The following is a 144,179-nucleotide window of genomic DNA, read 5'->3' on the forward strand; positions in this document are numbered from 1 at the left end:
TTTCTATATTTCGGCTATTGCGAGTACTGTTGCAAAGAACATTAGAGTACAAATATCCCTTAGACATACTGATTTCAGCTCCTGTTAATACACAGTCATGCACAACTTAACGTTTAACTCATGATGGTCCCGTAAGATCATAGTGGCTATACTATTCAGATTAGGTGTAGTAAACGATAAAAATCCATATAGTATAGCTATATATCATATATCTATAGGTTTGTTTAAGTACACTATGATGCTTACATAATGACAAAATTGCCTTATGACACATTCCTCAGGAAACTTTCCTGTTGTTAAGCAACACATAACTTATGTATACTCAGAAGTGGGATTACTGGGTGGTATGGAAGTCTATTTTTAGTATTTTGAGGACACTCCATCCCTTTTTTCTATAATAGCTGTAATAATTTACATTCCCAGAAAGAACTGTAAGAGTTCCCTTTTCTCCACATTCTCTCCAACACTGACCTTTTATCTTTTTGATTGTAACAGAAGTGAGGTGGTATCTCACCGTGGTTTTAATTTGTATTTTCCTAATGATTAGTGACGCTAAGTATTTTTTTGTGTACCTCTTGGCTTTCTGTATATCTTCCTTTGGGAAATGTCTGTTGAGGGGTGTGTGTGTGTGTGGGTGTGTGTGTGTGGGTGTGTGTGTGTGGGTGTGTGTGTGTGGGTGTGTCTGTTGAGGGGTGTGTGTGTGTGTGTGTTCGGAAAGGGGAGCATAAATGTCTGTTGAGGGGTGTGTGTGTGTGTGTGTGTGTCTGTTGAGGGGTGTGTGTGTGTGTGTGTGTGTGTGTTGAGGGGTGTGTGTGTGTGTGTGTGATCGGAAAGGGGACCGTAAATGTCTGTTGAGGGGTGTGTGTGTGTGTTGAGGGGTGTGTGTGTGTGTGTGTGTGTGTTGAGGGGTGTGTGTGTGTGTGTGTGTGTGTGATCGGAAAGGGGACCGTAACCCTGGCCGTGGTGTCGCCTGCACCACGCTCAGCCAGTGAGTGCACCGGCCATCCCTATATAGGATCCAAACCCGTGGCCTCGGCGCTCCCAGCGCTGCACTCTCCCGAGTGAGCCACGCTGCGGCCCCTGCTGAGGCCTTTTGAATTTTTTTTTTTTTTAAGTGGGTTGTTGTCTTCGTATTCATCTGTTTTGAGTTCCTTATATATTTTGGATATCGGCCCCTCACCAGACGTACAGCTTACTAATATTTTCTTCCATCGTGTAGGTTGTCTCTCTTCACTTAGTCGCTTCTTTTGCTGCAAATACCATCCCTTTTTTCTATTTTTGCATTTGTTACGTGTGCTTTCAGTATCACAACCAAAAAATCATTACCTAGATCAATGTTGTGCAGATTTTCCACTACGATAAACAGGTATTTATAATTAGAAAACATAAATACAGATAACTAAGGATAACTACTTTAAGGAGAGCAGGGGAAGTTTCATACAGGAATGTATTCGCTCATGCCCGGTTGGAACAAAGGCTGAGTTTCAGACCGTACAGTAAACTTGAGAGAAGACAGAGCATTGCCTTGAGGAGGAGAAGCAGTAAGACACAGTGATTATAAATTCCAGCTCGACTACCTAGTGGCTGATGGACCATGAAAAGTTAATCTAACTCAATTTCCTCCAACTAAAACAGAAATCTACTTCAATGGACTGTTGAGAGGATTAAATAAAACCGACACTTGGAAAGTACAGAGTACCACATAGTCAACAGTTATTCTTATTTATCTCTACCTACATTTCTTAAGTTTATGAGAGAAAACTTGTAAAGCAGAAGATGGTTGGAGAAAAATTAAAATCACTGAAAACTTCACCATGCAGAGGTGGCCACTCTTCAGAATTATTTCACTGTACTTTCAAACCACGTTGGAAAGATTAAGAACAAATTTTTTTTTCAAATTTAAATACCGATTTATTTGTAATTGTTTCATCAAAGGATTGGGTTTTCTTAAAACCTATTTTCTAGCCGAGGATAAACACTCTGAACGCAGTGTAGCGTCACCACAGATAGCCTCCCTGGTCCTAGAAATCGCTAAGAAGGCGGGACTTTGCTTTTCCCAGCCCTGAGCCGCTGAGCCCTTCAAACCTCCGCGCGAGGGTGTCCTCCTGCCTCCCGCCAGGGGCTGCGCGGCGCCGTGCGCGTGGCCGGCTCAGCACGCAGGCCTCGAGCACATCTCTCCTTACTGAATAATAAAAATACGTTCAAGCAAACAAATAAAACAAACACAAAAAGGGACATTGCCTCCCTCTCCAGTCACATCCCACGTAAAATCCCCAGACTCCAGTAAACTCTGGCCCAATTCCACAGGAAACGGAAATTGCTTCTCCCTTGCAAGCGTGCCTCTGATTTGCATCACCCTCCTTGTAGGGAACTTTTTATGGGGCTGCCCTCAGCGTTGCCTGCACAAATATCGAACAGGTCTGCGACCAATAAGTCCTAAAACTTTGCGTCGTGCTTTCTAGTACGCCTGCCGGCACTCACTCTGCAAATCCAAGCGGAAAGAAAGACAAGAAGTGAGGCCACTGCTGCACCGGTCAGTCTCCTATACAGGCGGCCCTAGTTGGCCGTCCCGCTTCCGCTGCCCCTCCCTCACAAGAGGGCCGGCATACCATCAGGCGGTCTCTGGGGCTACTTCCTTCCTCTCCGGACAAGATGGTGGTGGGTGGTACTGCAGTGAGTCCTGGTCAGCCGCATCTGTATCGCCAGGATCTCACCACCTTGGTGAGGGATCGCTTTGGGCGGATGCGGAATGAGCTTGGGTGGTTGACGGTTGAGTGTGCTGGGAGGCGTTGGGACCAGGCCTTGCAGGGCTGTCAGAAGTATGGGTGAAGAGGGATCCTGGGAGCGGGGCGTCCTAACGTCCGCTGGCGCTACTGCCTGTACTGCTGCCAGTCGCGGGCGGGACAGGGGGGTGGGATCGTGGAACCTCGAGCCTATAAAGGATTCAGCTGAAACGTCGTCATGTTAAATGTAATTGAGGATTTCATCTCTGAAGGTCGGGGAAGGAATTTGTACTTCTAGTAAATTTATAGAAAGGGAGTGTTGATAACTCTCCTCGGTGTTAATGTTTCCGAAGTTTGGGACTTCCAGATCTCCTATAGTGAGTAAAGGAGGTAGTCCTCTCTTTTGTAAGTATGAACCATTTTAAAATCTCTTTATCCCTAAAATTACTTGTTTGAATAGACGACTTTTACAGTAAACACCGGAGAGCGAAATAGGTGGTGGTGAGGTTAGTTAGCTAACGAGAAGGCGAAGGTGAGTCTTGGTTTGTCTTCCGTTCAGGGCTTTAAAAGAAAATGTTTCCTTGCAGGATGTTACCAAGTTGACTCCACTTTCACACGAAGTTATCAGCAGACAAGCCACGATTAATATAGGTAAGAATGACGGACTGCATGGAGTACTAGAGTTCTAGAGTCCTGACTTGACTGTTTTCCGACAGGGAATTATAGGAGGATTCAAATACTTAAGAAATACATTTGAGCCCTTGTGAGCAAGCACCTGCTAGATTTCTTGAGACACAGAAAGAATACTCTTCCATTTCTGTCTTTCAGAGTAGATGTGATGAAAACAAGCAGATACATGAAAAAGCAGTATACTGTGATGCGTACATAGGAGTTAAGAAGTGAAAATGCTTACTGCTTTATGGTAAAAGCAGTGTTTGTAAAAAGGTGTTACATTTGGGCCGACCCTGTGGCTCACTCGGGAGAGTGCGGCGCTGGGAGGGCAGCGGCGCTCCCGCCGCTTGTTCGGATCCTATATGGGAATGGCCGGTGTGCTCACTGGCTGAGTGCGGTGCGGACGACACCACACTAAGGGTTGCGATTCCCTTACCGGTCACAAAAAAAGACCAAAAAAAAAAAAGGTGTTACTTTTATAGGTAAATAAGCCGATATTAAGTAGCGTATGTTTTTTTCTTAATTGACATTGTTAGAAGGGAAGTTATGCTGGCTGAGTGTAAATTTTGTATATTATACTGTTATGTAAACAGTACAACTTAGTAATACTCAGTTATTAAAAAGTTATATAACATACCACTCTTAACAGTGTTATTCTCATACTGGGATTATTTTCTAGTTCATTGGATTCCTTTTGTTGTTGTTGTTGTTTTTTGTTTTAGGGCTTGTCAGACTTATTCTATTCAACACACTTTGGAAATGTATTTTAGCAAACAATATTATTTTTTGGAGTGTTGGGGGGTGGGGGAGGGTTGGCTGTTCAGTGATTAAATCCAGTACTTTTGTGTTATGAGCACGGTGCTGTGACCACCTGAGCTAATAATGGCCAGCTGTTTGCAGGCAAAGTTTTGTGTATCTTTCATGGAGTGTTTAAGTGAAGGTATCTTTTTTGAGATTAATGCATAGTTCACATTACAATGAGTATGGTTTGTAAACAAGGTGTTGAGTTATATAAAAGTTCTCTTCAGTCATGTCTCAGAACAAGTTTTGTGTAGAAAAGGTATGTAGAAAGGGAAAAAATGAAATAAATATTGATTATAGATGGAAATATTTTCAGTGAGTTGTAGCTTTGATTTTTCTATCAAAATATTTGGTGCAATTGGGTGCATACAAATTAGTTTTTTTGTTTGTTTGTTTTTTTAGGTACAATTGGTCATGTTGCTCATGGAAAATCCACAGTTGTAAAAGCCATTTCTGGTGTTCACACTGTCAGGTTCAAAAATGAATTGGAGAGAAATATTACCATCAAGCTTGGATATGCTAATGCCAAGGTACATTGTATATTGTGAAAGTAGAAACTATTTTACTTTAATCGTTGAATATGCAGATAACAAATTCGATCTTTTTATTGAAACTTTTAGATTTACAAACTTGATGACTCAAGTTGTCCACGACCAGAATGTTATAGATCCAGTGGAAGTAGTACACCAGATGAGTTTCCTACAGACATTCCAGGGACCAAAGGGAACTTCAAACTAGTCAGGTGATCATTTTTATGCTAAGCACACATTTTTTTCTTGTGCTTGTTGAAATATATAGCAGAGATATTAAACAGTGGTTGAAACCTAAAGTTAATGTAAATGCATTTCTGACAAAATATATAAGAAACCTTGAGTAACACTTTCTGGCCAGGAGATAATGACAGGTTACCATAGTTGCTAAATAGCTTCTTCTTCTTCTTTTTTAAAACTATGTTGTTATTGTGTATAATAAATATAACTTGAAAAGCCAGTTATTTAAACCTAGCTAAAATATGTATACAAAAGTTCATTAATGAAGAATCAGCACGTAAGAAGAATGAAATTATTAGATTTGATGGTTTTTTTTCCATGCTACTTTAGTTTTAAACATTGTTGTTTGTGTGTCTTAGGTAGGAGAGGAGCAAGCACATCTTTAATTATTTCTTTTTTGTACTTTAGCTTGTCTCCCTTCTACTTTAGGATTTTTAAAATTTGTTTTATTTATAAATGTTGAGTATATACTCAGACTATACACACATTTGTATGTAATACACACTAGGTAAAAACTATAAAAACAGTGGAAGAAAGTGGAGGGGAAGATCTTTAGGACTTATGGCTTGTTAAGGCATTTTTAAACATTGCACTAAATACTACACTTAATGAAAGAAAAAATTAGTAAGGTTCACTTTATCAAAATTAAAAATGTAATTGCTTTGCAAAGTACCCTTTTAAGATTAAAAGACAAGCTACTGACTTCAAGGTAATATATGTAAATCACATGTGTAATGAAACTAGAATACGTAAAGAACTCTCAACACACAACAGTAAAAACAAAGGATCCAAGTAGAAAACAGGCAGAAGACATGAAGAGCGTATGTGGATGGAAATAAAACACAGTTCTTAACAATTCATATGTTTTGGCTTTAAATCATTGTTATTCCCAGCATATTGTATATAGCCCATGTCTTCACTTTGATTGGATTTGGGAGTTTTCCTAAGCTTATTTAGAATCTTGTCTGTGTGATTTATATCTGCACCTAGCAAATTTTATGTTCTATGTAATGATCTTCAGTCTTTTTAATTTTAGCTCATAATCTTATTTTGAAATTCTGGTGGCCAGGTTTTGTGGCCATTTTACTTTGCAACAAGATTACCTTCAAAGTGATCTAACTAAGAAGCCTGTGACTTGTGTGTTTAAGTATTAATTGATATGAAGGTTGATTGTTATTTCTCAATTGTTAGACATGTTTCCTTTGTTGACTGTCCTGGTCATGATATTTTGATGGCTACTATGCTGAATGGTGCAGCAGTGATGGATGCAGCTCTTCTCTTGATAGGTAAATTTATCAGAGCTAGTTTGGATAAATCAATGTGGGGTCAATTTGATATAGTGTTAAAAGAGAACTTAGATAGCATAAATGGGAATTAATAGATCATACATAATAATATCCATGCCAACCAACTATAAATACTAAACATAGGGAATTTGGGGTGATATCTTGTGAGAATTTGTGTGGTAGTATGCAAACAAAATTTATTTTAAAGTCAACAGTGCATTGCTTTCTAAATCATATGATTTTATCCATTGTGTAATTTAGATTTTTTGGTGTAAAAGCATGTGTTTTCTTGCTTGTTTGTCTTCAGTATCTCTGGACCATCTATTGCAATGTTGACATAACAGTTTTATTTAGCAGTTTGTCTGATTCATTTGAGATGCTGAAGTCAAGTCCCATTTGGAAGTTTCCAAGGGTTATACTTTCCTCCCTATGTGACCCATCAAAAGATTGTTGGATTTTTGTGTAGTTTAGCCAAATGTAATGTTATACTGCACAGCCTTCCACATAAGACTGCTTTCACTTCTGACATCAACTGCAAGTTCAAGGAGTTTCTGGAACTACCCTTAAGTCTGATAATTTGTTAGAATGCCCTACAGAACCCACTGAAAGATATAGTCCTAGTGTGGTTTATTACAGGGAAAATGACAGATTAAGATCAGCAGAAGGAAGAAATGCATAAGGCAGAGTCCAGCAGGGTTCCAAATGTGAGCCAAACGTTGTTCCCTTTTTATGGAGGTAGTGATTACTTTTTATACGTAAAATAATGCTAACCAGGGTACTTCACCTTAGTAGAGGTTTTATTGGAGTTCCATTACATAGGCATGATTGATTGCCCATGTAATTGACTGATACCTCATGACCTCAACCCTTCAAACTATATCATGTGGTTATTCTTTCTGGCATGGCTAACCGCCAGCCTAAGACTTTTGGCTTATGCCTAAACAAGGACAGTCATATCAGCGATGGTCTGGATTATATTCAAGAAGCCAGGACAAAGGTCAGGCCTCTTCTTTACTACTAGGGCAAGGCCAAATGCTTTACTACATGAGGGTATACTTTTTCAAAAGCATGGCACACGGGTGTAGCATAAAACAAATGAACATCATAACTTGGGGAAGATAATCTTTGGTGTACTAAACAAAATACATTTTTTCCAAATACATTGTTGGTTATCTTTGAAGAAACTTCCCCTTTTGGTGATGAATAACTATGTTTGCCTCAGAACTTAGTGGCTTGCAACCTCAAATATTTATGCATAGTTTCTGTGGCTCAGGAGGTTTGGTGTCTCTGGCTTAAGATCTTTTAGAAGGTTATAGTAAATATGCCAGCAGGGGTAGCATTACCTCAAGACTTGTCAGGAGCTGGAGAATTTGCTTTTAAGTTCACTTGGGCCTTGGTTTCTGTTTTTGTGAACCTATCCATAAGTTGCCTCAGTGTCCTTATTACATGACTGGTTCTGTTTTGAGAGATCCAGAGTCTTTGTAACCTAATTTGAAAAGTGACATCCCATCAGTTGGTTAGAAGTTATTAGGCCTGTTCCACATTTAAAGGGAGAAATTTCACAAAGGTGTAAATACTACAAAATGGTGATCATTGGGGCATCTTGGTAGTTGTCTGCTCCAGTAGGCTTGGATAGTTCTAATTCATAGACTGCATTAAGTGACTTACTCTTAACTATTCTGGACTGGGTGAAAATATCCCAAACACTAGGTAGAGCCAGAGGTACATGTTACCCCTATCAATGGGTAGATCCTGAGAAGACAGACTTGTTGAGCCCATGGTTTTGCTTAGTACCAGGAAAGGGAGTTATAAACAACAATGAAGATCCAAGGAATCAGGCATGGAATTTAAACAGGGTACACAAAAATATTTGACAGTGGTGTCCAGGAATTTGCCTTGAGTAGGAATCTGAAGATCTCTTTATTAGGTGCTAACTTATTTTTACTACTCATCATGTTTGTTGTTTCTTTAATTTTTTATCATCAATTTAGCTGGTAATGAATCTTGTCCTCAGCCTCAGACTTCTGAACACCTTGCTGCCATAGAAATTATGAAACTGAAACATATTTTGATTCTGCAAAATAAAATTGATTTGGTAAAAGAAAGTCAGGCTAAAGAACAGTATGAACAGATCCTTGCATTTGTACAAGGTGAGAACCCATAATATGTAAGAAATGTATGGATCGCTTTGAGAGGCATTTGATCCAGATGTTTTAATATAATTGAATGCCTAAAACAGTGAATTTATGGTTGTAGGCCTTGTTAAACACCTTTGTTGCTTTTAGCCATGTGATATAAGGTGTGAAGTCAGTTTCTGAGTTTGATGCACTAAAAGTAAATTCTAGCTAGAAGTTAAGTTATATACAGGAAACATTATAATCAAATTAAAGAAAACCTTTTCCATTCATAGTATAGTGAATGAAAGCATTTTTATTTGTTATTATGCTTTCTGATTATTTTTGACACTTTCTTCTTATTGAGTATCCGTTTCCAAAACTGGAACCAATACTGATTTCTTTAATCTTTTGTACTGTACCTTTCTCTAACATATTGTTTTCCTTTGGGGGAAAACATGATACATTTTGTTTTCTTCCTTTCTTCCTTTCTTCCTTTTCCTTGCATTTTATTTTTGACATTTGATTTCTTGTCCTTGTTACTTATTAGAAAGGCTGACTGTGAACCCTTCTGTGTGGTAAAGAAGTTATGTTTATAAGAGCTTCATTGCATTTGGTCCGTTCCATTGACCAGCTGATTTGACATTTAATTAATAAGGAGTACATTTTATATGTGCCAGTAGACTTTGATAAGCAAAGAGTCTGTAATTTTATCTTGACATATATTTGGTCATAACCTCTTCCTGAGAGTTTTTTCCACTAGCAGAGTTTCTTTTCTGGTAGTGCTATATTTATTTCTGTAATCAGTTTTATCCTCTAAATATAGAATTAAAGTAACTTAATATTTTTTCTCTTAAAGGAAATAGTATATATTTTCAGATAGGAAAACAAACAATATTGTGATCTTTCTAAACAGAATGATTATTTTCCATCTATTGCTCCCATATGTATGGAGATGTTTGGATATCTATTTTAGTAATCTTAATAGCTGTCTTGTGTAACAGATGTTCAGAACAATTTCTATAAAACTGATGAATTTTGTTCTTGCTGAATTTTGTCATATAGGTACAGTAGCAGAAGGAGCTCCTGTTATTCCAATTTCTGCTCAACTGAAATACAATATTGAATTTGTCTGTGAGTATATAGTAAAGAAAATTCCAGTACCTACAAGAGACTTTACTTCAGAACCCCGACTTATTGGTAAGATGCATTATGTGTTGGGCTTTAACTGTTGACTTGATCTTTCTGCATTGTTGATTCCCCTTTAAAGTGTTTATTATTATTTGTACTTTGTGCAGAAGTGACAAGAAATTTTAAGTTTCATATGCTTTTTTTGAAATTTAAAAAGAGAATGGGTTTATGAAATTTAAAAGCAACCTTCCATTTTGGACTAAGGTGGGGTGAAATTAAAATTAATAAATTATGATGGATTAATTCTAAGACTATTTTGGCCATTTACTTAGATCACATTACTGGATGAAGGACAGAGTCCTGAATAAAACAGTAACTGTTAACTTTTTTGCGCTAAGTATATGCTGTGTTATGTGATCAAGATTGGAATAATGTAGTATTCTTTATAGAAAGATAATGTTTTAATGAGTAACAGGTTCTTAGAGCTTCTGTGCAAATTATTTCAGTTTACCATTAATGATAATTTTCATGTTTGTTTTACCTTATTTTAAATTTAAAGTATCGATATTGGTCTGATTTGATTATTTTGTGGTTTATGCATGGAGATGTTGGAGCTTTTCCAAAACAAACATTTCAGGCTTTGGAGGCCTTTATTCAAGCCTCCTTTGTGTTTTGTGGAAATGTTCTGTTGAATGATTATGGAGCACACCCTTTGTTAAGGATCACTATTCTCCTCTCCTAAGCACAGATTACATAGACCTAGAATTACTTTGTACTTTAAAAACTAAATTTTATTCCAGAAGTCATATAATATAGATGTGTGTGAAGAAAAAATTTAGTCCCCATCACTAGAGCAAACTGTATATTACCACATCTCTTTGAATTCAAGTAATTCTATACACACAGATATATATGCACAGTTTTCTTTAAATGGGAGTAGGATTCTCTCTACCAAGGCTGTCATAACAAAAGAACACAGACTGGTGGTTAAAACAACAAACATTTATTTTCTCACAGTTCTGGAGGCCATAAATCCAACATCAAAATGTTAGCAGATTTTGTTTCTTCTCAGGCTCCTCCCTCCAGCTTGCAGATGTCCACCTTCTCACTATGTTGTTTTTTGGGTTTTTTTAAATGTGGGCCTGCATACCTGCTGTTTCTTTGCATGTCTGTATTTTCTCTTTTTATAAGGACCCCAGCAGGTTGGATTAGGGCTTATTGTGATGGCTTCTGTTTATTGTAGCTTAATCACTTCTATAAATATGCTATCTCCTAATACAGTCACATTCTGAGGTACTGGAGGTTAGGGGGTCAACATATGAATTTAGAGGGAACATAGTTCAGTGCAGAACAGTCATCCTTTCAAATGTTGATACACACACACACACACACACACACACACACACACACACACACACACACACACACACACACACACACACACACATACAGTGTTGAATAATATAATATAGGTTGAATGTTATACCTTATTGAAAATGCTTGGGACTACAAGTGTTTCAGATTTTGGATTTTTTCAGGTGTGGAATGTTTGCAAAATGCATATCGGTTGACCATTCCTAATCCAAAATCCAAACTGCTCCAAAGAACATTTCCTTTGAGCATCATGTCAATGTTCAAAGTGTTTCAGATTTTGGAACATTTGGATTTGGAGTTTTTACATTAAGGATGCACAACCTTAATGCTCGATAGGACAGATAAACAATAATATGTCACTTATCAATCAGGTTATTTTTGTTTTTCACACTATAAATAAAAAGACTACAGTAAGTATTGGAATAATATATTTTCTGACAAAAGCAAGTCTACACTGTAAATCTGAAATAGCTACTCTCATAGAGAAGATAATGTGAAAAACTATTTCTTGTAATTGAAATAGCAAGATAAGCTTTATAGTTTTTCTTTCTTCCCTTTTTCCTCGCCAGTTATTAGGTCCTTTGATGTTAACAAACCTGGCTATGAGGTTGATGATCTCAGAGGAGGTGTAGCTGGTGGTAGTATTTTAAAAGGAGTTTTGAAGGTAAACTGAATTTTAAACTTTTGTATTCTTTTTAACCAGGAAGAAAATGTGGTAAAATCAAATCTAAAAGTTAAGTTTTTAAAGAAAAATTTTAAAATTAACTTAGCTCATTTAGAACGTGGTATTGTAACATCAAGGTCCAAGGTTCAGATCTCTGTAATGACCAGACACAAAAAAGAATAGTTAATTTAAAAAATTTAAAAATGTTTTGCTTACTATTGTGTCTTTTAAATATGTCTTATGTCTAAATCATAGGTTTCTTATAGCTAATTACTTAAGTTAGCTTTAGAAATCTCTTCTATGTTTTGATTTTTATTCCTTTTATAGTAATGTTTGAAATTGATTTTGCATATACAATGGTACTTTAGAAAGTTCCTGAAAAAAAATAGAATGGAAAGATAAAGTAGTCTTTCCACAATCTTTTTGAAGTACGCTTGTAGAAGAAGGAATGCTGTTTCAGTTTAGCAGTCTACTTGTTAGGACCATTTACATTTAAATTTTCATTGTGTTGTCCCAGATACTTCAATTACTCCATTTATATGTTTCAGGTCGGCCAGGAGATAGAAGTCCGACCAGGTATTGTTTCCAAAGATACAGATGGAAAACTCATGTGTAAGCCAATATTTTCCAAAATTGTATCACTTTTTGCTGAACACAATGATCTTCAGTATGCTGCCCCAGGGGGTCTTATTGGTAAGGATTTTACTCTCAACCACAAGCTTTTATTTGTGGCTCTTCATGTTACTTTCTGTGTAAAATGGATTATCCAAGAGGTTATGTCTGTAATCTGATATTTTAATTTAGTATAGAGCAGTGGGATGGGTAAATGTACATTGGTTAAGTTCTTGATTTTATATGTTTGTAAAATAATATATTCATGCATAAAGAATACCTTTTGGGGTTCCAGTCAAGATGGTGGAATAGACAGTTCCCAGCGTTACTCTCTCCCACAAAGCAACCAATTTACAACTATAAAAATGTAACATCAGCCAAGCTGGGGCCACTGGAGCTCAGGGGAAGAGGAGGAGAGACCTACGAAGTTCATGAAGGTGGGAAAACTATGATGAGAGAAAGGAAAAACTGCTCTGAGCATTTTGGGCTCAGGCTGCTTTGAGGCTGGAGCTGCTGAGTGCATGGAGCAGGATCCGGCAGAAGCAGCAGCTGTGCCCTTCAGATGGAGGTACTTGGAGGCAGCAGGAGAGAAGAGGGCCTTGGTTGCCCCGAGGACAGCAAGACCACTAATAGGGATCCCATGGGCCCACGCAGGAGCGAGGAGCCACAGACAACTGTAAAAAGGGGAGCCATTCAAAGACGAATGAGTCATTGCAAGGGACTGGTGCAGGGCCTGTCCCATGGGAAGTGTTTGGAGCATGGGCAGTGGGGGAGATGGGCCCACCAGGAGAACACTGGGACACAGCAAGGACAGCCGACCTGCTTCCCAATCAGCATGGGACCACTCAGAGGAGAATGGTCAGGAATGCAGAATTGCATGGGGTGCAGTTTAATGAAAAACTCAGGGCCAAGTCAGAGATTCTACAGAACACAGATCCACCGGTTCTCTGGAGAGCCAGAAGTACCTATAAGATCAACCATTAAACCCTAAGCTGCACTTCCCTAGGGAAAAAGCCTTCCCTAGGGAAACAGCAACAAAACAGCAATTTAGCTAAACCACAGAGCTCAAGTACTGGTTCCCACAGGAAGTTCCCCTTGTTAGAAGCAAAGGACAAAAAAGTAGTTCCAGCCGATGCACACCACCTGCACCTTGGCTCCTGCCTGGGAACTGGAGGCTTGGATCCAGGGACCGGACCCCACTCCCACTTCCAGGCAAACTGGGCCAGCCCCTCGGGGCCAGCCTGGGGACCTGAAGCATGGAGAAGGGAACGGGACTGCCCTCCTACAACCAGGCACAACATGCCAGTGCCTCAGAGCTCACCCAGGGACCTGGGGTATGGAGAAGGGGACTGGACTCCTCTCCCCCAACCAGGCACATTGAGCCAGCTCCTTGGATCTCACCCAGGGATCAGAGGCATGTAGAAGGGGACCAGACACACCCCACAACCAGGCATACCACCAGTGCCAAAGAGGATACCAAAAACAGCACCTCCATGTGGGTGGCCCACCACAGCCTCCGCAATAACCATGGCTGCCACGAAAGCAACTAGACACCACAACCACCATGCAGATGGTCCACCAACCACTGGAGTGCATTCACACAAGGAGGGTTACCAGCAGAGACATAGAAAAGGAAAGCATGTCTCTCTCTACAAAGCCCATTCCAGAGTGACAGAAGAAGCATCTGCTCTATGATAATATTGGGGGACGTGATCACATCTCTCAGCACTGGACAGATCATCTAGGCAAAAAATTAACAGAGTAACCATTATTCTTTCAGAAGGTGAGAAGAAATCTAGGGTAACTAGAAGGGGGATGGGGATGAAATGGGAGAAGAGGAGAGACTGGACAAGGGGCATAAAGAATAATTATGATTTGTAGCAATATATATGCTAGTAATATTGATTTGATCAACATATCTCAATGTTCCCCAAAATGTGTATAATTGATTTTGATTCAATAAATAAAATAAATTTTTAAAAAAGATGTACAGATTGCTTATATTTACAGTTTTATGAAACTAGGAATAAAGATGACCTATTTTAAAAACGTTAAAAAAAATAACTTTTGGTTTTATGTATAATATAACTTCAAGAATAAGAGAGTTACATGATTTTAGTATACGCTTAGCTGCACAGTTTTTGATTCCTTAAAGTGTAAATTTTACAAATGTGAAGTTATGCAGAAATACCACGTGTTTCATATAAGGTTGAATTTACACTGGGGCTGACACTAAAAGTTAACTTCCATTTTGTAGGAATTGATGAAGTAATTGATGTACTTTCTAGTTCTTTCATATTCAGTGTATTTTCTATTCGGTGTATTACCCAGGCAAGGCGAGATTTTGTGAGAAGCGTCCTATTTTCTTTTACTTTTGGATTAAAGAAGAAAATATTGGGTGAAAAAGAGTTTGTCTTTGGAAACACCAGAGAGGTCAATGATAATTTTCTGGGTATGAGACCCTAAGAGAGCTCCAGCCCTGGTCTTCTCCCTCCAGTGACTACCAGGTTGCCAGTTTTTTACCACAAATGTAGATTGTTAGTTGTCAGTCCACCTAAGAGTTGGTGAACAGAGATGGGACTAGGACACAAAAATGTCACAAAACTCTCTGCTTCTTACTTAGATTTGGACATTTTTCTTAAGTTACACTCATCCTCAGATTGCCTCAAGCCTTTCATTAAATTCCAGAGTTTCATTCTGACATTTTTGTCAATTTTCTCATTATTTTTAATGGTGAAGAGAGGTTTTTGGAGGCTATTACTCTGCCATTTTGCTGTCCTCTCCTTGCTATATATATTTTTAATTTCTTCACCTTCTCATAATTAAGAGTTACTGTATGTGACTGTGGCTGGTTTATTTTTATTTTGTAAGCATGAGAATTCTGGGAATTTTTTAATGTAACTTTTTATTACTGAAATGTATAAACATACAAGTGGAAAAATGTAATGACAACCATTTATATCTACCAAAAACATTATCAATATTATTTCTGCAAATCAGTTTTTATGAACTTTTTATCTTTTCAGTCTTTATTGTCCCGGCTACTCAGGAGGCTGGGGCTGGGGGGTTTCTTGAGCCTAAGACTTATGCCAGTGTGATGTCTGCACCAAGTTCAGCATCAGTATGGTGACCTCCCAGGTGTGGGGGGACCACCAGGTTACCTAAGGAGGGATGGACTTGGAGCATGCCAAAAGTCCCATGTTCATAAGTAGGGGGATTGCCCATATGTATAGCTACTGCACCCCAGCCTGAGCAAGATCCTGTCTCTGTTTTTTTTCCTTTTTTTTTTTTTTCCCCACTTGTGAGGGCAGCTGGCCAGTAAGGGTATCCAGACCCTTGATCTTGATGTTGTCAGCACTGTGCTTTAACCAACTGAGCTAATTGACCAGCCCATGTCCCTGTGTCTAAAAAAAAAAAAAGACTAAATATCTTTTACTAGATAAAATTTATCTTGATTGGTCATGTATTATTTTGCCTTTTATTTATAATTTAAGTAGAGACTGTTCTTAAATTTTCAGCAAACTTGTTTCCAATTCTCTGGTTTTTTAGATAAAGTAGAGATTTGATTATGTAGCTATCATATGGTATTAGCAAAATTTAACTGTTAGGATAGTTTAGCTTTGCAGGCTTTTTTGGGGGGAGGGAGGAGTGGCTGGTTGGTACAGGAGTCGAACCCAGTATCTTGATGTTATCAGCACAGAGCTCTAACCAGCTGAGATAACCAGCCAGCCCTAGCTCTGCAGGCATTCTAAGAAATGTTGAAATATGTATGTTTTATTTTATACTAGGAGTTGGAACAAAAATTGACCCAACATTGTGCCGAGCTGACAGAATGGTGGGACAGATGCTTGGTGCAGTTGGAGCTTTACCTGATATCTTCACAGAACTGGAAATTTCTTATTTTCTACTTAGACGCCTTCTAGGTGTACGGACAGAAGGAGACAAAAAAGCAGCAAAGGTAAATGCTTTTTGTAATTCCTATTTCAAAAACACAGAGAAAACATGATAGTACAACTGGTTTTGTGTTTACTGTCTCATAGTTAAAATGGAATTACAAAAAAAATGAAAGGTGAATAAACTGGAATTTTCTATATGATAATCAACTATAATCAAGTCAAAAAATTTTTTTAAATGAGAAAATGTGTTTGTCACTTATCATAAAGACTTTTTCTAACGTACATGTGACTTTAACAGAAGACTCAGTAAGATTCAGTTGGCAAAAATGGAAAAATACCAACTCCCAGCTTGCCAGAGTACAGTGAAATTAACACTCATAAACTAGAGAAAGTATGAGTTTGTAACATTTTATAGATCACTGGCGATAATTACCATACTTTTTAATGTGCAAATCCTCTATCTCAGCTTCACTGCAGTTGTTTTTTAAAAAACAGCAATAGGAAAACTTGCCATTAAAAAAAAAAATAAGGTAGTTAATATATTTTTGACGAAAATATCTCCAAGATATGCTAATTATGGGAAGAGATACAAGTAACTAAAGATCACCCGTAGAATTCTACATTACCATTTTAACAGTATGCTTTTTATAGTAACACAGAGTATGTCACCTTTCTACTTAATTGCCTCCATCAGAGTCCATTCTGCACTTATTTGGGTCTCACTAATGGTTGACTTGGTGCTTAAAATTAATCTTTCTCTCATTTATGTAATCTTAAAATGAATGTATTCTTCACATTATAGTACTAGAAATTCTGTACAGGTATGGTCATAAAGCCCTTTGCATTGTAGGGAGCAGTTAAATTATGGAACCGTAACAGAAAAATTGTTGAATGTGAGTCATATGCTTGTAAAACTGACATTTGTCATTGTTTTCCTGAGTTCTTTTAATAAAGACTTTTTTACTGTTGAACTTTTAATGAAACATGACAACTTACTGTGATTGAACTTGGGCATTAGGCCATAAGTGTGAACAAAGCAATAAAAATAGCAGCTAATATATTACTTAGGTGATAGAAGCTCAGATAATTTAATCTAGGACGCATGAGTGTAATTAGGCCTCTAGAACCCACTTAACTGTAGTTATGCATCTCCTAGTGAGGAGGATACAAGAATTAGGTCATTTCATTGTACGAAAAACATAGAGTGTACTTACACAAACCATTAGGTGGAGCCTACTACACACCTAGGCTATATGATGTAGCCTGTGACTCCTAGGCTACAAGACTTTATAGCATGTTACTATGCTGAATAGTGCAGGCAAAATCATAACAGTAGTATTTGTGTATCTAAACACATCTAAACATAGAAAAGATAATGCATTGTGCTATGTTACAATGGTTAGAGTACATGAAAGGAATTTTCAGCTCCATTTTAAGAGATTGTCTGGTCAGTGTTATACTTACGTTACTTTAGAGGTGGACTTGTGTAAATTTCTTAAATGCCAAATAAACGTTTTGTTGTTGTTTGCTGGGTTTTTGTTTGTTTGGTTTTTGGTAGCTGACTGGTACAGGCATCAGTCCCTGGACCTTGGTTTATCATCACCATGCTTTAACCTACAAAGCTAACTGACCAGCCCTAAACCTTTTGTTTTGACAACTGTAGGATATATATAGAAGATCAAATTCCATTATAATGAAACTTGTACAGAACTTTAGTTTTTTCCTTCATAAGTATAAAGTTTCCTTCCATAAAGTATTTATTTCTAGCAGTATTTTGTAAATTCATACTTTATTTTGGAAATAATTTTTTAACTTGAGTTTTTTCTGTATTTATTTTCATAGGTACAAAAGCTATCTAAGAATGAAGTGCTTATGGTGAACGTAGGATCCCTTTCTACAGGAGGAAGAGTTACTGCAGTCAAGGCTGATTTGGGTAAAATAGTTCTTACTAATCCTGTGTGCACAGAAGTAGGAGAAAAAATTGCCCTTAGCCGAAGAGTTGAGAAACATTGGCGGTAAGTGTGTCGGTTTTGCTGTATTTTCTTGCTGGTGTACACACACACTTTGCCTTGAATTCATTGGTTCTTGTTACTCTAAGTTATATATTAAGATGACTTAAAATCTGTATTTTCAATCCTGGTGTATAAAGGTACAATCTAGTCATTGTCTCCAAGTATTGCAGCTGGCTTGCTTCCTTCAATCTCAGGCACACCTTACGTGAAATCAAACAATTCAGAATCAGTAATTCAGTTGTGTCTGACTTTTTATCAATATACAAACATACACATATATACTTATAGGCAGTTGTCCCTTGGTATCTGTGGGGGACTGGTTTCCGGATGCGCGCACACACACACGCACACCATGCCCTACACCCCGCCCCCGCACACACACCCCTACCTCCCCTGCATTCATCTCCCCACTCCCTGCTGGTGGATACTGAAATCTACAGATGCTAAAATCCTTGATATAAAATGGCATAGTATTTTCATATAAGCTATGCACATCCTCCCAAGTACTTTAAATTGGCTCTAGATTACTTATAATACCTAATATAATGTAAACGTTACATAAATAGTTACATTGTATTATTTTTTATTGTTGTATTATTATTTTTTATTTTGATTTTCCAATTATTTTAGATCTTTGGTTGCTGAATTCACAGAGCCCATGGAAATGGAAGGCCAGCTGTATAAACATTTAACTTAACTTTTTTGAAATCACTTGAATAGGTTACATACTTCGATCTCTTAATATTTCAGGGTATATTTCCTAAGAGTAAGGATAATTTGTTATATAACTAATTCGGAAGTTTTAACATTGATAAAATACTAAAATCTTTACTCCAGATTCCAATTTTGACACTTGTTCCAGTGATGCTCTTTATAACATTTTTCTTGCTCCAAGTTAGTGTCACATATTATGTTTTCTTTTGTGTTTTGTTTTTGTCTCTTTAGTCTTCTTTAATATGGAAGTTTCTCAGTCTTTATTTGCCTTAACATGAATTGTCATTTGAAGGATACTAGCCAGTTAATTTATAGAATGTTCTCAACTTAGGTTTGTCTGATATTGTCTCTGATTAAATTGGGATTATGCATTCTGGTCAGAATGCTGTATAGGTAAGTGATGTGTACTTGTCAGAGAATCATGTTCATAGTCATATGACATCTAGTTTCTCCTAGTTATGGAGGTTAATTTTATTCATGAGGTCAGAGCATTGTCTGGCTTCTCTGCTATAGAATTTCTTTTTTTATTATTGCTAATAATAGGCAATTTATGGGAAGACCCCTTTAGACTCTGGAAATAGCCCGCACTTCATCACACTGCCTCTCCCCTTCCCACTTGATTGTTCTTGCCAGAATTAATTTTGATTTTGAGGACAGCAAATTGATATGTTTTTTTCTAATTCTCTATTTCTCCACACTTATTATTTGGTGTTCCATTTCTCTTGTATATTTATTTACTTAGATACTATAATGTGGACCCCCAGTTGTCTGCTTTACTCAGTAGGTTGTGATTTGGTGCTGTTTGTTTTCATTTTGATAATCAAATTGTCCCACATTAGCCAGTGAAATCCCCTTCAAATTTCTCTCTTTGTTCTTTTGAAATAGCCCTATAATTTTTTGAGCACTTCTTTACTTTCTAGTACAGAATGCCCCAGTCTTAATCTTATACTCTCCATGTCCCAATTCCTGGAGTCACCCATTTCTCTATATTTAGAAGCAAGAACTAAATGATAGTAGGTGTTGTCATTGCTGCAGGACTTCTAAGTCCTGTTAGTGGATAGAGCTAAGAAACATCCTATCCATATGTATATCCTTGACTCTTAATTGTACTTTTTCTTTTTCCTGCATTGGTTACTGAATCTACCCCACTTCCATTCTGAATAACATTGTAGCCTATATATCATCATAATTTTACATTTGGTAAATTATGGAAAAAGACTCCTGGCTTCTTTCTTTCTTGTTCAGTGATTGTAATTCTTAGTCAAATTTAATCTTCTCAAAACATTTTGTTTTACTATTTTTAATAATTTCCAGTAGCTCCTCATGTCTCCCCAGTATTCTGGGCCTTTATGTAAGCCTGCTTCAACTTAACCTTTTCTTTGACTTCTAATATAAACTCTCTAAACTTTACTTTTCTGTATTTTTGTTTTCCCCATAACTGTTTAAATCACCCTTGGCTCTCTGTTCTTTTTTTACTATCTACCTCCCTTATTAAGTTTTCACTGAATACTTTTCCCCACAATGATCTCTCATTATTTACAATCTACAGGATTTATCTCATTTATACTAACATTCAAAAAGTTAAGTTTTATTGCCTTTTAGGGAAGTAATATTGCTTTATTGAGATTTATGCTCATTTGATTTTAATCTTCTGTGTTATGAACTTATTTCCAGTTTTAAAAAAAATAAGTATAAATAATATAAAACTCTCAGAGACCTTCACCATGGAATATATCATTTGAGTGGGCTATTTCCTAGATTAGAACAGGTTTTTAAAACAAAAGATCGTTTTGTGTTTGTCCACTATTATTACAAGAGGATTCTAGCTGAATGAAACTTCTGACTTTGACAGTTTTTAAAAATACACGTAACATAAAATTAACTATCTTAAATAATTTTTAATTGTACTGCTCACTGGTGTTGTGTGTTCACATTGTTGTACAATTATCAGTCTTCAGAACTCTTTTTTAAATCTTACTAAAATGAAACTCTACCCATTAAACAGTACTTCCACTGTCTCCAACCCCAGCCCTTGCAATCATCACTTTCGATGTCTGTGACTTTTATTATACTAAGTTGTGGTCTCTTTGTGACTAGCTTATTTTACTTGGCATAATTGCCTCAAGGTTCATCCATGTTGTGGCATATGCCAGAATTTCCTTTCTTTTTAAAGCTGAACAATAATCTCTTTTATGTATGTGATATATTTTGCTTATCCATATATCTGTTGATGGACAGGTGGGTTGCTTCCACCTCTTGGCTTCTGGGACTAATGTCACTGTGAATGTATATGTATATACATCTCTTCAAGACTATGCTTTCATTTCTTCTGTTATCTACTCAGGAGTGGAATTGCTTGATTGTATGGTAATTCCATTCTTAATTTTTTGAGGAGCCGCATACTGTTTTAAGTAGCAACTGCCCATAAGTTTTGGTAGGTTGTGGTTTATTTTTTATTTGTCACAAGGTGTTTTCTAATTTCTCTTGTGATTTCTTCTTTGACCTATTGATTGTTTAAGACTGTTTGGTTTAATTTTCACATTTTTATGGATTCTTCTGCTATCGATTTCTAGTTTTATTCCATTGTGATCAGAAATGGAATTGCAGGGGGGGAAAAGAAATAGAATTGAAATGACATAATTTCAGTCTTCTTAAATTTATTTAGACTTTATTTGTGGCCTACCATGTGGTTTGTAGGAGAGAATATTTCATACATACTTGAGGAAAATGTGTATACTGTTGTTGCGTGGAGTGTTTTATATATGCCTGTTAGATCCAGTCATTCTATAGTGTTGTTCAAGTCCTCTATTTCTTTATTGATCTTTTTTGGTCTGATTGTTTTATCGTCTTATCAAAATTTAGTTATAGAAGTCTCTTATTATTGTAAAGTTTTATATTTCTCCCTTCTCTTCTGTCATCATTTGTTTGATGTACTTAAGATATCTGATGTTTGATGCATGTTTGAAATTTGCTGTATCATCCTGGTGAATTGAGCCTTTTATCATTAAATATTCTTCTTCTTTATCTAGTCACCTTGCTCTCTTTTGTTTACTGTTTGTATGAAATGCCATTTTCCATTTTTTAATTTTCAACCTGTACATGTTTTTAGATCTAAAGTGAATCTCTTATAATAAAAGTATATAATTGTTTCCTGTTTTTTTTACTCATTCAGTCAGTTCTTTTGATTGGGGAGTTTAATACATTTACATTTAAAGTAGTTGTTGATATGAAGGATTTGTTATTGCCATTTTGTTATTTGTATTCTACATATTTTTTGCCTTCCATTTTCTCTCCTACTGCCTTTTTGCTTAGTTGATTTTTTGTAGTGATAGATTTTGATTTTTTTTTTTTTGGTGGCTGGCCAGCATGGGGAATGAACCCTTGACCTTGGCATTACAAAGTTATGCTGTAAGCAACTGAATTAGCCAGGCTTGATTTTTCATCCCCTTCCGTATATGTTCTGTTAATATTTCTTTCTAGTCATCATAGGCTTTACATACAACATCTTAAAGTTATAACAACCTATTTTAAAATGATAACTTTAATGACATACAAAAACTATTCCTGAAACCTGGCTCCTCACTGTTATGTTATGGATACCACAAATTTACACTAATATCAGTTTTTATATTTGGCTGTGCATTTACTTTTACTGAAGAATTTTATATTTTCATATGCCTTCAAGTTACTGTCTAGCATCCTTTTGTTTCAACTCAAAGGACTCCTTCTTAACATTTCTTTTAGCGCAAGTCTAGTTGTAATGAATCCCCCATAGCTTTTATTTATCTAGGAAAGTCTAATCTTCTTCAGTTTTGAAGGGCTGCTTGTCAGATATTGAATTCTCTGTTTATATTCTTTTTGTTTTGTTTGTTTTTGTCTTTTACTTTCAGCACTTTATTTATTTTTACAAATGAACTGCTTTATTATAATCCAGTACAACAGAAGTCTGGCTGACTTTGTTTTTAATGAGAAACATCTGAGTTTTATGTACCACAAATAGCTTCAAGTTACTGAACTAACCACCTGTGGCTAAACAGTTAAACAAAACCTGAAACATCACTATAAACATGAGAAGTCTTAGCAAATTACCTTTCAAAACATCCCTATCAAGTCTGTATCTTTCAGCACTGTAAGTATTTCATCCTCCTGACTTCTGGCTTTAAAGGTTTCTTCTGAGAAACCTGCTGATAATCTTATTGATGATCCTCCACATGTGATTAATTGCTTTGCTCTTGTAGCTGCTAAGATTATTGTCATGCCTATAACTTTAAATGTTCACTGTAATGTGTTTTGGTGTTTGTCTCTTTGGGTTTTTCATACTTAGAATTCCTTGAGTTTTTGTTGTATATCCATATTTTCATATTTGGGGACTTTGGGGGCAGTGTTTATTCAAATAAGCTCTCTATCCCTCTCTGTCTCTTTTCAATTAAGTACTCCCATGATGTATATGTTGGACTGCTTGATGGTGTCTGTAATTCACTTAGGCTTTGTTCATTTGTCTTTATTGTTTTCTGTCTTTGATCATCAGCTTGATAATTTCAAATGACCTGTCTTCAGATTTGCTTATTCTTTTTGTTCAGGCTTGTTGTTGAATCAGTCTAGTAAATTTTCAATTCATTCATCGTATTTTCAGTTCCAGAATATATGTTGGTTGTTTTTTCATAATTCCTGTCTTTCTATTGATATTATAATTTTGTTCATTTATTATTTCCTATATGTTAGCATTGATGTTCTCCTTTAGGTCTTTGGGCATATTAAAGAGAGTTGTTTAAAATTCTCTATCAAGTAATTCTGAGGTCTTTGTTTCCTAAGGGTTGGTTTCTGGAAATTTATTTTGTTCATGTGAATGTGCCATGTTCTCTGTTTCCTTTATGTCTTGTGATCTCTTGCTGTGAATTGGACATTTGAAAGAACAGCTACCTCTCCCTCGTCTTTGCATAATGGCTCCATGCAGGGAATGACCATCACCATTCAGCCAGAATGAAGCCTGAAGGCTGAAGGTTTTCTCAGGCCTTTCTAATCATTTGTCTTTCCTGGGCCTGTGTGTGCTTTTTCTTCAATTTCTCCATATACATGGCTGCTTTTTAGTGTTTTTATTTTTTCCAAGAGTTTCATCCTGGTGTCTTCTTTGAACCTAACTATTCTTGTTATATTCCTATTCCTGTAATATTTACCCCCAGGTACACCCCCACAGCTCTCAGTCTTTACAGTTCCGCTACTGCTTTTAGCACCCTCCAGGCTCATATTAAAACTATGCCACAGTTTCTGTCAGAGATCCACATCAGGCAAGGTAAGAACTAGATCCTTGGACAGACCATGGACAAACTAAAACTTTGAAAACATGTTTCATTTTCTTTCTTCCACCTCAAAAGATGAACTAGTTATTGATTAGATTCTACCACACAGTGCAACACTGGTTGAGAGGCAAAAGTGGGCAAACTGCTGTGAAAATTCCTACCATTTTGAATGTGCTTTTCCTTGCTTCAGCGTTTCTATGGTTACTGCAGATCCTAAGCTGGGTTTTGGATTTCCAGCAAAGCTAGTTTGGTCAGTATGTGGTTGGTTACTTGGTGTTTCTGTTGGAAGTACAAGGGTCTGGAGCCTACATGTCCCTTATTTTACTGACATTCCTCCTCCCCTTACATTCTTTAGAATAGTAGCTTTTACCCATGGTTAGGTGGATTTTATTCTGCTGAATGACCAGCATGATCATTGACTAGAGCAGATTTTGAAACAGAAGTTCCTTTGCTGTTAAGACTAATTTACTGATGCACTGTGTGATCTTCTGGTTTTTTGCTTATTTTCCTTTAAAGTCTTTATAATCTCTTGAGGTGTCGTTAAAGTTAGAAAAGCATTTTTGCATTTTTCCAGGAGAAAAGATTTTTTTAAATTAAGCTGAGATGTTTTGTTATTGGCATGGTTCCTTAGGGGGACTTGGAGTATTCTTTTTTCTACTTTTGCTTGGGTAAGTATATCGTGTTAGAGGAAGATAAGCATATACATAACAGCAATTTCTTACTTGCTTTTCTTTCACTTGTGCTGGCCAGAACTCATATATAATGTTCTAAGAATCTAAGGAAATAATATGGACTTTTCTTTATACAGGAGCATGTTATGTGAACAAGTATGAATTTAGAATTAGGCAGGTAAAAACAGTTCTGTCATGATTATGTGGTAATACCAGTGAAATGGATTTAAAATTCATGATTTCTTGTATTTTCATTTTGCAGTTTAATTGGTTGGGGTCAGATAAGAAGAGGAGTAACTATCAAGCCAACAGTAGATGATGACTGAAGAATCCCAGTTAAATAATACATATTGATGGAGTCAGAATTTCTCATAGCACTTAGGTCTATACTTTCAAAGCAAAACTAGTGAATAGATTTCACAGCTTATTACCTTAGTAGAAGCTGTCAGATTCTCATTTTTTGTGATGAAAATTTATTCTCTATTACTTAAACAGTAAAGCCTGCAGTAGATGTCAAAATTAGCTATTGATTTATTTAATCTATATTTTTGCAGCCATTGATCATTGTTAAACATTTTCAAGTTTGTACCTCAATGTAGCTTTGTAATGGTATTGCTTGTTACATTCTGTCTTTACTGTATGCTACTGAACCTGTTTTAAATAAAGTTTTACTTTGTACTTTTTCATGATTTGTTTTTGAGAATTTCCTGGCTTAAAGGACTGTTGCATCAGTAGAAACTGGAAGACAAAAAGTGGCCCTGAAGAGTGGCTCACATTTTGCTCCATATTTGATGTGCCTCATGTTTAAAATTTAGAATTAAAAGAAAATTAGTAGGTTCAGATTAAAATGTCGTTTGGAGTAAGAGTGCTCGTTTGCATAGACAAACCTTCCCAGAACTCCTCTTATTCTGTATACTAGAACACAGAGCACACAGGAACTCATGACAATTCTGTTCACTATTCCCTGGATGCCCTGCACTTATTTCTCAATAGTTACTGCTAAAACCCAACAATCCTTTTTTTCCTTTTGGAAAATACTGTTACAGGAAATTCTCCTAATTAAGTAACAAGGATTCTTCCATGTATTTCTTTATGTTTTATTTTCACTACTCAATTGATAGACCGTAGATTCTAATAGTAGCACTTGAAGTTATTAATAGTTGGAAATAAAATAGGAGCTTATAGCATGCAAGATGCTAGTATTTTGTTGTAAGCAAGCAATATTCCCAGTGAAAAGTGTATTATAAGTATTTTAATGATTTATTTTCATTAAATGAACGATTGTGAATCCACATACAATTGACTTGGTTAACTAATTAGTGAGTAATAATTTGTGTTTACAGAACTGATAATATAAGCTAAGTAGCTCAAAGGGTTCTTTTGCAGTATTGATTATATTGTAGAAAAAAGCTTAAGGACAACATTAACATTTGGGCTTTGTGGACATAGGGATCATAACTTTCTCTTGAGAACAAAAGGTATAGTTTAACCCACAGATAAATACATTTAAATAGTTTTGTATATGATTTCAGCTTCACAGAGCCATAGGAGTCCTTTCATAAATCTCATATTAACAATCCTTATAATTTAACCATTTTGTAAGGTACACTTATATCAAAATACCACATTTTTCAGCATAAATACATAGAATTATACTTGTCAATTCCAACTTAATTTTTATTGGAATGATTACACATATTTGTGGCATACAGTTAAAAATCAGTACCTGTGTACAATATGTCGTGATCAAATCAGGGTAATTAGTATATTCACTACACAATGTAATTATTTTTTGTGGCCCCTTCCTAGTTTCTCAATAATCTCTCTTCTCCCTTCCCATTTCACTCCTCTAGTAACCTCAGTTCTGTTCTCTTTTTGCAAAAATCAAACATATTATTATAATTATTGAGTATTTCTTTTTTGTTTATGGGTTTTTTTAGCTCTCACTTACGAGTAAAAAGACGTGGTATTTCTTGTTCTGTACCGGGCTTATTTCACTTAATGTAATTTTTTCCATGCTCACGTGTTGCTACAAAATGGCAGAATTTCATTCCTTTTTATGGCAGACTACTAGTTCATTATGTATATACACTACATTTTCCTTATCCAGTTGTCCATCAGTGGACATTTATGTTGGTTCCAACTCATGGCTATTGTAAATAGAAATATAATCAAGGGAGTGCAGGTATCCCTTCAACATGATGATTTCCATTCTGGCTTTATATTTTTTTGCCTAGGATTGCTTTGGCTATTCAGGGTCTTTTCTTGTTCAATATGAATGCAGATTGTTTTTTTCTATTTCTGTGAAGAATGTCTTTGGTATTTTAGTAGGGACTGTATTGAATACAGATTGCTTTAGGCAGTATGGACTTTCACATGTTAGTAATTCTTCCTATCCATGAGCATGGAATGTCTTTCCATCTTTTTGTGTCTTCATTAATTTCCTTCAGCAGTGATTTGTAGTTGTTGTTGTAGAGATTTTTCACATCCCTGCTTAACTTGATGCCTAGGTTATTTTATTTTTTTGGTGAATATTGTAAACGGGCTTGCTTTCTTGATTCTTTTCCTGAAGTTTGTTGTTGGAGTATTAAAATACTGCTGATTTTTGCATGTTGTTTTGTATCCTGCAACTTTACTGAATATTTATCAGCTCTGTAGGTTTCTTTATACAGTCTTTAGGTCTTTTTCTTTTTAAAATAATTTTAAAATATTCTTCTTATTCTTATTATCATTTTACATTCCAAGATGTTACAGAATAGTTGGGGGAGCGGGAGAGGGTGATAGGGTGGAGGGAAAAGGAAGGAGGGGGCCATGGCTGAGGACCTTGGCACACTCCTCATTCCAGCAGGGGAGCCCAGGAGGCTTCCAGCAGAGGCTCAGTCACTGAGTTGGTGTGGACCTTGGAGGGAATGACTGAGACCCTTGGCCCCCCACCATCCTGAATCAAGCTTGGGGAGCTTCCAGTAGTAGCAGCTTGGTGGTCATTGCTGGGGTGATGTAGATGTTGGGAGGTTGTGGCTGATGCCCTCAGCTCCCACCACCCCGGATCAGGAGCCTGGGGTGCTTTCAACAGCGGCTTGGTGGTGGTTGCTGAGCTGGGTGCAGATGGTAGGGGTGCATGGCTGAGGCCCAAGGCCCTCTCTCTTCCCACCCTGGCTTGGGAGCCTTGGGGGCTTCCAGTCCTTTTATGTATTATAGGTATTCTTTGGTGGTGTTAGACCTTTACTGGTTAATATCAGAACTTTGTCTCTGATCTGTGGGTTTTTTGTTTTTTCTTTCATTTCTCTGTGGGATAATTCACTGTTCCCACCACTTAAACTCTGCATTGGAACTAATTTGTCTATTGCTTACATGTGAAATGGGGGAACTTCCTGTGGGAACCAGCACTTGAGCCCTGTGATTGAATGCTGCTTTGCTGCTGATTCCCTGGGGAAGGCTTTTTGTGCAGCTCAGGATTTTTATTTTTGACCTCGTATGTACTTCTAGGTCTCATGAGATCTGGTACACCTGGACTGTGTGGAAACTCTCATCTGGGTCTGGGTCTTTTCAGCAAACTGTATCCCGCTCCAGTTCTCTATTCCTGGCCAGTCTACACTGAGTGGGCCTGTACTGATTGAGGGCAGATCAGCTGTCCATGCTGTGCGCCAATGGTAGGCCCATTGTGGGCCCCTGGTGGGCCTGTCTCCCCCACCACCCACACTCTAAATACTTCCCGTGGGGTGGGCCATGTGCCAGTCCCTTGCAATGACTAACCAGCCTCTCAATGGCTCCTTTTTTCAGTTGTTTGAAGCCTTTCATTCCTATGTGGGTCCACAGGAACCCTGGAAGGGGTCTTGCTGGCCTGGGGAGCCACCAAGGCTCTCTTCTCCCCTGCTGTCTCCAAGCTACTTCATACAAAGGGCATAGCTACAGTTTTTGCCAGCTCTTGCTCTGTGTGCTCACCAGGGCCAGCCTTGAAGTGGCCAGGGCTCAAAGCAGTCAGAACAATTCTTTCTCTCATCATGACTTCTCCTACCTTCATGAACTCCATGGTCTCTCCTCCTCTTCCTCTAAGCTCTAGTGTCCCCAGCTGGACAGTTGTTGCTCTTTAATACTTGTAAATTGGTTTGTTTTACGAGAAGGTGATGCTGGGTACTGTCTATTCCTCCATCTTCAGGTTTTTCTATATATAGGATCATGTCATCTGCAAACAGGGACAGTTTGTCTGTGTCTTCTCCGATGTGAATGCCCTTCATTTCTCTCTTGTGTGATTGGTCTGGCTATTACTTCCAGTACTGTGTTAAATAGTAGTGGTGAGAGTGGGCACCCTTTTTATGTTCCTGTTCTTAAGAGAAAACTCAGGTTTTCCTCATTCAGGATGTTATTGGTGGTGGGTTTGTCATATATACCTTTTATTATATTAAAAATACTTTCCTTCAGCTAATTTGCTGAGAGTTGCTATGGAAGGATGTCAAATTTTATCAAAAGCTTTTTCTGTGTCTATTGACATAATCGTATGGATTTTGTCCTTGATTTTGTTGATGTGTAGTATCATATTTATTGACTCACAAATGTTGAACCATCTTTACATCCCTAGGATGATAGTGTATAATTTTTTTGAAGTGTTGCTGTGTCATGTTTGCTAAAATTTTATTGAGGTGTTTTGTATCTGTGTTCATTAAAGATATTGGCATTTAGTTTGATGTTTTCTTTGCATCTTTGCTTTCCTATCAAGGTGATGCTGGCTTCATAGAATGAGTTTGGGAGGATGGCCTCTGTTTCAATTTTTTGGAATAATTCCAACAGAATTGATATTAATTCCTCTGAATGTTTGGTGTAATTCAGCAGTAAAGCTGTCCAGTCCTGGGCTTTTCTTTCTTGGGAGAATGCTGGTTACAGCTTCAATCTCAGTGCTGCTTATTGGTCTGTTCAGGCTTTCTATTTTTTCTGGGTTAAGTCTTGGTAGTTTGCATGTGTTGTTCAGAAATTATCCATTTCCTCCAGATTTTCAAGTTTGTTGGTGTATAATTGTTTATAACAGCCTCTAATGAATCTTTGTATTTCTGCAGTTTTGGTTGTCTCCCTTTTCATTTCTGATTTTTATTTTGGTCATTTCATCTTTGTCACCTTCACTAATGGTTTGTCTATTTTGTTTATCTTCTCACAAATCTAATTTTTTGATCATTGATTTTTGTATTTTGGGGTCTATTTCATTAATTCAGCTCTGATCTTTTCTGTCTGCTCACTTTGGGATTTGATTCATTCTTCTTTTTCTAGTTATTTGAGGTGTAGCGTTAGGTTGCTTACTTGAAGTCTTTCTATTCTTATGTAAGTTTTATTGCAATAAACTTTACTCTTAATACTGCTTTTGTAGTATCCCACAGGTTTTGGTGTGGTATGTCTTTGTTTTCATTAGTCTCAAGAATTTTTTTTTTTATTTCCTGTTTAATTTCTTCTTGGGCCCATAGATCATTCAGGAGCATGTTTAATTTCCATATATTTGTATAGTTTCCAGAGTTTTGCTTGTTAATTGATTTCCAGTTTTGTGGATCCAATTTCAAGGTCCCTAGTGTTGTGAAAAGATACTTGAAACTATTTCAATTTTTAAAATTTTGTTGAGATTTGATGTGTGACCTAACATGTAGTCTATCCTGGAGAATGCTCCATGTGGTCATAAGAATGTACACTCTGTAGTTGTTGGATGAAACGTGCTATAGATATCTGCCAAGTCCGGTTGTTCTAAACTGTAGTTTAAGTCCTGTGTTTCTCTGTTGATTTGTTGCCTAGATCATCTGACCAGTGTTGAGAGAGGGATGTTCAGATCTTCACTTATTTTCATACTGGGATCTATCTATTTCTTTAGGTCTAATAATGTTTGCTTTGAACATCTGGGTGCTCTGGTGTTGGGTGCATATGTACTTATGATTGTTAGGTATTCTGGTTGGATAGTTCTTTTTATCATTACATGATGGCCTTCTTTGTCTCTTTTTATGGGCTTTGTTTTAAAGTCTGTATTATCTGATACAAGAATAGCTACTCCTGCTCATTTTTAGTTTCCATTCCTGTGGTATATCTTTTTCCATTCCTTCAATATTAGCCTGTGTGTGTCTTTACAGGTGAGAAGAGTCTTCTGAAGATAGCTTAGTGTTGTGTCTAGCTTTTTTTTTTTCTTTTTTTGGGGGGGGAAGGGGGGGTCTAGCTTTTTAACCCAGTCTGCCAGTTTGTGTCCTTTTGTTGGGGAGTCATAATTCATTTACATTTACGGTTGTTATTGGGAGGTATTGTCTTACTCCTGGCATTTTATTGATATTCATTTGGATGTTTAAATCTCCTTTATTCCATTCTTTTCCTTTTATTGTTTATCTTTGGTGCTTGTTTTTTTGAAGTGGTAAGATATAGTTGTTTTTTTTTTTCCATATTTGTTCTACCAGCAGGTTTTGTTCTTTCTTGTATATTCATGGTAATGACTATCTGAGATTCCAGGTGCAGAACTTCCTTCAGGATTTCTTGTAGAGTTGGTTATATGGTGTTAAACTCCTGCAGTTTTTGTTTGTCTGGGAAATACAGTATTCTCCCTCATTTCTGAGGGATAGGCTTGCTTTGTATAGTATTCTTGGCAGGAAGGTTTTTTCTTTCAGTATTTTGAATATGTCATCTTTTTCTCTTCTAGTCTGTAGAGTTTCTGCCGAGAAGTTTACTGTTAGTCTGATGGGGACTCCCTTATAAGGTGACTTGACTGTTTTCTCTTCTTGTTTTTAGGATTCTATCTTTGTCTTTGAGTTTTGCGGTTTAACCATAATGTGTCTGAGAGAGGATCTTTTTGGACTGATTCTGTTTTGGAATGTTTGAGCCTCCTGGATCTGAAAGTTCATTTCTCTCCCAGTACTGGGAAGTTTTGGCTACTATTTCATTGAGTAGGTTTTCTCTGCCTTTTTCCTTTTTTTCTTCTCTTCTGGAACAGTCATGATTTGAAATTTTTGCTACTAAATCTGTCTAATAGCACTCATAGATTTTCTTCATTTCTAAAATTCTTTTTTCTTTCTTTCTTTTTTTTTTTTTTTTTTTTTTTTTACTCTGCCCAGGTTATTTCAAAAGGGCTGTCTTTGAGAACAGGAATTGTTTCTTTTGCTTGCTCTAGTCTTCTATTTAAGCTCTTGGTTGTTTTTTATTTCATTGAGTGAATCCTTTAGTTACAGGAGTTCTACATTTTTTTTTAAGGTTTAATCTCTTTGTAAATTTCCTCCTTCCTATCCTGGATACTTTTTCTCATTTTGTTTTCTCATCTGATTATTCTTGTATCTCACTGAATTTTCTTAAAATGTTCATTAGATTTCCTTTTCAGTCACTTCAAGGATTTCCTGCTGTATGTGGTCTGGTACTTGAGAATTATTGTATTCCTTTGGTGGTTTTTTGTATTTCTAGTATTAGTATTATATTTAGTATTTCTATGTTACACTTCTTTTCATTTTGTAATGGAGATGAAAAAAAGAATAACAAGATTATTCAAGCACTATTTATGCATTGAGGCCTGGATGGACTTCACTTCAGTAATTTCCCCATTAGGAGGAGAAAAATTGAATGTGTCAGCCCATTTAAAAGTTAGCCTCTCCCTTTTATTGTAAAGACAAGGAAGTTTCACAAGAAAATTCAGTTTATTTAATCATTACAAAGAATACAAGGACTTGTAGCATCAGTGAAATAACAAAGTGACATTCCATAATGCAATTTGCAAAAGGTTAAGTAGATCCACCAACAAAAGCTTGTTCTTAGCAACTACTGTGTTTTCCTACAGCAATTTCCTCAGTTTGTTTACATAACAATCAAGTAACTTTAGGTTAACCTGCTCCAAGGGCATCTGTCCTTGAGTGAACAATTTTGCTGTGTTACAATTCTTTATCTACAGCAGAGACTTTAGCCTGGGGAAAGTTTCCTGTCTCTTGCAAGCTCAACATTTCTATATGTAATTTTAAAAAATTAGGTTATACCTGAAACTACAGGGCTTTGGAAGGTAGGCCCTGTGAAATACATTTGCTTTACAAATGTTAGTATACTCCACATTTCTACATTGATGTCTGTTCATTCTGTCAAACAATTGCTTCTTCTGTTGCTCTGGAGTGGGGTCTAAGGAGAGAGACTTGCTCCTGTAGATGTGTTTATGTTGACCATTGGGTAAGGTGTTTTAGTAATAGTTCTGGGTAGACACCATAGTGTCAACTCTGTGTGGGTACTTCAGTTGTATTCAGTGTCAGAGGTATGTGTGTGCCTCTGTGACCTAGATGCTGGGGAACTTAGTGATTCCTTGATGATGTTAGTGAGATTGTGTTGGGTAGTTGAGGATATGGGCAATTTCTCAAGTTCTTTGGAGAAGCACCTGGGTGCCCTGTTGCTTTTTGGCTAGGGTGGGCATCCCTGGGTGGGCTTGTTGGCACCCCTGCTAGCATCCCCTGACCCTGATGGGTGTTCCTCATATAGTGTATACTGGAGTGTAGTGGAACACCTCACCTTGAATGGGTGACAGTGGACGGGGTTTCTCCTTCCTCTCTCCTACATGCGGAGTCTCCTCCTGGATCCTTGCTTCCCTTGGTTGGGGTATAGGTTGGTGTTGGCTGGTAACTTTCTTCTATATCTATACTTGGTTTCTGTACTCACTGAGGTTTCTGCATGTGTTTTTGCCAGGGCCAAGGCAGCCATGTGGGCTGCAAATGTATCTCCCACCCAAATGTATCTCGCACCCAAATGTATCTCCCACCCAAATGTGTCTTCCACCCATGTGTGCACAGCCACAGGGGACAGCATAATTTCCCGTGTGTTGGGCCACTGGGATGTGGGTCTATGCTGGCTTACCTCTTTCTGGCAGATCCACTCATGACCCTCCTCATGCCAATGTGTCATGACAATGATGTGCCCCACTCACAGCTGGTCTGACTAAAGTGACAGCTGTTGGTGGCAGTGGACATGCTATAGGTAACCATTGCAGGAGGTACTGCATGCAGCTGGGCTGGCTGGTGTGACAGTATGAGTGGGGATCCTGCGTGTCGCTCGTCTGGCTCTGTGGATCGCTGCCGACTGCAGCAGCGGGAGTGGGGTGAAGCTCACTGCAGGATGGCAGGTGATGGCCCTAGGGCCCAAAAGTGTTGCCAACAAGTATAGTAATGGGCCTGTTCTGGTTGTCTTCTGCAGGAGAAGTGAACCCTGGTTCCTTTAGTCTGCTCTCTTGCCAGAATCCTCTCAGTTCTTTTAAATGGAAATTTCAGAACTGGCCGGCACTGGCACTAGCAGCGAATAGCTCTGGTGCATTGGGAAGACATGGGATGCAAGCAAGGCATGGTCGGAAGTGGAGGGAGAGGGTTATCACTTAATTTTTTAAAAAATGAATCTCTGTAATTCAGCCTATCCCTGAAAATGCTCCAGCATTAAGCGTTTATTGAATAGTTTATGCTAAGTACTATTCCAAGTTATTTATATATAGTAATTTGCCCAAAATATTCATAATGTTATCTCCATTTTACCATTGAAAAAACTGAGACACAAAGGAGTTTGCTCAAGTCTCACACTAAAGAGAAACAAAACTGTAATTTAAACTTTCTGTGGTGTAGTACTGCCTCTTGTGGACTTTTTTTCCATTTGATGCGCGTAGTAGTTTATATCCAACCAAGAGATAGTAATTTCTAATTGTGCTGTTTAAAAGCTTTTAATTTTTCTTTTTTCCTGCTTATTATGTTACTGAGAGGCCATTAAAAAATCTCCCTTTATGATGCAGGGGTCATTAGTTTCTGTCTATGGTTGTTAGACCATAGCCTATGATTTGTCTTACAACAAATGCATTTACAGATATACTACAGCTTATAAATTCCATGTTTAAGATAGAATTAGCCCACAATAAAGCCATGAGAAGAACATTTACAGCTTCTTATTCTTCCCTAGAAACATTATAAATCCTCTGAATTTATTTTTGTATAAAAGATGTTTGGTGTGAAAGACCTGTGTAATTGAAGCATGGAGAGGAAAAAGGTCTACTGCCAGAAGGTACAGCTGCTTATTCTTTGATTTTTTTTTTTTTTTTTTTTTATTGCCATAGAATGTTTTAAGTTAGAGGGAAATGGTAATTTCAATGTGTAGACAGTTTATTTATTCCTTAATATTTCCTCTTGTTTGAAAAGTTGCAAATGTTGAAATTAGTGCTTTGGGTGATATTTTCTTCTGTATTTATCACTGGTGGCTTGCTTCTAGTAGGCTGAAACAGCTAACTTATAGAAGTGAGCAAAAGGGCCAAAATAAAAAAGTTACTTCAGTTTAATTAAATAAAAAAGGAAAATAATAACATAAGGGTATCACTACTGGTGGTGATGGTGGATGTAATGGTGAACGTAACAAACTCTTTATTTGGATTCTTAGCATGTAAGGTAATATGATTTCACCAAAAGAGACCTCTATTTCATTTGTTTTTGAATGTTACAAATATAAGTCTATGTTTGTAATCTCTTAAGAGATTTAATTGTGGAGATGAGAAATTCTTACACTCTTACTGCCCATCATATCTCCACACTCACAGGAGTTGCAGTTTTCAAAAATGCTCATTCATATGCTAGGTGTGCCTAAAATCTAGTTAACATTTCTGCTCTTTCTCAGAAACAGATTATCTAAGAGAGTTGTAACAATCTCTATGGCATGTGCAAATACACTAAGTGAATGTTCTTTAATTGTTCAAAGGGTAGGTCCTTAGAAATAATTTCCTCCCGGGAAAATATCCTTTTGTGAATGGTGAACTAAATGTACTTCCTGTAGAATTTGAAGTTTTGATCAAAGGAGGGAAGGATCAGGAGTAGTTTCGGTAAATTAAAAGGTTTGGATTGACCAAACTTAGATTAAATTTGCTTATTTCTACTTTGTTTTTTTATCTGTCAGATGATTTTTTTTTTAAAAATTATATTCATTGATTTTTTTTTTCTTTTTTTATGTTAATCCAGACTTTCATTTCCGGAATAACCCACCTACTGTGTACTACCTTTTCAATATACTTCTGGTAGTGACTTGCTAGAAAATTTTGAGAAATTCTAGTCTACAGTTTGCTTTTTTTATTTCTTAGTCTTGTTTTCCTATCACAGTTAGGCTGACTTAGTCAAATGAGTTGGACAGTATATCCTCTTCAACACTTTGGAAGAGTTTGTGTAGAATTAGAATGATTTCCTTCGTAAGTGTTTGGAAGAATTCAGTAGTGAAGGTATCTGAGCCTAATGTTTCGTTTTGTTTTCTTTTTTCTTTTTTTGTACTTTTGTGGAAATTATTTTACCAATAATTTAAGTGTCCTTAATAGATGTAAGTGTATTCAGACAATGTTTTTTTCCTTGAATGAGTTTGGTAGTTGTGTCTTTCAAAAATTTGTTCATTTCGTGTAAATTGGGTATTTATTGGTATAATTATTCATGTATTCTACTGTTATTCTTTTGATATTACAGATTCTGTAGTGGTGGTAACCTGTTTCATTCCTGATATTAGTAATATATACCTTTTTATTGTTGAGTCAAGGCTTCCTTCTTTTTATTGCCAAACAAAATTTCATTGTGTGGATAGACTATATTGTTTTATTCAGTTTTTCGGTTGGTGGACATTTGGATTGTTTTCACCTTTTGTCTATTATCAATAATCTGCTATATTCATGTACACATTTTTTAGTAGACATGTATCTTAATTTCTTCTAGCAATATACCTAGAAGTAGAATTACCTGGGCATATGATAAGTACGTTTAATCGTTTGTGAAACTGCCAGAGTTGCAAAGCAACTGTACCGTTTTACATTTGTAGCAGCAGTTTATGAGAATACTTATTTCTCTACATCCTTGTCAACACTTCCTATTACCTGACTTTTTATTCTAGCACCTATAGTGATATCTTCATTGTAGTTCTGATTTTCATTTTTCTGATAAATAATGTGTTGAACATTTAAAATGTGTTTATTATTTGTTTTCTTCCACTCATAACAGGATACCTGAAACTGGATAATTTATAAGCAAAATTTATTTCTTATAGTCTTGGAATCTGGGAAATCAAAGGATCAGGGGACATATCTGGTGAGGGCCTTTTTCTTGGTGGAAGCTCTTTGCAGAGCCCCAAGGCACCACAGAGTATCACATCGTAAGAAGTCTGAGCAGACTAATGTGCTCACTTGATCTCCTTATAAAGCTACCAGTGACCCTCCTTTGATAACCCATTTATTCATTTACCCACTAATCCATGAATGGGTTAATTTATTTGTGAGGGCAGAGTTCTCATGATCCAATCACCTCCCAAAGGCTCTGCCTCAATACTGCTGCATTGGGGATTAAGTTTTAATATTAGTTTTGGTGGGATATTCAATAATATCATTGTGCTTATTAGAAATTTCTATTTCTTGGGCCGACCCCATGGTTCACTTGGGAGAGTGCGGCGCTGGGAGCACAGCGGCGCTCCTGCTGCGGTTCGGGTCCTATATAGGGCTGGCCGGTGCGCTCACTGGCTGAGTGCAGTGCGGACGACACCAAGCCAAAGGTTGTGATCACCTTACTGGTCACAAAAAAAAAAGAAAAGAAATTTGTATTTCTTCTTTGGAAAAAATTTCTGTTCAGATTATTTATACTTTATAAATTGCTTAATTTGTCTTATTGTATTGTAAGAGTTCTTTATATATTATGGATGCAAGTCCTTCACCAGATATGTGATGTTCAAATGTTTTCTCCTATTCTGTGGATTGGCTTTACTTCTTTGATGGTGTCCTTTGAAAAATGAAAGTTTTTGATTTGGATGAAGTCTGATTTACCTTTTTATTTATTTATGTTTTTGTTGTTATTGCTGATCATGCTTTTGGTGTCATATCTAAGAACCCTTCACCAAATACACAGTCATGAATATATGTCCTTATTTTTCTTAAGAGTTTTACAGTTCTAGTTCTTATATTTAAGTTGTTGATTTATTTGAGTTCATTTTTACATATGAACATATATGTGTGAGGTTAGGGTCTAACTTAATTCTTTTTCATGTGACTATCCAGGTGTCTCAGGACCATTTATTGAAAAGTCAATTTTTTCCCTTTTGTACAGTCCTGACACGGTTGTCAATAATCAGCTGACCAAGATATATAAGTTTATTTCTGCACTCTGAATTCTTTTCCATTCACTGAGAGTACAAAAATAAACCTATACATTTACATTATATGTCTTTTCCATGCTAACTTACACTATCTTAATTAACATTGCTTGTTGTAAGTTTTGAAGTTATGAATATCCTCCTCCTTTGTTATTTTTCTAGATTGTTTTGGATCCTTACAATTTCATATAAGTTTTAGCATATACTGTTCAAAGAAGTCAGATAGGGCTTATGTTTAATCTGTTAGGTCAGTTTGCCATGTATTATCTTAATCATCTTCATGTAAAATCTTCCTACCCGTGAACATGGGATATTGTTTCAGTTATTTAGATATTTAATTACTTTCAAGAAAGATTCGTGACATCAGAATATAAGTTTTGTACTTCTTTTGCAAACATATTTTTAAATATGTTGTTGTTCTTTATGACAGTTGTAATTTTTTTTTCCATTTTATTTTTGGAATGTTTATTGATAGTATATAAAAATACAATTAATTTTTTTCCCCAATTTTTTTATTTTGGTAAAATACATATAACATAAAATTTGCCTTTTTAAACATTCTTCAGTGTATAGTTCTTGGTATTAAATACAATCAAAATTTTGGTCAGTCATCACTACCATTTGTCTCCATAACTCTTTTCTTCTAATACAACAGATTTTTTAATATTGGTCTTGTATCCTGCTAATCTTGCTGAATTTATTATTTCCATAGAATTTTAGTGCATTCTTTAGATTTTCTACTTAAGATATTCAATCTGGTTGACTTTTATTTCTTTTCCTTACTAGAACTTTTTCTTGCCTACTTTGCTAGAAATGCTAATACAATGTTGATAGAAGTAGCAAAAGTACACATCTTTTCTTATCTTAATCTTAGGAGAAAAGTATGTAGTCTTTTGCCATTAAGTATGATGATAGTATTGGTTTTTTGAAGATATTCTTTTTCAGGTTGAGATGAGATCCTTTTATACCTGTCTATTGTCTGTTTTTACCAGAAAGGGTATTAAATTTTGAGAACATTTCTGCATCTATTCACATGACCATGTGATTTTTGTTTTTATTCTATTGATACATGTTCCATTAATTGATTTAAGATTGCATCAATTTGTAAGGCTACAGTAACAAAGCACATGAGGTGGCTTAAACAGAAATTTATTTTCTCACCATGTTGGAGTGAGCACGACTGAAGCCATGTTGAGAACATAGCCTTATTTTAACTTTAAAGGACTTATTTGTAAATATAGGCATTGTAAGGTATTGGGGGCTAGGGCTTTAACATATATATTTGGGGGAAGTGGACACAATTCAGTCCATAACACAAATGTTCAACTAACCTTTTATCACTTGGATAAATCCCACTTGGTCATGTTGTATAATTCTCTTTTATGCTGATGGATTCCATTTGCCTCGTACTTTTTGAAGGATTTTTGGATTCATATTCATAAGAGGTATTTGTAGTAATTTTGTGATATCTTCATGTGATTTTGTATAGTCTAAAATGAGTGAGAAGTGTTCTTTATGCTTCTATTTTTCTGGAGAGTTTGTGAAGTTTTTGATGTCAAATGTTTGGTAGAATTCAGTGGTAAAGATATCTTGTTCTGGGCTTTTCATTCTAGGTGGTTTTTGCTTTTTTTTTTTTAACTGAAATATTATTGATTTTATATATATTGGGGGTACAGAGTTGAATATCCATACCCATGTGGGTAGTTTTTTTTTTTTTTTTTTATTGCTTATTCAATTTCTTTACTTGTCACAGTAAAATATATTTGGTCTTTTCCACTGATTCTTGGCACAGAGTTCCTAAAACCCTATGTATTTCCTCTGTGATACAAGTGTTTTTTCCTATTATTAACAAGTCCCTTTCAATCACATTTGAATTTATGCTAATGAGGTGATTTAGTTTGGGACTTCTAGGTAGCCTCAGGATGGGAGCTGGTCACCAGAAAGACCAAGTGATAACAGGGCTGGAACTTTTGGCACCACCTTCTGACATGTGAAAAGATGAATTGTGAGGAAGGCTTGAGATTAACTCTATAAAACTTCTTCAACTGTAAAACCTGGAGTACCTCTGCACTGGTGAAGACATGGACTTCCTAGGAGGGTAACGTGTGAGCAGAAGATGTGGAAACCCTGAGCTGTCCTCCTCAATATCTTGTTCTATGCATCTCTTTCATTTGGCTATTCTTTAATTGTATACTCTGTAATAAACCAGCAGACACATGTATTTTCCTGAGTTCTGGTGTAGTCTAAGGTTTAAATTAATTATAAGCTTTTTTCCTATCTCCATGTGAGGGCAATTACCCAGTCACCTTTATAAAAAATAAATAAAAATAAAAATTTGCTACTACAAAGTATAAATTTTTGAGTGGAATCAAGAAGTAAAAATAAAAAATTTAAAAAATAAAAAAAATAACTTTTTGAATTGTAATAATAGTAAATAGATCTAATTCCCTTCAAAACTGTATAAGCATGCACCTGTGTGTACACACACATGCACTCAGCAGGCTTCGTAGCAGAGCTTTGCTCAACCTATTGTCAAAAGAAAACAGTAATTGTTATCCTAAATAGTCAAGTAACAATAACTTTAATTTAAAACTGGGAATGCTAGCCAACTCATTTAAGAGTTTGATGTGAAAACTAATCTGAGCTCTTACATGAATAGAATATTGTAAGCAACTGTCATCTATAAATAAGAATGTAATAATCATAAATGTGAATAAGCTAATTTAATAGAGCAACATGTTAAAGAATTGTGACCAAGTAGAATTCATCATTGAAATGAATAGTTTAACTTTAGAAAAAAACTGTTATGAGGATCTATATGAGTAGGTTAAAAGAGAAAAAGTATGATTTGCTTAATTCAACATTCGCTCCTAGTAAAAAATTCTTAGCAAACTAGGAATAGAGAGAAACTTTCTCCTGATGTTTAGTGATCAAAAGCGTACTCCAAAAACTTGTATTTAATGGTGAAACTTTAGGAGTTTTTCATTCCATAAAATTTTGATTTTATTTCCATTATATTTAAGTAATATTTGTTAGAAAATATACATAGAAAATCAGCCGATTCATAACAACATAATAAGATGCTGAGTAATAAAACTACTGGTGATTTTTATGAAAAAACTTACAAAGCATTATCAAATGATATGTAATAAAAACTGAGTTTGGTTTGATATACCAAGTTTATGTATGGAAAGTTCCAATTAAGATACTAGTTACCTCATTATAAGTCTATAAGTTCACTGTAATTCCAATGCCATAAAGACATCTTGTGATATTAGACAAATTTATCTTAGATTTACATTAAGTTTCTAGGACTAGCCAAGACAATTATGAAAACAGATTAAAGTTGAGGTGTGACCCCACGTAACAAAATAAAAATATAACAAATTACAGTAATTAAAATAATATGGTTCTTATGCAGGAACAAATTATTAGATTATATACTAGAACACAGGCATAGAAATATTCTTGTGCACATATGAAAACCTAGTACATAATAGAATTGGCAGTACAAATACAGAAAGAATGTAGTATTCAATAAATGATGTAAAGAAGTGGCTTACAACCGCAAACCACCACATGCCAGTGGCTTTCAACTCTTTGCCCTCTGATCTTGGTTAATGGAATTTTATGTATATTATAATTTATGAAATACCTCCATAAATCTGAAATCAAATAAGAACTCCACAAAATTGTAATCTTATTACTTGCAATGCACTCTGATACATTTTATTATGTTTAAATATTCCTAAATGCAACAGACTAGATTTGTGGTCCTGAACTTTGCTATACAATCTGGGAGGAGCTTTTAAAAAATATACCTAGGCTGAGGTTCTACCCAAATAAATGAAATTAGAATTTCTGGAAGTTAGTTCTATACAGTGGTATTTTTAAAAAGTTCTCCAAGTGAATGTGATTTCATGACCCGGAATTTGAAAAATTGTGCCTTAGCCAACTTAAGTTAAAAAACATGTGCCATGGAACCAACAGTTGTTGTTTGCTTTGGGGTTGAGGAAATTTCTAGGGCACAGGACTTTTAGTGTTAAAACTGTGAAGATCCTGAGAAAAATGGAAGGACTTGGTTTCCCTAAAATAAAGAAGATATTTTTAACATGTATAAAGAGTGATTAACATTTATAATGTATAAAATGTTTCTACAGATTAAAAAAGAGCAGAAGAAAATTCAATAGGAAAAAGGACACAGGTTATTGCAAGGTAACTTCTAGGAAAGAGAAACTGCATAGATAATAAGATACTAAAGACTACCAGATTAAAATGATAGGGCTGGCTGGTTAGCTAACAGTGTTGGTAACACCAGTGTCAAGGGTTCCAATCTCTATGTCCGACTGCCAAAAACAAAACAAAACAAAACAATATCAGTATTTCACACTTACCTAATTGACCAATACTTTAAATAGTATCAAGAACTGGCTAAGGAGTGGTAAGTTGAGAACTTTCTTATTCTACTTGAGGAAATATTTAGTACAATAATCCGTAGTAGTCAAATGTGTCAAACTCATCAATTTTACCTCTTTATACTCCATGAGAAACTGTTGTAGATGTGGACAAAGAGGCATTTACAAACATGTACTAATATATTCCAGTGTCTTTGGTGTTTGGGCCACTTCTCTGTGTCTTCTGGTTTAATTGATTATTCCTGGGCCCTATTCCATACCTACTAAATCAGAATTTCTAGGAGTTGAGACCGAGGAATTAGCATCTTAAAAAAATGTTCCCTTAGCAGTTTGTGAACTCTATTTTCTAAATTATAAGTGGTCTGGTTTTATTTGCTTGTTGCTTATACTAATTGTTTTGAAAGTGAATGACATTATAGTGGTCCACAGGAGATTAAGGAGGCAACTATCTGTAATGCTTGCTTGCCTACAAGAGTTCTTTGAAATATGAAGGCAATTTTTTCTTGGTGTTTATTGGTTATTTTTCTTTGTCTCTTAAGCTATGAAATACTTCAGATCTACACAAAAGAAGGTAACCCCCACATCCCTCAACATCCTGCTTCTATAATTGTCTACTCATAGCCAGTTTTGTTTCATGTATATCCTTCACATATGTCATGTTCAACCCATGGTGCTTCCTTTCCATCAAGTTTCTGAAGCAAATTTCTGAACATATCATTTTGTCCAAAAAATATTTTTGTAATGTATCTTTAAAACATAGGACTCTTTATAGATATAGTTACATGTTGCTTTGTGTTGATTTGCCCCCCACAGGTTTGTCACCCCACTTCCTCTGGGTGACGGAGACACAAAGGATTACTCAAAACCCATCTCTTCTGAGCAGTGAGAGGCCCAAAGTGGTTAATGGGTGCCAGTCCCTACAGGCCTCATTGGTTGTATTTTGCGCGAATTCTTTCTTTCTCTTTTCTCCGTCTTGGTTACACACAGGAAAGTGTAACAAAATGGTGCCCCATGTGAGGATGTTCTCCACAGATCGGAGACTAACCTGCCAAGCATTAGAGAGGAATGGGACGTCCGATTCATCCCAGCAAGGGAGTCCCTAATAAGGGAGATGCACGCATCCTGGTAAGGGAATCACAGGTGGCTTTCGATTAGCGATTGCACGCCTGTGGCAGGTCAAAATTAGGTCATTTCAACCCCAGAGATATTTTTTTCATTTTCTTTACTTTTTGTCACCCAGGGAAAGTGGGGTGACAAATCTGTGGGGGGCGAAGCTACACAAAGCAACAGTCACATAAAATCACTTAATCATGTAAGTATAAATAAATTAACAAAAGCATTGAACTTTAACATTTAGGGCTAGCTCGTTAGCTCAATTGGTTAGCACAGGGCATTATGAAGCCAAAATCAAAGACTCAGATTCCTGTACAGGCCAGCCACCAGAAATAAAAAATAACAAAATAAATTTTAACATATTAACAAGAGTATATATATATATATGTGTGTGTTAAATCAGAATATATTTGTGTACATTTGTATGTATACAAGGGAACATCGAAAAATTTTGTGAAAAATTAGAATTAAAATATAATATGACTCTTCATGAACTTTTTGAAGTACCCTCAATATGTATATATGTAGGCATATTTAGAGTTTATGTTTTTCCAATTGTCTCATAATTATAGTAGTTATTTTTCTGAATCAGGATTAAAATAAGGCTTATACATTGCAATTGTTTAATATGTCTTTTTAGTCCTTTGTAATTTATTGGTTTTCCTCTCCAATTTTTTGTTTTCTACAGCTTATTTGATGAAGAAGGCAGGTCATTTGTCCTCTAGACAACTACAGTATCTGGATTTTTGTAAGTCTGTCCTGGTGGAATATATGTGCACCCCTGCCCTGCCCCCTGCCATATATACATACTATTTTATATGTTTCTCTAAACTCCTAAATTTACTGTAAATTGGTAGTTAAATCTAAAGGGTCAATCTCATTCAAGCTTGAATGGGGTTGCGGGGGGGGGTGATTACAGATGATTTACTTCATGAGTGATATTGTATATAGCCATCATAAGACACATATCTTGTAGAGGATTCATAGGCAAATGTATCACACAGGGCCTGGTTTTCCAAAGTCTTGCAGTTTCAGATATTGACCTAGCGGAGGACAGGAAATTTTCCTAAGGCTATAAAGTCTCTTTTGTAAGATAAAGGTTTGTGGCACAGCAAGGTTGCTGGATCAAAAACAGACTAGTTACTGATTGATATGTAAAGATACTGAGAAATTGCTGTAAGAAGGGAATGTTTGCTAAGATCAAGCTTTTGTTGGTGGATCACTTAAATTGTCTTATGGAATGTCATCTGGCTTGTTTCACTGAGAGTTACCAGCTGATATTGTTAAACTATAACCCCACCTATGTTCTTTTCCTGTAACTTCTTGGTCTGGAAAATAAATGCAGGAAGAGAACCCCAATTTGGCGTTAATTTCCTGAGTAAGGGTTGCTTCTTGCTTGAGGGTTCCAGGGAAGTTAACCACTCTGGGGCTTCTCACTGCTCAGAAGAAATGGGCATTGAGTAATCTTTTGTGGCTCCATCAGCCAGGGTAAGTGGGGTGACAAATCCATGGGGGGTAAAGCAACAATATCTGTTTGTCTCTTTTAGTAGCCATTGATTGTTGCTTAGATTAACTTACTTCTTAGATCTTGAAAAATGGTGATATTCTACTTCTGTTAATCTCTAATATATTCGATAAAGAAAATGTTTTCATCACTTCTTTGTCTGGAAGAACTGTTTGTTTGTATAAAGCATTGTTCTTTTCATGATTAAACATGTTAAAAAAAAATAATATCTTCGTTCTCTATCATTCTCCAGAAGTGATCATTTTTTGAAATGTGTCATTGTAAATTTTTGAATTTTGACATATTTGATATATAAATCTGCTGCAATTAATGTTATTTTAATATTCAAATTTTCTCATCTGTAACCAGTGAAAGCCTCCTCACTTTGGGTGCCAATATCTTTTGACACCCCATAATAATTTTTAATACTTTCTTTTCATACTCTGTAGAATGAGAAGATATTTGTAGTGGATTGAACTAAGTGCCCCCAAGACTCATTAAAGCTTGAATTTTGTCCCCCAAGTTTTATGTATTAGGAACTTATACACTACTGTGACTATTAAGAGGGTGGTGAATCTTATTATGGTAATTGACAGGTGTAGCCTTGAAGAGGTGATTGGATTGTAGGATCTGTGCAGTAGTGAATGGATTAAAAATGGTGGTCAGGGCCGGCCATGGTGCATTCGGGAGAGTGCAGTGCTGGGAAAGCAGCGCCGCTCCCACCGCCGCGGGTTCGGATCCTATATAGGAATGGCCGGTGCGCTCACTGGCTGAGCGCGGTGCAGGCGACACCACACCAAGGGTTGTGATCCCCTTACCAGTCACGAAAAAGACACACAAAAAAAATGGTGGTCAGGGGCATGGTTTTGAGGGCTTTAAAAGAAGAGTGAATGAGGAGGTTAGTCTCTCTCTGCTCTTTCTGCTTTTACAATCTTGCAACCTGAGACCCCTGGGTCATTGTTAACACCACCATATGGACTTTGGACTTCCTAGCCTAAGAAACTGTAAGCAACAAATTTCATTTTTCTTTATAAATTGCCCAGCTCCAGGTATTTTGTTATAAGCAACAGAAATGGACTAATAAAATATTCTAGCCCAGGAATCTCAAGGAGGCCTGGTTACTTTTAGAGGGAAATGGCATATTGAATTCTCAGTGTGGACATAAGTGGTGCTTATTGCTACTGATATTTTTTTCAGGACCTCATTTTGATTTTTACTTCTTTAATGGTACTAGTTGGTTGTATCCTGTGTTTATAATCCATGGGGTAGAATTTGGCAAGTGGTGAGTCTTCAGATATTAAATGATGTCTTACTTCATTAGTAACTCATGTGAAAATAGTTCTTGAAACATCACTTCTTAATCATTACTTTAATTTTGTTTGGGGAATACATGTAGCTAAATGCAGGTTGAACTTTCTTATTTGACATTAATTATAGATACAGCCAGTAAAAACATGGGATACAACTTGCTCATAGTGTATGATAAAGGCTTTTTTTTTTCTTTTTGTTGGTGGCTGGCCAATACAGAATGATTTGTTTTTATACTTCATGCTGTAATGCGATTATTAATTTTATGTGTCAACTTGGGCTAGGCCACAGTACTCATATACTTGATCAAACATTATTCTAGATGCTTTTATGAAGGTATTTTTTAGATGAGATTGATATTTAAATCAGTAGATTTTGAGTGGATTACCATAATGTGAATCAGTTGAAGGCTTTAGTTAAAAAAACAAGCAAACAGGGCCGAGCCCGTGGCGCACTCGGGAACCCGCGGGTTCCGCGGGTTCCGCGGGTTCCGATCCTATATGGGAATGGCCGCTGCACTCACGAAAAAGACCAAAAAAAAAAAAAAAAAACAAGCAAACAAACAAAAACTAGCCTCCTCTGAACAGGAAGAAATTTTGCTGACAGACTTGAACTGCTTTTTTGCATCAACTGTTCACTAGGTCTTCACCCTGTTGGCCTACCCTGCAAATTTCAGACTTGCCAACCTCTACAGTCATGTGAGGCAATTTCTTAAAATACATCTCCTTTTCTTTTTTTCTACCTCTGTCTCTGTGCCTCTTCTCTGTCTTTTTCCTGTTGGCTCTCTTTCTCTGGAGAACCCTGACTAATATAGATTTTGGTATTAAGAAGTGGGTTACAGCTGTAACAAATACCTAGAAATGTCAAATTGGCTTTGGAACTAGGTAATGGTAGAGGCTGGAAATTTTTTGAAGACTTTGAGATTGTTCAAATGAAATGAATGTATTTTGCAGGTGAGAAATGACATAATTTTGTGGGGAGCCAGAGAGCAGAATGTTAATAGGTGAAAATGTAAACTCCTCACATTTTAAGTTGTAAGTGGAACTTCTAACACCAAATATGTCAGAATGCACTGGATTTGAAGATAGGGTCTTTGAAGAGGTAATTGAAGTAAAGTTAGACCATATAGATTGACCCTAATCCAATATGAGTATGATTAGGATACAGACACATACAGGGAAGAACATGTGAAGATACAGTGAGAAGACAACATCTACAAGCCAAGGAGAGATACTCGGAAGGAACCAACCCTGCCACACCTTGATCTCGGACTTCTGACTTCTAGAACTTCTGTTGTTTAAGCCACCCAGTGTGTTATTTTGTTATTGCAGTCCTAGCAAACTAATGCACTTAGTTCAATAAACTTCTCTGTAGACTTTGTAGAGAAATTAAATATTTTAAAATTTTGATGTATAAAAGAATGAATTCCATAATATTGTGTCTCTGTTTTCTCTGACACTGTGTGTGTGTGTGTGTGTGTGTGTGTGTGTGTGTATGCGTGTTTTTCCCTCAGTTAGTAATGTGAGGTAAAATTAAATAACTTTCTTTGTGCTTCATCTTTCTTTGGAAAAAAGGTAGAAAGACTTGTACTGACTTTTACTTATGCCATTTTTGTTTCTTTATTAAAACTATCAAAATCCTGGCATATGTAAACTTGATACAGGTAGTGAGGGTAGCTATGAATCCACCACAGAATGAGGGCAGAGGAGTGGGGGAGAAAACCACAGACCAGAGAAAAACTATGATATTAACCAGTTTAAAGCCTAACACAACCAAAGAACACCCATAAAACCTGGAAGATGTAGCAGTCTCCTCAAATTCCTAGGCTTCAATTTAAAGACACAAATATCAAGAAAGAACAGAGAAACGTGTTGCTACCAAAGGAAACAAACAAAGCATGTAAAAGAACAGCACATTTATGAAGTGTCTGATAGAGGATTCAGAATAACCCTCTAAAATATGTTTAGGGAGTCACAAGAAAGTACAGCTAGAAAATTAAATGATATCTGGGGGAAAAAAATTAGGAGCAGAACAAGAAAATAGACAAAAGAATACAATCAATTTATTAAAACTCAATACAAATTCTAGAAATAAAGAATACATTATCTGAATTCAGAAACTTGATAGAAAGCTCCAACAGCACACTTAATCAAATAGAGGGAAAGAATCAGTGAGATCAAAAATAAAACATGAAATAATCCAATCAGAGGAGCAAGAAAAATAAAGAAGAAGAAAAAAAGAAATACGGTCTTCCTCAAGCAAAATAACCTCCACATAATTGGCATACCCAAAGAGGAAGAAAAAGAAGGAGATATAGAAAGCATATTCAAGGAAATAATGACTGAAATTTTCCTGTGTGGAGAAAGATGACAGCATCCAGATACAAGAAGCTCAGATAGAAGTCACCAGTCAAATTCAGTCCAAGGGGGAACACCCCAAGACACATCATAAATTATTAAAATCCAAAGACAAAGCATACTGAAAGCAGCAAGAGAAAAGAAACACATAACATTCAAAAAGCCCAAATATGTTTCCCTGCAGATATCTCAGTAAAAACCCTGTAGGCCAGAAGAGAAGGTTGCTGAAGGAAAAAGACTGTCAGCTGAGAATTTGGGATCTCACAAAACTAACCTTAAACTAAGAAGGAGAAATAAAGTCTTTCTCAGACAAACAAAAGCTAAGGGAATTCACCAACACTAGACAGGCCTTACAAGAAATGATAAACGGAGTTCTTAAGTCTGAAAGAGGTTGACACTAAGGAGCCACAAGAAAAAGTGTGAAGGTACATAACTCATTAGCAAAGTAAGTTCACAGACAACCTCAGAATATTTCAGTCTTGTAAGGGTGGTAAATAGACAGGTAATATTACAGGTAAAAAATGTAACAAACAGGTATCAAAATGTAGAAAAGTGAGGGAGGGGGGAAAATGTTGTCAAAGCATGAAGTTCACTTTGGTCTTTTCTTTTTTCTTAGATATCGATGTTATTAGTCTAGAATAATTTGTTACAACTATGACATGTTTTTTGTAAGCCTCTTGGTAACAATGACAAAAACTTATGAGATATATGAAAGACAAATAGGGAAAAATCAAAATGTTAAGCTAGGGAAAACCACTCAACCACAAAGGAAAATGGTAAGACCAGAAAAAAAGGATCTATAAAACAACCAGGAAAAAAAAAAGCAAAATAACAGTAACAAGTCCATGTATATCAATAATGACCCTAAATGTAAATGAATTTAATGCCCCAACAAGAAAACACAGAGTGGCTAAATGGATTATAAAACAAGAACCAACAATATGCTGCCTACAAGAAACATGCTAACCTGATAAAGACACACAGTGGCTGAAAGTGAAAGAATGAAAAAAGATATTTCATGCAATTGGAAACCAAAAAAAGCAGGAGTAGCTATACTTAGATAAAATTAAGAAGCCAAGGAAAGTAAAAAAGATAAGGTCATTATATGATGATAAACAGATCAGTTCAACAAGACAATATAACAGTACTAAGCATCTAACTCTGAAACACCTAGAGCAATATAAAGCAATTACTATTGAACCTAACAGGAGATATAGATTCCAATATATTAATATTTGGGTACTTTAACACCCAATTTTCAGCAAAGACAAATCATCCTGACAGCAAATTAACAACAAAATATCAAAATATACAGTGGTCTAATTTGACCTAAAGGACATTTATAGAACATTTCATCCAACAGCTTCAGAATACACATTCTTCTTAGCAACACATGGAACATTCCCTTGAATGTTTAGAAACTTCAGACCATTTAGGACACAAAACAAGTCTCAACAAATTTAAAATGGAATCCTGTCAACTACCTTGCCCAACCACAATGGAATATAACTAGAAATCAACAACAACAACAAAAATGACACTAGAAACCTTACAAATACATGGAAATTAAACAATATGCTCCTAAACAATGAATGGGTCAAAGGAAAAATCAAGAGGAAGTTAAAAAATTCCTTGAGACAAATGAAAACACAACATACCAGAACTTATGAGATACAGCAAAAGCAGTTCTAAGAAGGCGGTTTACAGTGATCAATAACTACATCAAAAAAGAAGAATGACACCAAATAAGCAACCTAATGTTACACCTCAAAGAGCTGGAAAAAAGCAAGAACAAACCAAACCCCAAATTAGTAGAAGGAGAAAAATAACAAAGATCAGAGCAGAAATAAAAGAATTAGAGATTTTAGAAAAATACAAAAGATCAATGAAACAAAGAGTTTTTTCCTTGAAAAGATGAACAAAAGCCATAAATCTTTAGCTACACTAATGAAGAAAAAAGAGAAGATTCAAATAAGTGAAATCAGAAATGAAAAAAGGAGACATTACAACTGATACCACAGAAAGACAAAGTATAATGAATTAAAAACTAGAAAACCTGGAAGAAATGGATAAATTCCTGGACACATACAACCTACCACAGATGAGTAATGAAGTACTAGAAACCCTAAACAGAGCAATAATGAGAAATAAGACTGAAGCATTAACAAAATGTTTCCCAACAAAGAAAAGTCCAGGACCAGATGACTTCACTGCTGAATTTTGCCAGACATTTAAAAATGTACTAATACCAATTCTTCTCAAACTCTTCCAAAAAAATTGAAGAGTAGGGAAACTCCTTCCAAATTCACTCAATGAAGCCACCATTACCCTTATACCAAAACTAGAAAAAGACACAATAAAAAAAGACTACAGACAAATATCTCTAATGAATACAGATACAAAGATCCTCCACAGAATACCAACAAACAGAACTCAGCAACACATTAAAAAGATCACACACCGTGATCAAGTGGGGTTCATCCCAGGGATGAAAGGATGCTTCAACATATGCTAATCTGTAAAATATGACACATCACTTCAACAGAACAAAGGAAGAAAATGATGCAGTCGTTTCAAAATCACACAGAAAAACTATTTGATAAAATCCATCCTCACTTCATGATGAACACACTCAGCAAGTTACATATAAAAGGAACATACCTCAACAATAAAGGCCATGTACAACAAACCAATGACCAATATCATATGGAAGGAAAAAAATTGGAGGATTTTCCTCTAAGATCTGGCACAAAACAAGGATACTCACTTTCCCCACTCTTATTCAACATAGTACTGGAAGTTGTAGCCAGCACTACAGACAAAAGAATGCAATAAAGGCCATCTAAATAAGAAAAGTGGAAGTCAAACTATCACTATTTGCTGATGACATAATCCTATACACAAAAAACCTTAAGGACTCCACCAAAAAATTACTAGAATAGATAAATTCAGTAAAGAGGCAGGATACAAAATCAGCACACAAAAATCAATAGCTTTTCTTAACACCAATAACTAAATATCCAAAGAAGAAAACAAGAAAGTATTCCCATTCACAATAGCTACCAAAAAAGAGAGAGAGAGAGAGAGAGAGAGAGAGAGAGAAAAGGAAGAATATAAATATCTAGGAGGAAATTTATCCAAGGAGGTGAAACCTCTACACTGAAAACTATAAGCCATTGGTGAAAAAAAATGAAGACACAAATAAATAGGATGATATCCCATGTTCATGGGTCAGGAGAATTAACATCATGAAAATATCCGTATTACCCCAAACAATCTACACATTTAATGCAATATTTGTCAAAATACTAATGAAATTCTTCACATAAGTTAAAAAAAAATCTTAAAATTTGTGTGGAATCAAAAAAGACTTTGTAAAAGTGAAAGTAATCTTGAACAAAAAGAACAAAGTTGGAGGCATTACACTTTCTGTCTTCAAATTATATTATCAAGCTATAGTAACCAAAACAGCATTGTACTGGCATAAAAACAGACAAATTGACCAATGGAATAGAATACACAGCCCTGAGATAACCCACGCACTTATAGCTCAACTGATTTTTAATATAGGTGACAAAAATATCTTCAACAAATTGTGCTAGGGGAACTGAATAGACACATACAGAAGATTGAAACTAGACCGTGTCACCATACTCAAATCAACTCAAAATGGATCAGAAACCTAAATGTAAGACCCAAAACTATGAAACTGTTAGAAGAAAACATAGGTGAAATGCTACATAAAATAGGAATGGGCAGTGTTGTTTTGAAGAAGACTGCAAAGCCATAAACAAGTAAACCAAAAAATATATAAATGGGTCTACATCAAATTAAAAATGTTCTCTACAGCAAGGGACACTGTCTACAGTGGAACACCCTACAGAATGGGAGAAAATATTTGCAAAGTGCAGGTCAGATAAAGAGCTAATATCTCCAGTTCAAATGGATGTTATCTACCACATGCTAGTGAGGATACAGAGAAAAAGGAACTCTCCTACATTGGTGTAAATTGGTACAGTCACTGAGGAAAGGTGTAGAGGTTCCTCAGAGACCTAAAAAAAGCCCTATGTCCAGACCCAGCTATCCCACTACTAGGTATATACCTCAAAGGAAATGAAATCAATTATCAAAAAGAAACCATGTTCATCACAGTACTATTTACAATAGCCAAGAAGAGATGGAATCAACCTTAATGTCCATCAATGGAGATGGATAAAAAATTGTGGTACATATATGTAGTGGAATACTATTCAATTATAAAAAATATATATATCCTATCATTTGCAGCAACGTGGGTCCAACTAAAAACCATCTTGTTAAGTGAAGATGACAAAAAAATCACTGCATATCATTCATATGTAGAATATTAAAAAAAATTTTTCTCATAGACGTGTGTCGGGCTTTAAAAACTAAGGCCACCTTAAGTGTCATTACAAGTGGATTAACGTGGCAGCCTAAGAGGGCACCGGGAGGAAGTAGGGTGGGGGTGTCTGAGGGTACCTTGCCTTAGCCCTTAATTGGCCGCACTTGTGAACACTGCTAGATAGGCATTGAGACAGGACCCTTAAGCTGATTGGAGGATGTAAAAAACCTGCCCCTCTTCATTAGCACTCTACCAAGTGCACTACAGGCTCGCCCTTCATTTGCCTTTAAAAACAAGTGCTTGTGTGCTAATAAACGGAACTGCTCAAGGGCCGAGACTGTGGCGCACTCGGTAGAGTGCTGCGCTGGGAGCGCAGCGACGCTCCCGCCGCGGGTTCGGATCCTATATAAGAATGACCAGCGCACTCACTGGCTGAGTGCCGGTCACGAAAAAACGACAAAAAAAAAAAAAAAAAAAAAAAAAACGGAACTGCTCGACAGAACCCCCGCCGCGTCTGAGTGTCCTTTAACCAGGCTGTTTTTTGGGGGGGGGGGCGGCGGGTGTGCTCATCTCTCTTCACGGATCTCTTCCCCTGTCTCCTTCCAAAGGGGACAGGAGGGAAAGAGGAATCCCGGGCCGTTCCCTCGCCCACGAAAGCAACGAGGGAGGGCTGTTCGGGTCAGCCGGCTGCGGTCCCGACAGACGTGGACAGTAAAGTAAAGGTTACCAGAGGCCATGATGGGAGGGGGATGTGGGAGAAGTGGTTGACTAAAAGGTATAAAACTATTCTATCTACCCAAGAGAATCATTGTGCAGTATACATATGTATTTTTTTTTTTTTTTTGTCTTTTTGTGACCGGTAAGGGGATCGCAGCCCTTAGCGTGGTGTCGTCCTCACCACGCTCAGCCAGTGAGTGCACCGGCCATTCCTGTATAGGATCCGATTGACCACCGCTGCGCACCCAAGCGCTGCACTCTCCCGAGTGCACCACAGGGGCCGGCCCTATACATATATATTGAAACAACATACTATATACCCCACAAATATGTACAAGTAAATGTTAAAATATTTTGAATTAAAAAAGAGAGAAATGTAAGGACAAAAGCTATTTTAAAAGTATCTCTTCGTTACAGGTCTGTTACGACACCAAGGTGGAGGGTTTAGATCCCCATACAGGTCATCTGTCAATAAATAAATAAATAAATAAATAAATTATTACTATCAAACTACATCTGATTTTATATTGGAGAACACTTTTTTCCTTTTAATTTCTTGGCCATTGTTTTTTAAGTGCTTAGTAATGGTGATCTTACTAGTATTTACCATAATTATGGAAGAACTATCAAGAATGTTGACATTATATTTCTGTGTTCTGATCATGCTGTTTTCAGTCGATGGATGTTCTGAAACCCCATTTCTGATATAAAATTGAACAGAGGCCTTTGAAAAATATTTGAACACTTGTTATCAATACTTTGAAATTATGTTAATTATATTTAGAATTGTTAGTTTTTACTTCAAAAATATTTGTTTTATGTTTTTGTGAAGAACATTTTATGACGGCCTGATGGAATTTCCTATAAACCATGACGATGTATTAGCTCTTAATCATTTTTGGAACAAAATCACTTAAAAAAGTAACCAGAGTAATTCTGTGAGAGGAAAATTACCATCCAGTACATTCTCAGAGATTTCTTTGAACAACTTTCAGTTGTTTTTTCCTATTGCACTTTATGATTTTAGGATGACTGAGGGGTGCTGGCTGGTTAGCTGGGGTGGTTACAGCACAGTGATATAACAGCAAGGTCAAAAGTTTAGAACTCAGTACCTGCCAGCAGCCAAAAAAAAAAAAAAAGTCTCAGGTAAGAACAAGGTGAACCCTAGGAGTTTTGAAAATATGTATCATAGTGAAACACATGGCCTTTACACTAGAGATTTCACACCACTATACTTTGTAGTGATTTGTTTGAATGTCTTTAAAATTTAGATCTGTACTGACTGAAGGAATGTAGCATGTCAGATTCCAGACTGCCCCAGAGTAACAGCACACAGTTTGTCCTAAATTAAGTATGGAAAAATAAAGCACATACAATTTTTAAATAATAAGATAACAAAATAGAAGTTTCTGGGATTGATAGGAGCTGTTTAATCAAATACAATTTTCCCTTTCCAAAAGTCTTTTTAAACTTTAAAAAGCTTAAGTAGTTCGTTGGAAAATAAACTATACACAATTCTGCAAGTCTGTTTCTATATTTCTTAAAGAATGTGGAAAATTCAATGACTATGAAGCAATTACACAAGACTTACATTTCAAGACTACAAAATCTTGATACATAGCTTTATAGGAAATATACTTCTTATTAAAGATCATAGCTTTATAGGAAATATACTACTCATTAAAGATCTTGTTCACAATATGCAAAAGGATTTCAAAATGTAATCTTTTTGCTCAACTCATTCAAATCAGTTAAGTTCTGTGACAGAACACTTAATTTTAAAAAATTAAAGTTTTCTAATTAGGGTAATTCTCCCCCCACCTCCTGTCCTATGAAGGCATGAGGAATTATTGTCAAATTCAGCGACAAGTTTGTTTCCATTTAAAGGTATTATTTGGTTGTTTTTAAGCGAAGGCAGGGGACGACGAGAATCTGCTAAGTTTATCTTCTTCCCCAGAAGAAAACACATTTACTACCGGCGGGGGTTTGAGTGCTTGCAAATAACTCGAGCTGGCTCCTCAGCCAAGACCGGTGTGGAGAAGCGGTAGGTCTCCAAAAGGCACCCCGGAGCCGGCCGCAACCCACGGATCATGGTGGGGGACAGCCGGGCAATGGACCCCCTGACTATCTCCGGTACAGCGAGCAGGCGGCGGCTGCGGCGGCGGCGGCGGCGGCGGCGGCGGCTGCGGCGGCGGCGGCGGCGGCGGCGCGTGAGCGGCAGCGCGGAGAAGGAAAAGAACATTGTGACGGAAACTTCGGTCGTCAGAGACCCCGCAGCAGCGAGGACACTAAGCACCCCGTCGCGGGGCGTGAGTGGCGCTGACCTGAAGCGCCGCGACCCACCGGACAGAGAAGAGGACCCATCTACCATTCCGTATTTTCCTGGGTCTCTCTACCCAGCGCTGACGTGACGTGCTGACGGCGGGCCCATGCCGGGGAGCTGGGCCGCTTTTTGTCAGTTTCGAGCTCGGCCCCTCCTCCCTCCCTCCGCCCGTCCCACCAGCCGGAGTCCGGCCCAGTGCTCCAGAAAAAGGCCGGCTTGTAGCACCCGCCAACGTTGCCGACTGTCTGCACGCCGGTCCGGTGAGTCTCGGGTACAGCCGCGCCCGCGGGGCCTAGCAAGTGCGCGGAGGCCTGGTCTCGGCCTGGTCGGCGGCCCGCAAAGCGCCGTCCGGCGCTAGGCCGGGCGGCATGGCGCGCGGTGCTGAGTAGGCCCCAAGGAGGCCTCAGCTAGGCCCGGGGAGGAGCCCGGCAGTCCGGAGCGGGGGCGGAGGCGTAGTTCTTAAGCGGGCGGGGGTTGGGGGGTAGTGTGGAGATCCTGGAGGCGATTGGGGGTTTCCGGGATAGTACTGTCTGCTACGCGGGGCACGATGCTGGGACAAGCCCTGATGAGGAGGCGAAGGCTGTGTGCAGGCTGGGCCGTTTTTCGTTTTGTAAATATCAGTGATGGGGGAAGGGACGGGGGACAAGATGGCGACGGTCGGCGCCTGCTGCGACCGACGATTGAGGGAGTTGCTGGGAGGGGTAGTGGGCGGAGTCTGAGAAAAACATTCCGCTACAGCCAGTGAGTGGGGTGGGAGAGCGGGTGCGCCAGTGTCAGGCGTCGGACCGGCTTGCCCCGTGCGCGCGCGAGAGGGCTTGCTCGCTCCCCTCTGCGGCCATTGCTCTCGGCGCGGTGATGAGCGGTACTCATCCTGCACTGCCTGTCGCGGACAGGTGACTAGCTCGCTGCTGTTTCCGCTGTATTTCAGCTGAGCTGCCGCGGGCGGTTACAGCCGCCGCCCGGGTGCTGGAGCCACCTTGCCGCTCAGCGTCTCCGGCCCCTAGCCATACCCCCGCGGGTGTAGCAGCCCCAGGAACGTCGGGTGTAATCAGAAACCTGGACGCACCAAAGCAAACGCGACCCCAGGAAATTTTATTTTTGTTGAAGTAAAGCCATCCATGTTCTATTAGGGCGCCTTCAATGCAGTTTGTCAACAATCGCTGCCTCCTCGAGTATCTGGAAAATAAAAATGGAATTTGATGGGATGAAACTTTTTTCCATTCTTGCCCAACTGGAGAAAAGTGCAGTTACATAGTTTGAAAGCGGGGTAAAGTTTTGAAGGATATTTTCACAATTATCTGGAACATCTTTGAGTAAGCAAGTGGTTGAAAAGAGCAGACAGGTTTTCTTGGTGAAGGAATGTGATGCATTGTTTAACGAGGTCATATGCCAGTGATGGTATTTAGAATACCGATCTTATTTGAGAAGTATTAAGATAGAGTTTCACCCCTTAAAGTACTCTTGATTACATACTATACAACTTTGCTGGTAAATCGGAGCTCGTTGTTAGCGATGCACTGTGCTAGGGGCCAAGAAATATTGAAAGAGTTCTTAATACTGAGCAACGTGGCTACAGGAAGTTTACTGTTACGGTTTCATAGAAAAATAAGGTTTCCATTTGCAGCATCAGGAAAGGGTTCTTGACATACGTTACTGCACATGGGATAGGATTTTATTAGGCAGAGCTGGGAGGATGAAAAGGGTATTACAAGGGTGAAACATAGTCACAAAACAAATATTTTCAGTTTGGCTGGAGTGGATGGTATAGATAGGAAAGTGGTGGACATGCAGGCTAGAAAAGGTAGATTGTGAAATTAACAGATTGGGGCACTTGTGAGCTTGCTTCGTATTCAGTTAGCAGTTCTGGCTCCAACCATTGGAAAAGTTTCAAACTTGAGTAAGAGCTTAGTAATTAGCGGTAAATTGATGTCTTTTCATTACTAGAAAGATTATGAAGAATGTTGCTGGTTTTTGAACCGTTAGTCTCTCCCAGACTGCTCTATTTTTCTGTCCTAAAATCTCAGACCAAGTGACCTTTTGCTCATAAGTGTTTTTTACATAAAATAGTAAACGCTATTTTTTTTTTATTTACCGTGATTGAAAATTACAGGAATAATTTAGGAAGTCAGTTTGAGAAGTACTTTCAGAAAAACGAGTTCTAAAAACTCAGTAGCCTTCAAATGAGCTTATGCAAACCTTGTCTTTACTCTTGGTGAAAATAATCCTCTGATGAAAATAACCTTTTTTTATTACCCTTCACTTACTGAAGCTTTAAAGCCCAGGATTTGACTTATTTATGTGTCCCAGATACATAAGTTCCCGAAAACACAAGGGTCACTTGTTTCCTAGAATTTGTATGAAAAAGAAGTTTTCCATTTTCCAAAACTGTAACAGGTCAAAGCAGTGGTTCTCCATGGGAAGTCTGAAGGGAACTAGAGAGTCTCATGTTCAACATAAAGGGCCATGGTATAGAAAAGCTTGAGAAACAGTGCATTGCAGGAGAAAGATTAGAAGCAAGTTACAAATGCAGTCTGATTGTTGACTTGTTAAGGGTAAACGTAAACTGTAGAAGTAGTTGCTTTATTTCTTGACAGCTGAAGAACTGTAAAGAAGATAGAATTGTATGTTGCACCGTACAGAAGCAGCAGATGCTCAAGAACAGCCACATGGATGTGCAAGATTAAAATTAAATTAGACTCAAGGGTATAATTAAGACAGGTAAGTGTGTGATTTATGTACAAAATATTTTGTGATTGGTGGAATACTTTATTAGCCAATTATCTTGAATTAGTGAGATGTTTTTTAATTCACATGTATTTTTGAAATAGGTGCCACTTTCCTGTTTTAAAAGATATAAGGGGATTTTTATAAATGCTTTCTTAATTATGACCCCATTTATTTTTGTATTTTCATTAATTCATCTGCTTTGTGTTATCTGTATTTGTGCACACTCGCAATTACAAACTACATTTTTGACTCTCTTAAACTCTTCAACCTGTCTTTGAAGTTTCTCACCGCTAGCACATTACTTACTCTTTTTTTTGAGGGGGCTGCTGGCCAGGTACAGTAATACAAACGCTTGACCTTGGTGTTATCAGCACCGTGCTCTACTGAATGAGTTAACCAGCCAACCCATCTATTCTTTTACTTAGCTGAGACGGTAGATAACCATCTGATGTAAATATTTGATCTCTTCCACTTTATGGTTTTCCTTTATTTCTTCCTAGACATTGCTCCTTTTTCATTTGCTGAGGAAAGAATTGCCCTCTTTCAAAGCCTGTGTTCTTCCGTGACTCTCTGCTAGACCCTTTCCCTCCCTATAAGTATTTCTAGGTATGCTCATCTTGCTAAAATCTCACCTGTCTTCTCTTTACTTTCAGCAGCACTTTTCTTTTCGTACTCATTTTTTTTCATACCACTCATTTCTCAAATTGTGAAACTGTTGAACAGCTTATTAATTTGTGTGTCTTATAAAAGTGTTCCACATTTTGAAAATTCTCTTTGCTCTCTCTGTATTTTGTGGTCATTCTTTTCATGACCTAAATGTGGAGTTTCCTTGAGATTAATGCTGTGTTATTTACCCCAGTCTTCCTTTGTTGGCTTCACTGTTCCTTATCACGCCCATCCACTCATCTAGTTTCTCATGTCATATTTCCAGTCACCTCCTGAGTATCTCCACCCTGATGTCTTTTTGACACCCAATATTTAATAGGGCTAAAACCAGATTTATTGAGAAATAGTATGTGTTCAAAAATATTTATTGAAGATCTATTTGCTCTATAGTCCCTGAAACAATGCCCGCTTCTTGCTTGCTTTCTGTTCTAGACACTAGTTTCACAGACTTTCTTTCTTTTCTGTCACATAGAGTAATGTAGACTTCTTTAATTTAGCATTTAATCTATTATATTCTAACTCTGTGTTTGTACTTTTGTCTCCTTTCCTAAACTTTGAAGGTCTTAGTCATCGGGACAGTTTCATATCCTGCTTAGTTCCCCTAGTTGTACATGAATATTATTTCCAAGAACTATTATTTGAATGATTGAAGGCAGAGATTTATATGGAGTTGAATAGTTCTCCAGTGGAAATTAAGTAGCGAAACAGATACTAGGTTCTTGAAAAGAAAGTGTAAATATTAAGGTGCACGATATCAGTTTTATGAAAGCACCAGACCAAAGCAAGGAGCTCGGGAAGTTCTGTCTCCATCACAGGCCTTCACCATATACCTCAACTAACACAAATGTGGGTTGCCCATTCTTATTCTTATTAAATTATTTCTCAAAACAACATTTCACCAAATATAAGTCTCTTATGGCTATAAAATATAATATCACGAACAATTACTAGATTGTAAGCAAATCTTGTGTATTACTTCATTTATGTTGCTTATAAAAAAATACTGGGAACTGGGTGAAAAAACAAAAGTTATTGGTTACAGTTTCAGAGTCTAGGAAGTCTGGTTGGAACATAGCTGGTGAAGACCTTGATGGTGGTGACGGTGACGGCAGAGAATCACATTGTGAAAATGGTGTAGCAGAGAGGGATCAGAGAGTAACTTTCTCATTCACGCTCTTTTTAAAGCCCTCAGAACCATGACCTGACCACCATTTTTAATCTATTCACTAGGGCGTGGTACTGCAAATCCAATCACCTCTTCAAGGCTCCACCTTTGAATTACCATAATAGGATTTCCTACACTCTTAACATTCACAGTGGGGGCCAAGTTTCTAGTACATAAAACGTGGGGGACACAATTAAAGCTCTAGTGAGTTTGGGGAGGACATAATTCAATCCACTACATCCTGCTTTGTTGAGATAAGAATTTTAATCAAGGAGACGTACAGGGGAATCTGTCATTTTGAAAACTTCAAAAATATATTAACATAATTAACAATATATTAAAGACTAAAATTATAAAATATGTAAGAGCTATTGAAAATCAGGTATAAATATATCAAATTATTTTTCATTTCACATCTGCTCTATATGTTGTTTTTAAAGAAATAAAATCCTGATACAAATATGGTATCATATTGTGTATGTTATTTTATATATATTTTTTCCCTTAACAGTCCACCTGTGTAACATGTGGATCTAATTTATTCTCCAAATGTGGGACTCCCTAATGATCTTTAGCACATTTTTAGAGGAGCTGTGATTAGTGTCCAATGGAGTTTTCCAAAGGTGACATGATAATTTTCAAAAATTGAATGCAGAAGCATTTAGGGGATCTCTACCTGTCTTTTAAGCTAGACATTAAAGAGTTTCCTCCCCCAAATCAACTTTTTAATTTGGATAGAAATGTTATTAAGGCTGGCCAGTTACCTTAGTTGGTTAGATCATGGTGCCTGTACTGGCTAGCCACCACACACACAAAAAAAGTTATTTATGTTAAATTAATGATGTATTAGTTGTAAGTGAAAACATGATAAATATTCTTAAAATTAGTTAGCTTTAATTTTTAGAATAGTAAATGTCAGAAGTACAAGTTGAATATCCTTTAGTATGAAATGCTTGTGACTAGAAGTGTTTTATGTTTTAAATATACCTTATACACATGGGCTCAAGGTAATTTTATACAGTATTTCTAATAATTGTATACATAAAACAAAGTTTTAACTGCCACAAATCATATGAAGTCAGGTATGGAATTTTCACTTATGCCATCGCGTTGGCACTTAAAAATTTTCAGATTTTGGAGCATTTCAGATTTCAGATTTTTGAATTACGGAGGCTCAATCTATATAACCTGCCTAAATAAAAAGTCTTCGGGGTTCTCAGATTTTTAAATTGTAAAGATGAAAAGAGTTTGTGAAATCACGAATTTAATTTATTTGTAATACTTGTATTGTACTTTATAAATATACTGAAGCCTTTTTATCCATTCCCAAGTACAGTTAGGTTTTCAGGGCTTTTTTGGTTTTGGGGTTTTAGGGAGGGATTTTTTTTGCTATTTTTAGGCTATGCTGTTGTAAATGTCTTTGTGCATGATTCTTCTCTTAGGTTTAAATGGAATTGATATAAGTGTATGTGCATTGCAACTTTACTGGGAATTGCCAAGTTCTTTCGTTTGTTGTGCTTAGTAGATACTAAATTGCTTGTGAGCCTCTGTTTTTCCATATTAACGGCAAAGATTTGACAATTTACTTCTAGATTTTTGGGTATGGAATGGTATCCAATTGGTGATTTAACTGCTTTATCAGTTTACTTGTGAGGTTCCACATATGCTGTCACTCCTCCAGTATATTGCCTATTTGAATGTTCTTTTCAGTAAATTGGTTCTAACTACACTTTACTTTCCTGTTAGATGCTGTTTTCACCTTTTTACTTTATTGATGTTATTTTTGTTTTCCACGTACATTGCAAATGTCTTTTATTGGTCTGTGGTTTGTTTTCTAACTTTGTTTGTGGTTTATTAAATAGGACTTAATTTGAGGTATCTTTTTAGAGTTCTTATGTATGGCTTATGTTTTTTATGTATTTAAGAAATTCTTCCTCTATCACAAGGTTAAAAGACATCGTCTTCTATTTTTCTAGTATGGATTTTGAAGTTTGCTTTTTTATGTTTAGTTAGTTAATCCATATGGAATTGTTTTGCATATTTTTATGGATTCTAATTTTCTTTTTTCATGTTGTTTGCATTTTGTTTAGCCTTTCTCCCCACAAATATGTAACACAACTCATGACGTATATCAAATTCTCTTATTGTATATGTGTATTTCTAATTTCTCTGTTTTGGTTTTCATTGTTCTATTTGTCCCTCTGTCCAGTTTTAAATCTTTATAATCAAATCTGAATATGTATTTATTTTCTTTAGAATTGTTTTAGCTGTTTTCTCCTTTAATTCCTTTTAGGGCTAATTTTTCAATTTCCATGGAAAAACTGCTAGATTTTGTATTTGTATCAAATTTATAGACTATGTAGACATACATAGATGCATGCTTTTGCTTAGAAGAGTATGTCTGTTTATTTCTCTGTCCTTCCATGACAATTAATCTTCATTATCTTCATGATGTTCTTATAAACACTGTGTGCCAGCACTATTTTTGAGGCTTTATTAATATATTAACCCTTTTAATCTACATATCAATTCCCTGAGATAAGTATTATCTTACACTGTATTTTTAATATGGAAATCTGAAGGCCAGGAGATAATATGCAAGTGATATAGCAAAGGATTTGAATTTGATCATCTAGCTCCAGAGTCTATACCTATAATGTACCCTGTAGCTTTTTATAGAGTTCGTGAACAATTTTTGTTAATTGTATTGCAAGATATTGAGAAATTTTTATTGCTGATTGTAAATAGCAATTTTAAAAAGTTATTATTACCAGTTGTTATAATTTATAACAGAAACCCTGTGGACTTTCATGTGCTGATCATGCAGCCAAGTTGAAAATCACCTGATTGTATTTCAGATTCTGACATGTGCTCTCCCACTTGTGAGGTTACTACAGAAAGTTCAAAGAAAAATGGAATTAAAGATAATACTAATCTTTACATTAACTTTTTGAAGACCTCTCATATATTTTAACATCTCTCAAATCAGAATGTGTTTTACAATTGATGTATTTCTATAATCACTGTTATCTAGGCAGCAGTCATTATGTGTTTATCACTGCCTATTTATAAATTGTTCATTTTGTTATCACATCAAATGAATTATGTCCATTATTGATACTATACATGTTGTTAATACAAGCCGAACAATACAATTGTAGGTAGAATTAATTGCCCTTGGAAAACTTGAGAGAAATTTCAAAATAACCAGAGGCTGGTTTGACTGAGCAAATTCTCTCAGAGCATAGTTGATCATTTGTTGAGTGTCTTGCATATTTCCAACTTTGAATAGAAGCTGCCTAACATACATTGTCATGGTTCAGTTGAGGGAGGAAAAAATGAAAAATGAAGTAAGTTTTGTCAAATAGTAAAGTGTCTTAACATTACAGTTCACAAAGTAGGCATTTTTGACTTGAAGGAAGAGTTCAGAGATGATAAGTAAGCTTCATCACCAGCATTATTGTTGGCAGTAGAAAATTAAGATGGAGTAGCGTTCTGAATTTGAGGTTATATCAATACCCTAAACCAATTTCTTCCTCTTCTTTGATTTTTTTCAGTGGCTGGCCAGCTGAGGGATCTGAGCCCTTGACTTTGTTGTTACAACACTGTGCTCTAACTGACTGAGCTAACCAGCCAGCCCTCCCTAAACCAGTTTCTTTTGGTTGTGTTTTTCTTTCTGTATATGCACAAGAATGGTATGTAATTTTTAAAACTTTGTATAAATGAATCTAAAAGAACTCCAATATGTGTATAATAAAAATTCTAAATGGAAACTAAGTATATCAGTTTGCTTGGCAGTGGTTTTTCTTAATGGTATATGAAGTAATGGTTCATCCTGTAATTGGAAACATCTTTAGATCTAGCAAAACACAGCACTAATACTAGTTGATGATTCCTTTGTATCTTCCATATATTAGTTATATTTTCTGTGAATAATGGTGATAGATTTTTTTTCTAAAAACTCTAAACTTTTCTGTGCAAGTAATTTAAATTCTTCTAGTGTTTTATCTTTAAACATTGATGTTGAAACATTTAAAGTTGTGTTCTGTTTACAGTTTGCAAGTTTTTGTAATAGAAAGATGAATTTGGGGGATACTTCTGTTCCATGTACTTGTTTTTCTCCTTAGTATGTTACTGTGCTGAATTGTATTACAGTTTCTAACTTTAAACTTGCCTAGAGGGTTGGCTGATTAGCTCACTTGGTTAGAACCTGGGGCGTCAAGAGTTCAGATCCCCATGCTGGCCAGCAGTCAAAAAAAAAACTTGCCTAGAATTCTCTAGATATTTAATTTTACATCACCTTATTATAGTTCTGTAATTTTCTTTTCTCAGTTTGTTTTTATTGATTTATTTTGATATCAAGATGATGTTAAACTCACAAAATGAATTAGGGAGTTTCTTTCCTGATAAACGTTGTTTATTACTGGTGGAATATATTTATGTGATTTCCTATATGCTGGAGTCTTTTTTGAGTAGATTATTTGACATTTGATTTATTAATAGTTTCATAGCTTTTGTTCTTGAATATGATTCATTACTTACAGATAATTTAAAATTTTCTAGAAATGAGAGTTTACAAATACAATATAGAAGATTTTTAGATTTGCCTTATGGCTTTATAAGAAAAAATTAATATTATCCATTTGTTCCTCTTTTTACTGGTTTCTTTTTTGATTTTGCCACTGATGTCCCTATTTGATTAGACTTTTAAAAGAATCTTGTTTTTGATTCTTCCTTTTCATATCCTTTTTTCTTTTTTTTCTGCTTTGAGTTTATCTTGTCATTCCTTCTTTAGTTTTTTTGTGAGTATATATGTTACAGGCTTAGCTTATTAACATTTAATTTCTGTTTTCACTTTATTGTGTATGCAATTAAAACTATGGATTTTCCTCTGAGCGCAGTGTAGATGAATGCTGTGATTTTCTTTTTTCTTTTTTTTTTTTTCCTTTTCTTTTCTTTTTATTCTCTTGGTTCACCAGTATGGGGATTCAAACCCATAACTTTGGTGTTATGAGGCTGTAGTGTAACTAACCAAGGTAACCAGACAGCCTGAATGCTGTGATTTTGACATTTTGAATGTTGTGAATTGAGATTTCGTTATAGCTTGATTCCAGACATATTGTGATTTTCTTAGTTACTTTTCTTATTAACCTGTATTTTAAAATTTGTGGATTTATTTATTGGACTGTATTAAACTTATATAGATTAATAAAAATAGCCTGGTTTTGGACTATTACATATTATTTCATGTTTTCTGAGGATTTTGGTGTGGAAGAAGGCTAAACTATGGAAAAGCAAGATAAAAATTTTATATGCTATAGTGACAAAATAGCTTGAGATTTTATCTCTATAAATAAAATTAATTTCTTTCACATTTTAAAAATCAGATTTTGTTGTAATTCTAGCAATATACTAATTCTGAGTACCAAGAAGTAAATCAAATGGTGGATTATATTATGACAAGATTTATCTGGCAGAATTGTATACTCACCAAATTCAGGTCCAGCTGCCCACCCCCATGAGAAGAAAAAAACCTCAGGAGTCAAATGGTTGACATTAGAAAAACATGTATTCAGCTGAAGGAAGTGGTAGCCTATCCTATCTCAAAGGTTTAGATTTACTGAGGGGTTTTTGAAGGAGTGGTTGAGGGAATGGAATGTGGGAGGTGAAAAGCAGGAGAGGAGATGTGAGTATGAGGGGTCCGTGTCTATGGGTCATGTAAAGGTTTCACCAAGGCCTCATCTGTTTTCTGTTCTCATCTTCACTGTTATCTCAGGACCCTGCAAGATTTTGATTTGCGCCGGTGTATTTGGCTGGTGCCCGAGGTCAATTTTCAGTCATTTGACCTTGATCATTTCTCAAAGCTCTACTAGTCTCTAAGAAAGAATTGTTAGCTTTGAAGAGTACTAATTAGCTTCTCAGCTTTGTTTTACTACTTAGCAAGTGAAATAAGAAACTCAGGGGATGGGAAGAAAGAGTGGAAAGAAAACAACTATCCTTTCTAAAATTGTCTCCCCACCTTCCTTGCAGCTCAGGGAGTTTTAGGTCCCAACATGGCGTCAGTCCTGCTCTCTCCGACAGTATTTTCACTTCATGCTTGAACTGTGCTTAAAGAGGATATATTTGAGGATTAAAAGAATATATTCGAGGATTTAAGTCAGAGGCTTAATACGACTAAGCATTGCTTTTTTACTTTCAGTGACGTTTTACACATCTTTTGTAGGATTGATGTTTTAACTATATAATTTCAGTATAATTTCTTTGTGTTTACTTTTTCGTGTCATCATGTGCATGGTATTTACTAATCAGCACAATTAATAAAGACTGTGTGGAGGAGGTGGCAGTTATAATTTATCAGGGAGGAGTGTATGAGTTCTTTAGTAAGGTAATCTCCATAAAAAAATTTTTATTCGTCAATATAGTTAAACTGTTACTTATTCTAAAATATATACAATATAGTCAATTTCAGTGTTGAGATTTAAAAATAGATTTAAATGAAAGTTTTGATTTTTGTCTTTCTGAATCCCTTAATGTGACCACTGGGATGATAAATATGTCCCTTTTTTGGACTTTGCTTTCCTCTGCAACCGTAAAACTTCTGAGACTCAGATAATGAACATTCAGACAACTTAAAGTAGGCTAATGGAAGATACTATAAGATCCCTGAAGCTAGAGAATAATGTATTAAAAAAATTTTTTTAAACAGTTGAAAGATGTATGAGAAATATGATTGGTTAAAGTCCCAGGTAGAGAGTAGTGAGACAAAAAAATAGACCTGCTAGTTTGACAATCTAGATTGAAGATCTGCTTCTGCCATTTTACTACCTATATGTTCTTGAGCAGGTGTCTTAGTTTTTTAAGCTTCAATTTCCTTAATTGGATAATAGGATTGATAGTATCTACCACTAGTTAGTGTGAAAATTAAGTGGGAGTAATTTATGCAAAAGGGCTTAGCAGTTTTTTGTATTAACAGATTCCTATTACTGACAGCTTTTGGCAGGGGGTGGGTAGAAGTAGAATAGATTAAAAAACATGGATACGAGTTAAAAAGACAATACCCAATACGTTGAAATAAATCTCATGAAACAATGTAAGATCTTTCTCACAGACCTATATTATATTAAAGAAAATATATGGACTAGAAGAGTTAATAATGTAAAGATGTCAATTCTTCCCAAGTTGATCAGTATGGATTGTGCAATCTATGTGCAATTCCAAACAAAATTTCAATGGGGCTTTTTAAATAGAAATTTAAATACATGGCAGATAAAGGTGAATACATCTTACATACGAATAGCTCTTAAAAATCTTAAAAACCCGTGAGATAAAACTCAGTAGAGAGAGAACACAAAATGCATAAAACAAATTAGATATGTGTTCATTTTTTTCAGTAAGGTAGGTAAAAATTTTAAATATCAACAATTCCCAGTGCTTATTAGGTTGTGGGAGATAGAGACTCTCACATTACTGGTAAAGACATAAATTGTTAAGAGCCTTTTGTGCATCTTAGCAATATCTGTCATATTTTACATGTACAAAATATCTGGATTCGCTTGACTTTTTTCACATGTTGTAATAGATATACACAGCAAAAACAAAAACTAAGTTTACAGCGTTATTTAATAAAATATTGAGAAAAATTAAGCAGCCTTCCCATCTCTCATTTTGAACTTAGATAGATATGTAATGACATAGCCATACAAAATCCTGCCTTGGCGTATAGGGCAAATTGTATAAGTGATTTTACTTCTCAAAACTCTGAAACGATGTGGAACATCTCTTAATAATTCCTTTCTGCTGTGGAGAAGAAGCCATTCTGGTGAACATTAATTTTAAGTGGCAAAATGTAGGGGTAGTTTACCAATAGCACAGAAGTCCCCGTCGCAATCAATTATTCCTCCATCTCCAAGAAGGAACTCTAGTATAGTAACTTTTGTTACCATCAGTTTGTTTTGCCTGTTTTTGAACTTTATAAGAAGGGAATCATATAATATGTATATTTTTTGTCCTCCTTTTTAGAGCAACATTAAATCTGTGAGATTTATTAATAACCTTATATGTAGTAGTTGTTTGTTCTTTCAGCAATAGAAATATTACATAATTTATTCATTGCGATGTTGATCGGCATTTGGATTCTTTGTGATTGGTAGTTTCAGAAAGTACTGTTGTAGAACATATGTTTAAATGTTTTATACATATGCATACATTCCACTTAGAAATTTACCTAAGAATTGAATTTGCTATGATTTTAACTGAATGCAAAGGTTGCTGATCAGTATTACTGATCAGTGACATTACTGATCAGTGTTTTCAAGAGCAAGGTATTTTTTCATCTATTTATCATCTAAGAAGACTCAAGTAGAGTTGTCAATCTTTTCAGCAGCACATTTCATGATTGTTGCATAAAAATGCTATTGGCTCTAAGAATTTTAATTTTGTGTTCAACTCTTCAGTTGATTCTTTTGGATTTTCTGATTGTATCTTATGTAAGTCAGAAGTTTGACTTCTTTCAAATAATAGTTAATCCTGAATTCCTTTATTTTCCTTGATTGCCCTGGATAGCAGTTTCTAGTATTAAAAAATAGTAGTATTAGAGGGCATCCTAATCTTACTTCCAGGTTTTGTGAATATGTTTGTAGTTTTTTATCCTTAAGCTTAACACAGATGGTTCTACTTTTAAGTGATACTAATGGTGTTCCCCTCTTATGTGAGCTGATTTGTCATGTAGACACTATTGTAGCAGATTGGACTGAATATGAGATTTTATTTATTTATGTGCACATACACATATTTTTACTGCGTTAAGGGGCTGGCTGATTAGCTCAGTTGGTTAAAACACTGATAACACCAAGTTAATAGGGTTAGGTGGTGATAACCCTAACCCTAACCCGACAGGACAGGTTCAATCCCTATACTGGCCAGCTGCTCTCACCTTCCCCCCAGCCATCACCACCAATACACACAGATATACATACGTATGTACATACATACATGCATTCCTCCCAACCATCAACACCAATAATTACATAAATAAATACATACATACATACATAAATAGATAAATAAATGTTTTTTTTTTTTAAAGAACATATCATTTATCCATTGGATTGAGTATTTTGTTTAAGTCAAAAAGAAATGTTGAATTTTAACTTTTCAGCATATATTGAGAATATTATAGTTTCATGGGATATTTGGCTTCAACCTTGATTTTAAAAATAACCTTATTACTTTGGTAAGGGGTGTGTGTAGTTTACATTTTTTAAAAAATAGATTGATGGATCACAAGTGCAAATATTTGACTAGTACTGTTAAGTAGTCGAGTCAGGGATTGGTTTGAATTAATTTTGTTTTGTTTTTAGTGATTTACTGGTTTTGTAAAAGTAAAATCTTTTTTCTGACACTGGAATTTCATATAGCCTTAGAATTATCTGTTCTTGGAAACCAAGCAAAAAAAAATTCAGTTTCAGGCTTCAAGCTGTTTTAAAGGATAACATTAGACAGCGTTAATTTTTTTTTTTTTTTCTCTTGATGATTGCTTGGGCTGTCTCTTCCTAGATTAATACTGGTAACTTATACTTCCCGATAGATCTTTTCAAATCCATTTTAAAATTCATGTTTGTGGTTCCTTCCAGTTTATTTCCCTTTTCTTAGTTTACTAGCTTTTAACCTTTTTTCGTTTTCTCTTCTTTATACCACACCCCACAAAAGAGCCATGTTTAGATTTTTAGAAAAAAATTAAGCTGAATTCTTGGCTTTGCTCTGGCGAATTATTAATCATCACAAAATAAATGCTTGCTATTAACTCAACTTCTTGCCATAAATTTTATGAAAAATTATGTTATAGACAGATTTACTTCTCTTTCATTTACCAGCCATTTGAGTGATTTTGTCTAGCATAATATAAATTTTTATTTTATGAGCCTGACTTTAGTAGAGGAACTTACAATAAAGTAATAATATTAAAAAGCATTAATATATGTTGGGGAAATTAGAATCAGAAAAAATGATTTTTACATGCATTATAATAACCATAGACTTTGCAAAAAGTAAGAACAGTGTGATACACAAATGATTTTTTGAAACTTGCTCAAGAGAAATAACAGGAAAGTGTCTGGGCATCACAAGCTATAAAATTTAAGTAAATTATAGTAATTGTTACCTTTAGATAACATACTATTGTTATGCTTGCTATTGACTTGGTATTTTTAATTGTTTTATTTTATTTGTGTATTTCCTTTATTTAGTTCAATCCTCTATTTTTCTTAAAACTAAATTTTTTCAACTGTGAATTATCAGGAAGTTCATGGTCTTAATTTCCAAGGTCTAGATCGTGAATCTTACAATGTGGGGAAAGCGTCTTAAACTGACTTTGAGGTAATATTGGGGACCCAAAATGGAAGTTTTTAGGGCATTTGATACCCAGATTTAACATTAGTTCTTATTTACCTAAATTAATTTTTAGACTCTTAGTTCTCTGGATCATTCTGCTTATCTTCACTTGATCTGTAAGCTGCAAAGGCATGGGGCTATTTCAATTAAATCATCAGGTTACATTCTTCCACTTCATTTTATCACTACTGTGGGACCTCTTTTGAGTATATTCCACTTAAGAATATGATTTCATTCTGGTTGTTGGAGAGAATGAGCAGTTCTAACCCAAGAAGAGTTTACTGAAGAAAAGACATGATCCTCTTTGCTTTGAAATTCAAAAAAAGAAAGAAAGAAAAAGAAATCTCTTTCGCTTGTATCAGCTTTAACCTTGAAGAAATAGAGAAGAAAATATCCAGTTAAATGCATTGTTGAACAGTGTTTGCTTATTTTAGTGTAAGTAGGATCAGTGGGCTGCTCCTCTCATAGGCCAGACTTTTTTGTTAGGAAATACATGTGATGTAAAAATTACAGCTGACCTTTACATTTAAGGTTTTTAATTAGTAGCTGTCTTTGCTGAATAGAGTCCTAAGGTGTAGCAGTTAGTGGTTGGTTTCTTACTTGTTAGAACTGTTTTTTCCTTTTAATGCTTGATTTATAAAGATTAGACCAGAATTCAGTTATCTGTCATTTAACTTTGGTTACTGTCTTCCTGCATATGTAAGTATTTGTGCAGTTCTTACCCCTAGTCATGACAATTGGATAGGCATAGCTTCACTTTTTTAGAGATCACACCTTCCAGAAAACTTGGAATGTAAGTGCCAAGGTAGAGTGGTAAGGAGGCACATAAGGTTTGTTTGAAGAATGATACGCTGTTCACTTAGGCTACAAAATTGAATAATAAAATAAAATGTCAGTTATGGTAGCTCATGTTAATATTGTAGAGCCCCCTGAATATTGGAGTACTGCTTAAATTTTCTGAGCAGGGGGTTTTGTGTACCATTATTAATGCATTAATCTACCTATAGAATATAGGAAGGCTTTTGTACTTGGAGCCAGCCCTTTTCTTACAGGAGGGTTTCTAGTCTTTGTTATTAAGTGGTTTAAAAAAAAAAAAAAAAAACGCTGTTTTTGTCTCCAGGGATCAGAAAATATAAAGCTGAGAATGAATGGTGATAATCAGAATAAGAGAAAGGGAGAGATACTTGAGGAGCTGTAGAGAAGGAATTGGCAAGATTTGGCAACCCAGGAGACAGGAAAGGAGGAAAAGAACATAGTGATCATAGAAGGAGAAAACTGGGTTTTATCCATATGAAAATGTTAGCAGACACTCTGGTAGAAGTGTTATGTCCTTCCTAAAGTGTATGGATTTGGGAAATCATCTTTATGCAAGTGGTAGTTTAAAACATGGGAACAAATGAGAAAGCATTTTATATTAGATCATAGTTGATTTTTTAAAAAGCCAAGACACTAGCAGCCTGTTTGATTTAGCTGCCTTTTATCTTACTCAATTTGATCCCTTTTATTTTACATTGATAGGTGATTGATAAACCAAACAATTATAGCATTTCAGAAGTGTACATATCATGATGATTTTAATATGTGATATAAAAAATTAATTTTTGGTATACTTTATTCCCAGGTTTAGGAGCTGTGACTAATGAGAATTAAAGGCCATGGATGAAGATGAATTTGAATTGCAGCAACAGGAGCCAAACTCATTTTTTGATGGAATAGGTATAACTGTTTTGGGGGTTGTTCAGCTTCCTATCCACCATATTTATTTATCAGGGAGATAAATTAATTGCTAGTTATGATATTGATTCATACTCAAGTACCTTGTTATCCTGTCAAAAGCTCATAGCCAACTAACTCATAATCTTGTTAGTAACACCATCAGTATAAAAATATTACTGTTATTTCAGTTATTCTAATTTTCCCAGTACAACTAAGTCCTATTAGTTCTCACCTAGAAAGTGTTTTCTTCTTCGGTAATGCATTTTTGCAAATTTACTGACCCAAGAACAAGGCAGATTTATCTCAGAGTTCAGTAGGTCAGAGTGCAGGGAAAAATGTGACTCAACTGGCTTCTCTGTGTAGAATTTTATGAGGTCAAAATCAAGGTGTCTGTAGGTCTGTATTTCTTTCTGTAGGCTCATCAGGGAGAGTTGTACTTTTAAGAATATTCATAACTTTGGCCAAATTTAGTTCCTTCTTATAAAAATGAAATTCTTTGTTTCTTGTTTCCTACAGCTTACCAGCCAGGGCCAATTTTTTCTTCTACAGACTTCCCACATTCTCATGCTTTGTGTGTGGTTGTCTCTAGCAACCCAAGTTAAGTCCCTCTCAAGCTTTGAATTTTTTTGACCTTCCGTTCCATCAGCTAGCTATTCTTGACTCCAGCCAAAAAATTTATTTCTTTTAAGAGTTCATGTGATTAGATTGGACTCACCCAGGTAATTCAGTATAATTCCCAATATTAGGTTTCTTATCTTAATTATATCTGCAGAATCTCTTTTGCTGTATCCCATAACATATTTACAAGATCCAGGGATTAGGTTATGGATATCTTTGTGGGTCCATTCTGCCTACCACTGTGTACACTCTGATCCTCATTTATGTCCCTCCCAAAATAAAATAAATTTGTTCTCTCCCAAGGTTACCATTCCAAAAATCTCATTTTAAGCAGCTCAGAAGTCTCACAATATCTAAACCAGGTGCTTAGGATATTCTGAGTATAAGTTATTAGATACAACTTATCTGCTCCCAACATACAGTGGTTGAACAGTTTGGGAATTCTGGTTTAAACAGTGTGAATTGAAAGAAATTTCAAAATTCTTCTGAGCAAAATCCATTAGCTTTCAAGACCTGGTAATAACTCTGTGGCCTGTGGCTCCCCCTTTGAATCTTTCTTGCTTTTTTCGTCAAATATAATGAATTGGCATTTGCAGTTGAATAATTTTTTCAGCCTGCTTACTGCCTGTAATTTTTTTTTAATCATTACACGTGTAAACATTTTTGGGGGCCCTTTACCACTTTCTCCCTAACCGACCCCTCCCCCTTTCCCACCTCTGGTGGCCTCAGTTCCATTCTCTCCTTTTGAAAGTTCAAGGAATTATTGTAATTGTTGTATCTTTCTTTCTTTTTTTTTTTTCTTTTCCAGCTCACAGTTAGGAGTTGAGGGCATGTGGTATTTTCTTTCTGTACCTGGCTCATTTCACTTAACATAATTTAGTCCAAGTTCATCCATGTTACTGTGAATAGCAGAATTTCATTTCTTTTTATGGCAGAGCAGCATTCCATTGTGTATATTGTACCACATTTTCCTTATGCAGTCATCTATTGATGGACATTTAGGTTGGTTTCATCTCTTAGCTATTGTAAATAGAGCTGCAATAAACATGGTAGTGCATGTATCCCTTCAATGTGATGATTCCCGTTTCTTTGGGTATATACCCAGCAGAGTGCTGGGTTGTATGACAGTTCAGTCTGTAGTTGTTTGAGGAACTCCCATACTGTTTTCCACAGTGGCTGCACTTTTACAGTCCCACTGACATGGTAGGAGGGTTTCCCTTTCTCCATATCCTCACCAGGATTTGTTATTCTCTGTCTTTTTGGATACTGGCCAATCTAACTAGCATGAGGTGATATCTCAGTGTGGTTTTGATTTGCATTTCCCTGATGCTTAGTGATATTGAGCATTTTTTCAGGTACCTGTTGGCCATTTATATCTTTCTTTGAGAAATGTCTCTTCAACTCCTTTGCCTATTTTTTAGTCAGGTTACTTGTTTTTTTCCTGTTAAGTTATTTGATTTCCTTGTATATTCTGGATATTAATCCCTTGTTGGTTGCATAGTTTGTGAATATTTTCTCCTGTTCTGTAGGTTGTCTTTTCACTCTTTTAACTGTTTCTTATGCTATGCAGAAGCTTTTTAGTTTGAAGTAATCCTTTTTGTTTTTTATTTTGCTGCCTGTGTTTTTGGGGTCTTGTTTGTAAAGTCTTTGCACAGTCTTACTTCCTGAAGTGTTTGTCATGTGTTTTCCTTTACTGGTTTTATAGTTTGCTGTCTTATATATGTCTTTAATCTGTTTTGAGTTGATTTTGATATATGGTGAGAGGTATAGGTCTAGTTTAATTCTTCTATATATGGATGTCCAATTTTCCCAAAAGCACTTTTTGAAGAGGCTGTCCTTTCCCAAATATATGTTCTTGGTGCCTTTGTCAAATATGAGTTGGCAATAAGTATGTGTGTTGATTTCTGGGTTCTCTGTTTTGTTCCATTGGTATGAGTGACTGTTTTTATGCCAGTACTGTGCTATTTTGGTTACTTTAACTTTGTAGCATAATTTGAAGTCCTGCCCCTAAAATTTTGAGGTTCCAGAGCCTTCCTTACATTGTACTTTTGTCCATCTCTTTTAGTCCAAACTAGCATGTTTCTGTTGGAATAATTTTCTGAAGAATTTTGTGTATGTCATGGAGATTTACTGCATTAGATAAGAAGTTCACCACATCTTTTTGAGATAATCCTCTCTCTATTTTTGAATTCTGCTGAGATGACTGAGGGACAATTAAAAACACCTTGGTTTGATTGAGGTATATGTCCATAAGTCACCTTTAATTGCTTCATAGAGACTCTGAAATCTTTTACCTTCTGATTTTCCTGAAGTTTCAGAGAACAGTTGTAGAGTCGTGTACTGTTTTTTCTCTAGAAATTTTCCCTGACAATGAACCTTCTTAATATTAACTTTTTCCTCGCAGTCTGGATAGGGTGACAGTTTCCCGAATTGTCAAGTTCTGCTATCTCTCTGTTTAATATCTTCCCACAATTTATTTTTCTCATCTTGAATTTTGCTGTAAGCAGCAAGAAGAAACAAGGCCCTATCTACAACACTGAAGAAATCTCCCAAGTTAAACGTTTGAGTTTGTTGTTACAAATTGTGCTTTCCACAAAAAATAATTGTAGAGCCCAGTTTTGCTCAGTGGTCTGCCATTATATAACAAAGGTATGTGTGTTCAGTTTCCTTCATTTTCCAGTAATGTTTCTCACTTCTTTTGAACCCTCACCAACAGTATTATTAAAGTCTATACTTCTATGAACAGTCTGTACATGTTGAGTTAGGTATATTCTGAGCCCACATCTTAATCCTTTTTTCCTTTTGAGTTCTCACTAGCAGAGTTATTAACATTTATATTTCTAGTATTGGTCTATTTAAGAGAATCTGTGCTGTTCTCATCATGCTTATCAGGATTTTCCCAGCCCTTCACTCTGACTGCAAAGATACTTCACATTTTTAGGTATTTGTACAGTAGCACTTAATTCTCAGTACCAAAATCTGTGAACTGTGAATAATTTTCTAGTACTATGCTTTTCCATTACTATAAACATAGTTGTTTAAAACAGTAAAATTTATTGTCTCACAGATTTTACACAAGAATTCAATCTGGGTTTTACATGGCTGAAATGAAGTGGTTGGCTGAAATGAAGTGGTTGGCAGAATTGTGTTCCTTTCTGGCTCTCTGGGGATGAATCTGATTCGAAGCTAAATCAGATTGTTGGTTGAATGCAGTTTCTCATTAGTTACAGGCCTGAAGTCCTCATTTCCATGCTGGCTGTCAGGTGAGAGGCTGGTCTTTGCTCTTTGTGGCTGTCTGTGTTCTTTTTCATGCTTTCCATGTGGCTCCATCCAACAATGCAGTTTGAGTCTCTCTCACACTTAAAATCTCTCTAAGTTATCATTCTGCTTCAACTCTTACTCCAGCCATATCAAGTTCTCTGTTTTAAGATTTATCTGATCAGATTGAGCCCACCCAAATTTTCCAGGATAATCACCTCATCTTAAGATTTGTAACCGTAGTTACATCTGCAAAATCCATGTTGTGTAAGCCCCATAACATAGCATATTCACAGTTTACAATGATAGAGTGTCAACACCTTGGGTGGTTTGGAGAGTAGTGTAGATTGGATGGGGTGGTGAGGGAAGTCTGTTTACCACACTGCTTTTCTTGCCAGTTTCCTTTACATAGTTCAGGCTCTGTTGTCTCATTCTTAGTCTATAATATTTACTGTTTTCCTCATTCTTAGTTTCTCTCTTTAATCTACCACATCAGTAGTAAACTTGTCACAGAATAACACATGGATCACGTTTCTCTGTTCTGCATTACCCAGGAGGTAAAGGTCCTACTTTTGCAGCCCTGTCTTTCACATATTCCAAAAAGGAACCTCTGTGTTAGGTAGGTGGAGTCTTACCTCATTCCCAAAACTTCATAAGGAAAATTATGTTTATATAGGAAGGAAGTTCTAACAGTAGGAAAAAAAGTATTTGCAATTTCAGATTACCGATTTCTGTAAGTACATAATATTGTTAAATGATTGCATTAGGTTTTATGTTTTTTATTACATAGCTGCTCTTGTGAGTTAAAGTTTTAATGAACTTATTAATTGAATTTTAGATGATTATATTGCCTTTAGGAAGGAATAGTAATTAATTTTACCAAGAAAAATAAGGAATTTTTAATATCCAAGGGTACTTCAAAAGATTCACTTGTTAAAGGTTCTTTTACATTTGTACTGTCTTTAAATTCCAGTTTTCCACAGATTTTTTAAAGTACCCCTGTTGTTGCTAAATGTGTGTGTGTGTTTCTTAAAACAATTTGGGATAGTCTTTTGACTCAAATTTGGTAATTTAAGTTTGATAATGGCAAATGCAAAGTTATAATTTTTTTTTCTTTCTAGAACATAGTAAAGTATAATTAATGTTCCTAAAAGAGGGACTTTGCTTCAGAGGAAAACTCACAGTATTTATCAGCTTAGTTTTGCCACAGGAAAGCCTGGGTCATGAGCCAAGTGGTAGATTGAAGGGCTAATGCATTTTTGTGCTGATGTTTAACACAACGGTATTTGTTAATCTTTGAGCAAGTCACTTAATCTACCAGGGCCTCTATTTTTATATGCATAATAGTAATGAAACCTCTCATTACAGTTTTTCAGGACACTTTCCGTACATTCTCATTTGATCATCATCACAGACTTGTGAGGTATGCATGGCAAATACTACTTTCCTCATTTTATTGATGAGGAAACTGAAACTCAGAGGTTAAATGACTTGCCCAAGGTCACAAAACTAATGTGTCTAACTAAACCCTGCACTCTGATTTAGACCATTTTAACCAATACTGTTGCCACTAAATGCTTTCACATTTACATCTATGCACTAACAATTATATTGATCTAGTGTGTGTTGTGAATTATTATTAATGCTGAAGACAAATGAGTATAAAGCATTTTGTTGAAGTTCTGTAGAAGTAAAAGCAAACATTTCCTCATGATTATTTCTGTATGTAATTCAAGTGGATGTTAACTAATTTTAAAGATTTCCTGCTACTTTTATTATTCTTGGCTTTTCTTGTTTGTTGAAGAAGCTGTGTTTCTCTGAGGGCCTGGCCAGGGAAACAGTCATTGAGTTAGGCACCTGCTTGAACTCAGTCTAGTCTGAGTTAAAACCAGAAGCACTCACCACATGAGTGGTTTTTAATGTAAATGTTCCATGTTTGCTTTTTTGTGGACTAGGAGCTATGATACATAGTTAGTTTTATTTTATTTTATTTTATATTTCTAGTAAAGATACATCAATTCTGTTCTCACTTGTGGCATTTATTTAGAGTAATTTACTGAAACTGTACAGTGTGTAAATTGGATAAACGTTATTAAGTCGTTTAATCTCAATGGGCTTTAATTGGTTTGTTGGTCTACCTTTATTTCTTAACTGCAGAGTGGATTAGAGTAGGGTTTTTAATATTCTGAAGAGTTGCATTGAGGATTGAGGTTTGATGGGTATGGGAGGAGGCTAATTGGAGGTGGAGTGCCCTGGTGAAGTTAGGGCAGACCCCATTCCAAGTATCTTCAGTCTCCATTACCCCAGCCCAGCTGTACTTCTATTCATTTTATCTACCACACAAGCTTCTTTAACCAATTGTCTTTCCTTTCTTAACTGTGACTTTGTATCCCTCTTTTCATTTATACCCTGCTGCTTTTATGTTTTAGAGTCAAAGAATGATTTTATAACTTCCAGAGTCAGAGAGAGAATTGGTGGGATATTGCACCAGAACTAAGTGGGAAAATAAAAAAGAGTGAAGAAAAAAAAAAAAAGGTTGAAAAGAAATATGTAGGTGTGATGAAAAGAAGAAAACTGATGTGTTGAAAAAGGAGATGCAGAAAGAAGAAAAAATGAAATATTTAATGAAGGAAAATTTGTTTTCTGAGTTTGTGTTAACTTGCTTAGTTTCTGTAAATAAATTCCTTAAGATTTTATTTTAGTGGCCTGGGAAATTTTTTATGTTGATATTCTAAATTTTATTTTAGGAGTTTTTTTCTTTTGTAACTGCCCCAAGTTTTTTGTTTTCTTAGTATTTCTTTACCTGTTATTGATTAGGATTGAATTTAAAAGGCTCTTGTATTAAAAATTTCTATTTGTTATACGAATCAAAAATGGATTTCCTCCTTATTTCTTTAATCTGTTTTCATGTTTGAGGAACACTGAGAAGGTAAAAATTAAATAATATTTATGTTATGTGAGATAATCGTGCATAGTTATCTGAAATTTGTCATTTCAATTTTTACTTTTTTAAGGAGCTGATGCTACACACATGGATGGTGATCAAATTGTTGTGGCAGTACAAGAAGCTGTTTTTGTTTCTAATGTTGTGCATTCAGACATTACTACACATAACTTTGTTCCTGATGACCCAGGCTCAGTTGTAATACAGGATGTTATTGAAGATGTTGTGATAGAGGATGTTCAGTGCTCAGATGTCTTAGAAGAAGCAGATATAATTGAAAATGTCATCATTCCTGAGCCAATGCTGGACTCAGTTGTAACCGAAGAAGTTTCTTTAGCACATCGCACAGTCTCAGGTGATGTTTTAGCTGCTGACATTACTTCAGCTTCAGTGTCTATGCCAGAACATATCTTGACAAGTGACTCTATGCATATGTCTGAAGTTGGACAAGTTGAACATGTGGTTCATGATAGTGTAGTAGAAGCAGAAATCATCACTGATCCTCTGACTACTGATGTAGTTTCAGAAGAAGTACTGGTAGCAGATTGTGCCTCTGAAGCAGTCATAGATGCCAATGGGATCCATGTGGACCAGCAAGACAATGACAGAGGCAACTGTGAAGACTACCTTATGATTTCATGTAAGTTTTGGGATACATTGATTGTTGGCAATATATTTTTTTTTTTTTTTGCTTTTTTTTGTAACCGGTAAGGGGATCGCAACCCTTGGCTTGATGTCGCCCGCACCGCGCTCAGCCAGTGAGCGCAGTGGCCATCCCCATATAGGATCCGAACCTGCAGCAGGAGCGTCACTGTGCTCCCAGCGCCGTAGTCTCCCAAGTGAGCCACGGGGTTGGCCCTGTTGGCAATATTTTTGATACCTTCCTTTTCTAACAAATATTATGGTGAAATTTTCATGACTTAAACTTCTGTAAAATTAAGGTAAATCTTAGACCCAACATGCTTTGTAGTTTCAGTTTGGATCCCATAAAATAAGCCATAATTATGTGAAGTGGTACAGAGTAAAGATTTAATTTCTACATAAAGATGGAATAGAAAGATGAGAAAGGTAAAGGTTGAAAAGAACAAGATTTAATTTATGAAATCATGAAAAGTGTAATTGGACTGTTACCCACCTTATCAGAGTTTATTACTGAAACTTAAGTGCGGTTCATCTTAAAATATATATATCTTTTTTTTTTTTTTTTTTTTTTTTTTTGTGGCTGGCTGGTACAGGGATCCAAACCCTTGACTGTGGGGTTATCAGCACCATGCTGTACCAACTGAGCTAATTAGCCAGCCCCCCAAAATACATCTTTTAATCACAGAGTTGCATCTACACTTTTATTTTCTTCCACCCATTGTCCTTTTTCCTTCAAAGTAATGACTTTTTTTAAAGTTTATTATTGGGTTGTAGTTAAATCAGTTGAATGTTTTGAAAATAAAGTAGTTATGACCATTAAAACTGATTTATGTAGATTTCAAGTGGATTAGAAATGTATTATCATATTGGTTTAATACTCTATTCACTGATACTTACAGGATGCTGGCATTCTTGATTGTGTTGACTACTTTATCAACCAGGATATGATTGAATATAATTTTTTTTAAGTAGCAGTTATCATAATCATTCTATATTACTGTAATTTCTGATTGAGTGTCTCTTAATATTTCTAGCTTTAATATTTAAATATGTTCTATACATTAACATAGTTCCAATTGTATAGAATAGTGTCACTTATCTGCTGGTTTAGATAACTTAATTTTCCTAACTGATCAGTTCCTGTGACTACTAGAGTCTTTGGAATGAAGTTTTATAGTACAGATGAGTTTAGAGTGTACCCACTAAATAATAAATGAGCACACCCTACCGCACTCCAAGCCTTTGAGCAAAGCTCAGCAAAAGACCTTTGTAGTAGTAGAACTTGGGGCAGAGAGAGTAGGCATTTATTTACCTCTTTTATGGTTATATATACCATCATGTCCTAGTTTTCTGATAATAACAGTTTTTACCTCTACCTGAACTTGCTTAGTAACTGTGAAGAGTTTGATTGTACTGATTTAATAAACATTTATTAAATTCTTTCTCTGTGTAAAGGCTGTTCTAGATAAAGTGTTTAGGTATTTAAGAATAATAATTTACAGTTTTTGACCTTGAGTAATCTGGTTTGAAAGAAGGAAGGAGAGAGAGCAGTAGTATTTATTATAACTCTCCAAAAGTGTAATAATGAATATTTTTATATTGTGAATTTATCTAGGTATTTCAGTTTTCTTAGTATCCTATTTTTTCCTTCCAGAAAAGCTACTTACTCTAATGCAGCATTTGTATTTTAAAACCGTATTGGGCGGGGAGGGCTATTTAGGATTGATGGGTTTTTGGTAAGTGCAAAGAGAAACTGTGGTCTGATTTTATACCTGATAGAGAAAACTGAGAGATACTGTTATTGATAATCAACTTTAATGCTTTTCATAATATCATGAGACATGATAGTATCTCTGAATTCCTTTGAAATATTTATTCAATATATGTAGGTTACAGAATGTAAACAGATGTCTAAGTACTCTTTATAAAAACTTGCAATATGTTATTGGATCTAAAAGCCTACTTTATTTTTAAGTCTGTAGTGGCAGGTTTTCCCCCTCTAAATTCTCACCTAAAACAATGACAGAAAGAGTCCTCATTTTTTATGGCAACGTAGTAGTATATTAGGACATCAGTGCCCATTGTTGAGGTAAACATGACTTCTTTACAGAGTCTTTGCAGTCTAGATGTTACCATTGTTTCTAAATTGATATCCTTCTTGAGGAAACAGGATTTGATGTGTCTTTTATTAGTCACATATGAGTGTTCCCCATCAAACCTATGCATATTAGGTGTGAAATATTTATTGAATAAACAATTATATGAAATTTGTAGCTGAAATTCTCTGGATACCATGCCATATCCAAGGACCACCTAGTTCATATATTTGTTTATTACTTTTTCCGTAGCTAATTATTGGATATATATGTATCTTACTATTTTAATCCCTCTAGAAGTTTTTTTGTTTGTTTTTTAAATCCATTTGGTAAAACAAAATTTTGGAACTTTAAGAAAAGTCCCAAAAGACTATTTCTGAAAAGTGAGTAAGGATAACTTAGGAAGTATGTTTAAAGTTATGATAAAATTTGTAAAGAGGTTTTTGTTCATCAGACTAGAATTAATGGTTTTTATGTAAGAACTTTAATTGTATTTAGAAAACCTTAAAGTGGACATGACACATTTCGCCGGGCACGGTGGCGCGCGCCTGTAGTCCCAGCTACTCGGGAGGCTGAGGCTGGAGGATCGCTTGAGCCCAGGAGTTCTGGTCTGTAGTGCGCTATGCCGATCGGGTGTCCGCACTAAGTTCGGCATCAATATGGTGACCTCCCGGGAGCGGGGGACCACCAGGTTGCCTAAGGAGGGGTGAACCGGCCCAGGTCGGAAACGGAGCAGGTCAAAGTGGACATGACACATTTCAAAGGAGAAATTAGAAGGCAGTAAAAGGAGATGGAAATTAAACTTAGAATTTAAGAAAGAAGCAGAAAGGAAAAATAAAAACATCTTCAAGGTAAAAGACACTGTAGAAGTAGGAATAAAAATAAATGTGGCCAACTATAATTGGGAATTTTGTGATCAGGCTTTAAAAAATTACAAAAATGAAATTGTTAAAAATAGTTACAAAAATTCTTACAGAGAACATGCATGGACAGATGTGGGAGACAAAAAAGGAAGTGAAACCCACATACAGAAAAAAGAAAACAACTTATGTGACAGAAAACTATAGGAGAAGGTTTTCCTGAAATTAATAATGATTAGAGGATGTCAGAGGAAATGGCATAATAAGGATCGCTGAAAATTTTCTCCTCTATACAAACAGCAAAAGCACTGGTAAAAATTGTCAGAATAAATTTTCAGAACTCTGAAAACTAAATGAAAGCTTGTAGCAACACAGGGAGTGTTTATTAAAGCAAAAAGGCTAAATCTTGGTAAGAACAGTGAAATATTTAGAATGAAGCATTGATACATGGTACATGGATACATGAACTTTAAAAACATGCTAAATATAGGAAGTATATCAAATGTCTAGGATAGGTATAGTGTAAAGACAAAAAGTAATTTAGTGATTGTCTGCTTCTGGCAGATAGGGTTTGAGGATGGGGGTAGCTAAAGGGTATGGAGGTTCCTTTTGAGGATAATGGAAATATGGAATTAGATAGTAGTGATGCCTACACAGCTGTGTGAATTTTCTAAAAATTACTAATTGTATATACACTGTGAAAGGACAGATTTTCTGACATGTAAATGACATTTTAATATAAAAAATGACTGAAATCTTTTAAAACAATTCATTTTTCTTCTAAGAAATTGACAGGGTGATAAAACCACCAATCTATAATCAGTTATATTAGTAAATGTAAGGATAAAGTATGGGTACCCACATCAAAATATTCAATGTTATAGGACAGTGCAACAAGGTCTGAAAATTCTAAGGAAACTGTAGCCTAGAATTTTATAACCAGGGGTTGGCCAGCTAGCTCAGTTGGTTGGAGAATGGTGCTGTTAACACCAAGATCCAGGGTTCTAACCTTGTACTGGCCAGATACCAAAAAAGAAAAGAAAAGAAAGAATTAATTTTATACCCAGCAAACTTATTCAAGTCCAAATTAAAGACAGACATTCTCAACTATCTACAATTTTGGGATTTTAGCACCTGTGAGTTATGGGGTTGATGTTTCATAATTAATAAAGCAAACCAAAAAGGTGAACCAGTAGAAACCACTTAAGAATGGAGAAATTGGTAAAATGACAGGTAGTGATTTTGAATTTATTTTATATAAAACTAGACTAAAATTTGTGCAAAGTTTATATAGGAATAAATATCTACAAAATATTAACAACAAAGTATTTGGGATGGCCCAATGTATAAACACGTTAATTTCACTATTATAGCAGTTGACAGTAGATAATTGTCCTTAAAATAAGATTACAACCTTTTGTTATTTTTGTAAAATTTTTTCTTAATAGAGTTTTTAAAAATCTATTTATTACCTTGGATTATAGTCATTTACTTCAACATCAACACATATCTGTATATCAAATTGAATAGTTACCTAGTGCCAGACAGTTTCGTAGGCACTTGATATATACATCAGTGAGCAAAATAGATGGACTTTCCTTTGCCTCGGGATGATTAAGTTCTAGTAGAAATACAGAAACAAATTAATAAAATGAAATATATTTACATTAGAAACTTTCGGAAAAGTGAAAGCATTCATTCAAGAGGATTTTGAGTTGTGAATGTGGTCAAGGATGTTTCAAAATATAACTTCTTGTCAGACTTCAAGTTTGAATTGTCTGATAAACTTCAAAAAGAAAATGTGTGTACTAATTTGAATTAAGGAGAGTGAGCATTTGTGTCAAATGCTGCAGGTAGGGCACATCAAGTCTGAAAATTGGTCATGAGTAATCAATCTCAACAAACAGTTTTGATGAAGTGGTAGGCAAAAGCCTGATTGAAGTGAGTTTATATAGAATGTGCAATGAGATAATAAGAGAAATGAAGCAGTAGTTTGCAGGAGAAATGGGATCAAAAGAAGCAGGGAGTTTTTGTTTATTGTCTTTATTTTGTTTCAAGAGTAAAGAAAAAGCTTATGTTTTTGCTGATGTAATAGGTGGTAGACAAGTTGATGGTGTCTGTAATTGCCAAAACAGTTAAGGAGAAGTTATAATATAGTGCTCAAGTTGAGGGGAGGAACTGGTTTCAAATAGGAGGATCCCAATTAGTCTGTGGTCATTTGCAGAGAAGAAAATGTTTTTAGATTTAGTTGTTGGTAGGTAGGTAGATGTGGTAGTCAGTGGGTCATCTTTTCTGTTTCACTTCTTAGTGAGATAGGAAATAAGATCGCCAGGTAGGTGGTAGTGGAGTTTTAAGGGAAAATGTGAAATAGATTCCACTCAAGAGTCATGTTCATATATTGAATGATGAGACCGTCATCCATGTTGAGTTAGTTTTTTTGTCCAGACTTAGCTTCATAGATGTAGGTGCTGAGGCAAAAATTACATCAGGCATGTTTATGGTTCTGGCAAGCGAGATGAAATGAGAGCTCGAGCACAGAAACTGGAAGAATATGCAGGGGAATAGTTTGAATGATTGACGGAATTAAGCTATTTTTATTGTTATTAAATTTATTATAAAATTAGTTTTAAAAAGAACATGATTTTCATTTAAAATTTTTCTATTTATTCTATTCTTATTTATATAAACGTAAAGAAATATCTGAATAGTGTTCTTGTAAATTCTATGATAATTCCTGGTGACGATTTTGAGCACACTTTAATTTTTTTGTTTTTATACTTAAGATATATCGTTTCAATAAAAAGTAGTCTTTTATTTTAAAACAAAGTAGGAGAAGCATAAAGGAATAGAGAATAAATCGGTATTGCTTAAATTTAGAGCACATGGGGTGTTTGGGGGGTGGTGATGCTGAGGAAAACCAGACTGTAATGACAGAAGGCACTTTGGACAGATTTTAATTATTAGACTATGCAATTTGTACTTCACTTGTTAGGAAAAGGAGTACCATTGTGCGCTAGAGAGTAGGACAGGAGAGTAGGGGGACTGGATCTTTGTTTTAGGAAAACTGATTGATAGCAGGGTCTAAGGGTGTTTGGCAGGAAACCCTGAGAGAGAGAAATCACATAGACTGTTGTCATCTTCCCATGGTGGTCAGTGATAAATAAGTTTTAACAATCTGATTTTCAGAGCTTAAGCAATTTAAGTAAATGGAGAGGCAAGCCATGTGCTTCCATTGGAAGACTAAGAATGACAAAAGATTTCTACTTAGTATATCTATTTAGACAAAGTGCAATTCCTGAGCAAATCCAGTATTGTTCTTTTTCTTAGCAAAATTATAATTACTTTTCTCCAGAAGCACTGAAAAGTGAGACAACATGACCAGCTAAATATGAAGTTCTGAGTCCTAAAGATTAGACATCCTCATTTCCTCCCTCCTCCTCCTTTTTCATTAACCTCAGGCATATCACATACATTTTATCTATTTATCTGAAAAAGTGAGATAAAGTATTTTGAAATGCTAAAGAAAGTGTAAAATGCCATACAAAAGATAATTATTAGAAACAGTCTTGATTATAAACAACACATCTGTTTTGAAGAGGTGTTTCCCTAAAACTAGTTCTTCATTACTACATTTTTTAAAAAGGCAGTTGTTCAGAAATCATATACATGATAATTCAGTTTTCTCCAGTCATTCAGTTTTTAAAATTATTTTTATGAATTTTTTCATCATGTTTATATGGTACAGTATTGTTTCAATACATGCATGTATTGTATAATGCTCTAACCAGAATAGTTAGTATATCTGTCACCTAAACATTTATCATTTCTTTGTGTTTATAACATTCAAGATCCTCTTTTCTGTCTATTCTGTCTTGAAATATACAATGTTGTTAGCTATTGTCACTGTAGAGCACCAGAATTTATTGTTCCTATTGTAACTATAACTTTGTAACTTTGTATGAGTCTACCAACCTTTCCCTATCCTTCTTTGCCTCCACCCTTTCCCTGCCTCTGGTGACCAGTATTCTACTCTATTTCTCTTTTTATTTTTCTTAATTGACCCTTGGTAGTAGTATATATTTACAGGGCTTGCCAGTGTGGGGATGTGAACCCTTGACCTTGATGTTATCAGCACCATGCTGTAACCAGGTGAGCTAACTGGCCAGCCCTATTTTTAATTTTTTAATGGCAGCTTTAAAGTCACAGGTTTTTAAGTAGCAACTGGACGCTTCAGGTTTTTTGGTTTTTCTCTTTAATAAATTCTTCTGTGATTTTTCATATTTAGAATAATTTTGCAAGTTGAATTAGTGGGGAACATCTCAAAGTGAAATTTTCAAGGTAAATTCTACTTTTTATCTAGTAGTATAATAGCTTTGATCTTTTCGGGTAGGTCTTATATTTGAAATTTTTTTTTATTATATAATAAAAAATAATAATAACCAGAGAGATCTTTTTTACTCCAAGATACAGGTAAGTACTGTCTATGATATTTGGTAGAGCCCTTGTTAGAATCAGTTTTCACAAACCTTGCCAAAAGAAGCCAGCATTTTATACAATAAAACTCTTCAGAAATGAGTTCTCTGTTAAAAGTTACAGATATATTCTGAATTCTCCTACCTAGTTTGCTGAGATCTCTGTCCTTCTAATGCTATCTCAGTATGAAATTCCAAAACTAACTGTAGGAAAATAACTTCAGCTCAATCATCTGGATATGTCATAAAAATAACTTAGCTTTGGGCGGAAAAAAAGGCACACATCAGACCATAGTCAAGGACGTGATGCCGGTTTTCTCCTCACAAACCATTGTTATAAATCATTGTCAGGATACTTTAACCTAGATAGTTAAGTTCAGGGAGGGATAATGCATTCTTTTTTATAATTTCAACTAGTGGGCTTTTTGAAACATGGTATCATTAAGCCTGTTCTGGAAAGCTCATTTTCCCTTCTTTTTCCAATTCTTAACACAGTCTTCCATTCTGTCACTTTTAATCAGTCTTTTCCTCCTGTTGTGTACATACGATTGAAGCCACAACCATGTTCTTCTATATTCCATATTCCATCCTACCTTCTTCCTCAAAACAGCTTAGGTACTTTCCTGTTTGTACTCATATTTACTTCCTGTCCTCAGGTCTTGAAAGGAATAGTATGTTTTTCTTCCTTCATATTTGCTCCTAGTTTCATCCTCTCCATTTCCCTCTGAGGTCTGGTCCAGTAATTTTACCATGTCCTCTACTTTTAGCCTTTAACTTTCTTAATTTCCTCCAAAGACTGTGAGTATACTTAAGAACCTAAAAATCCTATAACCATTCTAGTTTACTAATACTTTGTTCTTGTCTAAACTAGACTTCTTGAAGAAATTTACACTTTCCATTGAATTCTCAACCAACTTTGATCTTCTACAGCCTTCACTATGCCATTTTTCACCAGGACTTCAGGTTATTACAGCCATTGTAGACATTTCTCCTTTACTTGTATGTGTGCTGTTATTTCAGTGAATTTTACCAGGGCTGTTGGAAGCTTTAAATCCCTAGCTTCCTTCTTGCCCTTCCAGCAACCTCTCCACCTTTCTCTTTTCATGTTCCTTTGTGAATTCTCTTTCTTGTTCCTCCCTTAAACTATACATTCACTGGTTCTCTATCCTCAGCTCCCTCTTTCCTTTACACTGCACATTCTTGCTGTGTGATCTCAAATCTTAGTTAACATTTTGCTGGTGGCTCTCAAATCTGTGTGTCAGTCTTCAGCTTTTAGACTAGAATATTCAGGAGCTTCCTTGATATCTCAGTCATTCCATTGTCTGCTTATTTTATTCCTAAAATATGACTCAAGCTCGGCCTACTTTCCCCTCTGTATTTCTTCTGTCCTTCCTCTGTCCTGATTCAAGTCCTCATCATTTGTCATCCACATTGTTGCAGTAGACTCAAGTGCAGTTTCTGCTTCACGTCTTGATCTCTTGAACTGTACTTTTTTCAAGGTTGGCAGGATGGTATGGCAAAAATGCCAATCTCACCTGTAAGTCAGTCAGTCAATCTATCTACCTATCTTTGTACCTGTACCTGCAGATTCTCTAACCAGACAGAGAAACAGTCAGCCTATCAGCCTACTCAGATTTAAGTCTGAGACCTCTTCCGGGTGCACGTGACCCTCTGTGACCTGGCTTTGGCTTAGCAGTTTCCCACCACGTCAAGCATTGTGGCAATATTGAAGGACACATTCTCTTATCATTATGTCATCTCATGTCCATATCTTTGTCCATGCTGCGTTCTTTGCATAAAATAGAGAGGTTTCAAGATGCTGTTTGCATGCATTCCTTGATTCCTAATTAGTAAAAAACAGATTATCACTCACTGTATTTTTGCATTTTAATGTTGATTATTGAAATATTAAATTCATCTTAATATAAGCTATATAAAAATTTTGAAGACAAAGGCAATATTCTATCATTTGAAGAACATGATGGGTAATTTGCAGAAGTGTTTCAGATATTTAAAAATCTGCATTCTATGTAAGCCACAGAAAAAAGATTGACTAAGAATTTAAAACTTTATAGTGGTCAAAATTATCACTGTGGTTGAATCATGAATATGTTTATCTGCTCTCCGCTGATGGAATCCATTTTTACTTATACCATTTGTTGATTTTTCAAAAATTGTTATTGCCTCTAACAATTTTAAACAATAGAATACATTCGTCAAATACAAGAGGTTGATGGATATTAGTTGAGAGTCACATGGAGCAAAATTTGACTTCTGGCTTTGCCATTTACTAGCTATTTGACCTCAAATTAAGTCATTCAACTTTTCTAAACTTAAGTTTGCTCTGCTGTAAAATGTTGACAGTATTGTGGCACTCCCTCATAGAGTTATTATTAGTATTAAATAGTGCTGTAGTAATCACTTTATAAATGGCAGTAGTAGTATTATTAAGTTCACTTGTCTGCTTTTGCACTGGATTACAGATTTCTGTAGTCCATGACTTTTTCATAGTTGTGTCTCCAGTATTTTACCCAATATATGATTTATAGTTGTGATTCACTGCTGAAATGGATAAAACAAATGTCCAGCCAAAAGGATAACAAATATATTCAGCCAACGAACACCAGAAAAGTTATTAAAGGAGAGAAAGGGAAATGAAAAGGTTTGTTAAGGATATTGAAGACAAGCTAAATGAGCTTTCTTTTCTGGCCCTTGGTCCTGCTACCTCCTATACAAATATGGTCAACTGGACAAAGAATTGAGAGAACATTCTTTCAGTGTTTCTCTGATGGACTCAACATCAATAAATCCAACTTTTGTAATAAATTAAATTTGATACTGGAGCTAAGTTTTCACTAGTCTCTGCTACACTTTCTATTAAACAAAAGATAGCTGTGAATGGTGGATCTCTATAAGCCATGTATAATGTACATTATAGGGAGATTATATTTTAATATTTATTCTAATTGTTTATTGTGAGAAACACCCTCACCCGTCCAAGGCCAAAGGATAGACATGGAGACATGAGGTACAGCAAAGCAGGATTTTAATTATGGCCTTGCAAGGTTTGGTGTCTTGACGGGCAGGCATTTGGAAAAGGGGTGTAGCAAGCAATTTATTACTGTGAGCCCTGCCCCTGCCTCCTCATTGGCTGAGAGAACTATGGGGTGCACAGTTTTCCCAGATGTCTAAAAATATCCCAACTTACTACTCCCTTGTAGGAAATTTCTTTGAGGGCTCAGGACAAGCCCGAGAAAAAGGCCCACCCAAAACCCTGTGAAAGGAGAAACATTAGGAAATGAAGGGAACAATAAAGGGCTATTAACTCTTTACCATCTCAAGGACAACTTTATCCATTTGAAGTAAACAATTAAGGGCTGGTAACTTATCATCTGAAGGAGAACTTTATCTATTCAGCAACCCCTTTCTGAAAATGAATCACTTAGATTATTTTCTTACATTATTCAGGACTGTACTAGGGATACCTGTATTATGGTATAATAATGCTTTCATCTTATGGATAAACTAAGATTATGTACTTTTACTACTTTTGTTAGGTTTTTGAGGGTTCCAGGTGTTTTTTAATATCTTACTCTGAGAAGTATTTGAAGTATGTTTATTGTATCTTCTATTTGTGTAGATGAAATCATTCAGTTTTATGTGATTCAGTTTACAGATTACATTTATAAAGATGACTTTTAGCAACATTTAATTTAAATATCTGCTGTTACTGTTTATTATATATTTTCTGTCTTTGCAGTAGATGATGCTGGCAAAATAGAACATGATAGTTCCTCTGGAGTGACAGTGGATGCACAGTTGGAAATTGATCCCTGTAAAGTGGACAGCACTTGCCCTGAAGTCATCAAGGTGTACATTTTTAAAGCTGACCATGGAGAGGATGACTTAGGTAAGAGGAAGCCTTCAGTATTTCAAACATCTTGTTCCAAGTTCTTCACCCTGATTATATTTTTAGAAATGCAGATTTTTAAAAAAATTTAGAGTATTTAAATTATTTAGATTGGAATGTTGAAATCTTTAATGAAAATAATTTTTCAGGTGTATTTCTAATGTGGGAATCTAAAAATATTGTAAAGGGTGATAAGTGAAATAGATAGAAATAAAGTTTCAAATAAATTCTTGGAGCTATCTTCTTTCCTGATAGGTGGAACTGTAGACATTGTGGAGAGTGAGCCTGAGAATGATCCTGAAGTTGGACTACATGATCAGAACAGCAGTATTCGTGTTCCCAGGGAAAAGATGGTTTATATGACTGTCAATGACTCTCAGCAAGAAGATGAAGATTTGAGTAGGTGGCCTTTCTTGGGAAATAGTTTTATTTTTCTTTAAGCTTTTTTTTTTTTTTAATGCAAGCAATGTCATTTGTAGGAAATAAACAATAATATTGTAGAGATTATTGTGCTGCATTTAAAACCAAATTATGGTGAAAGCCAAGGAATGAATGATTTATTCAGTCAGTGTTTATTTAGTATTTCTGTGTTTACTGCTAATGTACTTTTTCTCTGTGATCTCTGTAAACATGGTCACAAAAGTTTTTATTAATTTTGTACTTAGATGTTGCTGAAATCACTGATGAAGTTTACATGGAAGTAATCGTAGGAGAGGAAGATGCTGTTGCAGCAGCAGCAGCTGCTGCTGTGCATGAACAACAAGTGGATGACAGTGAAATGAAAACCTTCATGCCAATAGCATGGGCAGCCGCTTATGGTAAGTCACGTAGTAGCGTAAAGGACTGAGTGGTCTTGAACATCAATTTTTTATTGAAAAATGGTTCAGTGGTCTTAGGGATTCAGAAATATGAAGTAACCAGTATGATGATTTAAGCAAAAGTAGAGAAAGATTATGTAGTCTATCTCTTGTCTTTAATTTTAATATGAATTTCTTTCATGCCTATATTATGTAAGCCTTTGAAGCTGACTTTTAAAATTTTGATTATTTATATCTAGCTTATGACAGCAAGGAAATCCATAAGGCAAAATGCTGCTAGGTTTGGAAGTTAGGCATTTCCTGTGGTCTTGATACTATAAGCAAGCCCATAAAGTCCATTACCTAAAATAGGGAATTTCTGTCATTCATGAGTATCATGGCTTACTTTTTTCATTGTTGTAGTTAATAAAAGAAATCATAATTCTTTATAATTTATAATACTGTATAATTTTCTTTTTTAATGCACATTGTTAGGTAATAATTCTGATGGAATTGAAAACCGGAATGGCACTGCAAGTGCCCTCTTGCACATAGATGAGTCTGCTGGCCTCGGCAGACTGGCTAAACAAAAACCAAAGAAAAGGAGAAGAACTGATTCCAGGCAGTACCAAACAGGTGAGGGCGCACGAGTTACACAGCACAGCGTGCTCTGTGAGCTCTCAGATAAAACTCTAGTGTGTATCCACAGAGGTGTCTCAATGGCATTTTAGCTGCTAGACCATATGTAGCTTTTGTGTATTGAATTTGAAAATACTGTTTTCAGAATTCAGTGATATTCATGAATGATTTCTTTTGATAAAAAAGAAATAGATTGTGGATCAGATGTTCAAGAAAAAAAATCTCAGGTGATTTTTAGTGGAAATGAATATAAATCCCTAAAATATGTTAGTTAACTTTAAATGGACAAATTTAAAGAATCTAATTATGTCAGCATAAAGCAGATATAATTTACAGAGGAGTAGGACAAGTGCTTCATTTGCTCACAGGACTTTTTTTTTTTTTAAATACTGGTTTTCATATTAAATTTTTTGTATAGGTATGATTAATCTTTACTGTAAGTTAGCAAAAATTTGGTTTGGAATAATGAAAGACGAAATGTTGAACTTTATTTTTATAATTGAGTTTCTACAGATTTCTAAATAGACATAGCTTCATCACTATTTGAGGGGTTTTTTGGGGTTTTTTTTTTTTTTTTTTCACTGAAGGGAGTGAGATTGATACAGTCATACCAAACCAGACAAGGTTATCTTTATAACTAGATTGTTGTATATCTTATAGCAGTAAAAGCAGTAAAAGGAATTTTAATAACAGGAGTATTTACCCTATAATATTTAGAATACACATAATTAAAAAATTTTCCCCCCATCCACTGTAAATTCTTGAAGAAATCAAAGCAGAACTTGTTTTGATCACTTATGCTACTTTCTTTTACTTTCTTAGCAATAATTATTGGCCCTGATGGACATCCTTTGACTGTTTATCCTTGCATGATTTGTGGGAAGAAGTTTAAGTCGAGAGGTTTTTTGAAAAGGCACATGAAAAACCATCCTGAACACCTTACCAAGAAATACCGCTGTACTGACTGTGATTATACTACCAACAAGAAGATGAGCTTACACAACCACCTGGAGAGCCACAAGCTGACCAGCAAGGCAGAGAAGGCCATCGAATGTGATGAGTGTGGGAAGCATTTCTCTCACACTGGGGCTTTGTTTACTCACAAAGTGGTGCATAAGGAAAAAGGAGCCAACAAAATGCACAAGTGTAAATTCTGTGAATACCAGACAGCTGAACAAGGGTTACTGAATCGCCACCTTTTGGCAGTCCACAGCAAAAACTTTCCTCATATTTGTGTGGAGTGCGGTAAAGGTTTTCGTCACCCATCAGAGCTCAGAAAGCATATGCGAATCCATACTGGGGAGAAGCCATACCAATGTCAGTACTGCGAATATAGGTCTGCAGACTCTTCTAACTTAAAAACACATGTAAAAACTAAGCATAGTAAGGATGTGCCATTCAAGTGTGACGTTTGTCTTCTGACTTTCTCAGATACCAAAGAAATGCAGCAACATGCTCTTATCCACCAAGAAAGCAAAACACACCAGTGTTTGCATTGTGACCACAAGAGTTCAAACTCAAGTGATTTGAAGCGACACATAATTTCAGTTCACACAAAGGACTACCCCCATAAGTGTGACATGTGTGATAAAGGCTTTCACAGACCTTCAGAACTCAAGAAACATGTGGCTGCCCACAAGGGTAAAAAAATGCACCAGTGTAGACACTGTGACTTTAAGATTGCAGATCCATTTGTTCTGAGTCGCCATATTCTCTCAGTTCACACAAAGGATCTTCCATTTAGGTGTAAAAGATGTGGAAAGGGATTTAGACAACAGAATGAGCTTAAGAAGCATATGAAGACACACAGTGGCAGGAAAGTGTATCAATGTGAGTACTGTGAGTATAGCACTACAGATGCCTCAGGCTTCAAAAGGCACGTTATTTCCATTCATACGAAAGACTATCCCCACCGGTGTGACTACTGCAAGAAAGGGTTCCGAAGACCTTCAGAAAAGAACCAGCACATAATGCGACATCATAAAGAAGTTAGCTTGCCCTAGCAATACGTCTACAGACTTTTCTAAAAATTTTGGCCTTGAAGCAAGGAAATTCATTTTACAGCAAATCTGTCTTGTTCACATACAGTATTGTACATTGAATTATGCTGTATACAAATAGGATTATACTTCTAGTTGATTTTTCTTTACATTCAATGCAGTGTTCTGGATCCTGTTCAGTTTGTTTAATAAATGAGAAGTGGCAACAATCAAGTTGCTTTTGGTAAAGTAATCCCTGATTCTATACTGAATTTTCAGTCTTAGAAGCTTTACTATATATTTATTTACTTTATTCACCTTGATGGTACTCTCTAAGGCAGAATAACTTAAGATTGGTAATTCTAAAAGTAATAATTTTGATACATTTTTTCTGACACAAAATTTTTACGGTATATGCTAATATAAATGGGAGATTTTACTGTGAGGTCTAATATCATAATATGAAAGTCATTTTCAGATTACATGACAGTGAAACTTGTGTGTGAGCCTCTAGAATTGCTGAATATAGAACATTGACTAACTGTGATTTTCCTTTTTTGTAGCAGACAAAATATGCTTGCTTTGTTTTCTTTGTAGTATTACATCTTTTGTCAGCATAGCAAACTTTTAGAAAATCATTTTGAAAAGTTTTACTTAATTTTGTTTTTGATTCTTCTGTCTGTACTGCTTTGTCTTGGAAAAACTATGTTCTTCAAATGAGACTTACCACAGATTGAATTTGGAATTCTTTAGAGGTAAATAGTGGCTCTTAGGATTTTTTGCAACTTGGTACATCTGTGTTGCATATTACATATTTATACACATAATCCCAAATTTTAAATCTTTGATGAAAACTATTAAATTCACAATAAACAGAAAAATCCAGGATGTATTAAAGGTTGACTTTGTCAACCCTGCTATTCAAAAAACTGAAATTCGTCTGAAGAATTAGAAGGAAAATAAGGACATTAGACTAAACGTATTTTCTTTAAGTTTCTCTGGTAATTGAAAAATAAAAGTTAAGTTATTTCTAGATATCAGATTTTCATACAATTTGAACTTCATACCTTAAGTTTTTCTGGAAAGCTAATCTAAAGTTAACTCTGAAAGTCCTGTGAGAGAATTCTCTCTCTCAGTGTAAGGAGCACTAAAGAGAAATAATGGCTTCTTGTAACAGAGTGAATTCTAAGTATGACAGTGTTGACAAGTTCAGCCTGCTTTTTTATTTCTTAGATGGTTAGCAAACTTTGATAGACTTTATACTCAAGTTGACCACAGAAGATAAAATACCTTTTAGAAGATAAAAGTATGTTTTAAGATAAAAGTCTGTGGCTTTATGCAGAATATCATTAAGTCTTCAGTTTTTGTAGTAGTGGGGTTTTTTTGGTTTTTTGTTTGTTTTTAGACTTGAAGTATTTTAAGCAGTTAGTGAGTCATACATATAAAGACCCAATATAAAACAAATTCAAACAGTTAATTATAATTTGGTTAATACGAATTTTGGAGAACAGAAAACATTTTTAGGCACTTTAATGTTTTTTGGGGGTTTTATTTGTTTTTAGAGACGAAGTATTTTAAGCAGTTAGTCATACATAAAGACACAATATAAAACAAATTCAAACAGTTAATTATAATTTGGTTAATATGAATTTTGGAGAACAGAAAACATTTTTAGGCACTTTAATATTTAGGCTACTGGCACGTGTGTGTCTGGCATGTCATGGGAAATTAGAATTTTTTTTCTCATTTGATAGTTAACCTTCTGACTTTATTATGGGGCTTCATTCCACTTTTGCTGTGAAGTCTTTAGCTTTCACCTTTCTCTGTGCCACTGATAACTTGTTATTCAGAAGTTATGTAAATGGGTTTAGAAATCTAAATATTTGGTGTTTGACAGCCTTTGAAATGCTAGATTTAGACTAGTTCTCAAGTGCTTTAGGCACATTAAGGAGTTTAAAACTAAAGCCAACCAAAGCCATGGAATAGATTTTGGAACGTTTTTATGCTTTCTTAGCCCTGATAGACATCCCCACCCTATTTTTAATGTCATCCAGTATCCTGTTCTTAAAAACTGTTTTTGGTGTGTGTGAGAATCTTTTAAATCTCCTTTGAATTTGGTTTTTTCCTGAAGTAATATAAGTGGAAATAATTTAAATGAAAGTTTAAATTTAGGAATTCTGAAACATTCTGTAAAATTAATACAGATAGTTAGCTATTTATGTTTTAAAAATAAACTGAAAGATAACGAACAACACTATACATCATATTTTTCACACAGTCTGAAGTCATACACAGTTGTTTTGTTCTGTTCCGTTTTTTAAGCATAATGTTAAAACCTTTAAATGGTAATTGAGGGTTTGGTTAAGTGAATATGAGAAATATATTTGTATAAAGAAATATAAATTGTGCTTACTGTTATATATTATTAGTTATAGGTTGATTTTAATTCTTAATTTGACTTGCAAAGCTAAAAAGTGGATATTTTAGTTAAAAATGAAAGAGTTTAGTTAAAAGAGGTACAGATTCTTACAAGGACGTAAGTTATGTACAGATCCTTACAAGGACGTAAGTTATTGTTTTGTGAAAATAGCCTATTGTACGTTCTTTGCTCTGTACACATTGTAAAATACTCAATAAGAAATTCATATAGGGAAATGTGACACTATTGTAAATGTGTACTTGAGAATAACATGCAAAAATAAAAATAAGATTATTTTCTTGTTAATCAGTGTTTAGAGTGTTTGATACCAGTACTAAGTTAACACTTTTTTTTTTTTAAAGAAAAAAAATGTGCAGGTTTTTAAAAATTCTAATCCGCATAAAACATAGTGGACTATTTTTATTTCCCTATTTTTTAATTCATTATCTTCTCAAAAGATTGTGAATATTTTTTAGCATCACCAACCCTGAGATAAATTTCCCTTGCTTATTGTGAGTTTTGAGAGCATTTAAAGTTTAGATTCACAGCATGTTTAAGGAGTGGTGGTGGTTACGATCTCCACAGCAGACTTTGCCCTAGAGTTACCCATTTTTGTACTCCTGTGTGCTTAGTTTGGAGGGTAATAGACACTAATATACTATAGGATGGGATTGTCAGAAAAATCTGAAGCTAGTTAAAAGTTAGCCAATAGTCAAAACAACAAAGAGACACTGATTTTTGTTGGGGTAAGATTTTTTGTGAAAATGTACAGTCAGGTTGCATGTAATACATTCACAATGTTATGCTATACCACCTGTATGTAGTTTCAAAACATCATCTTTGATTCTAAAAATGAAGATTCTGCAGTTCTTCAGCTCTGAAGCGTCACGTATTTGTATAGAAGTTCAAATAGTAAATACTTCAATCTTGAGTTAAATGTTAAAAGAATATGTTAAATGTAACTGAACAGAGCCATAAGTCGCACACGACAACGGATAACTTAGTTAACTGAATAACTTAGTTGTGTTACAACATCAAACAACACACCCAGTCAGGCCTGTGATTGAGATTATGGTAATTTAATGCTGTTTCTCTTGGCAATTTCAATTTAATAGATTTATTTTTTTGCAAATACTAGGATTTGTGTTTTAAAAAGAAAGCATTATTATCTTACCCATTATTATCTAACACATTATATTTCAGAGTAGTGACTTTGAAGTATGGGCCAGGAACTGCCAGCATCAGCATTATATGGAAACTTGTTAGAAATACAAAAATGTGTGCCCACTCTAGATGCTCTAAGTAACGTGGTAGGTTTGTTGGTTGGATAGTTTATTGTAGTAAAAAAAAAATTATTATTTTAACCATTTTGAAGTGTATAGTTCAGAAGTGTTAAGTTAGAGCACGGTACTGATAACATCAAGATCCCAGGGTTTGATCCTCATACTGGCCAGCTGCCCGTGCTGTCCCCACAAAAAAAAAAAAAGTTTAGTTAAATTAATCCACTATGTAAATCATACTTGAAATTCTATTTTTCCCACATTGAGCAGCTACTAGTTAGGGCCCAAGTTACATTGTTCTTGTGGATTTTCTTTTATTGTACACACAGGGTGCTTCAAAAAGTTCATGGAATAGATGGAATTAATACAGACTTTTCTATGAACATTTGGAAGATTCTTCATATAGTTCTCCATGTAAAACACATTTTAAAGGCTGGCTGGTTAGCTCAGTTGGTGAGAATGTGTGCTGATAACACCAAGGTCAAGGATTCAGATCCCCTTACTGGCCAGAGCCACCAAAAAAAAAAAAGCAGGAAAACTCATTTTTAATGTGTTGTCCCTGTTATTTTGATATGTCCTATTATGTCCTGAATAAGTTTCTACTTTATTTTCAGGTACCTGTTTGAATATTGGTAGACAACGCATGTATATGTGTGTGTATATGTATGCATGTGTTTGGAGATGAATACACACAGACTTAAACAAAAACATAGTAAGAAAGGCTGCTTAAGCTAAATTTTCAATATTACAAGCTGGAAATGATGCAGCTCCTAAGGAGTTTGGCACTTCTAGCACTGTTGGAAGTATTAACACTTTTTGCAAATAGAAATATAACATCCATACCTACTAATATTTTAAAACCATTTTCATAATGTCCAAGATGGAAATACTTACTAAATTGTCAAGTTTGATGTCAAAATTAAGAGGTTTTGGATTGTTTTTTTTTTTCTTTAATTTTCACCCTATCGTCTTGACTTCCCATGTACTTTGTATTTCAGATAATGATGAACACAAAGGACTTGGTATCATAGTAACCTGATGATATTGAAAAGTCAAAAAGCCCACTTAGGAATTCTAGATGACATTCAGCTATTCCTAAACATATCAATTAAAATTGTATGTTAACTAGACCTATGCTTGCTTTCCAAGATAGTCAGACTTCTGCTTTTTCTTCCTACTTAACTATATTTGACTTTGAATGCAGAACCCATTTTTCCTTTTGCATATGATTACTTGAAATAATGGAAAGTATTGCAATGTTATCTATTAAATGCTGAAGCCATTAATCATACCTATTCTGTCTTTAGGCTATAACCACAATGAAAGTAGATGCAAGAAACTACCAGCTGAGTATATTTAACCTTTTTATTGAAGCTAGTAAAGCTGGATTGGAAAAAGTTGAGCCAAGTAAGTCTACCTACTATTTCCCCTAATCTATATCTACTTGAGTGAGGCAAGCAGTTACTCAAGGGCATGGGGCCTACCTTACACTCCATGAGATACAGAGAGACTGATTGGTCTACCACCAGAGGGATAGCTCACGTAGAGAATCACTGCAGCATCCTCCACAACCCTCCCAGATTGGGACATATAGAAAGGCAGAGAAGAGTTCTATACAAGTACCATCCTGATAAAATAAGAGTTAGTGAAATTTTGAGTTGCCCTCTCACATTAGCACACTAGTAAAATGTGAAGTTTTACTTTTAGTCTTAGATATTTGTGCCAGTCTCCATATTGACTATTACTATTCCTCCCTCTATAAGTGGTGGTTATGACAGACCTCAAAGTTCTTGCTTCCTCCCTATAGAAGTCTGCTTGAATTTTTCTCCAGATAAGTTTTTATAATGGCAAGGTTACATACATTGATGGAATCCTTGCAAGTTATTGAATATTGCAAGCTTTGATAAAAATGAATCACCTACAATACCATCAACTTTATTAAGTGAATTACTTCTCTGTTTTCTTCCAATCATTGCCATAAAAACAGCATTTTATTTTGTGCTCACCATCTTTTCTTTTCAGATGTCAAATATTTTCACATCTCCTGGTTACTATCTTCCCTCTCTCCTTCTTAAGAGAATTCATAAAATTCAGAATGGTACACAGAAGAGAAGAAAGTGTATCTCCTTAATCTATTCTTAGAACAATTATAAGTATCTTTTTAAAAAATATTTTTACAGAGTTATAGTTTCGCTTTTTAAATTACAGACTTTTTTTTAAAGAGCAGTGTTAGAATCACAGCAATACTGAGAACAAAGCACAGAGATATCCTCTCTCCTCTCTGTTCCCCTTAACCCCTAATATGGATACACTCCTGTATTATCAATATCCTGTCCCCAAAGTAGCACATTTGTTATGATAGATGAACTTATAGTGACATATCATTGTCACTCAATGTCATAGTTTACATTACTATTCACTTGGTGTTGTACATACTATGGGTTTGGACAAATGTGTAACGGTATATGTCCACTATTATAGTATATACATATATATGCATAGTTATTTTACTACCCTAAAAATCTTTTTTGCTCCACCTATTTGTCACCACTCCTCCCTCCCTTCAACCCCTGGCAATCACTGATCTTTTTTTATATCTCTATAGTTTTGCCTCTTCCAGAATGTTATACAGTTGAAGTCATACAGCATATAGTCTTTTCAGCTTGGCCTTTTCACTTAATGGTTTGCATTTAAAGGACCTCCGTGTCTTTTTAGGCTTGATAGCTCATTTCTTTTTAGCACTAAATAATATTTCGTTGTTTGGGTGTTCCAAAAATTATTTATCCATTCACCTACCAAAGGATATTTTAGTTGCTTTCAAGTTTTAGCTGTTATGAATAAAGCTGCTATACACATCCATGTGCGCATTTGTGTTTTAGTATGGATATACTGTCCCCTTCTTAAAGTAAATATCAGAGAACATGATTGCTGCATCATATGGGAAGAATGGGTTTAGTTTCATAAGAAACTGCTACACTGTCTTCTGAAGTAACTATACCATTTCATATTCCCATCTACAGTGAGTGACTCTTCTTGTTGCTGTATATGTTCCTCAGCCTTCAGTGTTGTCAGTGTTCTGAATGTTTGCCATACTAATAGGTATTTAGTGGCTTCATTGTTTTAGTCTGTATATTCCTGATGATATATGATGTAGAGCATCTTGTCATGTGCTTATTTGTCATCTGTATATCTTCTTAGGTGAGGTGTCTGTCATGGTCTTTGGACCATTTTTTAATTGAGTTGTTTCTTTTCTTATTTTTGATTTTGAGTTCTTTTTATATTTTGGATAACAGTCCTTTATCAGATATGTCTTTTGCAAATGTTTTCACCCAGTGTATATCTTGTCTTCTCATTCTCTTGACAATGTCTTTCGCAGAGCAGAAAATTTTATTAATTAATTAATTAATTAATTAATTAATTTATTTATTTATTTTTTTGTGTGTGTGACTGGCTGGTATGGGGATCTGAATCCATGACTTTAGTACTATACGCTGTGCTCTAACCAATTGAGCTAACCATCTAGCCCAGAAAATTTTAATTTTAATGAAATCTAGCTTGTCACTTTTTTCATTCATGGACTGTGCCTTTGGTATGTATCTAAAAAGCCATCACCATACACAAAATCACTTAGAGCTTCTCCTATGTTTTCTTCTACGTATTCCGATAGTTTCTTGTGTTACGTTGAGATCTGTGATTCATCTTCAGTTAATTTTTGTGAAAGGTATGAGGTCTGTGTCTAGATCTATTTTTTATATGTGGATGTTCAGTTGTGTCACCACAATTTATTGAAAAGACTGTATTTTCTCCACTGTATTTTCCTTGTTTCTTTGTCAAAGATCGGTTGACTATTTGTGTGGGTCTATTTCTGGTCTCTCTATCTATCCCATTGATTTCTTTATCTTATCTATTCTTTTTCCATTATTAAACTGCATTGATTACTGTAGCTTTATAGTAAGTCTTGACGTTGAGAAGTATGAGTCCTCCAACTTGGTTCTTCTCCTTGAATATTGTATTGTCTATTTTGGGTCTTTAATCTCTCCAATATAAACTTTAGAGTGAGTTTGTCAGTACACCTACAAAATAACTTGATGGGATTTTGACTGGGATTGCATTGAGTTTATAGGCCAAATTGGGAAGAACTGATGCCTTGACAAATATAAGTCTTTCTATCTATAACATGGAATATCTTTCCATTTGTTTTATTTTTCTTTGATTTCTTTCATCAGAGTTTTGTGGTTTTTTGTGTGGAATATTGATAAAGCAAATGTACTTCACAGGGCCTGTTTTCCAAAGCCTTGCAGTTTCAAATATTGACCTTGCGGAGGAATGGAAATTTTCTTCAGGCTATAAAGTCTCTGGTGTAAGATAAAGATTTGTGGCACAGCAAGGTTGCTGGCTCAGGGGCAGGCTAGTTACTGACCATTACGTAAAGATACTGAGAAATTGCTGTAAGATCACTTAATTGTCTACTGGAATGTCATCTGACTTCTTTCACTGAAAGTTACCAGCCTGTATTGTTAAACTATAACCCCACCTATGTTCTCTTCCTGTAACTTCCTGGTCTGGAAAATAAATGCTGGAAGAGAATGCCAGATCGGGGTTAATTTCCCAAGGAAGAGATGCCTCTCACTGGAGGATTTCAGGAAGATTAACCACTTTTGGGGTCTCTCACTGCTCAGAAGAGATGGGCCTTGAGTAATCCTTTGCATCTCCATCACCCAGGGGAAGTGGGGTGACAAATCTGTGAAGGGCGATGCAACATAAAGCAACACCTGGTCGGCTCCACGCAGCCATGCTCAAGGTGATCCTCATCTTCAACCACCATGGGAAGTGGCAGCTCTCCGAGTTCTACCAGCCCTACAGTGAAAATATACAACAGCAAATCATCAGGGAGACTTTCCATTTGGTATCTAAGAAAGATGAAAATGTTTGTAATTTCCTAGAAAGAGGATTATTAATTGGAGGATATGACAACAAACTGATTTATAGACATTATGCAATGTTATATTTTGTCTTTTGTGTGGATTCTTCAGAAAGTGAGCTTGGCATTTTAGATCTAATTCAAGTATTTATGGAAACATTAGACAAGTGTTTTGAAAATGTCTGTGAACTGGATTTAATTTTCCATGTAGACAAGCAAGGTTCACAATATTCTTGCAGAAACGGCTATGAAGTAAATGGTATTGGAGACCAACATGAATGAGATTGTTACACGAACGATGCAAAAAGAAACTGGAGAAATCTGAGGCTGGCTTAGCAGGAGATACAGTCCATTCTGTATCAGCTGTAAAGAATATAAATCTTCCCAAGTTCCCAATATTAACATTGGTGAAATCAGTATAAAAGTGTCAAACATGCCCTCTTTTAAATAAAATATTTTAAATAGAATATTTAAAAGACCACTCCTAAGTAAAATCCAAGGGGAAAAGTCATCTAAGTTTCCCATACAGTTGTTTACCCAAAATAGAGGAGAGTCTTAACTTTTGCTCTTGGATTTAAGTCAAGGTACTGTATAGAAGCTGTGTAAAGTCAGTATGAAAGTTCGATGTTGCTTTCCTTGCTCAGTGATTTTAAAGAAATTGAATCGTTCCAGTGCGATTTTTGTTTTTCTTTTCTGAACTGTATTATTGTGCCACCAAAGGCATGCCTCTAGGTATTGGCTAATACAGTATTTTGAAAAGTATTTGAAATATTTCTTTAATTATGTACAACCCAAAATGTTGGTGTTTTGTATGGATTACGAACACAGCATTCCTTAATTCTTTCTGCTATGAACAAAACACACTTGTTATTTAAAGAACCAAGTATGTATTACATGAAAACATTATGACATTTTTCTCTTAGTTTAAATAAACTCCAAGGTAACTGGATTTCTGAAACTAAATAAATAAATAAGTAAAAGTGAGAAAGTGTTCTGGTCTCTTCTGTTTTTTGGAAGAAATCATGTAATATTGATATTATTTCTTCTTAAATGTTTGGTAAAATTAACCAATATAATTATCTGGGCCTAAAGATTTATGTTACAAAATATATATTTTTGAATGAACATTATTTTTCTAATATCTACAGAATAGTTGGGTTATTATTTCATCTGGATAAATTCTGGTATGTTTAAAGAACAGTCTATTCTATGTAACTTGTCAAATGTGTGTTTATAAAATTTTTTCTAGCATTTAAAAATTTTCTTTTTAATATCTACAGAGTCTGTAACAATATCCCCTTTTGTTCTTTATATTAAGATGTCTTTTGTCTTATTTGTCAGCTTTAATAGAGGCTTATTAAATTTATGATCTATTTAATGAAGCAACATTGTTTCCTTGATTTTCATTTTTGTTTTTCTCTTTTCAATTTTTTGAATTCTGCTTTCATGTTTATTGCTTCTTTCCTTTTGCTGCCTTGGATATTTTCTCTTCTTTTTGTAGTTTAAGTAGAAGCTTAGATAATTAGAGTAATTTTCCAATAAGCATTGTTTTACTTGCATTTCTCTCCATTTTAAAAAATAAACATTGTGTATATTTAGTATACAACATATACATATAGTACATATATATAGTAAAATGTTTACTACAGTGAAACAAATTAACGTATCTGTCATCTCTCATAGTTACCTATTCCTCCCTGAACACTGTGGCAAGAGCAGGTATAACTTACTGATTTAGTAAAAATACCAGATACAACACACTATTATTAACCACAGTCCTCATGTTGTACATTGGATCTTTTGACTTGTTCATTCTACATGTCTGCTACTTTGTATTCTTTGACTCTACCCACCATCCCACCCTGTCCCTGGTAGTCACTGTTTTATCCTCTCTCTACACATTTAACTTTCTCTTTCTTTTAGATTCCATGTATAAGGTTATGCAATATTTTTTCTTTCTGTGTCTGGTTTATTTCACTTACAATAATATCCTCCAAGTCTATTCACGTAGAGGCAAATGGTAGGATTTCCTCCTTTTTAAAGACTGAATAATATTCTACTGTAGTTTATTTATTCATTCATTCATTGATGGTCAGCTAGGTTGTTTCCATATTTCGGCTATTGAGAATAATGCTTGAGTGAAAACAGGAGTGTAGATATCTTTATGAGTGATGATTTCATTTTCTTCAGGTATATATCCAGAAGAGGAATTTCTGGGTCATGTGGTAGTTCTTTTTATTTCTTTAATACTGTTTTCCATAATGGCTCCATATTCCCACCAAAAGTGTAAAAGTGGTCTCTTTTCTCCATATTGTCACCTATCTCTTGTCTTATTTATTTATTCTGCTGACTGGTACAGGGATGGAACACCAAACTTCAGTATTATCAGCACCACACTCCAAGTGAGCTAAACAGACAGCCCTCTTGACTTAGTAATAGCTATTCTAACAGGTGTGAGGTGATATCTCATAGTGGTTTTGATCTGCATTACTCTGATGATTAGTAATGTCAAGCACCTTTTTATATACCTGTTGGGCATTTTTATGTCATCTTTGGAGAAATGTCTATTCACTTTATTTGCCCATTTTTTAATTGGATTATATTTTTTCTTGCTATTAAGTTGTATGGGTTCTTTATAAATCTTGGATATTAACCCATTTTCTAATATGTGGTTTGCGTATTTTTCTCTCAGTTTCTATGTCACCTTTTTGTTTTCTTAATTGCTTCTTTTGCTGTGCAGAAGAGTTTTAGTTTGCCATAGTCCAATTTATTTATTTTTGCTTTTGTAACCTGAGCTTCTGGTGTGATATCCAAAAAATCATTGCCAAGGTAAATATCAAGGAGATTTCTTCCTATGTTTTCTTTTAGCAGTTGTATTTTTTTCTTTTTCTAGCAGTTTTATGGTTTCCGATCTTATGTTTAGGCCTTTCATGTATTTTTGAATTGATTTTTATGTATATTGTTAGGATGTGTCCAATTTCATTTTTTTGGAAGTGGAAAGCAAGTTTTCCCAGCACTATTTATTGAAAAGACTACCCTTTTCCCACTATATCTTTTGTTGTCCTTGCCAAGAATTAGTTGGCCATATATATTTGGGTTTATTTCTGGGCTCTCAATTCTGTTCCACTGGTTTATGTGAATGTTTTTGTGCCAATATCATACTGTTTTAATTACTACAGCTCTGTAGTATGATTTTACATAGGAAGTGTGATGTTTCCAACTTTTTTCCCCTCTCAGAATCATTTTGGCTATATATGCGGTCTTTTGTGGTTCCATATAAACTTTAGAACTTTTTTCCCCCTGGGAAGAATGTACTAGTATTTCTTATCTGAAAATTTGGTATAATTCAACTGTAAAATCATCTAGTTCTGGGTTTTTCTTTGTTAGGTGACTTTTAATGAGTACTTCAGTTTCTTTGTTTTTGGTTTAATCAGGATTTCTATTTCTTCCTGACTCAAATTTGGTAGGTTTTTTTTTTTTTTTTTCCAGAATTTATTTCCTTTAGGTTATCAAATATTTTAGTGCATAAATTTTCATAATAGTCCCTTATTTTTTATTTCTGAGGCATCTGTTATAGTGTCTCCACTTTTATTCTGATTTTATATACTGAGTCTTCTGGCTTTTTTTTCTTAGGCTATGTAGATGTTCGCCAATTTTTTCTTTCTTTCAAAAAACGAACTTTTAGTTTTATGGCTTTGTTATGATTTTTCTATTTCCTATTTATAGATAGGAAATTGTGTTTATAGATTAGCACATTGTGTTTGTAAATATTTATGGGGTACAGTTTGATGTTTTGATACAGATGTATGTTGTATAATGATCAAGTCAGAGTAGTTAGTGATCACCTCCGTATTTGTCATTTCTTTGTGATGAAAATATCCAAAAGCCTCTCTTCTAAGTATTATGTAACATACAAACTTACCTCTTCACCATAGTTACTCTACTGTGTAATAGAACACCACAACTTATTCCTTCTATCTACTTGTAATTTTGTCATCGTTGGCCAATGTCTCCCTATTTTCTCTTCTTGCCTTCTCTCCCTGGTCTCTGATAACAACTATTCTACTCTCTGACTCTACAATACCATTTAATTTATTTCTGTTCTGATCTTTATTATTTTCTTATTTCTACTAACTTTGGGTTTTGTTTTACATCTTTTTCTAGTTTCTTGAGTGATAACATTAAGCTACCTATTCAGGGTCTTTATTTTTTTTAACCTACGTATTTAAAAAAATTGTATGCCTTTAGTGTTATAAACGTCTCTTTTAGAACTATTTTTGTTGCCTCATTGGTTTTGGTATGTTGTTTTTCCATTGTCATTTGTCTCAAGATATTTTTTAACTTCCCTTTTGGTTTCTTCTTTAATTCATTGGTTACTCGGGACTATGTTTTTAATTTTCACATATTTGTGAATTTCTCAAAATACCTCTTTTATTGATTTATTGTTTCATACCATTGTCAAAAGCAATACCTGGTATGGTTTTATTTTCTCAAATATGTCAAGGCTTCTTCTATGGCCTACCATCTGGTCTGTGCTGGAGAATATTCCATGTGTCCTACAGAAAAAGATGTATTCTGCTGCTGTTGGGTGGAAAATTCTGTATATATTTGTTAAGCCCATTTTGACTAAATAGCAGTTCTTTCAGTATTTTTTAAAATTTATTTTCTGCTGGTTGGCCATTCATTGTTGAATGTGGGGTATTTGAGTCTCCTAATATTATTGTATTGCTCTCTATTTCTCCCTTTATGCCTATTACCACTTGCTTTATACATTTAGGTGCTATGATGTTGGGTTCACATGTATTTAGAATTGAGTCCTTTATCATTAAATAAACACTTCTTTGTTTCTTCTTACAGTATTTGGTTGAAGTCTATTTTATCTGATGTAAGTAAAGATACCCCTCCTCTCTTTTGGTTATTATTTTCATGAAATATTTTCTTCCAGCCCTTCATTTTCAGCCTAACTATATCTTTAAGAGGGTCTCTTGAAGGCAGCATATAGTTGGATGTTTTTTAATCCATCCAGCCACTCTGACTTTTGATTAGAGAATTTAATTCATTTACATTCAAAGTAACTATTGATAAGTTAGGACTTACTATGGCAATTTTGCTGTGTTTTCTGATTGTTTTGTGGATACTGTTTTCCTTTCTCTCTTGTTGTTTTTCTTTTTGATTTGGCAAGTTTCTGTAGTGCTGTTTTTATTTTTTTCTCTTATTGTTTGTGTATCTACTGTAGCTTTTTGCTTTGTGATTATGATGAGATTTACATAAAATATCTTCTAACACATGATTTTATGCTGATAAAAAAAACTTAAGTTCAGTCACATATAATATCTTTAGTCTTTTACTTTCCCTATTAACATATTTTTGATATCACAATTTACATATATATGTGAACATATGTATATACACACACACATACACATACAGATGTTTATTTGACTCTTGTTTCTGGAGGCTGCCAAGTCCAAAAACATGGCACCAGCATCTGGCAAAGACCTTTGTGCTGCATCATCCCCTGACGGAAGGGCAAAGAGAATGTAAGAATGAGAACTACATCTTTTATATTATGTATTTCTTAGCAAGTTATTGTAGCTATCACCTATTTTTGACTGTTTCAAATTTTAACCTTCTTACTAGAAGACAAACTCATTTACAGAGCATGTTAACTGAATTGGAATATTCTCAATCCGACTATACATTTACCTTCACCGGTGAATTTTATATTTTCATGTTTTTATGTTAGTAATTAACATCCGTCTGTTGTTACTAAAAACTCCCTTTGACATTATTCGTAAGACAGATCTAATGGTGATAAATTATCTCAATTTTGCTTGTCTGGTAAAGATCTTATTTCTTTTTCCATTTATGAAGGACAGCTATTTTGAGTATAGTATCTTAGCTGGAATTTTTTTATTTTGTTTTGTTTTGTTTTTCTTTCAGCCCTTTCAATATACCATCTTTCTGTCTCCTAGCATGCAGGATTTCTGCTGAGAAATTCACTGATAGTCTAATGTGAATTCCCTTTTTTGTGAGTAAATGCTTTTCTTTTGCTGATTTAAAAATTCTCCCTTTGTCTTTGACTATTGACGGTTAATTATAATTTCCTTCAAAGATATTGTCTTCAGGGTGAATGTGTCTGGGACTTTTGAGCTTCACAGGTCTGCATATCTATATCTCTTCTAAGATTTCAGAAATTTTCAACAATGTTTAATTAAAATTTTTCTATCCATGTAGTTGTCTTTTCTCCTTCCAGACTTCCATAAGGCAAATATATGGCTGCTAAAGGATGTCTCTTAGGTTCTGTACATGTTCTTCCTTCTTTTTCACTATTATTTCTTATTTATTTATGTATTTATTTTTGCTTTGACTGGTTAATTTTAAAAGACCTGTCATTAATGTCAGAGATCATTTCTTCTACTTGATCTAGTCTGCTATTGAGCCTCTCAATTGTATTTTGTATTTCATTCATCAAATTCTTCAATTCCAAGATTTGTTTGGTTATTTTTTTATGATATTTTTCTCTTTGCTGTATTTCTCATTCAAATCATAAACCGTTTTCCTGATTTCATTGATTCATCTGCATGCATTATTTTGTGTCTTTCTGATTTCTTTTTTGATTATAATTCTGAATTTCTTTTCACATTATTTGTATATTTTCATTTATTTGGGTCAGTTACTGGAGAATTATTGTTTCTTGTGTGATGTCATGTTTTCTTACTTTTTAATGTTTCATGTGTCCCTCCTTTGATATCTACACATCTGATAGAACAGTCACACCTTCCAAATTAACAGAGTGGCTTTCTTAAAGAAACACCTTCAGATGCAGTAGTTAGTTGAGCAGGATGTGTTAACTCTAGTGCAGGGTGGTTATGGTAGTGCAGTCTCCATTTAGCTTCTTCAGCTGTGATTAATATCAGCAATTTGGTTGCCTCAGTGGCTCTGGCTGCAGGAGTTTATGGTAGCAACAATGACAGCATGCATTGTTATGATCTTCAGGGGAAAGGACTTTTGGGAACCTCCTGTTTTCATTTCCCACATAATGGGGAGACTTAGACTATGGCATTCCTCTTGATGTTAGGCATAACACAACCTGCAAGCAGCTGCTGTGGTGTTGGGCCCCTTGTGCAGGTGCTGAGAGTGCTCATGGAGCTAGGGTAAGACCTTGGGCTCGGGGTCTTATAAACCTATTCTGACACTTGGGCCTTAGGGTGCAGGTTCACATTCTGTGGCAGGGTTGGATGCAGATTTCCCCTAGTACTTGGGCATGTGACTTTGAAGTCTCCTAGCAGCTAGGGCCCTTTGGGCCGGGTTCTTGCTGTAACTCTGACCCTGGCAATTAGGACACAGCAGTGATTTCACTTATTATGTCAAAACAATAAAACTGAACTTAAAATGTCACACATGCAATGTAATTTTGTTACTTAATTAAATGACAAGGGATTGTCTTTATTATGCAATCACACTGTAAGTGTAATAAAAGAACATAGCATCCATAGAATTTTGATTCTTATCAAAATATTCCAAACTTAACAAATGTAGCCCAGAAATATTAGAAAATGTAAAATAAAGTATCTCAGGGCTGGCCAGTTAGCTCAGTTGGTTACAATACACACTTGTAACACTAAGGGCATAGGTTCAGATCTCCCTATTGGTCAGTCACAAAAAATAAAAAATAAAAAAAAATAAAATACAATGTTTCACTACTACAGAATACCATCACACACACACATACACACACACTGAAGAGTCAGCGACAGTAATTTTCCACATGGCCCATTTGTCTTCCAGGTAAGGAAAGAAATTTGACAATAGTGAGTTAATTAAATCTTGCTTGATTGCAACAGCTGAAGAAATGTTTCAGGGAAAATAAACTTGCTTAAGATAATTACCCTTTTGGCAAGAGCAGTTGACCTCAGAGTTGAGGACAGTAACAGCAACTTCTGTAGATATTTTTTTTAAAGGGCAAATGTTTTGAGTAGTTCTCTTTGATGTTGATGAATCAGTAGTTGCAACTGATACTGTACAGTTGTTTATTCTAGTGGTTGATTATTAGTTGGAAAGGGCTAAGATTTATCTCTGTAAATACTTTGTGTGGAACCCTTAAGGTTATAATATTTTAAATAGAACTTTCAAAGATTCTAAGATAACATTAGTTGAGTACAAACTGAAGAAGAATCACGTAAGATATATTACAACTGATGAATGTCAGCAATCAGGGTACAAATCCCCTGTATTTGGAGGACAGTGTTCTTACATAGTATGGCTCTCAAAGCTTGTGTGTAAGATGCTTAAGAAAACCTACCTGGCTCCCTCTCCTGTGCTAGCATGTGAGATACGAATAAAAACTACTGTTCTCAGGGCTAAAATTGGCCGAAATCAATCACAATTGATCATCTAAGACTTCTCTTGGAAGTTGAAAGCCTTCAATAGACTCCAGAATTCCCAAATAGTCACATGACACAAACTGGCAGTGCAATTTCACTCCAGATGGTGAGATGAATTCCTGATATTTTCCACTCCAACATCTTTCCTGTAGCTAATAGAGAGAAATAGTTTAAAAGTAAAAGGAAGGAAAAAGATATTCACTGCAAGTAACCAAAAGAGAGTTGGAGTGGTTATACCTTAACATAAAAAATAGACTTTATATACATTTAAAAAAACAACAGACAAAGAAGAACATTATATAGTAATAAAAGTTCCAATGCATCTTGAAGATACAACAATTATGAGCACTTATGCCCATAATAACAGGTCACCAAATATAAATATGAAAATTAACAGAATTAGAGGAAGAAATAGACAGTTTTATAAAACTTTACCTGAAATGTTTAAGAGAAAAGAAGATTCAAATTAATGAAACCAGAAATGAAGGTGGGGACATTACAACTAGCTCTATAGAAATAAATGGAATTATTAGAGAATAGTACGAACAACTAAATGCCAAGAAATTGGATAACATAAAGTGGGAAAATTCCTAAAAACACAAAACCTACCAAGGCATAGGAAATCTGAATAAACCTATAAGTAGTAGGAAAATTAAAAACCTGTCATTGAAAAAATACTGTGTATCAGATTACTTCACTGGTGAATTCTATAAAACATTTAAAAAGAAATAACACCAGTTATTCTCAAACATTTCCAAAATTAGAAGAGCCACACTTTCAAATTCATTCCATAAGGTCAAGCAAAACACTATAAGAATAGAGCACTACAGATCAATATGCATTACAAACACTGATGCAAAAATCTTTAAGAAAATACTAAGCAGCAGAATTCAATAGCACAGTAATTATACACCATGGCTAGGTGGGATTTATTCCTGAAATGCAAGAATCATTTAACATATAAAAATGAATCAGTGTAATATACCACATTAACAGAATAAAGGACAAAACCACATGATCATCACAACTGATACAGAAAATTCATTTGATGAAATAGAACACTCTTTAATGGTGAAAACACTAAACTTGTAATAGAAATAATTCGCCTCTACATAATGAAAGCCATATATGAATAACTCACAGCAAACAACATAATTGTGAAAGAGTAAAAACTTTGCCTCTATGATGAAGCCAACAATAAGGATGCCCATTTACACCATTTCTATTCAACACAGTACAGGAAATTTTAGAAAAGCATTCAGGTAAGAAAAAAATATAAAAGGCATCCAAATTGGAAAGGAAGTAAAATTATCTCTGTTTATAAGCCTTTATATTGAGAAAACACAAAAGATTTCACACAAAAAGTTGTTAGAATTAATAAACAAATTAGATAAAAGTTGCAGTATACAAAACTAATGTGTTTCCCTGTATTAGCCAATAGCCTATATATATAGATATATATAAATAAAATCAAAACTAACATGCCCAAAATATACTTCCATCCCGTAACAATACACAATCTGAAAATAAAATAAAATAAAAAATCCCATTTACAATAGCACGAAAAAAGAATATAACTCTTAGTTTACTTAGCTGAGAATGTGAAAGACTTGTTCAATGAGAACTATAAAATATTGCTGGATAAAATTAACAATGATAAATAAATGTAAAGACATCTTGTGCTCATGGACAGGAAAATTTAATAATTTTAATACATTAGTAGTACCCAAAGCAACCTACATATTCCATGCAATACCTAATAAAGTCCAAAAACATTTTTTGAAGAAAAGAATGTAAAAATTCATGCAAAAATCCATGTTAAAAAATGTGTGTGGAAGTTTCAAAGACGCTGAAAGGCCAAAACAGAAGGGAAGAACTAAGATGGAGGACTTATACTTTCTGATTTTAAAACTTAATAGAAAATCTCCAGTCAAGATGGCAGAATAGATGGTCCCCAGTGTCACTCTTATCTGCAACCAGTTTACAACTATTAAAAAGCAATGACAGCTAAGCTGGGGCCGCTAGAGCTCAGGGGAGGAGGAAGAGAGACCTGCAGAGCTCATGAAGGCAGGAGAAGCCACAATTAGAGAATGAAAATATCACTCCTACCATTATGAACGCTGGCCACTTTGTGGCTGGAACTGGTGAGCACACAGAGCAGGAGCTGGCAAAAGCCACAGCTGTGCCCTTCAGATGTAGTTGTGGAGGTGGCAGGGGAGAAAAGGGCCTTGGTGGCCACGAGGTCAGCAAAACCAATAACAGGGTTTCTGTGGACTCACATAGGATTGAGGGGCCACAGACAATTGTAAAAAAGGAGACCCTCAGAGGCTGGTGAGTCATTGCAAGGGAATGGTGCATGATTCATCACATGGGAAGTGTTTGGAGTGCAGCCGGAGGTGGAGATGGGCCACTGGTGGAACACTGGGACAAAGCATGGTCAGCTGATCTGCACTCCAATCAGCACAGGCCCTCTCAGTATAGACTGGTAAGAAATTTAGAACTGCAAAGGGGTGCAGTTTGCTAAAAAGACTCAGGCCCAGATCAGAGTTTCCACACAAACCAGGTGTACTTGACCTCACAAGACCTGGAATGCTTACAAGGTCAACAATTAAAACCTGAGCTACACAAAAAACCTTCCCCAGAGAATCAGCAGCAAAGTAGCAATTTAGCTCAACAACAAGACCCACAGGAAGTTCCCCCATTTGAGAAGTAAGCAAAGGACAACAAATTAGTTCCAGTACAGAGTTTTTAAGTGGTGGGAACAGCAAATAATGCGACACAGAATTTAAAGAAAAAACAAAAACCCACAGATCAGAGACAAAGTTCTGATATTAACCAATAAAGGTCTAACAGCACTAAAGAACACCTGTAAAACCTAGAAGGACTGGAAGCCCCCTGAGCTCCCAAGCTGGGGAGGGGAGAAGGTCTTGGGTCTCAACTACACACCTCTGATGGCCACACCCAACCCAGCAACAACCACCAGGCCACTGCTGAAACTGCACTGGGCTCCTGAGGTGGGGTGATGGGGGCTGACAGCTTTACCCATGCCCTCCCAACATCCACCACCAGCCCACCAATGACCACTGGAGCCACTGCTGGAGGTGCCCTGGGCTGGAGCGGTACAGGTGCTGAGAGCCTCAGACATGACCGTCTGACATCTACACCAAGCCCAGTGTTGACCACTGAACTGCCACCAGAAGCACCCTGGCTCACAAGCCAGGGTTGTGTGGTTCCAAGGGCTTCAGTCACACTCCCCTAACATTGTATAGAGCCCACCAATGACTGAGCTGTGGCTGGAAGCTCCCATGGTCTTCCCTGCCAGAATGAAGGGGGTGCCATAGTCCTTGACCATGCCCTCCCTCCTTGTTCTTTCTTCCACCCTATTTCCTTTCCCCTTGCTCTCTCCCCCTCCCCCCAACTGCTCTGCAACTACATCGTAGAACTTAAAAAATAATAATAGTAGGGCCGGCCCACGGCTCACTTGGGAAAGTGTGGTGCAGACAACACCAAGTCAAGGGTTAGGATCCCCTTACCAGTCATCTTTTAAAATAAATAAGTAAATAAATAAAAAATAATAATGTTAATAAATAAATAAATTTTTTAAAATTAAAAATTAAAAAATAAAATAATATGGTAAATGGATAAATGGCAAAGGTCACTTCACACTAAAAGTATTTTAAAAAAAGAGACAATAAATGTAAGCTAAAGTATATTAAAAAAAACATTAAAAAATTTAACTTAAAAAAAACAATAGAAAGCTACAGTAATCAAAAATGTGTGGCACTGTCATAAAGACAGACAAATAGACCAATGGGACAGAATAGAGAGACCAGAAGTAAACATTCACATATGTGGTCAAATAATTTTTAACATGTGTGTGCAAACCAAATGGGGAAAGGACAATTTTTTCTACACATGGTATTGGGAAAATTAAATATCTATATGTAGAGGAATGAAGTTAGACCTTTATCTTACACCATACACAAAAATCAACTAAAAATTAATTAAAATATAAATGTAAGAGCTGAAACTATAAACCCTTAGAAGAAAACATAAAGAGAAAACTTTATGATGTTGGATTTGGGTATGATTTCTTGAATATGACACCCCAGGGCAGAGGCATTGAAATTAAAAACAGGCAATTTGAACAACATCAAAATTAACAGAATGTATCAAAGAACAATATAAACAGAGTGAAAAAGCAACTGACAGAAGGGAAGAAAGTATTTGTAAATTATACACCTGTTAAAGGATAAATATTTAGAAATTACAAAGAACTGCTAAAACTTAACACAATCCAAATAACCCCATTCAAAAATGGACAAAAGACTTAAATAGACATTTCTTCAAAGTTTTCAGTTTGCTAAATGCACAAATGGTTGATAAACATATGGAAAGATAACAAATTATACAAATGGAAATCAAAACCATGATGACATAGCACTTTGAAACTATCAGGATAGCTATTATAAAAATTTTTTTTAATGGAAAAATACCAAGTGTTGGCATGAATGTGGGGGAAATTGGAATGTTTGTGCACTGCTGGTAGAAATTTAAACTGATACAGCCACTATGGAAAATAATATAGTAGTTTCTCAAAAAAATTACAAATAGAAAAATCATAATTCAGCAATTCCACTTGCACCAAATATACCCAAAGTGTTGAAAACATAATCTAAAAGAGCTTTTTGTGCACCATGTTCATAGCAACTTTATTCACAATGGCCAAGACATGGAAACAACTTAAATGTCCATTGACAGATGAATGGATAAAGAAAATGTACTGTATACACACAATGGAATATTATTTAGCCTTTAAAAAGAAAGCAGATTCTGACATATACTAAAACAATGCATGAACCTTGAGAACATTATGTTAAGTGAAGTAAGCCAGTCATAAAAAGATAAATAATGCATGTTTTCATTTATATGAGGTACCTAAAGTAGTTATATCATAGAAAGAGAATGTAGAATGGTGGGGGCTAGGGGCGTTGTGGAAATCCAAAAAAGAAAAGAGAAAAGGTCAGGAAGATAAAAGAAATAATGGCTAAAAATTTCCTAAAATTGAGGAAAGAAGTAGACATAGAAATTCAAGAAGACTGGCAAACTCCCAAAAGGATAAATCTAAAACAGCTATACTATGTACAGTATAAGGAACCTGCCAGAAGCAAAAGGCAAAGAGAGTATCTTGAAAGAAACAAGAGAAAAAACGGTCACATACAATTGATACTCAATAAGATTATCAGCAGATTTCTCTTGGAGGCCAGAAGGCTGAGAGTTAACATATTCAAATTGCTTAAGAAAGGTAACAATTAACCAAGGCAAAAGGAGTCCTGCAGATTGAAATGGCAGGATACTAGACAGTAACTTGAGAACATTTGAGAAAAAAAAAAAAAAAGAAATCTGCTAAAGGTAATAATGGACTTTCTATCTTGGGTTTGTAACTACCCACTTTCTGTTTCTATATGTTATAAGACTATTGCATAAAAAATTATTAGTGTTTTGTTTTTGTTTTTTGACACATGATGTATAAAGATGTAATTTTATGACATCCATAACTGAAAAGGGGTGGGGACAGAGCTAAATAGGAGCAGAGTTTTATATGTTGTTGAAGATAAGCTGCTATAAAAGCACATTAAACTGTTGTAACTTTAGGGTGTTAAATGTAATACCCAAATGATAACCCAAAGAAAACAGGTAAAGAATACACACAAAAGTAAATTAAAAGGAATTTTAAAGTTCAAAGGTCAAAAAATTCCACCAGTCATTGTAGGTTATACGTTTAATGTTGGTTTTGTCTTCAAAGCCTTTCTGTGCAATTCAGATCTATTCTTTATTTGCTATTTAGAGTCTGATTCACACATGTGCCAATCAGAAGTTCATAAATTACTGTATTTGGTGTTTTTCAAATATTTATCCTTTCTGTGATCATCCTGGTACCTCACTATTCCCTGAGGCTACTCTTTTCTATCCTTCAGCCAAAAAGCTAAAGATTTCCTACTTCATCCAGGAACCTGCTTGCTGCATTCTTCTCATGCCTGTGTCCACAGAGATTGGACAGAGGGAAAGAGGGGAAAATCTAGGGAAATCTAAGTTACTCTTTTGGGACACAGTTCCTACTATTGGAGAGAAAGATTTACTTCCCTCAGAGTTTAGGTGCTGCAGACCCAACTGCTATTACTTTTGCAGATGAGGCTGCCATGGAATTGCTTGGTGTTGAGGCCCAAGAGCATGAAGAAAAGAAAAAAAATTTGTAATTTCATGTATTCTCTCTGAGCATTTAAAGTTTGCTCTTTGAACCAGAACTAGAAGGCTTTCCTAAAACTCTCTCATCTCTTCTCCTGTAATTGCTTTTTATGCTGCCTCATGTCTGGACTGAGGGATTAGTAGAGAAAAAACTCAAAACTCACCACCAGTTCAAATTCTGTTCTTCGTCAATCTGCCTGAATTTGTTTTTCAATGCTTTCAAATAGCCAATCCATATGTTATGTTCAGATTTTATAGCTATATTCAGTGGCATAGACTTGGTGGAAGCTGAAACCATATTGGCTTTATATGGGAGAACTCCAGGTTTGCTTCTATATTTTTATATTGTAGAGCAACCTAGGATATTTGTATTCTAGTAAAAGATCTCAGGAGTCTTAGAACCAGATCTAATTCTTTTTAAAATAACACTTTGATTTTTTAAAATAAAAACTTGTGTATAAATGCATATATTTATAAAAAAACATATATTATCTATATAATTTGGAGAAGACAGAAATCACAAATAACCAAATGACAAAATTGTCCTGTCTTTTATCTTTTCAAAAAGCCAATTCCTAGTTTTGTTGAGTTTTTTTCCCATTGTTTTTCTAGTCTCTATTTCATTTATTTTTGCTCTAATATTTGTTACTAGTAATGGAAAAGTTTATTCTTCTTTTTGCAGTTTATAAGTTGTAACATTAGGATGTTGATTTTAAGACTCTTCTTTTTTCATGTAGTCATTGATTTTTATTGACTTCCCTATTAGAACAGCTTTTGCTGCATTTCAAAAGTTCTGGTATGTTGTATGTCCATTATTGTTTGTCTCAGAATATTTTAAATTTCCCTTTTTAATTTTTTATTCGACCCATTGGTTATTCTAGAGCATGTTAATCTCCATGTAGTTATAAACTTTTCAAAATTCCTCCTGTTATTGATTTCATAACATTTGGGAAGGAAAAAATACTTGATAGGATTCCAATTGACTTACATTTTTTTTTAAAGATTTGCTTTCTGACCTAGTATATGATCTAACCTGGAGAATATTTCATATGCCCTTGAAAAGAATGAGTATTCTGCTGCTGTTAGATGAAATGCTCTGTAGATGTGTGTGCTATAGGCTAAATGTTTGTAACCTCCAAAGTTCATGCGAAAGCTTGATCCCCAATTTGGCACTACTAAAAGGTGGGCATTTGGGAGGTGGCTGGATCATAAGGGTGATTCCCTGATGAATAGATAAAGCCATTCCAGATTAATGGGTTAGTGGGGTAATGGATAAGTGGGTTATCACTGGAATGGCACTTGTGGTTTTATAAGTAGATGAAGACACATGTTGGTGCACTCTGTCATATCCTGTGTTACCATGGCACTCTGTAGAGTCTCCAACAAGAAGCCCCTCACCAGATATGCCCTCTGTACTTTGGATGTTCTGACCTCTTAAACTGTAAGAAATAAATTTTGTTTCTTTATACATTACTCAGTTTCAGGTATTTTGTTGTAAGAAGCAGAAAATGAACTAATATAGTCTGTTAGGTCTAAAATTTTTAAGTCTCATGTTTTTTATTGACTTTCTGTCTGGATAATCTGTACATTGCTGAAACTGGGTGTTGATGTTCCTTACTATTATTGTATTATAGTCTATTTCTGCCTTCATATCTGTACATATTTGCTCTACATATTTAGGTGCTCCAATGCTGGGTGTGTGTGTATTTACAATTGTTATATTCTCTTGATGAGTTTACCCTTTATCACTATATAATGACTTTTCTTCTCTCATTTTACAGTTTTTGACTTAAAATTTATTTTATTTGATATAAGTATAACTACTCCTGCTGTCCTTTGGTATCCATTTGCATGCAATGTTTTTGTCTGTTCTTTCATTTTCAGTTTTGTGTGTCCCTTCGTTTTCAGTTTTGTGTGTCATTAAATGTGAAACAAGTTTGTTATAGGCAGCACATAGTTGAGTCTTGCTTATTTTTATATACTCTATCCTTTTTGATTAAAGCATTCAATTCAATTACATTTAAGGTCAGTATTAATAGGTAAGAACTCATGGCTGCAGTTTTCTTCAGTTATTTTGTAAATCCTATATTCCTTTCTTCCTCTCATTTCTGTCTTTGTGATTAGATGATTTTCTGTATTGGTATGCTTTGATTCCTTATTTTTTTATATTTTGTGTATCTACTACAGATTTTTATTTTGTCATTACCATGAGGCTTACCTAAAATATCTTACAGTTATAACAGGCTATTTTAAGCTGGTAACAACTTTGATTGCATGAAAAAGTACAATTTTACTCCACTCCTCTCCCCCCAAATCATGTTCTTGGTGTCCTAATGTATCAGTCCGTTTTTGATGCTTATAGAAAGTACTTACAACTTGGTGATTTATAAAGAAAAACAACATTTATTGCTTACAATTTCTGAGGCTGGAAGTCCAAAGTCCATCTGGTGGTAGTGACAGTGACTCAGAGGTCTCATATTGCAAGTTGGGGCAAGCAGAGAGAGAGAGAGAGAGAGAGAGACTCTTTTCTTCTTCTCAAGCCCTCAGAACCACACCCCTGACCACCATTTTTAATCCATTTACTACTGCACAGTTCTACAATCCAATCACCTCTAGAAGGCTCCACCTTTCGATTACCATAATAAGATTTCCCACCCTCTTAACAGTCATAGTGGGGCGAAAAATCTAATATGTAAAACTTGTACAATTCAAGTTGTACACAATTCAAGCTTCAAGTTTGGGGGGAAAATAATTCAATCCCCTACACCTAACTTAAATCTTTTTATACTGTGTAATTTTAAAAAAATTATTGTAGCTATTATTATTTTTTGTACTTTTGTCTTTTAACTCTTCCACTCTGTCTCTCTCTCTTCTTTTGTTTTGGCCGGCCATTACAGGGATTAAACCCCAGACCTTAGTCTTGTCAGCACTATTCTCTAATAATCAACTAAGCTAACTGGCCAGCTGTCTTTTAACTCTTATACTAAAGATATATGATTTACACATCACCATTATTGTAACAGTTTTCTCAATTTACCTCTATACATACTTTCAAGGGTTCAATTTATACTTTCACATGTTTTGTTACTGATTAGCATTCTTTTCTTTCAGCTTGAAGAACTCCCTTTAGAGTTTCTTGTAAGACAGTCTGGTAGTAATGAACTCCCTTAGCTTTTGTAAGTCTGGGAAAGTCTTTACCACACCTTTATTTCTGAAGCACAGCTCTGGCAGTTACAGTATTCTTTGCTGGAAGTTCTTTCCTTTAGCATTTCAAATATATCATTCCACTGTTTCCTTGCCTGCAAGATTTTTTATGGAGAAACTCATTGCTAGCCTTACTGGAACTCCCTTATATGTGATTTGCTTCTTTCATCTTGCTGCTTTTAGGACCTTCTTTTTATCTTTGTCTTTTGAAAGTTTGATTGTGTTTTGGTGTAGTCTTCCTTAAATTTGATCAGTAGACCCTGATCCTTTTGTACCTGGATATTTGCATTTTCCTCAGATTTAAGAAGTTCCTTGCTAGTTTAAAAAAAAATAAGCTTTCTACCCCTTTGCCTCTGTCTTCTTCTTTAACTCCTATAACTCAATATTTGCTCTTTTTATGCTTGCTGTGAGTCAAATGTGTCACTCAAGAGTTCCTGTGTTAACAATTTGATCTCCATTGCAACAGTATTAAGAGGGTGGGAAATCCTATTGTATTTGAAAGGTGGGGATTTTTCAGAGGTGATTAGATTGTTAGGACTATATCCTCATAAATGGATTGATCCTTTCATGGAATAATGGGTGTGGTTCTGAGAGCAATCAAGAAGGTTAGCTCTCTCTTGCTCAGCACATTCTTGCTATGTGACACTGTGTTGCTGTGGAGAGTCACCACTGAGAAAAAGACCCTCACCAGATGTGTTCTTTGTACTTTGAATTTTCCAGCTACCTAAACTGTAAGAAATAAATTCTATCTTTTTATAGATTACCCAATTTCAGATATTTTGTTATAAGTAACAGAAGCCATGAGTCCTAGAATCTTGCTTCATTCCTTTGCATTCCTTTTTCTTTTTTCTTCTCTAATTGTATATTTTCTTTTCTTTTTTTTTTTAAAGATGACTGGTAAGGGGATCTTAACCCTTGACTTGGTGTTGTCAGCACCACACTCACCCAGTGAGCAAACCGGCCATCCCTATATGGGATCCGAACCCGTGGCCTTGGTGTTATCAGCACCGCACTCTCCCGAATGAGCCACAGGCCAGCCCCCTCTAATTGTATATTTTCACAAAATACATCTTTGAGTTTACAGATCTCTTTTCTTTTCCTTCTGTTTTTTTTTTTTTTTTTTTGCAGGGGGGGGGTGGTGGTGGTGGTCGGAAGTGGCTGGCCTGTACAGGTATCCAAACCCTTGACCTTTGTGTTCTATACAAGCTCTTTTTTCTGTTTCACCAGTTCTGTTGTTGATGCTGTCTATTACATTTAAAAAATATAATTTGTTGTATTTTTCAGTTACAGAACTACTGTTTGATTTTTAAAAAATAATAATTACAATCTCTGTGTTAAATTTTCCATTTGACCATTTATTATTTTCCTGATTTTATGGAAACGTTTCTCTGTATTTTCTGGAAGTTCACTGAGCTTACTCAAAACAATTATTTTAAATTATTTGTCAGGCTGTTTATATATTTCCATTTCCTTAGGGTCTGCTACTGTGAGATTATTGTGTTCTTTTGGTAGTGTTATTCTACTTGGTTTTTCATATTTCCTGTTTCTTACATTGATGTCTACACATTTGAGGTGAAAACTTATTATGGTCTTTGCAAACTGGCTTTGTCTGAGAAAGCCCTTTACCAGTAAGCCTGTTCTGATATTCCAGACAGGTTGTCTGTCACAATCCAAGGGTAGCTTGATGCTACCTAGAGTCTTTGGGCAAGCTATGCTGGTGCCTGAGCCTGCAGCATTGGATCTGAAACCTGGGTCTACTGGGTGTGTTTATTGATTGGATCTGTAGGAATAGGCCTGGATCCTGTATCTGTGAGGACAGGCCTCAGCTTGTATCTGCACAAAGCAGCCTAGATCCATAGGGGCTGACATGAAACTGGGATGGGCTTTGAGCCTGAATCTGCAGGGGCTGGCCAACCACATGAAAAACCTGTCATTCTGGGCCACTGTGTTGAGCCTGGAACCTCAGTTCATGTGGGCCCAAGTCCACATTAACAAAATTAAAAACTTTTGTTCTTTGCTATCAAGAAAGTGAAAACATAACACACAGAATGGTCAAAAATATTTATAAAGTATCTTATAACAACTTGTATCTAGAAAATATTAAAGATGGTTACAACTAATTATCAAAAGACCAATAACCCAATTTTAAAGTGAGCAAAAGATCTACACAGGCATTTTTTTTCTAAAAAATATTTACTAATGGCTGCTTGCATGTAAAAAGGTCTTAACATCAATGGTCATTATGGAAATGCAAATCAAAACCACAATGAGATAACATGTTCATTAGGATGGCCATAATATAAGAAAAAGGTCAGGGTAGGGTGTGGGGGGATGGAATAATAAGTGTTGGCAAGGATGTGGAGAAGTTTAAATTCTGTCACTGCCACTTATTAGTCATAATAATAACTAATTTAACTTTTGGAAAATTGCTAAATTTCTCTGAGCCTCAATGACTCCAGGGAGTTGTAGAAGAATAAAATGAGGCAATGTGTGCTATGGGATGGTACCTGGCCCATAGTAGGTGCTCAGTAGTGGCATCTGACATTATTAGTCTGATCAGCCCCATTTCTGGGGTGGGTAGAGGATCTGTATCTTACCAAGGAGAAAGAGAAGAAACTAGCACAGTATAAGGGGAGTGGGGAGTCTGCATCAGAGAAGCTAAGGAAGGATTAGAATAAAAGGATTTGGGGGACTTGGAAAAAATGGTTTTGGTGGTAGTTAGCACCAGTGTAGATGGTCTTTGAGAGCCATAGAGGCAGCATGGGGAAGAGAAGGAAAACAAGTGGGAGATTTTTGTGTATATGTACATTATGTTTTAATAGAGATATGAAGATTTGTACAGGATAAATAAAAAAAATTTTTTCTTCTCCCTTATGTCTCATTCTGTGCCCTCTGATTAATTTAGATGGGACAAAGGGAAGGTGGCCTCCAGGTGTTTAATCACTGTCTCCAGTGGAATCTATCTCAACAGTTTCCTTCATTTTCTCCCTAATGTCCTAAACCAGTGTTTCTTAGTCAGGCACAGAGCATTTAATACCTGGCAATATTTGGAGCTGTCCCAACTAGGAGGGCTCCTGGCATCAGTAAGTAAAGAAAAGGGATATTACAATGCTTTTTATGAAGTATAGGACAATCATCCACAGCAAAAATAGAAAGAAAAAGAAAAAAAAAATTCAGCCCCAGATATCACTATTGTCAAGCTTGTGAAATGTGAGGTTAAAAAAATATTTCTGATCTTTTTCTCTTATACCCTTCAAGCTCCGTCCTGTCTCCACTGCTCCATGTCCTCTTCTCTGGAAGGCCCAGATGTCTTCATTGTGGCCTCTGTCACCCTGTGATATGGAGGTACTGGGAGATTCAAAGGGAGGATGCCCAGACACTTTGGCAGACAGGAAATGAACTCTGTGACCTTTGAGGTTGTGGCTGTGGACCTCACCCAGGAAGAGTGAACTTTGCCATCCCAGAAAAAAATCTCTACAGAGGTGTGATGGGGAAAACCTTCAGGAATCTGCTTCTATAGAAAACAAATGGAACAATTAGAAGTCTGAAGATCAGAACAAAAATTGTGGGAGAAGTCTAAGGCACATCATATCTTACTCTGTGCACAAACCATATGCATGTGAAGAATATGGAGAAAAGCTACATAAATGTAAGCAATGTGATAAAGCATTCAGATAATATAGATCCTTTCAAATACAGAAAAGCACTCATACTGGAGAAAAACTTTGAATGTAAAAAATATGGTAAATCAATCAATTTCCTTAGTTTCCTTCAAGGACATGAAAGAATTCATGCTGGAGGAAACCGTATGAATGTAAAAAGTGTGATAAGCTTTAGTCTTTCATGTTACCTTCTAGAACAGAAAATAATTCATACTGGCAAAAAGTCCTCTGCATGTAAGAAATGTGGTAATAACTTCAGTATTTTCACTTCTCTTTGCATACATGAAAGGAATCATACTAGAGAAAAACAATATGAATGCAAAAAAATGGGGTATAGGCTTCAGATGTTTCAGTTCTATTCTAATATATGAAAGTATTCATACTGGAGAGGAATCTTATAAATGTAAAGAATGTGGAAAAGTATTCAGTGTTTCATTTTTTCCTTTGAAAACACAAAATTACTCACACTGGAGAGAAACTCTAAGAATATAAGGAATATGGTAAAGCCTTGAGGGTTTTTTTTTTTTTTTTTTTCTTTTTTTTTTTTTAATCTTTTTGAGAAATGGAAGGACTCATATTGGAAAAAAGCCCTAAGAATGTAAAAATATAGGGCCTTTTGTTGTTCCATTTCCATTCAAAGATGTGAAAGAACTCATTCTGGAGAAAAACCCTGTGAATGTACAGAATGTGGGAATAGCTCCATTTTCCTCATATCTATTCAAAGACACTGGAGGTGGACCTTGTAAATATAAGGATGCATGCTGTATTGAAACCCTAGTAGTTGGGAAAATACAGGAAAGTTTTCAGTTTTAACAGTTACACCAAAAATTATGTGAAAACTCCTATTGGAAAAAAAATCCTATAAATGAAAGTAATATGGAAAGCCTGATTCAACTTACTTATTGTATAATGCTTAAGAAAATTTACAACATAAATGGAGTTTTGTGCAAGTTATAACTATGTTGTATTTATCAGTGCCTCATTCTTAAAGTGGGTCTCTGGAGTATGGATTGTTATTTATTTATTTTCTCAAGGAAACATTGAGGTGAGAATTTTTTAGCCCTATGTAAACAATTGTACATGGGTTTACTATGTAAATGTTTTTTTCTTAAGTTCGGTAATAAAATTTTTCTCTATCGATTATAAAGTGTGTTGAATCCATGAGTAAATTGAAAAGTGTTTCTAATATATAGGCAGGTTTAATTTTTATGTGGTGGTTTAATTATTGTGTGATTAATGGGCCATTGCAAAATAAGTCTTTGTTAATAGTTGGAATTTTCTTGCTAGCCTTACATGGTGAGTTCTGGATATCCTTCACTCATTAGATATACTCTACCTTTTTTGTCTTATGGAAAAATATATTCTTTTTATGACAAAAAAATAATGTTTTTTGTATGTGTGTATTTTTTTTTTTTTGCTTGTTTGCTTGTTTTTTTTTGCTGATAAAGAATTGGTATCCCCCAAAATAATTTCTTTGCACCAGCCAGCCAGGAAAAAACAAATAAATTCTTGAAGACCTGGTATGTGCTGGTATTAGAAACTGGGTGTAGGGAGGTAGACACAGCACTGGTTGATACTCAAAGAAAGACAGGAAGTAAAAAAACACCTATTGAGCTTAAGGGCTGCTATGCTGGGGAAAAAAGACGCCTCTTATGCAACTCAGGAAAGGGGCCCAGCCAGGCCTTAGAGGGTCAGAAAGGGTTCTGGGAAGGGTAGGCATCTAAACTACACTGGAGAAAGAGTAACCATTAGCCAGGGAAGGGGCCAGAGGGCCTAAGTGGGTGGGGCCCCACATGGGGGCCAGGGATAGGGCCAGTGAAGGCTGGTTACAAATGGGACAGCAAGCCCAAGGAGTGGTGGTAGGGGCTCAAACTCAGGGTGTGACAGAGGGAATGGAGAGAAGAGGAAGAGAGATTAAGGAGGCAGCCATGCTAGGATGTTGGGGTTGTTGGAAAATAGAGAACCAGCAAAAGCATGACTAAGGGGATGCTAACACATCTCCTTTGGGCCATTTACACATGCACTGATGCTGCTTCTATTCTTAAGCTATTGAGGTAGTTCATAGCTAGTTGTAAAGATCTTAGCTGATAAATGCACCTCAAGCCTTCAATTCCCTGGCTTCCATGGACTAGCTGTGAATAAATCATAAACTACAGATGATATATAAACAAAAGTGTCAAAGGGAAGAAATCATGTAAGATTATTTTATTTTTTATTATTTTATTTTTATTTTTTAAATTTTATTTTGTCGATCTACATTGTGGCTGATTATTGTTGCCCATCACCAAAACCTCCCTCCCTCCTCCCCCCCCCACCGATGTCCCTTCTGTTTGCTTGTCGTATCAACTTCAAGTAATTGTGGTTGTTATATCTTCTCCCCCCCCCCAAGGTTTTTTCTTTTGTGTGTGTGTGTGTGTGTGTGTGAATTTATATATTAATTTTTATCTCCCACCAATAAGTAAGAACATGTGGTATTTCTCTTTCTGTGCCTGACTTGTTTCACTTAATGTAATTCTCTCAATGTCCATCCATGTTGTTGCAAATGGCAGTATTTCATTCGTTTTTATAGCTGAGTAGTATTCCATTGTGTAGATGTACCACATTTTTCGTATCCACTCATCCGATGATGGACATTTGGGCTGGTTCCAACTCTTGGCTATTGTAAAGAGTGCTGCAATGAACATTGGGGAACAGGTATACCTTCAACTTGATGATTTCCATTCCTTTGGGTATATTCCCAGCAGTGGGATAGCTGGGTCATATGGTAGATGTGTAATATCATTTTAAAAAGACTGTAAATGGGGCTATGCTAGGATATTATGAAATGAGAAATAGAAAGTATACATCACAAGAATATTCATTTATTGCAGCATTGTCTCATCAGATTGTTAAACCAGCTAAACTCGAGAGAAAGAAATCGGAAAAAGATTTTATGTGTCTCCTTCTACTACCTCAACACAATAGATTGGAACTCTTCTTACTCTGAACAATGACAAGAACACAAGGAAACTGGAAAATTTGGCCCATTCACAGCAAAAGAGTTTTACAGAAACGATCCCTTAAAAAGCATAGATTGAAATTATTAGTCAGAGATATTAAATCAGCTGTCTTAAAAATGTTTAAAAAGGTAAACACCAACCAACAAAACAAACAACAGCAACAACAACAAAACCAACTCTGATCAAAGAAGTAAATGAAATTGGGAAAATAATGTCCAAACAAAGTGAGAATAAAAATAAAGAAATAGAAATTATGAAAAGAAACCAAATAGAAATTTCTAAGTGAAAATAACTGAAACGAAATAATAGAGGATATCAATATCAGAGTTGAGTAAACAGAAGAAGGGATTGGTGAACTTGAATGTAAACCATTGAAATTATTCAATCTCAGGAGTAGAAACATCTGAAGTAACTGTGAGATACTATTAAACATACCAAATGCACCTTACAGGAGTTCCAGGAGAAGAAGAGAAATAAAAGGACAGAAAATATCTTTGCAAAAATAATTGCTGAAAATTTCCCAGATCTGATAAAGATGGGAATAGTCATTCAGAAGCTCCACAAATTCTAAACATAATGCTATGGTGTGGATGTTTGCTTACCCCCCAAATTCATATCTTAAAATTAACACCTTGAATTCATACTTTGAAATACTTATGATTGGGATGAATGCCCAGAGCTAAACACTGAGAAGTGAGTCAAAATGACATTACAAGAAATCAACTAGATAGCAAAAAGAGCAGAAATATACTAATTGAGGAACAAAGCCAAGACATACAAGAAACAAATAAGTAAGTTGCTGAGAACAAAATTTTTTATTGTAAACACATACATTAAAAAAGAAGAAAGATTCAAACCAACAATCCTATAGTCCACCTCAAGGAACTAGCGGATGAAAGGAAATAATAAAAGATCATATAGCTAGGTTGACTTTATAAAGGTAGGATTGAAATTATTAAAAATAGAAACAAAAGTGGGACATTATTACTATTTTTTTATTGACACATAATTGATTGTACATATCTGTGGGTACGGAATTGAATATCAATACCTGTGTGAAATATATGATGCTCAGATCAGACTAATTAGTACACTCAACATTCCACAATGTAGCCTGTGCATTTTGGGTCTTGTTCACAAAGTCTATCCAATCCTACTTCCTGAAGTGTTTCCCCTATGTTTTCTTTTAGGAATTTTATAGTTTCAGGTCTTACATTTAAGTCTTTAATCCATTGTGAGTTAATTTGAGTATATGGTGAGAGGTACAGGTCTGTTTAAATTTTCTACGTATGGGGCTGAGCCCGTGGCGCACTCGGTAGAGTGCTGCGCTGGGAGCGCGGCGACGCTCCCGCCGCGGGTTCGGATCCCATATAGGAATGACCGGTGCACTCACTGGCTGAGTGCCGGTCACGAAAAAATGACAAAAAATAAAAATAAAAAAAAAATAAATTTTCTACGTATGGACGTCCAGTTTTCCCAGCACCATTTGTTGAACAGTCTTTTCCCCAATGTATGCTTTTGGTGCCTTTGTCAAAGATCAGTTGGGTGTAAGTATGTGGATCAATTTCTGGTTTCTCCATTCTGTGTCATTGGTCTCAGTGTCTGTTTTTATGCCTGTACCATGCTGTTTTGGTTATTACAGCTTTGAAGTATAATTTGAAGTCAAGTAGTGTTATGCCTCTGGCTCCCCCCCCCCAGGATTTCTTTAGTTATTTGAGGTCTTTTATTATTCTATATGAATGTCAGGAGTATTTTTTCTATTTCTGTGAAGAATGTCACTGGTATTTTGATTGGATTTGCATTGAATCTCTAGATTGCTTTGGTTAGCATGGACATTTTCACAATGTTAATTCTTCCAATCCAAGAGCTTGGAATATCTTTCCATCTTTTTGCATCCTCTTTAATTTCTTTCAGCAATGATTTGTAGTTCCCATTGTAGGGGTCTTTTGACTTCTTGTTTAAATTTATTCTTTTCATTTTTCTGGTGACTATTACAAATGGGCTCACTTCCTTGATTTCTTTCTGTGCTAATTCATTGTTGGAGGATTAAAACCCTATGCTATTTGTGTGTTCATTCTGTACCCTGCAACTTTACTAAAATCATTTATCAGCTCTAAGAGTTTTTTAAAGTCTTTAGGTTTTTCTATAAATATGTTCATGTCATCTGCAAACAGGGACAGTGTAACTCTGTCTTTTCCAATCTGGATGAATTTTATTTCTTTCTCTTGCCTGATTTCTCTGGGTAGTATTTCCAATATTACGTTAAATAGGAGTGGTGACTACAAGAGATGGGAAAGTGGGAAGGAGGGAGTTATCAAGAAATTGGAAAGGGCCACAAAAAATGATTATATTGTGTAATGTGGAATATACTAATTATCCTGATCTGCACATCACGTATTGCTCATAGGTATTGACATTCAATACTGTTCCCCACAGATATGTACAATCAATTATGTTTTAATACAAAAAATTTTTTATTATAGGCTGTTAATGATATTTGGATATGATTGATTCCATCAGGAATGCCATGGGCATGAATATGTATATAGGCATGAATAGGTAGTGTCATTTGTATCTGCTGCTAAAGCAAGGGCAACAGGCAAAGTGTCACATAATAAGTGGTCAATATATATTGTCAACTGAGTGGCATGGCAGTATGACAGAAGAGAGAAGAGAAGGAAAAAATATTAGCTCTTAGAGAAAGCATAAGAAAGAAGATAGCAGATGACTTTAGTTTAACCTAGTTTCCTCATCTTAAAAATGGAAATAATTAAAGTAGATAAAAGAGCTTCACAGAAATTTCAGGAGGATTAGATAAAAGAATATAAACTACCTAAACAGTGCCCATGAATTAAAAAATAAATAAATAAATATAGATTAGGCTCTCTGTAGTGTTTGCAGAAGATTGGTTTACCTAAATCTACCTAAAAGTCTTTACTTGCTACCATCTCAGGCAAAAATGATTTAAGAGATTTTCACCAAATCTAGGATGGTCTGACTTCTTAGAATTCAGATATTGTCAAAATTTACTTTGAAGGATAGGAGTGGTGACTATTGTACCAAGAAATCGGCACATTTCTTCCAAAGCAATAGAAACTTAATTCCTACAAGAGGCTAGGAAAAAAAAAATCGTCTATAATGAAGAAAAAGAACAGAGAAACGATGGGGTGTAAAATAAAACCCCCAGAAAAGATTTAAGCTGGCACAGAACAAAAATTTTCAGAAAGCTAATAAACACATGAAAATACGTTCATTCTCATTTCTCATCAGGGAAATACAAATTAAAAATAAAAGTGGGTACCGTAAATATGATTTAAAAGGCATAAATTTAATTAAACTAGCTGGCTGGTTAGATGGAAGGGTTGATGATTCTCTAAAAAGTTTTTATAACAAAAAAAGTTTCTATAAGACATTTAGAAGCAGCTGTGTATGTGGGAGAATTGAAAAAGCACATACATACCCAGGCAAAGCTTGTTCTTACAAAAAAAAAAAAAAACCTGAGAAAATCTTCCTCTCGTATGACCTCAAAACTGAAATAACATCCAGCTAATCAGTAAAGGACATCCCTGGTATACAGTCAGTCAGGAAAGTCTGAAAGAAGTTTCAAACGCCTACTTTTCAACAAAAAATAACAAGGCCTACAAAGAAACAGAGAAATGTGGCTGATTCAAAGAAAGAAAATGAAGTGATAAAAACCGTTCCTGAAGAAAACAAGCATCATGTTTATTAGACAAAGACTTTAAACTGTCTTAAGCATGTTCAGAAGGTAAAAAAGAAAGGTAAAGAAAAAGAACTAAAGGAAATCAGCAAAATGGTAAATAAACAGAATATCAACAAAGAAATAGAAATTTATTAAAAACAAAGAAACTCTGGAGAAAAACAGAGACAGAAACTCTGGAGAAAAAATTCAATGGCAGATTTGACCAGGCAGAAGAAAGAAATAGCAAAATTGAAGATAGGGCATTTGAAGTTATTTACTTATTTAAAAAAAAATTTTAATATTAACTTGTACATATTTGTGACATATAGTGTGCTGTTTCAATACATGCATATACTGCACAATGATTCATTTAGGGCAGACAGCACAGTCTTGTACCTGTCAATCTACCACTTCTCCCTCCACCACCTCTTGAACTCTAGTAACCATTATTCTACTCCTTACTTCTATGAGAACTACTTTGTTGTTGTAGTTAGATTCCATGTAAGAGTGTACTACGTGATATTTGTCTTTCCATGCCTGGGTTATTTCACTTAACATGATGGATTTCAGTTCCAACTATGTTGCTGCAAATGAAAGGATTCATTCCTTCCTCCCTCTCTCCCTTCCTTCCATACCTAAACAGTATTCCATTGTATATATACACAGTTTCTTAGACATCCATCTGTTGATGGATATTTAGATTGATTCCATCTCTTGGCTATTGTGAATAGCACTGAAATGAACATGGGAGTGCATGTTCTTTTTGATATATTGATTTCATTGCCTTTGCATATATACCCAGTAGTAGGATAGCTGGGTCATGAGGTAGATCTATTTTTAGTTCTTTTTTTAAAAAAAAAGATGACCAGTAAGGGGATCTTAACCCTTGACTTGGTGTTGTCAGCACTACGCTCACCCAGTGAGCAACCGGCCATCCCTATGTGGGATCCGAACCCGTGGCCTTGGTGTTATCAGCACCACACTCTCCCGAGTGAGCCACAGGCTGGCCCCTGTTTTTAGTTCTATGAGGAACCTCTATACTGTTTTCCACAATTACATTCCCACGAACAGTATTGGAACGTTCTCTTGGCTTTTGACATTATTGGGTAGAGGAACAAAAAGAAAAATGAATGAAGAAAACTGAAAAGAGCCTTGGAAACTTATGGAACATGACCAAGTGGATTAATATATGCATTAAGGGAGTCTCATGAAGAAAGAGAAAGCTTATTTGAAGAAGTAATGCATGTAAACTACTCAAATTTGGAAAATGACCTAAATCTATAAATCTAAGAAATTCAATGAACTCCAAGTAGGATAAATCTAAGGAGACTCACACAAGTCAAGTATAATCCAACTGCTGAATGCCAAAGAGAGATAATCTTGAAAGCAGTAAGAGAAAGCCTGTTTTTGTGCAAAGGGGAGCCACAATAAGGTTATCAGCAACTTTCACAGCAGAAAACTTGCGGGAAAAAGGCAGGACATGATATATTTAAAGTGCCAAATGGAACACCACCCCATCCCCATTTTTCTAGATATCTGCTAATAAAGGGCTTCAGATTCCATGGAATCTCTACAGAGACATTGATCAGATTCAGGTTTGATTTTAGGGCAAGATTATCTTATTGGCATTTTTTCCCTTAGAGACATGTCATGTATTTCTTTTTGTGACAGCAGGGACAAATACTTTTTTTTTTTGATAATCCAAATAATATCTTATTCAATTTTGGCTATCTCACATGATTTTCCTGAGCTATTGTCAATAATTTGGGAGTCATTTTTTTCTGAGACAGTAAAATGTAAGTGATTGAGAAAATAGCTTATTCATTCAACAAATATTTATTGATTTCTCATTCTTTGCCAGATATACAGTGGCAGTTCTACATGCAAACAAATATGCTCTTTTCCTTCTGTTGCTTCCAGCTTAAAGTTTCACATCCTCAGTACCACTGACATGTTGGGCAGATAAGTCTATTTGTCCTGTGTTTTGTAATTTGTGGTCTGTACCCACAAGATGTCAATAGTACGGCATTTCTCTCTTCATATCCAAACTCAGGAGAATAGCATAATAAGCTTCTATGATGCATCACTGGATCCAAGAACTATCAACTAATGATAAACTTGTTCACCCACTTCCTCCACATTCTCTTCTATCCATATAATTTTAAAGCAAATCCTAAATATTTCATATTTCTATAATTATTTCCATATATATTTCTAAAAGATATGAACTCTTTAAGAAAATAAACTAAAATAACATTATCAAATTTAAATTTTTAAACCCAAATTTTAAAAAACGTCCTTAATACCACCAACTATCCACATAGTGTTCAAATTTCCAACTATCTCATAAATATAATTTTTTTTTCCAGTTTGAATGATTCTGGATCCTAATATGAGCCACTTTACATAAGCTATGTCTCTTAAATTTCTTTCTCATCTGTTGTTTCTTCTGTACCTTCTTCTCACCTTCCCCTCCTCACTGGAGTTTATTTGTTGAAGAAACAAGGTCATTTGTTGGGTCGAGTTTCCTGAGTCTGAATTTTTACTTATTGCATTCTCGAGGAGATGTTTAACTTATTTCTCTGTTCTCTGTATTTCTCACAAGCTGCAATAGAATCCAAAGGCTTTGTATTAGTCCGTTTGTGTTGCTATAACAGAATTACCTGAGACTGGTTAATTTTAATAACAGAGGTTTATTTGGCTTATGATTCTGGGACAGCTGCATTTGGCATGGGCCTCAGGTTGCTTCTACTCATGGTGGAATTTGGCAGGTACAGGCAGATCACATGGAGAGAGGAAGGAAGAGAGAGAGAGAGGAGTTGCCAGGGTCTTTTAAACAATCCGCTCTCATGGGAACTAATAGAGTGAGAACTCACTCACTAATCCCCCCGCCCCCAAGGAGAGCATTAATCTATTCATGAGGGATCCACTTCCATGACTCAAACAGCTTGTAGCACTGCCACATTGGGGATCAGATTTCCACATGACTTTTGGTGGGGAAAAGACATCCAAACTCTATTAGGCTTTGATCAGATTCAGGTTTGACTTTTTAAGCAACACGTTGTAAGTGCTTTTGTGTGCTATTCTGTAGAGGTACGTCATATCCAGTTGTCTCTCTTATTGTGATTGTAGCAACCAATGATGCTCAAAGCAAAGAACCAGTCAATTCGTGGAGATTTGAAAATAGTAATATTCTAATTCTATTATTACTTCTTCATGATTTCTTGGGATGCTTCCATAAAGAAATATTTCCCCCAGGTATAGGTTGGGTACCAGAGGTCTAACGTAAATTTGAACTTTGAACATCACATGTCATATATAGAAACTTCTGGCCTGGCTCTGGTGTACACTAGATATCAGCTGTTACTGTTTAGAGAATGCACTTATAAAGTCAAGTTTGACATAACTGTGGGTTTGCAGGTTTGTTGAGATTTCTGGGGGCAGTTACGGAAATTTTCTCTTCCTGGGATTTCCCGGCACCAGTTGGGAACTTATGGTAGAGTTCTACAAACTCAAATCCCTCTTGAAGCAGCAGCAGGAGTCTGAGAACAAGGAACTTCAGTGAGCCCAGGAAGTTGGAAGCAGAAGAGGTTTGGAAGCTGGCTGGGCTGCTACGCCAGAGGCCACTGCCAAGGATGGGACAGATGTGCACACAGGGGCTATATCTTCCAGGTTCAGGTCTGTCCTGCTCCATGTCCTGGGTGTGCTGCACATTCACTTCTGGATGGTGAACCTGGAGGCCATTGTGTGGTGGCCAGCTTCTGTGGAACAGGTTGGTGCTTGCCCTGAACTTCAGACTCTTGCTGGTGTACTTCCTCAATAGCACCTTCAAGCAGGAGTAGAGGGCAGTAAGAGACAGGAATCTCCTCCAGGTTCAAGACCATGACCAGCCCATTCCGTGGAAAGTGCAGTTTAACTGAAATAGCAGTCGACCAATCAGTGTGTAATTCCTTTCCAGAGAAGCACCTCATCACGGATGAACTGGGATATATTTGGGAAAGGAAGTAATTGAATGGCTGCTGTAGCATCAACGACCCTAGGACAAAGCAGCACCTTTGCAATTACTGCTTGTCCAACCACTGTTGGTAGTGTCCACTGCCTGAAGCTGGACAACTTCTCCTGGAGGCTTCCTGAGCTGGACAGCTGTGAGGTCCAGAACCTCTTCACAGTAGTTGAACATCACTTTGGATTGTGTTAACTAAATGCGGGACCTCATCCCAGAGCATGCAGCATGAGACACCTACAGGGATCCTATAGCAATACATCTTCCTGGCATGAGGGGCCTGCTGCAAACTTGCTCAAACATGGGTAAAGGGGCCCAGCTGAGGATATTCCCTCCTGGAGCCAGACCACAGTGCTCACACTAGTCCATTTAGAAGATGAAGAAGATAAAGGCAGTGTGAAGAAACCTTGGCGTTGACCAAGGTGACAGATGGAACTCTTCCATAAAGCAAGTTGGAGCCTCCAGCTGGCCCAATCCAGGCAAGACAGAAATACAGGCCCAGCTTGCGGTGGTGCCAACGTTCTTGGTTGACTTGAAGTTAGTCCCTGCATAGGGACCCATGATTTGTGTTTGTTAGGGGCCAGGTGTTTACGTCAGTTTGTTTGTTTGTTTATCTATTTGCAGCTGGATGGTATGGGTTCTTACAGTTTTGATCTGTGCCCTTTTACTGTAAAATTACTTATTGGATTTCTTTGGAGTAGTGGTACAATTATGTTTTGTGTAGGAAAATGCCTGGCTGTTCTAGTTGAATATATTCAAATAAGTTAAAAAAAAAAAAAAAAGAAAAAAAAGAAGCAGTAGAGGTTCTTCTTGCTAGCCTTAGGGTGCAACTTGCTAGCACAGAAATCTTTAGTAACAGGTGGGAACAGGGACTTGTTCCTTCAAAAGATTTCCTATGCTATCGCTGAAAATTGCTGTCCCTTTGGAATTTTTATTTATTTTTTATTTTCATTTAATTTAATTTTATTTTACTTCCCAAAATACATTGTACTTGATTTCATGCCCCTTTATGCATTCCTCTCCATCTCCCTGCCCGCCCCCCATCTGTGCACTTGGCTTAAATAGTTCAAGGAATTTTTGTGGTTATTCTGTCTTCTTCCCTCTATTAGTTTGTCCATTTATTTATGTATTAATTTTTAGCTCCCACAAATAAGTGAGAACATGTGGTATTTCTCTTTCTGTGCCTGACTTGTTTCACTTAATATAATTTTCTCTAAGTCCATCCATGTTGCTGTGAATGGTAGTATTTCATTCTTTTTTATAGCAGAGTAGTATTCCATTGTGTAGATATACCACAGTTTCCTTGTCCACTCATCTGATGATGGACATTTGGGCTGGTTCCAGCTCTTGGCTATTGTATATAGAGCTGCAATAAACACTGGAGTACAGGTATCTCTTCAACATGATGATTTCCATTCCTTTGGGTATATACCCAGCAGTGAGAGAGTGATTAGAAGCCAAAGGGAAGATAGGGCTGACAAGTGACATATGTTCTGTATAGCTGCACAGGGCCCACAGCTCTGAAGGGACACAACCTAGTTTAACGCTTTAATGTCAGAACTTTGAAATTTTTGATATTTTTTGAAAGAAGGCTCTGGCATTTTCATTCTGCAGTGGGCTCCACAAATTATGTAGCTAGTCCTGGACAGGGACATCATGCAGAAGAGATGCATGGAAAACAAAGGTAAAAGTGAAGCTTTGCTTATGGCCTAGAACTGGCTCCAACCAAAGGAATGCAAACTCCTATGAACATTTCAGGACACTTTACTCTAGTTTCTTCCCCTATGTAAGTGCATTTGTGGCACTGTTTAGAGTTTTTAACTAGGTGTTTTTCTATCACATTAACAGTGCTTTACTAACTTTCCAGATACTTTCCTGGCAGAAAGTCTTGAAGTCAGGGTATAGTTTCCTAAGGCTGTTGGCTGCAAAAAAAATAGCACAGACTTGGGCAACTTATATAACCGAAATTTATTTTTTCACAGCTATGGAGGCTGGGAGCTCCAGATGAAGGGGAGGTGTCTTCTAAGGCCTTTCTCCTTGATTTGTAGGTGGCCTCTTGATAATCTCATGGTGATACCTCTGTGCAGACATTTCTAATGTCTCTCTGCATGTTCAAATTTCCTCTTCTTAAAGGAACACCAATCAGATTGGATTAGGGCCTACCCTAATGGCCTTTAATCAGTGCTTTAAATATCTCAGCTTTGAGGGGCTGAGGTTTAGGGCTTTAGCATATGAATTTTGTGGAGATACAATTTAACCCATAACAGGCCTGGAGCACTAAGTAGCTAGGGAATACAGAGCAAGACAGAGCCCAAACTTTGGGGTTTCTGATTCGGCATGTCAGAGATGCCGGCAGAAAATAATTGACCACCAGGGTTTGTTTGGTCAAACGTGGTCAGTTGACCTAGCTTCCCCTCCAGCAGTGGCCAGCTGGGGTGTCTGCCCAAACTATCGGATCTCACAGACTGGAAAATGGAAGTGCACAGGGAAAGTCAGGGGAAGACACCCAGAGTGGCGATCCCTGGATTAGCTCTTCTGGGTATCTTCTGGCAGCCACCTGCCCAGATCCCCGCTTCCAGGGGCGTCTCGCTGCGGCTTTCTCCTCCAGCTAGTGTTCTTCTTCAGGTACCAAGAGCTTATCTGGTCTACCCCCAGTGGCTTTACCCACCTTTGAATGGCCAACTTATTTATTCTGGAGATCGAGTACAGCACTTTTCTCACGTTCTACCACCACTAATGCGGGCTGATGGAGGATGCCAGATTGGTTAGGGGGCAGGGCCGATGCGGAAGAGACCATTCGGGCTCTCAGCGAGGTGGTAGGACGTGGTAGAGCGGGAGGAAAGAGGAAGGAGTGGCAAGGACAATAAGGTTGAGGAAAGAGAAAGGGAAAGGAAAGGCAGTAACAGGGGAGGGAGGTGGTGAAGGTGAAACAACGAGCGGAAGGAGTAGGAATAGAGGGTTGACGGAGGTGTAGTAGTGGTCTGCAAGAGAAGAAGCAGAGGAAAGGAAGGTGAGGAGGAGCAGAGGTCAGGGAAGAAAGAATCTACAGAGAATGCAAGAGGAGCAGTGGGCTGGGGGCGAAGAGGAAGAAACGAGAGGAGGAGCAGAGGGAGGAGAAAGAGCTGCCAAAACCGAAGAGGGTGGGTAAAGAGGAGGAAAAATATTAAGAGGGCGTGGGGAAGGAGGAGGAGTAATTCAGGGAGATAGTAGGAGGAGTAGTGTGTGGAGGAGGGAAGCAGAGTTTTATGCTAATTATACTGCCCGCAGTGCCTCTGGGAGCAAAGATGGCGGGGCACGCCTTGGGAAAGAAGGGTCGGCCGACTGAGCAGTAGTATGTAGTTTTCAGGCTGTGACTTCGCTTGCGTGGCAGAGGTGACGAAAACGGAACGGAGGCGCCGCTGTGCGGGGGCATCGCGGATGATGCGTCAGGCTCGGCAGGAGGCTCCTGACCGCCGCCACTGGGCCCCGGATGCCACGCCTTAGTGCTGGCTGAGGAATTAGCGCGTTCAAGGCGGTCGGGCGGCGGCGGGGCTCGCGCTGTCATGCCACGCCTGACCCGCAGTGCGCGGCGACGGTGGGAGCAGCCCTGCAAGTCCAAGCAGGAGCAGCCGCGTGCAACCCCTGCTGCTGTCCTAGGAGTCCACGCACCCTCCTCAGAGCCGCCGCTGCCCGCCCGCCACGACTACGACGGCCGCGTCTTCTACATCGACCACAATACGCGCCATACGTCCTAGATCGAACCCCGAGACCAGTAAGGGGACTGGCGGGAGGTGCGGGTGCCGCCCCTGAAGCCATTGGCACGCTCCGCCGCCTAGGGTCTGGCGACGCTCCTGCCCGCAGCCCGAGCAAGGATCAGGGTGCCTCATACCGAGGACCATGTGCGATAATTGGAGTTTTCCACACATGGAATCTACCTAAGCGGGAACCTGGGTCTCTTCTTGAGCTCCGTCGGTGGCGGAAAACACTGTATCTTGATTCCTTTACCTCAGCCGCTCTCCCACGCCTGAAACCTGTAGGTCTCGGATTTCTTTTCTCTCAACTAATGATCTTCTTTTTCCCTTTCCGTGGCGTCCGCGCCCTTCCCTTTTCCCTGGTTTTGGGCTGTGCCCCTTCCTCATATCCCTTTTCCAAAGCAGTTTCCTTCTCTGGCCCAGCCGTCACAACCAGCCCCGCGGTGGCTACATTAACCCGTCACTTTGTAGCTCAAACGTGTACCACAGTTTCGGACTGTGGGTTCCTTGCTTGGAGAGATCGACCTGGTTTCCATACAATGCCTGACGCACTCGGGGTCTTGAGGTAATCCGAACCATTTTGGACTTGAGAAATCCTGTTCCCAAAGTATGTTGGTTGCTCTTTAACTCCTCAAAAATCGCTTGAGTGGAAATATTGTTTTAAATAACTTTCTCTGCCTCGACTCCAACGGAATATGATTACACCTATATGCTTTTGGAGTCAAAGAAAAAGAAGAGTTTTTGGCTTTCCTTTTTGTGCGAATATCACAACGCAGAAAATTGTCTTATTCATGTAAAAGAATGAGGAAAATGCTCCCCTCACCGCCTCTCCTCTATCTCTCCTCTCTCCTCTCTCTAGTCGCTTAACTCTCTCTCCTCTCTCTCTCCTCTCTCCACTCTCTTCTTTCTCTCCTCAATTTCTCTCCTCCCTCTCCCCTCTATCCTCTCTTTTTCTCCATTCTCATGTCTCCCATCTCTCCTTTCTCCCCTCTCTATCTCCTCTCTCTCTCCTTTCTGTCCTCTCTCTCTTCTCCTCTCTCTCTCTCTCTCCTTTCTCCTCTCTCTCCTCTATCTCTGTCCTCTCTTTTGTATACTTTCTCCTCTCTCTCCTGTCTCCCTCTCCTCTCTCCTCCCTCGCCTCTTTTCTCTCTGTACTGTCTCCTCTCTCTCTTCTCTCCTCTGTCCCCTTTGTCTCTCCCTCCTCTCTCTCCTCTCTACTCCATCTCCTCTATCTCCTTCTCCCCCCTCTCTCGACTGTTTCTCCTCTCCCTCTCTCTCCTCTCTCCCTCCTCTATCTCTCTCTGTCTCCTCTCCCCTCTACTGTCTCTCCTTTCTCCTCTCTCTCCTCTGTCTCTGTCCTCTCTCTCCTCTCTCTACACCTTCTCCTTTCTCTCTCCTGTCGCACCCGTCTCTCTCTCCTCTCTCTACTCTCTCACCCCTATCTCGCTCTCCTCTCTCTCTCCTCCTCTGTCTACTCTCTTTCTCCTCTCATTACTCCCCCTCCTCTCTGTCTCCTTTCTCCTTTCTCTTCCTCTCTCTCCTCTATCTGTATTCTCTTCTCTTTCTCCTCTCACTCGCTCTCCTCTCTGTTTCTCCTTACTATCTCCTCTCTCTACTAACTCCCCTCTCTCTCCTCTCTCCTGTCTCTCTCCTTTCTCCTCTCTACTTTCTCTCTCTCCACACTGTCTCTCCTCTCTCCTCTCTCTCCTCTCTCCACTCTCTTCTTTCTCCCCCCCCTCCTCTCTCTAGTCTCTTGGCTCCCTCTCTCCCTCTTCTCTCCTTTTTCTACTCCCTCTCCTCTCTCTTTCTCCTCTCTACCCTCTACTCACTCTCCTCTCTCTCTCCTCTCCCTCCTCTCTCCTCTCTCTACTCTCTGTTCTCCTCTCTCCTGTCTCTCCTCTCTCTCTCCTCTCCCTCTCTCTCCTGCCTCTCCTCTCTCTCTCCTCTCTCCTCTCCTATCTCCTCTCTCCCCTCTCTCTATCTTCTCTTTCTCTTCTCTCTCTCCCCCCTTTCTCTCACTCCTCTCTCTCCTCCCTCTCCTCTCGTGTCTCTCTGCTCTCTCTTCTCCCCCATCCCATCTCTCTGTCCTTTCTCCTCTCTCTCTCTCCTTTCTCCTCTATCTCGCTCTCCTGTCCTCCACTCTCCTCTCTCTACTCCCTCTCCTCTGTCTCTCTTCTCTCTCCTGTCTCTCTCCTCTCTTGTCTCCCTCGTCGGCCTCGATACTCTCCTCTCTCACTCTCTCCTTTCTATCTACACTCTCTCATTTCTCTCCTTTCCCTCTCTCCTCTCTCCTTTCTCCTCTAACTCTCCCACTCCTCTCTCTCTTCTCTCTCTCCTATTTCTCTGTTCCCCCTCTCTCTCCTTTCTCCTCTCTCTCCTCTCTCAACTCTATTCTCTTCCTCTCTCTTTTCTGTCTCTCTTTATCCTCTAGTTCTCTCTTCTCTCTCCTCTTTGTCTCTTTCCTCCTCTCTCTCCTCTCTCTACCCTCTCTCATCTCTCCTCTCCTTTTCTCCATTCTCCTCTCTCCATGTCTCAATCTCATCTCTCTGTTCTCTCTCTCATCTCTCTCTACTCTCTCCTCTCTCTCCTTTCTCCTCTCCTTCCGCTCTCCTCTCTCTACCCTTTCTCTCCTCTCCTCTCTGTCTCTCCTCTCTTCTCTCTCCTCTCTCTCCTCTCTTTCCTCTCTCTCTCTCTGTCTCTCTCCCCTCTCTGTCTCTCTCCTCTCTCCACTCTTTCTCTCTCCTCTCTCCACTTTCTTTCTCTCTCCTCTTTCTCCTCACTCCTCTCTCCCCCCACCTCTCTCTCCTCTCTCTCTCCCCTCTTGTGTCTCTCCTCTCTCTCTCTACTCTCTCCTCTCTTTCTACTCTCTCTTCTTTCTCCTCTCTCCTCTTTCTACTTCCTCTCCTCTCTCTCCCTCCTCTCTCCCTCCTCTCTCACTCCTCTCTCTCTCCTCTCGGTCCTCTCTCTCCTCTCCTCTCTCATCTCTCTACTCTCTCTCTTCCCCCTCTGTCTCCTCTTTCTCCTCACTCTCTCCTCTCACTCTCTGTACTCTCTCCTTTCTCTACACTCTCTCCTCTCTCTCCTTTCTACTCTCTATCATCTCTTCCTTCTTTCTCTCCTCTCTCTCTCTCTCCTTTCTCTCTTTTCCGTCTCTCTTCTCACGACCCTCCCTCCCCTCTCTCCTCTTTCCTGTTTTTGTTATTGAATGTCTTTTTTATTTTTTCCTGATATCACTTAAGTTACAGGTGTTTTTAAAAAGGACTTTCTTAATGCTTAAAGTGTCAGTTGAATGATAAAAGTGAGTGTCTTCCTTTTTCTATAAAGTAATACATCTGTTTATTTTTTGTTTGTTTGTTTTGGTGGTTGGCCAGTGGTATCAGCACCATGCTTTAACCAACAGAGTAACCAGCCAGTCCAATCTATGTACTTTCATCAGACATTTTCTTTTAGCTAGTGTAAATTCAGCATTCAGGTTGAACTTTGGTTTCCATAGTTCATTGCATGGAATATGTGTGTAATGTTTCATAAGACCAAATTTAAATTTGCAGCCTGGGTTTGGTTGCAGCTTGGCATCTGTATTTACCTGCAACCGAGTTAATTATTAATAGAAATATACTACTAAGTTAGGCTTTTTGGTTGTTTATATAAAAAGTTAGATTACTTTTCATTATCTAAAGGTATATAGGCAGCATCAGGCCAAATTTAAGGTAATTTAACAATTTTCCCCTTTCAGTAACTGATGTGATTTGAATATTTGTGCCTCTAAAGCTTATGATGGAGCTTGATTCCCAATATTGTATTTGAAATGTGTGGCCTTTAAGAGATGATTGGATCATGAGAGCTGTGCACATGATTAATGGGTTAATGGCTTAATGGGTTATTTTGGGAGTAAACTGGGGGGTGGGGTTTAAGAAGAGAAAGAGAGAGTACCTAGTGTGTTCAGTCCACTTGCCATGTGATTCCCTTTGACTCCTCAGTACTCTGCAGAGAGTCACCACCAGAGGAAAGACCTCAACAAATGTTTCCCCCTTTACCTTGGACTTCCTAGTCTCCTATAATGTAATAAACTTTATTTCTTTATTAATTACTCAGTTTCTGGTATTCTGTCATAAGCAACAGAAAATGGACCATCAGCCTTTCAGTTTTGACCAAAACCTTGGGAATTCGTGTCATTCTGTCACAATCACAATGGAGTTATTTGGTCTCAGTATGGGATTCACAAGATACAACATCAGGGCAGTTGAATATGTCTTAGTGTTCCTCTTGATCTAGTCGAAATGATACTGTTCAGCATGTGATGGATGGCTGCATGTACATGTCTTAGACTCTGAAGAGGATATGGTGCACCCGTGAGACTATTATGACTATCAGGAGGATAACATCAAGAGTGTACTCCTTAACAGGAGCCTTCATGAACTGAACTGATCAAAATCAAAGATGTCAAAGTTTAGGCAACATAGGCAGTCCAACAGTATTTGAATCTGCTTGGTCATAATCTTTGTTCTGGTATGATAGAAATTAAGAACCATAGCCTGCTTTAGAAATGTTCTGACTTAAAGAGGTATCCAGTTTTGTTTCTTAGTCCGGTAATACAAATTATAGTAACCTGGAATCCCACTAGAAGAAAGATACATATTAGAAAAGCTTGGAAACTTCAAGCTTGCCATCCACCATTTAAGATGCCTTCAACACAACTGTTAGCAGCTCCCATAAACACACCATGAGTTACTTTCCTTTGAGATATTTCTTAGATGTATTTAGTGGCAGTGCCTAAAGAAACAGTCATATGAACCACCATTTAAATTAACTTTCTG

The 144,179-nt window shown here is 36.2% G+C and overlaps 2 protein-coding genes and 2 pseudogenes across 5 annotated transcripts; all 4 read left to right on the top strand.

Moving 5' to 3' along the window:
• Nucleotides 1–2,640: 2,640 nt before the first annotated feature.
• Nucleotides 2,641–25,420, top strand: LOC134368922 (eukaryotic translation initiation factor 2 subunit 3-like). The gene is made up of 12 exons (XM_063085158.1): nt 2,641–2,721; nt 3,311–3,374; nt 4,599–4,726; nt 4,817–4,938; nt 6,158–6,252; nt 8,244–8,402; nt 9,432–9,566; nt 11,441–11,535; nt 12,084–12,228; nt 15,936–16,105; nt 17,886–18,058; nt 25,000–25,420. Exons 1-12 carry the CDS (start codon nt 2,653–2,655, stop codon nt 25,061–25,063), a joined length of 1,419 nt encoding a protein of 472 aa, XP_062941228.1. The 5' UTR covers nt 2,641–2,652; the 3' UTR covers nt 25,064–25,420.
• A 30,390-nt stretch (nt 25,421–55,810) lies between these two features.
• LOC134368993 (zinc finger X-chromosomal protein-like) lies at nt 55,811–95,424 on the top strand. 4 transcript variants are annotated; one of them, XM_063085224.1, is made up of 9 exons: nt 55,811–56,195; nt 58,530–58,653; nt 72,504–72,598; nt 79,489–80,058; nt 91,249–91,398; nt 91,654–91,797; nt 92,064–92,216; nt 92,691–92,831; nt 93,657–95,424. In XM_063085224.1, the coding sequence occupies exons 3-9, from the start codon at nt 72,538–72,540 to the stop codon at nt 94,835–94,837; spliced, it is 2,400 nt and encodes a 799-aa protein (XP_062941294.1). In that variant the 5' UTR covers nt 55,811–56,195; nt 58,530–58,653; nt 72,504–72,537; the 3' UTR covers nt 94,838–95,424. The 4 variants fall into 4 exon arrangements, with proteins under 4 accessions (XP_062941294.1, XP_062941297.1, XP_062941296.1 ...); XM_063085226.1 differs by lacking the exons at nt 55,811–56,195; nt 58,530–58,653 and adding exons at nt 76,284–76,479; nt 77,029–77,093 and having other exon boundaries at nt 72,523–72,598; XM_063085227.1 differs by lacking the exon at nt 92,691–92,831.
• Nucleotides 95,425–103,304: 7,880 nt separating this feature from the next.
• LOC134368945 (AP-3 complex subunit sigma-1-like) lies at nt 103,305–103,884 on the top strand (annotated as a pseudogene).
• Nucleotides 103,885–135,355: 31,471 nt separating this feature from the next.
• Nucleotides 135,356–135,998, top strand: LOC134368962 (SREBP regulating gene protein-like; annotated as a pseudogene).
• The last annotated feature ends 8,181 nt before the right edge of the window (nt 135,999–144,179 follow it).

Source organism: Cynocephalus volans, chromosome Y, assembly GCF_027409185.1.
Source record: "Cynocephalus volans isolate mCynVol1 chromosome Y, mCynVol1.pri, whole genome shotgun sequence".
NCBI lineage: Eukaryota > Metazoa > Chordata > Mammalia > Dermoptera > Cynocephalidae > Cynocephalus > Cynocephalus volans.

What these genes read in the sequence shown, in the direction of transcription:
- LOC134368922 (XM_063085158.1), top strand. Translation starts at nt 2,653, where the DNA reads ATGGTGGTGGGTGGTACTGCAGTGAGTCCTGGTCAGCCGCATCTGTAT. An exon ending in GGGAACTTCAAACTAGTCAG is followed by an intron (nt 4,939 to 6,157) that starts GTGATCATTTTT and finishes CTCAATTGTTAG; the next exon opens with ACATGTTTCCTTTGTTGACT. An exon ending in TTTTAAAAGGAGTTTTGAAG is followed by an intron (nt 11,536 to 12,083) that starts GTAAACTGAATT and finishes TATATGTTTCAG; the next exon opens with GTCGGCCAGGAGATAGAAGT.
- LOC134368993 (XM_063085224.1), top strand. Translation starts at nt 72,538, where the DNA reads ATGGATGAAGATGAATTTGAATTGCAGCAACAGGAGCCAAACTCATTT. An exon ending in CTCATTTTTTGATGGAATAG is followed by an intron (nt 72,599 to 79,488) that starts GTATAACTGTTT and finishes TACTTTTTTAAG; the next exon opens with GAGCTGATGCTACACACATG. An exon ending in GCAAGAAGATGAAGATTTGA is followed by an intron (nt 91,798 to 92,063) that starts GTAGGTGGCCTT and finishes TTTTGTACTTAG; the next exon opens with ATGTTGCTGAAATCACTGAT.